We start from the raw sequence: 144,179 nt of genomic DNA, 5'->3' as shown, positions 1-144,179 counted from the left end.
TGGTACTGACAATTTCAAGGAAAAGGCTGTTTATATATGAGGGAAAGCACTGTTTTGAAATTGGATCCATCATTTTGATAGACCCTACATATCAAAGCAAATCAATCAACCTGGGAATAGTTAGGGAAAGGAGAAATCTGCCACTGATGTCGTGTGACTGCCAGCATGCCAGCACAGAAGCAGAAAGAACCCATTGCACTACAGTAGGTTTTGTGAACACAGTGTCAATAGTTAGGGGTGGGAGTATCATGGGGGGGGGGGGGGGCTGGAGGAAGGGAAGCAAACTGGTAGTGAGATGCACATGATGTCATGTGCATGTCACACTTGAGCTGCAATGCTAGTTTTCATGCCTCGCATGATAAAGTTCTTAGTCTCAAAGGTGCTTCAAGATCCCTTTGCATACTGACCCAGACTAACACAGCTATGTCTTTGAATCCTACAGCAAAGTAGAAATACTTAAACTACTTATGATAGCACACTTCCATTTAGTAAGTTTTGACACTTGATTACCATAAATAATTGGGAATGATTTACATGTATTAATATGAGGTGGAGTATTTATAATATGCTACATGTTTATAAGACGTAGGTTGTAGAAAGTAACCTGAGCCCTTCCAGATGCTGGACCACAATTTCTATCACACCCCCCCCCCCCATCCATTGGTAGCATATCTGGGTCCAATAAGATCTGGAGGGTCACAAATTCCTTATCCCTATGATATATATTAAACTGTTTTTGTCCTGACAGTGACTTAGCTCAAGGCCATGACGCTGTACAGTTCTGCATCTTTGAGGAGAGAAACTACATCATATATTTTATCCAGGTTCATTTGGTCTTTGAAAAGGAAAACAGCATCTTCCCTGCTTGCATCCTTTCAAAAATTTCAGAAAATATTGTTTCTTTAAACAAAGCAATTATTATTAAGGAATTTTTTTCTGTACTTTTGTATTTTGTTTTGCATAATGTCCATGCATCCTTGATTTAAAAACAAAAATTTAGATTACAAATCACATCCATGATATATTTGTTCATTCATCACATAGTACAAATTAAAAGTGATATCAAGCCATAGAAGCCAACTGATAAAAACTTTTAGTGATATCCTGATTTTGAAACCCTTCCTGATCTTATAGGCAAACCTAAAACCAGACTGGTAAACCAACAGCCCAAAAAACCTAGAGAGTTTATAATGCCCAATTAACATTTGAAGTTATTTATAAAGAAATGAAATGTGCAGTTTGAAGCTTATATAGCTTCTCTTATATGTATCCTATAGAAGATTCTACATGTGTTATAATTAAGAACTGATAATCAAATAGTGGCAACAGTTTTACAGCAATATAGTCTAGATAAAATAATACCATTTCATTAAGGAAGTGGCTGTGCAACAGTTGGGAGGCCCAGGAAATATTCAGTACAAAGAATCACAGAAATCTCTCAGGAAATATTTTATACAAAGGATTATTGGTTCTTTTTGAAACAGTGATCACAGCATTTAAATTAATTCATCCATGCTTTATCGAAACCAAAACTGCTATCTCTTAGGTGGCATTGTTTGGAAGGAAAAGGTATTTTCTATGCATTTTATCTCCTGGTTGTTGTTGCTCTACTGATCATTTTTGCCTCATGGAGCCTACTAAACTGTCAGCCTCCAGGTGAAAATATTCCATAAACATGGTATTTTAGGGCTTTATTTGCATGTGTTTCAACAAATGTTTCAACAGCATGAGGCAGATTCAACTACTTATTTCCTTATTCATTACTTATTGATTGAATTTATATGGGCTTTCTTTCTGGGATGGGGTATTTTCAGGTGAAGGAACAAAAGGAGAGCTTACAATATTTGATATATCGATATGTCCTGTGTTTGTTTAATCCTGGCCAGTAGAAGACATCCCAAATTGACAAGTTATATGGTTTGCCTAAAGCAAGGCTGGACAAGATATAACCTTCTAGATCAACGTTTCTCAACCTGGGGGTCGAGACCCCTGGGGGGTTGCGAGGGGGTGTCAGAGGGGTCGTCAAAGATCATCAGAAAACACACATTTCTGATGGTCTTACGTAAGAACCCCTTTGGCAGAGAAGGCTGAAGATCTCTCCGCCTGTCCTCCTCTTCCTTTTTGGAAACAGATGGCAAATCCTCCCACCAAAAGCCCAATTTGCTCAATTCTATCATTGGTGAGGTTCAAAGGGCTCTTTGATTGTAGGTGAACTATAAATTCTAGCAACTACAACTTCCAAATGTCAAGGTCTATTTTCCGCAAACTCCACCAATGTTCACATTTGGGCATATTGAGTGTTCGTGCCAAGTTTGGTCTAGATTCATCATTGTTTGAGACCACAGTGCTCTCTGGATGTAGATGAACTACAACTCCCAAACTCAAACTCAATGCCCACCAAACCCTTCCAGTACTTTCTGTTCATCATGGGAGTTCTGTGCGCTAAGTTTGGTTCCATTCCATTATTGATGGGAGTTCAGAATGCTCTTTGCTTGTAGGTGAACTATAAATCCCAGCAACTACAATTCCCAAATGACAAAATTGATCCCCCTGCCAACCCCACCTGTATTCAAATTTGGGTGTATAAGGTATTTGTACCAAATCTGGTCCAGTGAATGAAAATACATCCTGCATATCAGATAGCTACATTACGATTCATAACAGTAGCAACATTAGTTATGAAGAAGCAACAAAAATAATTTTATGGTTGTGGGGTCACCACAACATGGGGAACTGTATTAAGAGGTTGCGGCATTAGAAAGGTTGAGAACCGCTGTCCTAGATATTGTTAACTGTTTAGTGTCATTTCCACAACTCTTGATCACTGGCTATGTTGGCAAGAGCTAATGGGCATAGTAGTCCAACGACACCTGGAGGTCTGCAGTTTACCTACCCATCTGAAAAATACTCAGTGCTTTGTGTGTACGAATAGAAAGAGTTATTGATCTCCAAGGAAGAGATCTACATATTTATTGACTACCTTTCCCTATAGCTCTCTAACTGTATAGCATATGCCATAATGTCTCTCTGCATGTGTACACATTTGCAGCTTTTGACCAATCTGAAAAAAATTAACAGGACAGAGAGAGAAAAGAAGCAACCTTTGGGACGGGAAAGCCCCAAAATGCCTCTTTAGAAGCTGAACAGAATCTAGTCTTATATATAAGGGGGGAAATGATAGATGCAGATAAAGATTTGTATTGAAACCCAAATCATTTCATGTTGTTTCACATAAATTGGCACCAAAAAATTAAGCTTTTAATAGATAGTTTCATCCGAATAAAGATCCATAGGATCACTTATATGTGAGAACGCACTGCAGTCTCATCCCATAGAGATCTCCCTCTAGGAATCCACCTTGGGAAAGATGCTGACTTTATTGTTCCTACTGATTTTTCTGTCTGCTTTACACTTGGGTTGCTTGGTCTGGATGAGCTCCTCTGGAGTATTTCCCAAAGGGGGCAGAAGTCGTTTCTTACTATTCTGGTTTTCTGACAGCCACTGTGGAGGCAGCTCAAAGGGCCCAAAGCCAAGTTGCATGGCGTACTTTTCATTGGCCATTTCGGTTTCTGTTGGCATCGCTGGTGCCACTTGTGCAGCAGAATCTGCGACTGCATGTGGTGCAGTCCTCTGAACTACAGTGTGTTCTACCTCTAAGCTAGTGGTTGGGATTTCCTTCTGCTGGTAATTGCTGGAGCCAATGGATTTAGTCTCATTTTCTTCTTCATCCTCTGTGGGCTTGAAAATTTGCTGCTGCCCAATATAAAACATCTCCAACAGCTGGCTACCAGAACGGACATGTGGCTCCAGGTTGGCATCTACTGCAGCTCCAGAGCTGACAATGTTTCTCCGGCTGTACCTGTGTTGTAACTGCACAATCGTCCCCACCAAACACTTACGTACAGATTTGTTAACAGTCAGGAAGAGCAGAGGATTGGTTAACAGTGATATCTTGGGCAGCCAGATGGCAGTGAGAAGCAAATAGACAGAAGTGTCAGAGGCATCAAATACAGTGCGGTAAATCACCAACGTCATATAGGGGACACTGCAGAAAATAAAAACCATAACCATAGACAGCAGCATGGCATGGAGTTCAGATTCTCTCTGAGAGGCGTAAGGAATAGAAATTGTATTTTGTGGGGTTCTTAAGGCAGCTATGATGACTTTTTTCTTTTGGCTAGCACTCAGTGCTCTGCGAATGAGGATCATAAAGAGAAACACCATGGCTACTGGCAAAATCACAGTGCTAATGTTGTAAATGATGACATATATTAAATGGCCAATAGAATAGCTCCAGGGTTCAGTACAGGTGGACATAGCATAAATATCCGACACACTGGTCACAGCAAATACAGGAATGCTGGCCACCACTGCATGAGCCCAGATGTAAATCACCAGGTCACGAGATTTGGCATCTGATATTTTTCTTTCCAGTGGATATAACACTGAATAGTACCTGTAAAGAAAAAAGAAAACAATATATCTGTAAGAGATATATGAATGCAGTATGCAGATTCCAATGGGGACTTTGTCTACTTCCTGCTCCTTTCACAGATTGATTAATTAAATCTGGGTGACAAATAATTGGATCTAGCGGTGATACCATAATATAAGAATATTATTTATCACAAGATTCTGAAACACACAGAAGACACAACATTTTAAGCACATAGACGTTATCTAAGTCCTGAATGGAAAAGGATAAACATTTTCAAATTTTACTTATATTAACTCCTTTTAGCCATTTTTTCCATTCATGAAATAATACCCAAATATGTAAAATCATAACCCCTATTTATTAAATGAGATGGAATTGTTGTGCACACCATCAATATCAGTACCACAACCTCTTTTTTCTTTTGCTCTTTGTAATAATAACATCTCACATCCTCCAATAAACTGGAGTTGGATCTCACCCTTTGTCTCTATCTCAGGTACTGTGTTCTGTTTATACCACAAAATGACATTTTAAAGGAGTGGTTGATTGACTTATTCAGTACTTATGTCTTTATTTTATCTTAATTTTATATGATTAACAGGAATATCTCTCATTTCTCTTGGTACGTGGTGCTCAACGATAAGTTGCAAGTTGTGAGCAAAGTGAAATCAATCAACTAATGCCAAGGCAGGTGGCAAAGAACCTATCTGATAGAGGCATGCTATTAGTTAGAAAGCTTCAAAAATGTCTGTAAATGGAAAGTTGATGCACTTGCTTTGCTAATGATTGTCAAGCATCCCTTTCTGCATAGACTTTGAATGAAGGCTGTTTATCATTATCCAACCTTATGTGTTAGTTGGCTGTAGTGCACCAAGCACAACCCACTGTCCTCTTGGGGGACTAAAACGTTTGGTACCCCAGATGGGATAGTGGATTCGTACTTTATGGACCATAGCTATATCTATATCTGTGAATTAGTTGGATTCAGACATCGTGTATGTGGTGCCAACAGAGGGTTGGTGTCCAGTGGGGAGAGAAGTAGCATGCCATTCTGTACAGGAACCTAGTTGTGGATGCAATAGTGGAGGCCTGAGGGATAGGAGGAGGTTCTTACATTGATAGTAGAGATATGGAATAAGGGAAAGGCCTCACTCTTGGTGGTAGTGAAGTGAAATGAAGTGGTAGCCATGAGACTATAGAAGTCTTTACCTAAGATGGCAACAGTAATTTAGACAGAACCTTATATCATTAAATGTTGCTCTGAGCAACATGAACATATGTAATATAGTGATGTCCAGGAAAGAAGATACAATGAATTTCTCAACCTGCCATTTAAGAAACAATCAGTACAAATCTGCATACAAACCTTGTAGCAGTCGTAATGTTTGATAAGTGAAAGGTCTTCTATTATAATGATTGTTAACCTATGTCTGTTGATGGGCTTCAACTGGATCTGTGAATTTGGTACAAAAAAAATCCCTTCCATTTCCTTGTTCTTACTTTGAAATGTGTTTGTGAAAAATGCCAGTACATCAGATTATTTGAACCAGATGTTGAATCACTGTAAGTAAGTGTAGAGTGGCATGAGATACTAGTGTACACTTTTAGGTAACGTACAGTTCTCGTTGTCAGATTCTGAAAGAGTCTGAAATCCACCAAGAGTTAACAACTATTGTCACATGAGAAACTTCAATAACTTACCTATCCAGAGCAATGGCAGGAAAGCTAAGGATGGTCACTGAGCAGAAAACTTTGTGTAGGAACTTGATGATCTTACAGAAGACCATAGTGTAAATCCACCAACAGCAGTGTGGACTAGCACTAAGGACAATATCAAAAGGCACACAGACCAGACTGGCACAGATGCCGGAGCAAGCCAAGTTCTTAATAAAGCGGTTTGTTACCGACTTAAAAATTGACATCTTGCACGTGGACCACAAGACCACAACGTTTCCTAAGACAAAGAGAGACAAAAATAAAACAATAAAGGATGTTGGAATGTATATGTATAAAATGTTACAATGTATATAGATTATATAGATTTTTTAAAATGGGACAGTCATTTCTGCACAAGACAGGAACAGCTGGATTTCAAAAGAAGTTATTTGTCTGGTTTTAGTGAAATTTTATTGCTTGTTTTTTATTGCCCTTTGCCCCTAGTCCTCACACAGCCATGGAGGAGAATGTCTTCTTCCTACATCTGTATGATTTTAATACATTTTTGCCTGGTGTCAAACTTAGCAAATATGTTTTATGCTATGCATTGGCCCAAAGAAAGTATTGTTGCTTTGTTTATTCTGTGTTTTGTTGTATTTTTCTGCATGGCCAACATAGCAACTCCCAAATATGTTTCCTAGATGGTTATAAAGTGATGGTCAGTTCTTCAAACAGAATTTGAGAATACCTTCCATTCAGTAACACACATTTACCCTCTGAAAATTTCATTTTTAAGTTGTAGACACTTTCCATAAACAAAAAATGATTAATAATCACTTCCATGTTTATTCCCAGTAAAAGTGCACAGCACTGCGAGCATAAGCCACATTTTCAGTAAAGAAATATCTTTCACTATATATATAAATTCTGGAACTTCCATTAAAAATACTTATTAGAAAATACCACTGACTAATATTAGATAGTATTGCATATCTTTCAGTTTGATACTAATTGTACAATGTGTCCCACTCCACAAATTTCTATTAGATGTGTGACAAAATATTTACTGAAGTGCCTTGGTATCTCTAATGTAATTGGAAAAAATTAAAGCAGTTTTGACAGCTGCCTTAAAAACAATAACATTTTTTTCTATTTAAGAATTCCTTAGCTCTGTCCAATGCAAAGAAATCATTTCTTTAAAAAGTTCATCACTGGCATATATTTTCTAAGGTTAGAGATACAACAAAAGCACAAGCCAATGGCTTGATTTTACATTAATATAATCTGTAACATAAATCAGAATAATAATTCAACCTTGACAGAAAAAATACAAAGGAAAGGTTAGAGAATGTTTAAAATTCAAATCGAAGCAATAATAACTGTCAGAAACCCTAATGATATAATAGATTATTCTCACGAGAAACAACAAACTGCTGTAAACTTTTAAAAGTGATTAGAGTGTTCCACAAAAAGAGAATGCCAAATTTGAGGAGCAAACTTCTTCTGAACCAATATTACCAAGAATCTCTGTGATAGGTTTACTGTAGGTTGGAAGCAACTTGAAGGAACACAACAACAAATACACACAACAGTGTTTTACCAGTTTAATGCCACTTAAACCACTCTATGGAAATTTGTAGTTTATAGTATGGTAAAGTACTTAGAATTTTCTGCTAGAACACTCTGGTATTGTAGTCCAGGAGTAAATCTTTCTGCATTTATTGCCATACCCCAGAAAGATAAGTACAGAACTGTGCTGAGGTGTTTCTAAAGTGGCAAGACTGAGGCCACTTTGAATCACTAAATCAACTTCCTTTGAATATTGTTTTCCATTTCCCCAAAAATATACAATTTTCTCACAAATTTGTATTCTTTTTAGGAGCACAAACAACACAAGCTGCAACTCACAGTTACCATAGCAACAAGAATTTTTGTGAAGAGGGGATAATTTTCTTAGCTAGATCACAGTGAATCATTTCTGTTTTATACCAACTCGGCCAATAAAAAGTTGGTGGCAACTTGGAATGAATTTTGCTTTTCTAAAGAAGAAGAAAAAATCAAACTAACCAAACAATCAAACAAAATCTATGAATGTGTGTCATGTTGTTTTTAAATATCTTGAGTAGTGTCCTTCAAAATTACTTGTGTTCATTTCTCATAAGGGGATTATTTTTTTTAAATCTTAGCATGCTTTGTTTTCTTAGAAGAAAGATAATCAGAGCCATGTAAATTCTGTGGCTATATGCTGTTTTTGTAAAAGGATTGTATTTCATTTTTTAATGTTTCCCCCAATTTCCCAAGAGCAAAAGAGCTTTTCAAAGGATGTTATTGAATCAAAGAAAACATACTGTAAGGTGAAAGGCATGCTGAAGTACATCAGCTTAGAATTTGCCAGACATCAGACACTTGAAAAACTGATGACTAAAGACTGTATGCTTATCATTACAATAGCACAAGATGGAAGCTAACCCAGTAACAAGACAAACTGTATAAAATAAGTGCAGTACATATAAATCTTCCAAAGAAAAAGAACTCTAAATGTATTCTAATGGCTTATTTAACATCATGTTTATGGAAAAATAGTCCAAAAAAGAGATTTTCCAAAGGAACCACTCTCACGTTTTAAAAGGTGTATTATGTATGCCTTATGGGGTGGCACAACGGGTAAAACCACTAAACTGTAGAACTTTCTGACTGGAAGGCTGCAGTTCAAGTCCGCGGGACGGGGTGAGCTCCCGCTGTTAGCCCCAGCTTCTGCCAACCTAGCAGTTCGAGAACATGCAAATGTGAGTAGATCAATAGGTACCGCTCTGGCGGAAGGGTAACAGCGTTCCATGCAGTCATGCCAGCCACATTACCTAAGAAGCATCTATGGACAACACTGGATCTTTGCCATAGAAATGGAGATGAGCACCATCCCCCAGAGTCAGACTCAACTAGACTTAATATCAAGGGGAAATCTTTACCCATTATGTATAGTCACACACCATTTATCCAAAAACTACAAATGATGGGGGTGAATGACTGATTTTTAAAATATTTGAAACAGCCTTTGTGTAATCTGATAGTACAATAGTAGAGGGAGAACCTTGTTTTGTCCCATGGGCAGCTTCTGACAGTGGAAAAGGCATCTCAGTTGAATACAATTTCTCCTGCATTGTCCTAGGCTGGATCCATGCCTGCAAATATTTTCACCATTACCTTGATCCAGGTGCTTTTGGAACACACAACATTCCTCTGTTTTCAAAGTGAAAGTGCCTCATTTGAACTTTAGTGCAATTTTTTAAAGCTCCCTTTTTACTCTACAGCTTTAGGGAAAAATGACTTTTTTTTTTGCACACGTGTCCTATCAGGATTAGGATGGAATTGGGAGGGTGGGATGATTGGAGGGCAGTTACTTTAGTCCAACAAGCACTTTTTACACATTCATTTTCAAGTTTGAGAGATTCTGTGCTCACTGTGTAATGTGTGTTACATTTTGGAGGGGAATTACTATTTTATTACATAAGTCTCTCATTGAGACTGGAGTGTTGTGAAAGGGTCAGATGAGGAAGAGGCAAGGAAAGTGCATGCACATCCTCCCCAATCATTCCTATTGGGGCAGGAGGGGGATCCGCTGTAGAGAGAGTTGAAGATTCTGTGGCTTTTAATGCAGCCCTCCGGGGCTCAGTGCAAGATTTTAAGACAAGGTATGACTGTCTCAAACAAGATCTGACTCCCCAGTATTTTATAACATGCCCAAATAGTTACTACTTGTTTTCGTGTATCTGTACTGCACCAAGAGGCATGCGCTGGGGCAGAAGGAATATAAGGAGATAGAATGAGGGATGATCCTTAATGGAGGTGTTGGAATGAAGGGAGCAGGGTGTATGTAGTTTCTGAAAAAAGCATGGCTTTGGTTTCCAAATTTCAGATTTTAACAAGCAGGTTGCTCGTGAAAGAGGAGAAAGGAGGAAAGACATTGATTCCCTATCTAAGTAAAAAAAAATTAAAAATTCTTTTTTTAAAGTTCAAAAACCCTACAGCAGAATGCATGCAAGGGAGAGAAAGACAGTCAGTGAATTTAGACGACAACATTGGGGGGGGGGGAAGCATCCGCATTTTAATGCACCAGAGGCACTGCAAGTGGCCAGCTACTGGTCAACGGAAATCTAGTATAATGCCAAGTTTTTAACTTTGTGTTTTTAATTACATTATAACTGTATCCTCAATTCACTTCTGGCACGACAAATAAATAAATAAATAAATAAATAAAGCTGTTTTACACCAGGGCCGGCACACCTCTGACCTTAAACACGACACCAGCTTGGTAAAATCAACAAGAAGTATATTGAAGAATATATGTAGGCAAAGCAATCAAAAATAGTAAAACAGCAAAGTTCCAATACATAAAATAGTCCATAAGCTTCAATAGAAAGCAAAATCTATAGATGCATAAAAATCCATGAAACTAGGCACATAAATCCATGAAACAAGGCAGCAGGAAAAATTCCATAGATCAAACTGGAGCTTGACAACACTTGGTACATGAAACTAAGAGCACTTGAAAGCAAGACCGTCAAGAAATTCCAACACTGACCCAACTGAGGCAACTTTTTCCCATGACTCAATAGAAGGCTTTTCCAGATTCCAAAACTGAAAGGAAAGCATTTCTCTTGGCCTAACCACCAGATAGAGGTTGTTTATCTCTCTTTTCCTGTAAACAAACAAGCATTTCTTTCTATATCACTTTAATGGTGATTTTATTGTTATCCCTTAGCTTGTTGATCTACCTCCCCCACCCCATTGATTCTATTGGAACAATCTATGAACTAGATTCCCCCGCAACTTTAGCACTTTGCACTTTTGGGAAATTAAAGAATTTTATATTGCACTTTATGCTAGTAACTCCCAAGTGGGGGTAATGGGAAGATGAAAGAGCTGCATCCAAAGGAGAGTGGAGTGAGATACAATTTAAGCAGGGATCTGGCTTATATTTGAAAGCTAGTGCCAGCCCAATGACGGAAGAAGGGGAGAGGGGTCATGGAGGGGGGGGGGAGGATGTCCACTAGCCGAGGGGCCCCCATAGAGGTAATCCAGGAGAGGGGGAGATATGGGAAAGGGAGGCCAAAACTGATTCGGCCTAGGGAGAGGAAGAGATTTCTTGTAGAGTTAAAACAGCCTCCTGATATGGTAAACTTGGATACCCAGGTTGGCGGTTCCTCCGGATTAAAGGTGGTGCTGTTGAACGCCAGGTCTGTAAATGGAAAAACAGCAATCATCCAATACCTCATCTTGGATGAACGGGCAAACCTGGTGTGCATAACGGAGACCTGGTTGGATGAGGCGGGTGGGGTCAATCTCACCCAACTTTGTCCTCCCGGGTATGTCGTGCAGCACCAACCAAGATCCGGAGGACGGGGAGGCGGTGTTGCACTGGTCTTTAAGGAGTCTATCCCCCTGATCAGGTGCCCCATCCCACAGTCAACCTTGTTTGAATGTGTCCACCTGAGGGTGAGTGACCGGGACAGATTGGGGATTCTGTTAGTGTACCGCCCACCCCGCTGCACTACAGTCTCCCTACCTGAGCTAGCGGGGGTGGTCTCAGGCCTGGCATTGGAGTCCCAGCGGCTTTTAGTGCTAGGGGACTTCAATGTCCATGCTGAGACCAACCTGACTGGTGCGGCTCAGGACTTCATGGCCTCCATGGCAACCATGGGGCTGTCCCAATTGGTATCTGGTCCCACCCACAGAGCGGGGCACACACTTGACTTGGTTTTCTGCCAGGGATGGGAGGAAGGTGGCGGTGTGGAGGAGCTTACCATCGCTCCTTTGCCATGGACCGACCATCACCTGATCAGGTTTAGGCTGACTGCACCACCTAACCTCCGCAGGGGTGGGGGACCTATTAAAATAGTCCGCCCCAGAGGCTTATGGATCCAGATGGATTCCTGACGGCTCTTGGGGAGTTACCCACCACCTCGGTTGGTGATCCTGTTGATGCCCTGGTCTCTCTCTGGAATAGGGAGATGACTAGGGCAGTAGACATGATTGCTCTGGAATGTCCCCTCTCGAGTACCCGAGCTAAACCAACTCCTTGGTTCACCGAGGAGTTGGCAGCGATGAAGCGAAAAAAGAGGGAACTAGAGCGCGTGTGGCGTACAGAGTGGAACGAATCAGACCGAACACTGCTGTGTCTCTACCTCAGGGCATATGCCGCGGCAATAGATGCTGCAAAGAATGCTTTCTTGGCAGCTAATATTGCGTTTGCAAAGAACCGTCCGGCGGAGCTGCTCCGGGTTGTCAGAGGCTTGTTAAATCCCGTCGCTCAAGACGGGATCCCTGACAACTCGGCAGCACGCTGCGAAGCATTTGCTCGGTTCTTTGCGGACAAAGTCGCTCTGATCCGCTCCGGCTTTGACACCATATTAACGGCAGTCTCCAAGGATGTAACACGAGCACCTGCTTGTCCTATTTTGATGGATTCTTTTCAATTTGTTCAGCCTGAGGATGTGGACAAGGTGCTTGGAGAGGTGAGGGCTACCACAAGCATCCTAGACCCCTGCCCATCCTGGCTGATAAAGGAAGCCAGAGAGGGATTGGCCAAGTGGGTGAAGGTGGTGGTGAATGCCTCCCTTCAGGAAAGCATTTTTCCAGCGAGCCTCAAATTGGCTGTGATCAAACCGCTGTTGAAGAAGCCATCACTGGACCCCACTCAATTGGAGAACTTTCGGCCTATTTCCGATCTCCCCTTTTTGGGCAAGGTCATGGAGCGTGTGGTGGCCGCACAACTCTAGGCATTCTTGGTTGACACTGATTTTCTGGATCCGGCACAGTCTGGCTTCAGGCCGGGGCATGGTACCGAGACAGCCTTGGTACCGAGACAGCCTTGATCTACGCCGGGAACTGGACAGGGGGAGTGTGTCCCTGCTGGTTCTGCTGGACCTCTCAGCGGCCTACGATACCGTCGATCACGGTATCCTTCTGGGGCGCCTTGCCGGGATGGGGCTCGGAGGTACTGTTCTGCAGTGGCTCCGGTCCTTCCTGGAGGGTCGGTCCCAGATGCACATTGACTTGTGGGGTCCCGCAGGGGTCAGTACTGTCCCCCATGTTGTTTAACATATACATGAAGCCGCTGGGAGAAATCATCCGGAGTTTCGGGGTGCGGTGTCATCTGTACGCAGATGATGTCCAGCTCTGTCACTACTTCCCACCTGTCACTAAGGAGGCTGTTCAGGTCCTGAACCGGTGTCTGGCCGCTGTGTTGGACTGGATGAGGGCTAACAAATTGAAATTGAATCCAGACATGACAGAGGTCCTCCTGGTCAGTCGTAAGGCTGAACAGGGAATAGGGTTACAGCCTGTGTTGGACGGGATCGCACTCCCCCTGAAGACACATGTTCGCAGTCTGGGGGTCCTCCTGGACTCATCGCTGAGCCTGGAGCCCCAAGTCTCGGCGGTGGCCAGGGGAGCCTTTGCACAACTCAGACTTGTGCGCCAGCTGCACCCGTTCCTTGGGAGGTCTGACTTGGCCACGGTGGTCCACGCTCTGGTTACAGCTCGTTTGGACTACTGCAATGCACTCTACGTGGGGCTGCCTTTGAAGACGGCCCGGAAGCTTCAATTAGTACAACGAGAGGCAGCCAGGCTTATAACTGGAGCGGCGTACAGGGAGCACACCACTCCTCTGTTGCGTCAGCTCCACTGGCTGCCAATATGCTACCGAGCCCAATTCAAAGTGCTGGTTTTGGCCTACAAAGCCCTAAACGGTTCCGGTCCAACTTACCTATCCGAACGTATCTCCTCCTATGAGCCCATGAGAACTTTAAGATTGTCTGGGGAGGCCCTGCTCTCGGTCCCACCTGCCTCACAGGTGCGGCTGGTGGGAACGAGGGACAGGGCCTTCTCGGTGGTGGCTCCTCGGCTGTGGAACTCCCTCCCCGGTGACATCCGGCAGGCTCCATCCCTTCTGAGTTTCAGAAAAAAAGTGAAGACCTGGCTTTGCGAACAAGCGTTTAATGAATGAATTGTGATGGCTTTAACTCGGTCCAGACTAAGGTTTACATGCAAGGTTTATGTGGACGAATGGATTAAGTATTTTATTATACTGTTTTAAATGTATTTATTGGATTGTTTTAAATTGATTGTTTTAATGGCTATGTTTTATTTTTGTACTGTATACCGGCATTGAATTTGCCAGATTGTGAGCTGCCCTGAGTCCCTTCGGGTGAGAAGGGCGGCATATAAATGATGGAAATAAATAAATAAATAAATAGCTTAGTCACTCTGTAGCTTTGTCATCCAACTCTGCTTCCAGTTTTCTGTTTGTCTCTGCCACAAGCCTTTACTACAAATGTTTTCCATGGTGCTGTGAAGACGATGTGTACTGTGGAGGGCAGTTTTTCTAGTGACTTCAAATGGCTTGCTGTGTGGAACAGATGTCCTACAGAGACTATATTTCAAGCAGTTTCCCTGTGGCAGTCATAACAAAAAGGGCAGCATGAAGGTGAGGAGAAGCAACAGTAGGCAAGATGTCTGGCTTGTTATTGATACAGAGATTATCTAAACTTTGTAAAAAAAAAACAAGGAAAAAAACAAATAATATAGTGCTGTTTTGTGTGGAAACAAGATGCAAGGACTCTCTCCTCAAAAATTTTCTGTCAATGTTGCTGCTTGTTGATTTTTCCAACACAAGGAGAAAATCATTGCAGTAGATTGCTCCATAAGTACGTAATCACTAGTTTGCTGATGACACAAGACCAATCAACAAGTAAATTGTTTCTATTTTTTCCATTTGCACTTATGTTTATAAGCAATGGGTGTTTATAGGTCAAAACATGAATAAATATAATCCCTTCCGCAGCTCGTTCCTTTGGGTTAACTAGTTTTCATAAGAAATGCAACAATATACTAGTTGTATTTTATGTAGTCGTTATCAAACATCTCAGAGATAGATTATTACAAATGAAGCTGTTTCTTTTTCCAAATACAAAAATTCACCCAACTGCTTATTATTATTATTATTATTATTATTATTATTATTATTATTATTACTACTACTACTACTACTACTACTACTACTATTATTTTATGACTCAGCAAACAAGATAGATATGCTGGATTTCATTTCACAAAATCACAAGTCGAACACTTCCCAAGTGTCTAGGACTGTGTGATGTATTTTCGGATGATGTGCACAGATCCCAGTAGGGTATTATTATTATTATTATGGTATTATTATTATTTGGTGTTTAAATTACACTGAATGACTAGGTGTAGCATAGCAGCTAAGAGTATAAAGTCACTGGGTCAAGCCATGCACAAACAAAAACAACTAGTATTAGGCAAGGCATTATTTTCAGTTTTGATCTGCAACATGAATGAATAAAAGTAACCTGTTTCATAGGTTTATCATAAGGATAATTTGAAATGGCGACTTCATGAAGTCTGCACAATGAAATGCTACAATTGTTCCTGATCCAAACCTCTTCATGGTGTGGGACTGCAATTCCTAACAGCCTGTTAGGTTCCTAGAGATTCCTAGAGATAACATTTTAATCATATTAATGAATAATCAAATGCATAGAACTCAAACCCACAAATGTGGAGGGCCAACTTTATGAGAAAAATGTTCCATAAAGAGGGGGAGAGGTCTTGTCAGATTATTTCTTTCCATTCTGTGAGACTAAATCCACATGCAGGTCCTCTAACTTTTTTTTCCTGTTTTTCCCCTTGAAAAGTATATATGACTTGATGTTCCAAATTTTCCCTCTAATGGGAAAGGTTTTAACTGAGCACTGCCAATTAAAATCATTTTGGTTTCTTCTGGCACAAAATTTAAATGTCTGAATTCCACTTCACTTATTTGAACTGACATCCAAAGCAAGGTGCACATGTTATCCCACTTTCAGACTGGCAGTATGGTTGATTACTTCACACACTGCTATTATGAAACAACACACAGGTAATGCAATTACTGGAATATGTTGGCTCAGACTCTAAACGAAGAAGAAATCTTTTTCAAGGTAAAATTTATTTATTCTTCTCCCTCTCTGTCATTATTCCGTTATCTTATTAAAGATTAAGATATACTGTCTATCTAGTTCATGTTGCTAGGAAACAGATCATCATGTTAGCAAACAAATGCCAACAATCAAATCAAATCATTTCCCACCCCACTCTTCCACACCTGTCCAGAGTTTACACTTCTTTCCCATCATTTAACCAATTACAAACAAGAGTATAAATATAAAGGGAAGCTAAATGAATAGCCCCAATCCAGTGAGGAATGACAGCTGTACTGTTTCTATACAAGGATCACTTGGACTGTTCTACAGCACTGAGTATAAAAGGTTGTCTTCTTTGTAGCAGTCAGATCCTGAACCAGAGTATCATGAAGAGCTATACAACAATCATGTGAAGATGACAGAAGTTAGGTTTTTGGACTTCAAGGCCCAGAATACCCAGTCAGCATGACCAGTGGCAATGCTGGCTGGGGTACTATGAAGGTGGTTGCCTAAGATCACAACTATTAAGCCACTTGGGGCGCCATTAATGCAAAAGCAACTACAGCACATGTGTGAGTTTGACTTTTGTAAATTTGAGTATTTGCAAATTTGATTTTAAAAATTCTCTACAAATCCCTAGGTCCTCCAGCATGACTCTGTAGTCAACTTCCACCAGAAGTCAACCATAATGTCATGGTGAAGTATCTAAAGATACCTAGAGAGATGTCCCCTCAGGGTTAATAATGCTTTAAAAAGTTTTCACTTCCACAGGGATCCTTCTCCCTTAAACGCAGAGAATGTGGAGGGCCGACTGTATTATTATAGGTCTCAAAACTGGCCACCAGTGTTTCGTGTAATTTAGGCCAGTGCTAATCAAAGAAGTGCTTCACATTGGCCCCTGAGCCATCTGTACTAACAAATTCCCAAGAAAAGAATAAACTACTGTAGCTAATGAGCACAAAAAGGGTACCTGTTCCTGGCACAGGAGAATGCAGGAAGGAATGTGGGAACAGCCAGACACATTATAACTTGACTTCAATTGAATAAAGATGGAAGTATAAGTAATAAGTGAATGAAGGATGGACAACCGGGTAGATGAACATAGCTTTCCGAACACAGTGAAACCAAAGAACATTCTGTTCAATTACTGCATTTCTTATTAGGGAATTACTCATTTTGTATGGATCAAAATAGACTGGTACACTGGCTGCTTCAAACACATACCCTGTCTAACACCCCATCTAGTTTGAATCTGCATTATATGGTCGGCATATACTCAAATAATGCAGTTTACCTTTATTGAACTATATTTTATGGGTCTACACCAGGCATGGGCAAACTTTCTAACTTGGTGGGCGGGGGCAGTGTGGGTGGACCAGGAGGGATGGGGTTCTCCCCAAGCCTCCTCCCTGTGCTTTCCTCCCCTTTCTCTTTTCTTTTGGAGGCAAAAAGTGAAGGAAAGATGGGAAACGTTTGGATCTCAAAAGGGTTGGCCTTGGTCAGGATGAGATGGTGAAAGGGAGAGAAAAAGTATATCAATGAGACCCCGTATCACCTACTCCTGATATAGAATCCTAGAGCTGGAAGAGACCCCCAAGGGCCATCCAGTCCAACCCCCTGCCATGTAAGAAGGCACAATCAAAGCACTCCCAATGGATGGCATCTGCAGAAAAGCCTCCCGAGAAGGAGACTACACCACACTCTGAGGCAGCTTATGCTACTCTCCAGGAAGTTCTTCCTATTCTTTTCAGTCAAATCCATTTTCCTGCCAGTTGAACCCATTGCTCCCTTGTGCCCTGGCCTCTAGAGCAGCAGAAAGTCAATTTTCCCCCTAACGCCTCCTCAGTGGGGTGCCATTTTAAATCTGGAAACATGGTTCTCATGTTCCCTCTCTAGCTTCTCTCCTCCCAGCTAAACATCACCTGGGAGGAAAGGAGGAAGGAAAAAGAAAAAGAAGGAAAGAAGGTGGGGAAGATGAGAAGGATGGAAGGAACGGTAGAAGGGAATGGAGGAAGGGAGGAAAGAGAGAAAGAAGGAAAGACAAAAGGGAGGGAGAGAAGGAAGGAAGGAAGGAAGGAAGGAAGGAAGGAAGGAAGGAAGGAAGGAAGGAAGGAAGGAAGGAAGGAAGGAAGGAAGGACGGAAGGAGAAAGAGAAGGGGAGAGGAGAGGGAGAAGGAAGGAAGGACGAAAGGGTGGAAGGGAAGGAAGGAGAAAGAGGGAGGTAAGGAAGGGAAAAGGGAGGGAGGGAAGGAAGGAAGGAGGAAAGAAGGAAGGAAGGAAAGAGAGAGAGAAGGAAGGAGAGGATGTTGATTGAGAGGAGGGCCTGAGAAAAGAGCCCAAGGGGCTGCTACCCTTCCCCAGGCCTCAGTTTGCCCATACCTGTTCTACACTGACCATATAATGCAGCTTCAAATTGCATTATGTGACAGTGTAGGTAGGGCTTGAGTAAGGTTATGGGCTGCCCTGGCCATAGTGCCTAGCCTTGATATATTCTTATTGAATGTGCTTTTTCCATGAAATTGAGGTGGGTGTATCTACTGCACACATAGGACAACCTTGCAATGGTATCCTTTGGATTGCTCCACTAGATTTCATATTGTATTGACTGTAAACCTTCCACTGACTAGGGAGGTCTGATACTGCAGACATCCTTAGGCTAGAGCTGTCATGAGCATCCTAGTTGGCTTCAGACAAAGAATAAACAACTTACAAAGTTGATACAGCAAGAGAAGGGGAACAAATGAGGAATTGTTAAAAATAAAAAACGTCTGCTCTTGAAAGAACAGAGAGAACATTGCTCTTCCTGCAGTTCAGACAGTGTACACAATGATGCTGAGAAGCAGGTGCACACCTAGGTATGTTCTTCAGGGATCAGGCTTAAGGGAATGGACTCCAGCCCAAACTCCACTCAGCTCTAGAATCACAGAAATCTTGAAAAAGACTCGCAAGACACAACATTAGTTGTTCCATGTGGCAAAAATAAGGCATGGAGGATATGCATGGACATTTTCCATGTTTTAGAAACGATAGAGAAAAGACAAAATAGTACAGAAATAAATGGAAATCCAGATCTGCATGAGGAGACCATTGCTCAGTAGTCCAGATGATGAGAAAAGGGAACAGAGGCATAAATAAGAGAACCATAGGAACAGACTGTTCAAGGTGAAGAGCACATATTACGATCATCAGGAAATTTTACAAATGACACCTAAGGAAATCAAGCATGTCTAAATTCTTCCCCATCCCAGAAAGTCCTTGGGAATACATAGTATGTACAACGAGTATATGGCTTCCAAACGCTATTGGAATCCAATTCCCATCATCTCTCACTCTTGGATGCTGGTTTCTAAATGGCTAACATTTTCTCATCCCTGACAAACAGAAAAACAGACTCAATTTGATGGATTAAATAGGATGACTTCCTACAGATAGGCCACTTGGCAGCATAACCAGATGCAGAACAGATTCACATCTTATGAACTGCAAATTTCCTATACAACCTTTGGATTTAAGCACCAAGATGAGAAGGAGTTTTGTATAGTTAGAGTTTGGGATAGAAAGAATATTTTTCAATGACTCAATTCTGGGAAGAAATGCAGGCTGGAATTGGGGAGAGGGGGTAGAAAAAACCCACCTAGAATAATATTGCAGTAGTGAGATTTTTGTCATTTCTCCCTGAAATATCTATGCCTATTTAAATGCATCAGGCATAAAAAAAAACATGAGTTTCAAATTCAGGTTCTTGATTTGCTGGTTTCTAAGTATTCTAGCTTTCATATCAACAATTTATGTTTATAGTTCTCAAAACTCCAGAGCCTGTGTCTCTTATATATATTTGCCAGTTAAAATAGCACCCATGACTAATTGCAGAATTTCGGTCAATGTTTTGTCTCTGCCCCCCACCCCACCCCCCAGGTTACAGAAATTGCCAAGAAAAACCAAATAAACACTTCTGATCTTCTTGAAAATTAAATGAAGAAAGAACTGTGGTCTGAGAAATGAACTGCCACTCCCAAACATTTCCAGGAGAAGCAATTCCCCATGAAAAGGCAAGAAGGGGTCAGTTAGGGATGTCCAGAGGATTACTGCAACAATTCTGTGCTGTCTTTTGCCCATTGTAAGGGTGTTTTGCTCCAACTAAGTTGCTATGTGTTTAGTCTTCTCTTGAAAGAATATGCCAAGATGCACTGGGGCTGAAGATACCATACATCTTTATTGTTTGGAATACAAGAGTCTACCACTACTACCCGTCTATATAGGGTCTTAGCTGCAATGTCATCAATCACTCAAAATCTCCGGTGTCTGCCCTTTCCCACACCTCAGGACAATTGACTTTTATGGTTGGTTCATATGTCCTTGCAGCGTACTGTCCTTCGTTTCAGCCATCGGCCATGTGCTCTGTGTCAGTACCAGGGGGCTGATAGTTGCATGACATGAATGATCATTAGACCCATCGCGGAATTAAAGCAACCTTTAGTCAATAAACAGACATACTACATTTCCATTCAGTTCAGCAAATGACCACCATTACAGTTTGTAAATACCTTACAGAAACATAGCACCAATCAACTACATTTGGATTAAGTTTTAAAATACAGATTATTCATCCCTACAAGTCATGGCAACAGTCAATAACCATCTAATTGGAGCCGTTCTTTATGCTACACATGGGCGGTTAATACAAATCCATTTGCCTTCATTTATAAATGTCACCTCCTAAAAAATATAAATGCATTCTGAATGGCAGATTTATTATTAGAATAAATGAGAACTGAAATACTGTTATCTACTATCAACTTCTAGCAAATTGTTATGGAGACAAAAAGTAAGTGCATTTCAAAGGTCATAAAGGACCATGTTTTCAGACACAACAAGACCGATCCATAATTTTTACAGCTCTAGATGTTGCTCTTCTAAGTACTCCCTTCTCTGTAATGGCACTTACAATGGAGCATTTATAATTTAAGATTCCCAAATGACCACTAAAATGCAGCGTTCGTGACTGCTGCCTGCCACACACCGCCTCTGCAAAAATCATGTTACATATGTATGGCTCACTAAACATAATATGGAGAACAGAGTTGGCAGGAAAATAGAACAAAATGTCAGAAAGATTAAAGAAGAACACAAGGTCATCATGCCATGCTGAGCAGATTGATCTCTTGCTTTCTCTTGCACACCTCGCTGGACTGGACAGGGGCCCACAGTAGCCTTCATAAGTCTGAAGGACCAACTCTGGCCTTGGCACAATTCACAATCCCTGCTGTTTAGCAGATTAAAGATGCACGAAGGAAGGATTATAACAGTGAGCAGCAAATTCTCACTAAGTCTGCTATCTGACTGTAGAGCTATATTACATCTGAGCAAAATATCGGAACCTTTTGGAACGTCACTGCTCAAACCACTTCGATTTGCTGAAATTTCTACAAGCCAAAGCAGACATGGCATTGGAGATCCATAATAAGAAACAAAATAAAAATAGGAAAAGGGGTGGAGTGGGGGGCGGGAGAGAGACAGGACACAGATTCAGGCAATAGGACCCGAAGAAATACCAGTACTTCCCTTCTCGATCCAAATTCTTCCTAATTCTTCATTCTAATGGAAAATGTACAACTACATGTATCTTTTTATCACCCTCACAAGGCAAATGATGTGTGTGTGCGGGGGGATAGATCGGGGAAATGGTACAGAAGGGAAAAAGAAATAACATTCAACTTCAGCAGTAACTTTGATGTATGTGTCTATGGTTACCTTTTTGTTGGTTGTGTTTCATTTTTTACCCACTCTTAATGTGTATGTACACTCAGAAAGCTGCCAAAAGCTAATAAAATAGGTTCTGAATAAAGGAATAAACGGTTGCATCTAGAAAGCTTTTGCAAATAGAAAAGGTATTTATCTTGTTAGAGTGCCTGCAGAGTTTAGGGGTTTTGATTTCAGGAGCAAACATGCCAATGGCTTGAATAATGAAACTAAGCTTTATTGTAAAAACTCCATTCTAAAATAGGATATTAACTCAGGTGGCTGATTTAACCTAGCAATATCTTGGAGGCCTGAGATTAGGCTCATGGAAAGAAAAAGTGATGTAAAAAATCCCTAAGAGTATCAGTTTATATCACAGTGGCGGTCAGGATTGGTAAATATGGAGGAAGAACATATCTAATCTTATTACTACTGTTCACTGTGAGACATTCTTCACTTTTCAAGTCTTCAGTACTAAGCATTGTTGCATTTTCAACATGCCTGTCATTGAACGATAGTAATATATGCCTCTCTGGATGTAGTTTTCCATAACTAGGGTGCCACCACCAAGAAGGTCCTATCAGTGGCATCCACATGGGATTTTCCATGAAAGTTTTTAATGTGTAGATACAACTCCTAAGGTGGTCCTCCTCCTAAGACATGAAGTTTAAAATCTGTTCTTGGCCCAGAAACAGTTGGGAACATGTGCAGTTGGCATAGATAACGTACTCTATAGCTATTTTTAAATACATTGAAGACATTAAAGGCAATGAAGACATACCTTCGCTCAATCATTAATCAATATGGACACTGTAGTCAAGAAATCAGAAGATGACTAGAATTCGGAAGGGCAGCTATGAAAGAGCTAGTCAAGATCCTGAAAAGGTAAAGACTACTAAAGGGAAGACTTTCTATTCCATTCTATTTACCATTTCTTTGCATAGTTGTGAAAGCTGGACTATGAAGAAAGCTAACAAAAACAAAATCAACGTATTTGAAATGTGGTGCTGCAGAAGAATTCTGCAGATACCATGGACTGTTAAAAAGAGAAATAAATGGCTCCTAGAGCAAATCAACTCTCCCTAGAAGCCAAGACGACTATACTGATATTGCGATACTTTGAACATAACTCACTAGAAAAAAATAGTGCTTGATAAGGCAGCAGGAAAAGAGGAAAGCCATAATCAAGGAAATCACAATCCTGAGTCTGCAAGATATGAGAAGATGCTGATGACAAAGTGACTTGGAAGTCTCTCATTCATAAGGCTGCCATAGTTCAAAGTCGACTGGATGACAGTAAACAGCAACAACAATTTTTAAATGTACGGTACATAACAGAAAATAGTGATCCTGGATCTCCTGTGTCCTTTCTAACTTGACCCTAATATAGACAATGCTGAGATGGAAAATTAAGGAAAAAAGAAGAGAGTGAATAGTTTCCTTCCTGATGCTCAAGAATAATGAGAGAGAAAAAACAGTCTTGTCCTTCAATTTAATTATCATTGGCTTTAGCCCATACTTTGCCAGGAAATAAATTATTTGATAATAGTTTCATTTTCTTTGCACTGTTCAGGATGTTTTAGCTTGTAATCAGTATTTCAGAACCTATTCAAATAGCATAAAATTGCACAAAATACACTTTGAAGAGCAAGGAAATTAGTCAATGGAAAAGCAAGAATTGCCCGATCAAGATGGTGCAAAAAGGGCACATATTTGCACTCATGAAGCTTTGAATTCAGCCTCTTTCACCGATTTAATATGAAATTGTACTTTCCACAGTGCTTGGTGGAAAGTACAGAAAGGGGATATTACATCAAAACTGAGCCAAATTATTTTCTTCTGCTGCTGCTAAGTTACAACCTACTTCAAACTATTTTTCCCTGTTAACATCTGAATAACTGGTTGCTTCAGTAGAGAAGCTGGCTTGGGATAATTCATCATTTAGAAAGATAAAATTTGTTTGACAGGTCCATAGGTCACAATAAAAACAACAGTTACAGCATACAGAATGACAAGATATATTAACTCATGGATCCGCACTCTGATAATTCCAGAAGGAAAATCTCGAATGTGCTCTGTATGGTATTACCCTTAGGCTGGGTTTTGAGGCTGTACTCATTTGATCTGGAGGGTCTCCTATCATACACTTATAATTCATGTACTTTAATTTTTTTGTGGCTGTTAAGTAAATATTGAGTCTGTTTTCAGATGACTTACAATGGACTCTATGGTTTTCAGATTAAAGACGTCACTGCACTGGCCAAATCAAGCGTCCTCGGACACTTCTAGCCTTCTTTGAGGATGGAGGCCCACGTCTGCCACCACATGATGTCCGTGTGACGTTTTGGTGGAGGCCTCGCCCTGAACCAGCATGGAAACGTCCTTGGACACTCCCCTCCAAACACAGGAACCTTCCCATTGGAGTCAGCACACTTCTATCTGGTTTGGACAATGCTTCCCCGTGTGATGGGCGAAGCATCGCTGTGCTGGATCAGCGTGCAGAGTGACAGAGTTGCCCCTCGTGCCTGCCATTTCACCAAGCTTGCTGGTGAAACAGCACCAGGGGAGGGTTTCTCCATATGATAAAGTCATATGGAAGAAACTGCCTTTTCTTGTAAAGATCACTCTGGTCCCTGTACTTTGCGGGATGAAGTGCTACATGGTTCTATAGTGAGGCTTATTTGACTTTGATGGAGGAGAAGGCCTGATTTCTCAGAAGAATAACACAAAACTATTCCATATGTCTCCTGCCATACTTTTTTGGCCAGCCCATAATTCAGGCACATTTTCTGTTATTCCTATCATGTCCTCACTGGATGATAAGCAGTATTAAAAGATGTAATAAATATATAAACCAAAAAGAAGGTGGGTGACTTTTGATTTAACCCAAAGCCCTCCATGGCCATGCGGGTGGGAGGTGATGAAAGTTATAGAAGAAGACTTCAAACTGGGGAGAGCTACCATAAACAATATCCTATACTCCCGATATGTTCAAATGGTCAACTGCATCATCACCCAACTGGCTCATAAGAAATTTCCACGTACATACTTTGAAAGGCATCTTAAAAGCCTCCTAAACTAAAGCCATGCCTTCGAAGAAGCTCATAAATCAGAGAAACTACTTTCCACATAAAAACTTTCATTAACAAGCAAGAATGATAGGTCTTTCTGGCATACCATTATTTAATGTGAAAAGTAAAACATGACAACCCTAGCTTAACTGAGATGTGTTACCAGTTATGTAGTTATGTTAGCTGAAACAAAGGGGTTTTTTTTAATTGTGTCAGAAGCGACTTGAGAACATACTTCAAGTTGCTTCTGGTGTGAGGGAATTGGCCATCTACAGAGACATTTCCCAGGGGATGTCTGGATGTGTTACTGGGAGGCTTCTCTCGTTGTCCTGCAAGCTACAGCTGACAGATGGAAGCTCACCCAGTCTCGCGGATTCGAACCGGCAACCTTCAGGTCAGCAACCCAACCTACAGGTCAGCAGTTCATACGAGTTTAACTCATTGCGCCACCCCAGTTCCAATGAAACAAAGTTCTGCCCCTTGACCAATCTGCATTATTTTATTCTGCCACCCTCAATAGCCTTGAGTTATACTGAAGGAGCCCCCGGTGGTGCAGCGGCTTAAACCACTGAGCTGCTGAACTTGTTGACTGAAAGATCAGCGGTTCGAATCCATGGAGCAGAGTGAGCTCCCACTGTTGGCCCCAGCTTCTGCTAACCTAGCAGTTCAAAAACATGCAAATGTGAGTAGATCAATGGGTACCACTCTGACGGAAGGTAACGGCATTCCATACAGTCATGCCGGTCACATGACCTTGGATCCGTCTACGGACATCGTCGGCTCTTCGGCTTAGAAATGGAGATGAGCACCACTTTACAGAGTCAGACATGACTAGATTTAATGTCAAGGGGAACCTTTACCTTTTCTATACTGGAGGAAAAGTGAGAAATAAGCTTGTAGCAATTATTCAAGGCATGTGATCCTACAAGTTTTACAAAGAAGATAGGTTAATTAGCCAGATTTTAATTATTATTGAATTCTTATATCTGTCCTTACAGAAATGTTAACATCTTTATTACTTCCACTTATTGCTTCATAGTCTACCTGGTTCCTCAGTCATAATGCTGATGCCACAACTGTAAAGGTCCTACCAAATTCTAGGGCTAGAGATAGATAAAGTGTTGCCCCAAGGCAGCATGTGATCCCAATGTTGTTTTTTTGTCGCTCACAACCAATTTTCTGGATCACATTTTTGCTGATACACAAAGTCAAACCCATTTGGAGAGCAGCAAGTTGTGAGAAATTGCTCAATGTGTAACAATCCTACCAGACATGCCTCCCTAGCAGTCCTGTATTAAATACAGATGGTAAAGAAGGCGGGGAGAGATGAGGCAACATAGAAATGTAGCTTCCCCCCTTCTGTCAGCCCCAATAGTCTAGTAAAATGTTCTATAACCTAATAATGTTAGCTTGATAAATAATAGTAAAAATGCTACCAAGCTGCCTTATATGTCCCTTTTTTCCTGCCAATAGTATGCAAGGGAGACCGTCTTATAAGCCCTATGTTTTATTTAGTCCCTGCCCTACCTTGTTTTCCCTCCTTCCTTCAGCTAGAAGACTAATGGGGAAAGCATCAAAATGCCATAATTATATTTTGATTTTCCATAATGAACAAGTGATATTAATTCATTGGGAAATGCAAGTGTGAAAGCAACCTATTTCCTCTACTTATCTTCTTTAGAGTCATTACTTTAAAGCGGGCTTTCTCAGCTCATACATAGATCAGGCTTTTATTCAATATAGAGGTAGCCTTCTATAAATCATATCACTGCTTTATGTTTCACCAGTCAAAATAATTACATCTTCTTACCCAACTTGTCTCCCTTTCATAAGTTACATTGATAGGTAGGTATTTCTACACGTTCTGTTCATGTACTTCCAGAATTGTACATGCTGCAGCACACTAAGTAACCAATTATTTTTCTTTTCCTACAAATATCATATTCCTCCATTGGTATATCAAGTGAGCTTTCTAACTATTACTGAGTATAGTCCAAAGGCACATAGTTATTAGAACATCAGGCAGTGGGACATCGTTCCTGGATACACTCCACATTTTCTTTCAGTACAAAGAGGATTCTTTGTGTTCTCTTTTTATTAATGGGTTTCAAAAATGGCTTTAAATGAAGGAGTGGAGAAGATATTTCTTGTGAAACATATGAGAACAAAGTTTCCATGGCAACAACAACTTGAGAAAACTCACTGAATTCCTTCCTTAGCCCCCAACCCATTTTGAATAATATCCAGTACATCTAATAGATCTCCACAAAAGTTTTCAATTATCAAGACAATACAGTGTTCCCTCACTTATCGCTGGGGTTCGGTTCCAGGACCAGCCACAATAAGTGAAAATCCACAAAGTAGGAACACTATATTTATTTTAATATTTATACATTATTTTAGTAGTTATACACTATTTTAACTCTTTATCAACTAATCGTGTGTTGATAAATCGCCTCCTTTTCTCTCCCTTTGGCTTCTCCTTCCTCCCTTCCTTAGGCTGTAAATTATAATTTTTTTATGATTTATAATAGTCTTTTAGAGTTTACTGAAAAACCATAAAACAGCGAATCCACAAAAAGTGAACCGCAAAGTAGTGAGGGAACAGTGTATTCAGAGATGAAAATTGGCTGCTATAATGCACTGTAGAAGTATTTTTACACAAACATCACTTTAAAAAAAATTCTGTATCTTGATGTATTACAGCCAGGAATTGAAAAAGATGCAACTGGCATTGTTGCTGCTTGGAATTGTGGTCACTTGTAGGTTCAAAATATGTTTACTGTGGCAGAAAAGTTGAGTCAACAAAAATAAATTGGCCCTTATGGTTTTCTAGTATCACCTCAAGTTTATTTTAATATGAGATGTCACAAAATTGGTCCCATGTTCTAGAATAGCAGTGGACAGCCCCATGAGAACCAAATTTTACCCAGATCCTTCCATGGGCCACCCATCCCACAGGAAACCCAAATATTTCATTTCCTCCTCAAAATAGCCATAGGATGTGATATTGCAGAAGAAAATGAAGGTATTATGGGATTTTGGGGTGCTTGTGGTGCTGGATGGGGGTATTTTTGTGATTCCACACACCACCTTAGAAGCCATAGTGAACATTCTGTAGAGTAGGGGTAAGTCGTCAGCCAGCATAGTAAATGAAAAGCGACAATAAAAGTTGCCATCTAAAACACGTCGAAGGCTAATGTTTTCTCATTGCTACTTATAGCGGCTGCAGTGGCGCAGCGGATTAAACCGCTAAACTGCAGAACTTGCTGACTGGAAAGTTGGCAATTCAAATCCACAGGACAGGATGAGCTCCCGCTGTTAGCCCCAGCTTCTGCCAATCTAGCAGATTGAAAACATGCAAATGTGAGTAGATCAATAGGTACCATTCCTGTAGGAAGGTAATGGTGCTCCACGCAGTCATGCTGGCCACATGACCTAGGAGATGTCTATGGACAACGCTGGCTCTTCGGCTTAGAAATGGAGATGTGCACCTCCCTCCAGAGTCAGACTCAACAAGACTTAATATCAAGAGGAAACATTTACCTTTATTTGTTGAAAATGGCAATAAATCTGTCAAGACTGGGGAGGGTACAGTTATACCTGACCACACTTTGGGGTTCTAGAACAACGTACACTGGCATTTTACTCTACATAGTGTGTATGTTTAACACAAATTACATCAAGAGTTATAGAACTACAGGTCATATATCTGACAGTGCCAGAGAGTAAGTATATGCACATACTTGGCCTCTGATAGATTTAAGCTCAGTTGTGTGTCCAGTGAGCAAAACTGTGTGCAAACAATGTATTTCTATATACAGCTAAAACCTGCAATTTTTTCCTGGTTCTCTTCAACCCATATGGCAGCCCTTGGTTGTAAATCATAAATTAATAAGGGAGATTAGTAGGATTCACAGCGATGTAGAGTTCTCTCTTCTCCAGGGCCTTAGGGCAGCAGCAGGGATCTCAGGATGACAATACTGGACTGCAGGGCTAACATACATCCCTCTACCCCAGAGCTTTCCAAACATTTTATGTTGGTAACACAGTGTTTAAACATGCACCGTTTCAGGACACAGTAATTCAGTTTTACTAGAAAACTGAAGGTTAAGTTACTTAGGTGATCCCTCGTAGCCTAAGGATGATGGCCCTCTAACTATAGTGTCTTGCCGGTGGATGCGTAGGTGGCTGTGGAGACCTATTCTTGACCCGCATGTTCTTCCGCAGTGAAGACATCTGTTTCCAAATGGAAGGCGGTCCCAGTCAGGGTTGGCTTGACACACCTTATTCTTGGCACATTTCTCCCTTAAGCCCTCCATTTGTGCCTCTTCGAATACCACAGCACTGCTGGTCACAGCTGACCTCCAGTTAGATCACTCAAGGGCCAGGGCTTCCCAGTTCTCAGTGTCTATGCCACAGTTTTTAAGGTTGGCTTTGAGCCCATCTTTAAATCTCTTTTCCTGTCCACCAACATTACGTTTCCCATTCTTGAGTTGTGAGTAACTTCTTCGGGAGACGGTGATCAGGCATTCAGACAACGTGGCCAGTCCAGCGGAGCTGGTGGTGTAGGAGCATCGCTTCAGTTCTGGTAGTCTTTGCTTCTTCCAGCACGCTGACATTTGTCCACCTGTCTTCCCAAGAGATTTGCCGGATTTTTTCGCAGGCAACACTGCAGGAATCTTTCCAGGAGTTGAGTGGGACATCTGTAGACAGTCCATGTTTCACAGGCGTATAGCAAGGTTGGGAGGACAATAGCTTTATAAAAAGCACCTTGATGGCCCAACGGATGTCTGAAGATTAAACCAACCCCTTATAAGAGATATGGACACATGCACAAATTGCTAATAGTGAAATGAATGGAGATACAATATATCTCATAAAATATTTCATTTAAATTTTAAAATATATATTATTTGTAAAATAATTACATACATTTCCGAGATTTTTGTCATTTTCTCATGACATTTGTGCGACACACCTACACTGTTATGGTTGAGCCTTTGGGCTCCGGTAATAGAAGAAGGGGTCATAAGACTCCTCGAGAGTCAGACTCTTTCGAGGAGCGTGAAAGAAAACGGCTCCGGGATTTGTTTACAGACCCGACAGATGAGGACTCATTTGAGGGTTTTTCTGAGGGTTTGGAGGAAGAGATGGCCAGCTCGGAGGAGGACGACATGGAATGGACTCGTGTGAGGGAGGATTTGGGTGTTGGGGAAACAGGCATGAAAGCATGGGAGGTGATTGGCGGGTTGCAGGATCAGACCCATGGACTGGCTGGAGGGATGGAGCGGGATCCACAGCTGGGGATGCTGTGGGGCGTAGTCAAAGGTGCTTAAGCTCTGATGAGGATGATGATGTTGGGGCACCTGGAATTGGGATGGCAGCTGACAGCGATGATGAGCTTGAACTGGGATAAATTGGGGTTTGGGACCAATGTCTAATTGCGTTGGGCAAGGTAATCTGGACGAACGCTTGGGCTTTTGTTGGGGAACTTCCTGAAGACGGGTGTGATTCGTTACTGGATATGTAAGTTTACCAAGGACACTGGGCATTGACGCCGGGAGGAACTGTGCGGGGTTTTTCTCTGTGCAACTTGTGTTTAATCTCGATAGCTTGGACCTCCGTCGTCTTTTTGACGGGCAATATCTACTCGCACTGGATTGACGCTGGACTGACTGACTTCGATTCCGGATTATCCCTTCTGTTGGTTATCGGTGAGAACTTTGGATTTCTAGACGACTACGCTTGGCTATTGACCTCTGGACCGGATTGGGACCCTGCTGACTGCCGTTACCCTGACTGCTGTGCCTGGACCTGGATATCGTTGGCCGCTGAACCTTAAACTGAATCCTGACTACGACCACGCTTTTCGTTCGCTGCAGGAAGGAATAAACAAGCCTGGTTTATTCTCCTGCTGTTTTTGAGTAGCAGAGAGGAATCTGCTACCAGTCTGTTGTTTACATTCTGACTCCTGTTGATCCTCTTTTGTTTGCATTGTTTGCCAGGCTGAAGTAAGCACTTTTGATTTAATCCGGATTATACTTCTGTTTAATCCGGTTTATCCCTTTGAATCGTTTAAGCTCAAACTGAGTTGTTTTTTGTTACTTATCACACTGAAGTCAAGTGTTTGCCCTGTTCTTTGTCTCCTACGGGCGTTTTTAGTTCTGTAACCTCAATAAACTGAGTTTTGTTTTACTCGCTGGCGTTCTGTCTATGACATACACACTGTGCCATAGCACAGTTGGAAAGGTCTACTCTATGCCTTCACAACAGAATAAATATAACAATATTGGGTGACTTTACAAGACTGGCATAACTCAGCATTTCAAAGTCAGACACCAATTTCTATTATTCAAAAAGCACAATAATGATAAATTATAGTCTATGAATTAGCAGGATAATATTTTTGAAGGTTTATGGACCCCACCACCACTATCTTAAATAAATTAGGAGAATATCTGTATTAGAAAGATCATTGACTCTTTTCATTTTGAGGCAGGGACCATTCAGCAAATTACTGCTATGCAACAGCCATGATTTTGTGTATGGAAAAATGATGTTTTTAAAATGAACCAGCAAGGCCAAACAGAGGATGTATCTATCACTGTTATGACTTAATTTGTTGACCCAAAACAATGATACACTATGGCACCAGATTTGATGCTGACAAAACAAATGTGAAAATAGCAACTGTATGTTTTATCTTTTATATGAAGCTAAAACATTTGTCTTTTTAAAACCAAAAGTGGGAAAACTTGACATATTTAGGATCTTCTCAGGCACAGGGAGAGGAGCGTCTTCTCTCTACTTCTCTCCACTGCCGGAACAGGGTCCCTTGGAGCCCATCACAAGACGCAGGGCTACTTCTGGCAGGACTTCATGGGGTTCCCTTCTTGCAGCAAAAAGAAATGTAGCCCAGAGGAGTCAGATATTTACTCATTGAAGAAGGGATGAGGAAGCAAAGAGGAAGCGGGGACAGAAAGGAAAACGATGTGGGATAAAAATTTAAAAAAACAAGGCCCCGACGGGAGGGAACAGAACCTGACAGTTTCCTCCACTGTCCCCCGCTTTCCCTCTGCTCTTTTGATTAGGTCCCAGATCTGGCAGCTTATCCAGATTGGCAAAGGCCCTGGAAGTTAGTGGGAGTTGCTCCTAATGGTATCAAGTCTTTTCATATCCAAATGATGTATTTTCTGCCCCAGTCTATTTCTGGGTAAGTCCTAAAACCCAACCAGAACTTTTGAAACTCTGGGCAGGTATTACTGATATAGACAGGGTTTATTGATCTCAATGATTCCTTACAGTTCCCATTGACGTGTTTCATGGGGAGGTCAGGAAGGAAACGAAACCCTGTCCACACCACAGTTAACCGCATCTTACACAGGACAACATAATACATTACAGTTATGGGTGGACTAGATGTAGGGCAGGAGCAATTGCTATGATGCATGTAACAGTCTAATAAGATGCATTTTATCAAAAATACTTGATAAATATTTTTGATAAATATATGGCGCAGTGGGTTAAACCCTTGTGCCAGCAGGACTGATGACTTGAAGGTTGGATTGCTGACCTGAAGGTTACCAGTTCAAATCCAACCCGGGGAGAATGCGGATGAGCTCCCTCTATCAGCTCCAGCTCCATGCAGGGACATGAGAGAAGCCCCCCACAAGGATAGTAAAAGCATCAAAACGTCTGGATGTCCCCTGGGTAACGTCCTTGCAGACAGCCAATTCTCTCACACCAGAAGTGACTTGCCATTTCTCAAGTCACTCCTGACATGACAAATAAATAACTAAACTAATTGAGGAACCCTGAGCAAGCAATCACCTCCACCTCCATCCTTATTAGCTGATCCCCACCCTAGTCATGAATAATTCATGAACTAATGTCCTATTTACCTCTCATATTTTAATGAGGCAATAAATCAGCTTCTCTCTCTCTCTCTCTCTCTCTCTCTCTCTCTCTCTCTCTCTCTCCCTCCCTCCTGACTATGTATTTCCTTCTATGGTTTTTTTTTACTCTGTTTGTGTGTCATACAAGGCCACAAAACAAAGCTTTTTCTTGGTATTTGAATCAGTCCCCATGGGCAACTGTTTTGATTTCAGGAAAGCATAAAGAATTATTTCCACTGACTGTGTATTGAAATGCTTTTGCTTTTTTCTCTCCATATAAAAATATTTTCTTTGTGTGGGCAAGCAGAGTAGGGGTTCAGCTACATGCCAGGAGCCCCAGGTCCTTTTCTGGCCTTGATCCATAAAAAATTGATCACACAACACAGGCATCCAAACAAATAACAGAAAAACAACTAACAAAATCTGACATGCCTATTAACAGGCCACGACAGCAATCCTATGCATAGACATCTAAGGATGACCTCCTATGAACTCCACTTTACTTACTTCTGACTAATAGGTTCAGCTTTGCTGAATTTTAACCAAAGACATTACCACTGCATACAAACTAAAAAAAAAAGTTCAATAAAAAGGATATTTTAAAAAATATTCAAAAGATGCAGAAAGCAGAGAACATCCAAAAGAATCCACAGTGGGAAGAGGAGATATGTCTCAAGGTGCTGAAAAAGATAGCTATTTTATGAGTTTAAAAGGGCCAATGTTTCTGCCTGTGAATACTCCAACACCTTCCTCAGGGGCTTTTTGGCGTCAAGGCTCATAAGCTCCTGGTCCAAAATGCCCTGAACTCCGATTCTAAATAACTGCCGAGGAAGACTTTGGGGGATATACACAGGCCAAAATGTGGAGCTTGTTTTCAAAACATATCAAATCCATCTGACCAAATGTTTCAATTACCACAGAGACCCCGGCGTCTTTCAATTCTCCAACAATTTCAGAAAATGTCAAGGCTTTGGGGATTTTCCACCTTGTAACAGTGGCTTCTGCTCCCAAATCCATGCTCCTCTAGATATACCAGGTGTAGGGTGCTGGTTTGCTGCTGGACAGATTTTAGCACTATCCCAATCTACATGTTTAGTTTCAGCTACATGTTTATCTTCCTTGAGGTGCAGTTGAGGTATGGTATGGGATTGATTTGTTTTATCCTCTCCATCTCCACCATGAAATCAACGTATCTCCCAAGTTCTCTCCTCCAGTGTCTACATTTCCTACTTATACATTATTTCTATTTCTAATTTTCTACTTAATTTTTCTTTTTTTTTCTTTTTTTTTTTATTGAGTGTTTCTATACATAAAAAGAGTGAGAACAATGGTGGGTGTAGGAAAGGTAGAAAGAGAGAATAAAAGAAGAAGGAAAAAAAAGAAAAAGGGGGGGCGAGGAAAAAGGGGGGAAAGGTTGGGAGGGGGATGGGGGAGGGAGGGGGAGGGGAGTGAGGGGGGGGGTCAGTCTTCCATCCTCGTCGCTTAGGTATAATTTGCTATTGTTCCAATGTTCCCTAGAGTCCTGGGTGGTTTTTGTTTTCTTTTTCTGAGTTAACCGATCAAAGTTTATTGTTCTTTAGAATTATTCAGCTAGTTAATTCCCTTTCCTTTGATGCTTGTATTCCTTGTAGGTTGACCAATCTGTACATTTCATTGGTTGCCCTTTGTGTTGTTTGATCAGGAAAGTTAGTGAGTCCATATCATATATTTCATCCATTTTCGCGATCCACTCTTCTGTGCTTGGTATGGTTTGTGTTTTCCAATATTTTGCGTATAAAATTCTCGCTGCTGTTGACAGATATGTAAAAAGTATGTCTTCATTTCTGTTGATCTTCATATCTTTGTCGGTTATTCCTAAGAGGTAATATTCTGGTTTTAGAGGGAAAGATTTTTTTATTATTTTCTGTGTCTCGGCGTGTATTATTTTCCAATATTTCTGAGTTTCCTCACATGTCCACCATGCGTGGTAGAATGAGCCTACCTGATTTTTGCACTTCCAGCATTTGTTTTGGGTATTGGGGTACATTCGGCCTAATTTTTCCGGTGTTATATACCACCTGTGAAAGATTTTGAGCCAATTTTCTTTCAGGTCTGTCGCGTATGTATACTTTAATTTAACATACCAAACTTGTTCCCATTCATCAAATTTAATCTGTCTTCCAATATTTCTGGCCCATTTTGTCATACATGCCTTGACCGCTTCCGTCTCCGTCGACCATTCTAACAATGTATTATATAGAATTGTAATACTTTTTTTCCCGTTCTTTAGTAACTTGTCCCAAATTGTTACTTTTTCATTAAAGCCAATTTTACTGTCTATCCCAAATTGTTCTTTTAGTTGTATATATTGGAACCAGGTTAGATTTGGGTACATCCTTTTTAAGTCCTCTTGTTCTTTCAGTTGAAGTTGGTTCCCTCTTTTAATGAGTATTTCATTATATGTTGGCCATCGTTGCCATCCCAGAATTTTTCTTTGGTTGGCCTCCAAAGGGGAGATCCACATCGGTATTTTCCTGTATAGGTATGGTTTATATTTCTCCCATACCTTTATGATTGAAGAGCGTATGAAGTGGTCTCCAAAACCTTTTTCGATTGTTCTTTTGTCATATCCGATATAGGCGTGCCAGCCTCGGCGTAGGTCGGATCCTTCCAGATCTAACAGTTTGTCATCCTTCAGGAGAGCCCAGTCCAGCGCCCACGTTAGGGCCGAAGCCTCGAAGTAAAGTCTCAAGTCAGGGAGGCCAAATCCTCCTCTGGTCTTAGCGTCAATCATTATTAAGTTTTTAATTCTAGGTCTTTTTCCTTTCCACAAGAATTTTAAAATTTCTTTATTCCAGCTGTTAAAAATTTTTGTGCTCCGGATAATAGGAAGATTTTGGAAAAGGTACAATAATTTGGGGAGGGTATTCATTTTTATTAGTGCAATTCTCCCCATTAGTGAAATTTTGAGGTTCATCCAGTTTTCCAGATCTTTACTTATTTCTTTCCATTTTACATAATAATTGTTTTCTAATAATTGTGCATTTTTATGTGTTAGCCATATTCCCAGGTATTTTATTTTCGGAGACACGGTGATGCCTACGCTTTTCTGTAATTTTTCCTGATTCGATTTGGTTATATTTTTTGTAAGTATTTTAGTCTTATTTTTGTTTAAGTGGAAACCCGCCAATTCGCCGAATTCTTCCAGTTTGTATATCCATTTCTGCATGTTGTTCCTTGGTTCTTCAATGATACATATAACATCATCCGCGAAAGCTCGTAATTTGTAGTCTTTTTGTTTTATTCTTGCCCCTTTTAGTTCTTTGTCTTCCTTAATATTTTTTAAGAGTATCTCAATGGCAAATATAAAAATGAGGGGCGAGAGTGGACAACCTTGACGGGTTCCTTTCTCAATTTTGATTTCTTCTGACGTTAGACCGTTGATTAATAGCCTAGCCCTCTGGGATTCATATATCTTTTCGATTGCATTTGAGAACTGATAACCGATGTCTATTTCTTTAAAGAGTAATTTGAAAAATCCCCAATTCAAATTATCGAATGCTTTTTCAGCATCGATTGATAACAGAGCCAGTTCTTTTTGGTGGTTTTTATCGTAGTATTCGATAATATCTACGATGCATCTTATGTTGTTCCCCATTTTCCTCCCCGGTAGGAAGCCGGTTTGTTCTTCCGAAATCCAAGAGTTTAAAAAATTTTTGAATCTATTTGCTAGTATTCCCGTGAAGATTTTGTAATCTAGATTTAGTAGAGATATTGGGCGATAATTTTTTACCTCTGATGTGTCCGAATTTTCTTTGGGGATCGTGATTATGTCCGCCATTCTCCATGATTCTGGAGTTTCTTGTCCTTGTAGAATTTGGTTCATTATGGTTTTAAGCTGGACAGATATCTCGTTTTGGAATGCTTTGTAGTAACCGGCCGAGAAGCCGTCCGGCCCCGGCGCTTTGTTCCCCTTCAGCGATTTTATCATCTTCTTTATTTCTTCTTCTGTAATTTCTTTATTAAGTAGCTCACGTTGTGTTTCGGAAATTTTCTCTAATTTTTGCTTACTTAGATATTGGGCTATTTTTGTATAATTCACTTGGTTCTCTTTGTATAGTTTGGTGTAGAATTTGTGAAATTCTTCAATAATTTCTTCGTCTTTTGTGTGATTTTTGTTCGCCCCTTTTATTTTAATTATTAGTTGCTGTTGGCGCTTTTTCCTTATTTTTCTGGCTAACCAGGCTCCTGGTCTGTTAGCGTTTTCAAAATAGTCTTGTTTTATGAATTTTAACTTCTTGGCAATGTTCTCCAATTCTATGTGAGCTTTTTCTTTTTTCAAGTCCTTTATTTGTTCCTGAATTAATTTGTTTTTTGGATTCATTTTTAGTTGATTTTCTTTTTTATCGATTTCTTTTCCCAGTTCCTTTATTTTTTGGAATTTTTGTCTATTCTTTCTGGCCTTTTGTTGAATCAGGTAGCCTCTCATTACGGCTTTGTATGTGTCCCAAATTATTTGAGTTTTTGTCTCTCCTGAGCTGTTTATTTTAAAGAATTCCTTAGTCAGTTCTTTGTATCTGTTTATATCCTCTTCTGATTTAATTAAATTTTCGTCCAGTCTCCATTTGTAACAGGATGGTTTGTAATTTAGAGTTAATTCGATTGGGCTATGGTCCGATTTGTCTCTGGCCAATATTTTCATGTCTGAGACTTTGGTCACTATAGAGTTGGATGACCATACCATGTCGATACGTGACCAAGTTTGGTGACGGCTCGAGTAGAATGTATAATCTCTTTTTGTGGGGTTGAGGTAGCGCCAGATGTCTTGCAGATTGAATTCCTTTTTCATCGTAAACATATTTTTGGGCAGCACCCCTCTATTTCCTTTATTAGATCTTTTGACCTTTTTTGTTTTGTCCATGTTATCATCCAGGATTCCGTTGAAGTCGCCAAAGACCATTATATGTTCAATTTCTGTTTTGGCTATCTGCTCCCTTAAGTTTTTGGTGAATTGTGTTTTTGGGCCGTTTGGAGCATAAATGTTGCATATTAACGTTTTTTGAGTCCCTATTGTGATTTCAACTCCCACAAATCTGCCTTCCATATCTCTAAATTTTAAAACAGCTGGGATGTCCTCCTTGATATATAGGACCACACCTCTTTTCTTTTTGATATCTGCCGAATAGAATTTTTTACCGATTTTTGGATTTTCCAACAGGGCTATATGTTTTTGAGCGATATGTGTCTCTTGAAGAGCCACTATGTCATATTTTCCTTTTATAAGCCAATTTGTTACCACTTTTCTTTTACTGGGTGAGTTTAGACCATTAATATTGTTTGAGATACATTTAATTTGTCGGTTTAAGTCATACGTCATCATGGGTTGTCACGTTGGAAAGAGTCTCTACTTCCACTTCTTCTTGTTCGTTATTGTCTGATTCCATATGTTCCGTCGTTATTTTCCCTGTTGTGTCTTCAGGGGAATAGTATCTTGCCCTTTTTGTATTCTGTTTTGTCGGTGGGGTTTCAGATTGTTTCTCTGGCTTTTGTTCCTTTATTTTTTTGAAGAAGTCCTTCGCCTTTTCTTCTGACGTCAGCCAGTGTTTCTCATTCTTATGCGTGACCATAATCCCTTCTGTTCTTTCCCAACGGAATTTTATTTTCTGTCTTTTAAGTTCTTCGGTCAGGAAAAAGTATTTCCTGCGTCTGTTTAGTGTGGTTATGGGGAATTCTTTCAGAATTACAATTCTTGAGTCTTTGTATGTTAGAGATTGCCGACTGTTTTGTATCAGGATTTCATCTCTAATTCTTTTTTTGACGAAGTGCACTATCACGTCCCTCGGGACCTTATTCTTTTTTGCATAGTTCGTCTGGATTCTATAGGATCTGTCAATTTCTTTTCCCATATCTTGTTCCGAGCACTGTGTCAGCTCTGCCAATAACTTTGTTATGATTTGATTGATGTTTTCATTAGCTTCTTCTTTTATGTTTCTAAACCTTAACTGGAACTCCATTTCTTTTTGTTCCATCCTTTCTTGTGTTTTTTCTAATTGAGTGTGTTTCCCCTCTAGATTCTCAACTCTATGTTGTATTTTTGTATGTGATTTTTCTATATTTGTTTTTGCCCTCTTCAGGTCCTGAATTTCTTCGCGTGTGGTTTTAAGTTCATATTTTAATTGGCTAATTTCTTCTTTCAAATCTTTTTTCAATTCTAGCATCTCCTGGTGCAGTTCTTTTTGCTGTTCAGTATGTCTCTCTGACATTGCATAAAGATCTTTTTGATAACTTTCATTAGTTGCTGCCAGTTTCTGAATCTCTTTCATAATGTCCCGCATACTTATCTCCTCCGGTTGTGAAGGTCTTCTTGTCATTACTGGACCCTTCACATCCTTTAGATCTTTATCAAACTTTGGTTTAGCACCTGCCATCATTTATTGCTTCAGCTGCTTTCGGTGTTTCCTATTCTTTCCTAGTCTTCCCTCTTGTTGGCAGGCCTTACTTAACTTAACCCCGAGTCTTTTGGTTTGCTTCTTCTGTGATTACTCTTCCACCGTATTATTGGTTAGTCCGTTGTTAGTAGAATCCTGTTAGGTTCCACTTCAGGCTCTTACAGTCCTAATCGTTGAGTCCTCACTGGTTTCTCCTCATTCTGACTGCTATGGGTTCCAGCATGTGTCTATGTCCTAATTTGGGATGTTTCTCTCTCCTTTCATCCACACTCTGGTCGGCCGTTGGCTCTTAGTCTTATTCTTACTTGACTTTGGTTATCTGCTGAGACCACAATTCGTCTTGCGTTTCCCGCTCGTCCTCCTTTTTTTTCTTCCCTGGTTTGTTTCTATCCGGACCCAATTTCCCAATTTCCCGTCCCCCTCTTCCGTCTCTTGCGCCACTTCTTATGAGCGTTTTACTTTTTGCGCTTAGTCACGCTTAGTCACGCTCTGGACGGTGGGGGAGAGGTTCTCTGCCGCTCCTCTTCTCCTACGCACTTCCTGGATTTTCGGCGTTTGTTTATAAAGAAGCGAGGCGTAGGCGGATCAACATGGCGGTCAAGGTCAGCCTTATATATTCTTTTTCGGGAGTTCAATTTGGGGAAAGGATGGAATTTTGCTTCTTATTTAATTAGTTCAGTTATCAGGTTTCCGAACCCCCATTCCCTTTAAAGCCAGGATGAGGCTTAATGCAAAGTCACGCCGCTTTCTGTTGGACGATCCGCGCCCTCCGCGGTATGGTACGGTCTTTTTAGATCCTTACCACCGCTTTGGAGGCTTGCGTTCCCCCCTGGTTCGATCTCCTACCAGGGAGAGGGGAGCTTATGGCTCTACCCAATCGTCTTTTTGTTAATTTATTGTTTAACTTAACAAGTATTCGTTCGTTAGTCTATAACACCTCCACGTTCCCAGCTTTCCTGTCCCCTTGTGGGGTTTGTTAAGTTGCTTTAAATTACTTTAAGTCCAACCAGTATTGTTCCCTTAGTGGCGAGAAAGTTTTTTTTTTTTGGAAACTTACAGTCTCCTTTCCGGGCGGATTCGTCTTCTTCCACTTTCTTTCTTTTTTAAAATGAGCTGGGCAGGCGGTTATTGCGGAGTCATGCCGCTTCCCAGTTGACGGTCCGCGCCCTCCCCGGCTCGGGTCCTCCAAACCACCCGGTCGGAGCAGTCTGTTGGAACCCGTGCCGCTTTGGAGGCTTTGCGTCCCCCCCTGGTTCAATCCCCAGGGAGAGGGGAGCTTAGAGCTCTACCCGACCGTTCAATCGGTGGCCTTCCTTGAGGAGCTCTCAGAAGGTCCGTCCCGCCGCCATTCTAGCTCACCGGAAGTCCTCTACTTAATTTTTCAAAATTAAAATGTTTTTACAATCACATTGATAAAATGATTGAGTGTTATAGAGAAAATGAGGGAATTGTGTTTTGCTTATTAGGCCATTTTAGCGCCATGACTCAAAAATAAAAAAAATAAAAAGTAAATACTGTACCTTGTTTTTACATTAGTGCAGAGAAAATGTGCCTTCTTCCAATCAAAAATGTAATGAAGGAATGAAGGTCAACAAAAAGGAAAACCAGCACTGTGACAGAAGCCATACTAAATTCACAGACATAATCAGAGGACCCAAAAACACAAGACAAATAATTAAATGGATGCATGCTTTTGATGTTTACACCTGCCTGTATCAGAGACTCCTACAACTTGGGGGAGAAACACACCCTGCAGTGGGAGTAAAAAGTTGCTTTTAGTACTGGAAATTTGCTGGGACATGAAAAACATGGTATGATTAACAGGAAAAAATATAAATAAGTACAGGTATAACTTTCCCAATTCCTGTGGCTTTATGTAAATCCAGAGAAGCCCTATGCCACCCACCATTCTAATGCCTGCTGGTCCAGACTAGTGTAAATGCAAAATAAAAAAACCCTGACTATAAAATCAACGAAGAAGGCTCTAAACTTCCATACTTGCAATTACACCCTTCCTCGTTTCCTGTCTTATTTTGTAATACATTGCTGTTACTAATCTTGCATAAACTTTATCCAGAAATGCACTGTGAATATTCATTAATGAATATTAACATGATTTAAATTTTATAGATTTTATAAAGATAATCTTTATATGTTTTAAATCATGTCATTTTGGGGTATTTTAATCTTTGTTTCAATTTTTGAGCTGCAGTATTGGGAGAAAAACAGAATATAAATAAATAGTAGTAGTAGTAATACGTCAAAAATAGATCAAGGAGGGTTTGCTTGTGCATGTTCTCTGTAGACAGCAAGTGGGTTTGTGCATAATCTGTTTATTTTCTGAGGAGGTGTGTCTGTGAGAAAGAGCAACAGAGTGAATAAGGTGGCAGAATCCTAGTGAGTGATATGTGTATAGATTTTTTCCTGGAGTAAATAGATTTCTGCTTTAGGAATGAGTGCGTGAGTGTAAGCTAGGGAACTTCTGGCTAGAATGAGTCAGTCTCACAGCCACCTGATTCTTGTTCATGGCTGTCAGGACACTTCCTTCTATTTCTTTCACTGTGCAAACGGGTGAGTAGAGGTAAGTGAATTTCTACCTAGGATGAGTCAGTTCCACCCCCACCCCCAGTCCTCTGTTTTCTACTCAAGACCATCAGGAGAGGAAATGTCCTTCAGTTTCCTTCACTGCACAATGTTGGTTGTTTGTGAAACAGATTAATGTGGCCTCAAAGGAGTGCTCGTGGATTATCATCACCATCATTACAATCATCATCATCATCACATGCAAAAAGATGAGTTCTGAATGGTCTCTCCTCAGCCAGCTAGTCCATCTCTCAACAGACATGTATAAATCAGAACTTTGAGCAGTCAAGAGAGCATGATAATTCCAAATAATTTAAATTTCTAATATATTTTCCAAGATATATGAAGATTTTTGTGCTGCTGTCTTGTTGCAGTCTTCATTTTATTGGTTGTTTATTCATTTACCAAACACCTATGCAGAGGCGGTCCAACCATAAGGCGAACTAGGCACTTGCCTGTGGCGCCATCGTCCCAGGGGCGCCATCGTCCTGAGAGGAGGGCACCACTCTCCACCTCCTTCTCTTTTGGGCCTTCCGGCGGCCATGCTGGGCCTCCTGGTGCCCGTGCTGGGCTTTCCGGCTGGCGCAGACCCACCTTCGCACCACGGGAGCCCACCTTTGGGGCCTTCAGAGATTGTGAGGTCTGTGGGAACTTGGAAGCTAGGTATGTGGGGTTTATATATCTGTAGAAGGTCCAGGGTGGGAGAAAGAACTTTTCTTTGAAGCAGGTGTGAATGTTGTAATTAATTACCTTGATTAGCATTTAATGGCCCTGTGGCTTCAAGGCCTGGCTTCTTCTTGCCTGGGAGAATCTTTTTTTGGGAGGAGTTAGCTGTCCCTGATTGCTTACTGTCTGGATTTCTTCCGTTTTCAGAATGTGGTTCTTTATTTATTGTCCTGATTTTAGAGGGTTTTTTTAATACTGAGGGCTATCTGGGTTATCTAAGTCCACACTGCCCTATATCCCTGTTCAATGTTTAGTGCTAAATTTGCAAATATAGTAATTCCTACATAACATTGAAAGTATTGAACTGCTTTTTTCTATTGATTTGTTGTAAAACATGATGTTTTGGTTCTTAATTTGTAAACTCATAATGTAATTTGATGTTTAATAGGCTTTTCCTTTATCATAGAATCATAGAATCATAGAATCATAGAATAGTAGAGTTGGAAGAGACCTCATGGGCCATCCAGTCCAACCCGCTGCCAAGAAGCAGGAAATCGCATTCAAAGCACCCCCGACAGATGGCCATTCAGCCTCTGCTTAAAAGCCTCCAAGGAAGGAGCCTCCACCACAGTCCGGGGGAGAGAGTTCCACTGCCGAACAGCCCTCACAGTGAGGAAGTTCTTCCTGATGTTCAGGTGGAATCTCCTTTCCTGTAGTTTGAAGCCATTGTTCCGTGTCCTAGTCTGCAGGGCAGCAGAAAACAAGCTCGCTCCCTCCTCCCTATGACTTCCCTTCACGTATTTGTACATGGCTATCATGTCTCCTCTCAGCCTTCTCTTCTGCAGGCTAAACATGCCAAGCTCTTTAAGCCGCTCCTCATAGGGCTTGTTCTCCAGACCCTTAATCATTTTAGTTGCCCTCCTCTGGACGCTTTCCAGCTTGTCAACATCTCCCTTCAACTGTGGTGCCCAGAATTGGACACAGTATTCCAGGTGTGGTCTGACCAAGGCAGAATAGAGGGGGAGCATGACTTCCCTGGATCTAGACGCTATACCCCTATTGATGCAGGCCAGAATCCTGTTGGCTTTTTTAGCTTCTGCATCACATTGTTGGCTCATGTTTAACTTGTTGTCCACGAGGACTCCAAGGTCTTTTTCGCACACACTGCTGTCAAGCCAGGCGTCCCCCATTCTGTATCTTTGATTTCCATTTTTTCTGCCGAAATGAAGTATCTTGCATTTGTCCCTGTTGAACTTCATTTTGTTAGTTTCGGCCCATCTCTCTAGTCTGTCAAGATCGTTTTGAATTCTGCTCCTGTCTTCTGGAGTGTTAGCTATCCCTCCCAGTTTTGTGTCGTCTGCAAACTTGATGATCGTGCCTTCTAACCCTTCGTCTAAGTCGTTAATAAAGATGTTGAACAGAACTGGGCCCAGGACGGAGACCTGCGGCACTCCACTTGTCACTTCTTTCCATGATGAAGATGACGCATTGGTTAGCACCCTTTGGGTTCATTCGCTTAGCCAATTGCAGATCCACCTAACCGTAGTTTTGTCTAGCCCACATTTTACTAGTTTATTTGCCAGTAAAATGTGGGCTAGACAAAACTACGGTTAGGCTTTCCTTATTATCCAACATTTTCGCTTATCCAACGCTTTTATTTTTCAGTGATTGGTTTTGGGGGGCGGGGGCGCCAAAATTCTGTTCGCCTACACTTGAAAAATACCTAGGGCCGGCTCTGCACCTATGCCACCACTCCTCGAACAGTTAACATATGCAGGGTGGAGAGAAGCTGATTTGAAATCTGATCTATGATCCCAACACTTTAATCTAGCCATCTAAGTTGGTAAATATTTACTAATAAGACCTTGAGTCTCAGAAATGTAATTTGTTGGGTCAAACAGACAGTGCCCACACTTTGGATCTAGTGTGCACAGAACAAAAGCAGTGGAGAGACTCGCAGCAATTGCTTGAGCTTCACTTTTGGTTGCTTCCCACTGTTTCTGAAACTCAGTGCAATATCAAAGGAAACACTCGGGAGCGGCAGGATATTATCTCTGATACTGTGCTTCAGCATTGGTACGTTCTGGCGGGCCGCCACGGCTAATTAACGTAAACAATATTAAAAGTAATTTATCAACTAAGATTAAGATTAAAGTAACTTTCATTGTGCTTGATTATATGAACAATCTAATAATTAAAAATGTTACAGTCTACATAAAGGACTCCGCAAAACACATCAATGGGGAGCAACTTCAAAACTCAACACAAAAGTTATCTGGGATTCAACTAACCACATATGAGAAACTGATTATTAAGAAATCTAATTTAACTACTACTTTGGAGTATAATTTGGAGGATAAAATCACCATAATTTGCACTATTCCTTTCAATTAAAAACTTTGGGGAAACTTCAACTAACCATGCTTTCATTTTTCTTCAGTCAATATGACATCAGAAACTGTTTCAACCCTTTTGTGTCAAATTTTCTTTTGCAATAAGAACAAACAATGATAAACACAAAATAGTACCTTATAATATATAGGCTATGGAATTCTTCTACAGTCAGTTCAATGCACAACATTCACAGAATTTTAACCTTTTACAGTTCCTTGAGGAGGGAATTATCCAGAAAGGGAAGTGTGTCTACACAAATAATTTTTAACAAACGCCATGTACTTACCTATTAATTTAAAAATTAAAAATGGTGCTGTGTTGACAAAAATTGCACCTAGAATTTGATAAAGTTATTTTTAGGACAACAGCTCTCTGTTTCCTGGTTAGTGTGGTCACTGGCCACATAGTTAGGGGAAGCTTGGAGCTGTAGTCTACAAATGTCGTTTTCCAAATTCTGTCAACATGTGGACCTAAATTTTCGAGAGTCAATGTTCTAGGTCTGCTCTAGTTAGGATTAGCAAGTCAGTTTAGGCTTTACAAGTGAGAATGTGAGAATATGGAAGTTCCTGCATGGCATGCACCTATACTAGTACAGTAGATTCTCACTTATCCAACATTCTGGATTATCCAACGCTTTTTGTAGTCAATGTTTTCAATGCATTGTGATATTTTGGTGCTAAATTCGTAAATACAGTAATTACTACATAGCATTAATGTGTAATGAACTACTTTTTCTGTCAAATTTGTTGTATAACATGATGTTTTGGTGCTTAATTTGTAAAATCATAACCTATTTTGATGTTCAATAGGCTTTTACTTAATCTCTCCTTATTATCCAACATATTCGCTTATCCAACGTTCTGCCAGCCCATTTATGTTGGATAAGTGAGACTCTACTGTATTTGAGTACATGTTTGGAAGAAGCTTACTCCTTAAGCATTGGTTAATGCTATATTAAATGGGGGAGATGTCTATGCAGACAGGCCGTAGCCAGAAAAAAATTTCGGGGGGGGGGGGGGTTGAAAATTGGGGGGGGGGGTTGAAAATTTCGAGGGGGGGGGTTTAACCCCTAGCACACACCCCTCCCCGCTACAAACCTGTCAATATCTGCTTGAGATAGTGCCTGGAGGGACTCTTAATGTTTTGTGTCTCATAGACTTAGCATGGGGATTTGGTTAACCAGTTAAAATTCATGAGTAAACCAGGTTTTTTTTATAACCTGAAAAATTTTGGGGGGGGGGGAGGGGGGTTTGAACCCCTAACCCCCCCCCCCCCCCTCGCTACAGGCCTGTATGCAGATAACATGAATGGGTATAAAGTTCTTTAGAGAAGGGCTTCTTAAATTATGGGCCCAGACTTCAGTGGGGTCCCCTTAGCTCAATGCTAGAATCACAAAAAAAATTGGCAATAGTCAAAGATCTCTGAATGCTACCCATTTACACAAATCTGTTAGCAACAGTGTGCAGTGTTTACATTGGACTCTGCAGAAAACGCTTCAACTGTATTACACAAAAAGGAAAATCAGCCTATTCAGCAATCCTTGCAAATGCTGATTTGTTATCAGAAATGTTTTATTTCATAACTACAGTAGAGTCTCACTTATCCAAGACTCGCTTATCCAAGGTTCTGGATTATCCAATGCATTTTTGTAGTCAATGTTTTAATATATTGTGATATTTTGGTGCTAAATTCGTAAATACAGTAATTACAACATAACATTACTGCGTATTAAACTACTTTTTCTGTCAAATTTGTTGTATAACATGATGTTTTGGTGCTTAATTTGTAAAATCATAACCTAATTTGATGTTTAATAGGCTTTTCCTTAATCCCTCCTTATTATCCAAGATATTCGCTTCTCCAAGCTTCTGCCGGCCCGTTTAGCTTGGATAAGTGAGACTCTACTGTATATATTAAAACAATCATTAAAAGCATATCAAACATTAAAAACCACTTATTTAAAATCACACAGTCCAATATTGTAGTTTGTGGCCCTTCCAGTTTGTCATTGCACAGTTCTATGTTTTCTTATTGCACTGATAGATTACTAACCAAACGCTTGGTCCCACATCCAAGTTTTTAACTTTTTCCTGAAGGTCAGGAGGGAGAAGGCAGATATAATTTCACTTGGGAGGGAGTTCCATAGATGAGGGGTCACCACTGAGAAAGTCCTGTCTCTCATCTTCACCAGCCGTACTTGCGATTGAGGTGAGCCTGAGAGCTGGGCCTCCCCAGAAGATCTTAACCTCCCAGCTGGCTCATAGAGGGAGATAGGTTCGGACACGTAAACTGGGCTGGAACCGTTTACGGCTTCATACGCTAAAGCCAGCACATTGAATTGTGCTTGGTAGCAAACTGACAGCCAGTGGAGCTGACGTAACATGGGGGTTGTTAAATTAAACTTTAGGTTTCAGGAGCCATGGAAAGCTGATACACAATTACTACTATTTAATTTATCAGTTCATTTTGCACTCAGGAGAGACAACATGTTTCCACCTAGGAGAGACATCATAAAGCTGAACTGGCTGTTTGTAGATTTGCACTGTTTTTGCCTAAAGAAATCCCCCATGTAAGGATGCTTTGGCACCAATTCCAAGTTGTTCCTACAGTGATACTTAAACCTCCCCTATCCAAAATTCTAAAATCCAAAATACTCTAAAATCTGAAATGGTCCACATGGGTGGCTCAAATAGTGACATATTTGATTTCTGAGGGCTCAATGGCCACAAACTTTGTTGCACACACAAAATTAATACAGATAATGGATATAAAATTACCTTCAGGCTATGTGAATAAAGTGGATGAAATATACTCATGTATAAGTCTAGAAATTTCAGTCAAAATTCAACCCAATAAAACTGAGTTGATTTTTTGGTCAATGTGAGTATTGTACCTTAAATAAAACATTTCTGATAATTTCTACGCACCCCCTTGCCTGCGTAAAGTGGCAAAAGGCAGAACTTAGTCCATCCTGGGAGAATTTGAAAGAAGCAATGGTCCCCTCTATTGTTTTTGCCTTGGTGCTGCTTCTAGCCTTTTTGAACACCTAGGTGTGGAAATAGTGGCAGCCAAGGGTGAAAGCTGCTTAGGTGATTTCACCTCTCTGTGGTATGGCCCCCAAATTATCCATGGGTCATATGAAAATCCATTATTTTGGCCCCCAAACCTCCCCTCGACTTAAACATGAGGTCAACCTATACATGAGTTTATACAGTATATGAAACATAAATAAACGTTGTGTTTCTACACGAGTACATACAGTGTATGAAACGGTAAAAATAGTTTACACTAGTCAAAGGCTTTCATGACTGGAATCACTGGGTTGATGTGAGTTTTCTACACTGTATGGCCATGTTCCAGAAGCATTATCTCCTGACGTTTCACCCACATCTATGGAAGGCATCCTCAGAGGTTGTGAGGTCTGTTGGAAATTAGGCAAGTAGGATCTATGTATCTGTGGAATGTCCAGGGTGGAAGAAAGAACTCTTGTCTGTTTGAGGCAAGTGTGAACATTGCAATTGCCCAGCTTGATTAGCATTGAATAGCCTTGAAGCTTCAAAGCCTAACTGCTTCCTGTTTGGGGGAATTCTTTGTTGGAAGGTGTTAGCTGGCCCTGATACTCTGTTTCCCTGAAAATAAGACAGGGTCCTTTATTAATTTTTGCTCCAAAAGATACATTAGGGCTTATTTTCACAGGATGTCTTTTTGTCCAAATTGATATTTTTTATGAATTGTAACTACTAGGCTTATTTTGAAATAAGGCTTATATTTTGAGCATCCTCAAAATCCTGAAAAATCATTATTTTTGGAGTAGCTCTTATTTTCGGGGAAACAGGGTAGTTTCCTGTCTGGAATTCCCTTATCTTCTGAGTGTTGTTCTTTTATTTACTGTCCTGATTTAGGAGTCTTTTAATACTGGTAGCCAGATTTTGTTCATTTTCATAGTTTCCTCCTTTCTGTTGAAATTGTCCACGTGCTTGTGGATTTCCATGGCTTCTCTATGTAGTCTGATATGATAGTGGTCAGAGTGGTCCAGCATTTCTGTGTTCTCAAATAATATGCTGTGTCCAGGTTGGTCCACTGAATGCTGAGGAACAGGGCCATAGAGTGCGGGAAAACTCACAGCAACACAATAAATGTGTTTATATATGAGTAGACCGAAAGGTCCCAGGTTCAAATCCCAGGAGCGGAGTGAGCGCCTGCTGTCAGCTCCAGCTTCTGCCAACCTAGCAGTTCGAAAACATGCCAATGTGAGTAGATCAATAGGTAAGATAATGGCGCTCCTTGCAGTCATGCCGGCCACATGACCTTGGAGGTGTCTACGGACAACGATGGCTCTTCGGCTTAGAAATGGAGATGAGCACCAACCCCCAGAGTCAGACATGACTGGACTTAACGTCAGGGGAAACCTTTACCTTACTATGAGTATACCAAAGTATGGGCAAAGCGGCTGAGGGGGAAAAGGAAAGGGCCTGAGGCTGTGAGGAATGGTGGGAGTTGAAGTCCAAAACACCAGGAGGGATGGCCAAACTTTGCCCATGCCTGGTATACATAATATGAAACATAAATAAATGATGTGTTTGGACTTGGATCCTATCTCCATGGCATGTCACGATGCTTGTATTTGAAAATGACTCCTGCTCCCAAGCATTTCGGATGAGGGATGCTCAGAATCTAGAAGCCACAGCCATGTAAACAAACCAAGTGGGAGAGGGGTCTCTGCTCTGCTTGGACTTACCTATCAGGGAGCCGACAAAGATGAGCACTTGCACCACGACGGCGAAATGCCGGTAGGTCTGCTCTTCCCGGCCCCCCTGGTCTCCCCACGGGCCCCGCCGCGCTGCCTCGGACGCGTTCCAAGCCGGGGCGACGGCCTGGAAGCTCCCCCGCTGGCTCTCGTTGGCGGGAGGCGCCCAGCTCCCATTGTGGCCCATCTCCCTGCCCTTCCGTCCCTTCAGCAGCAGCCCCTCCGCCGGCTCTTGCCAGGCGCCCGGCTGGATCCGGCGCGCAAAGCCACCTCCATGGCACGGCGAGGGAGAGCCCACCTTTCCATGTCTTCAGGTCAGAAGCGGGGCGAGAGGGGCACAGAAGCGGGGGCGCCGGCTGCACCTCTCTCTCGCTTGCTGCCCCATCTTTCCGGCTCAAGCAGAAGAAATGAAGCCGGGGTGTAAGCTTCCAGAAAGAGAAGACTAGACAGAAGACAACCCCTTGGAGTGGGAGCTTTCCTTTCCTTTGCCAAGTCTTTCCTGGTTATATCCTCTCTTGTTAGAAATCTATAGAGATTCCTGCTCTGTCAGTTTTCCTCCCAATCTCACTTGGTTTTGGCTTGGACTTGGGAGCCTTGAACCATCTCGTGCGCTCTCTATTTGCGCTCCCAAACCGGACGCGCTGTCTGCACTGACAGCTGCCGCCTTCCTTTCGGCTCCAGCCACCCAATTGCAGGCTCGGTGTCGTTTTCAGAGAGAAACAGAGAGCAAGATCACATGACCATCAACGGTGGGCTTTGATTTTTTTTTTGTTTGGTAGCAGCCATCTTGCCTTTTTGGAGCTGTCACTTCCACCTCTGGATCAAAACACCTCAGACAGAAAGCTCTTCATAGCCAGAAAGTTTAGATCCCTTCCTGAGACTGTGCTTGCTAAAAAAGAGAGGAGATATATAAACAGTCTCTGATTATGTTTTTTCTGCCCCTTTTCTTTTATAACTTACAATCCTTTATAACTTACAATATAACTACCAATATTATGAGCAGAAATCATGCCTGTGATTATTATTATTATTATTATTATTATTATTATTATTATTATTATTATTATTATTATTATTATTACAGTAGAGTTTCACTTATCCAAGCCTCGCTTATCCAAGCCTCTGGATAATCCAAGCCATTTTTGTAGTCAATGTTTTCAATATATCGTGATATTTTGGTGCTAAATTCATAAATACAGCTATTACAACATAACATTGCTGTGTATTGAACTACTTTTTCTGTCAAATTTGTTTTATAACATGATGTTTTGGTGCTTAATTTGTAAAATCATAACCTAATTTGATGTTTAATAGGCTTTTCCTTATTTTTCTTATTATTTCCTCCTTATTATCCAAAATATTTGCTTATCCAAGCTTCTGCCGGCCCGTTTAGCTTGGATAAGTGAAACTCTACTGTATTGACACAAAGACACATTATGACACAGCAAAAGAGATCTATATGCTAGATTTCGTATAGCAACCAGTGTGCCAATTACCACTGGGACCACCTGTACTGGTTTCTGCCAGACTCTTTGAAGTTGAGGTCCTGATAACAGCTGAGTTTTTCCTGTTGTTTTTTGTCAATCCGACTGTCGATGGGTGCCCCCTTGTTGTGGTAGGGGGGCTTAACTGCTCCAAGGATGCTGAGAACTGTGCTGGTGGTAGTGTAACTACCGGCAGGTCCAACCAAGCCAGAGAGGTCTCAGTTGAGGAGTGGAACTAAGAGCACCTAACCCATTCACATTATGGAGAAACAAATCAAAACGAAGTCTATACTGGCCCAGTCATCGCTCAGGATAAAAAGGACAGCTGTGGATCCTGCTGATTCTGGACATCCATCGACAAGTGGGCTACAGAATCAAATGCCAGCTGAGATCTTTTGGCATGGCACCTAGTGCGCCAATTACCATTGGGACCACCTGTACTTGTTTATGCCAGAGCCTTTGCAGTTCAATTTTGAGATCCTCATAACGGCTGAGTTTTTCCTGTTTCCACAACTTAGGTGTGGACTACCATGGCCAGATCGGGCGTCTGTTTGAAGCCGTTGTTTTGCATCCTAGTCTCCAGAAAACAAGCTTGCTCCCTCCTCCCTATGACTTCCCCTCACATATTTATACATGGCCCTCATCATGTCTCCTCTCAGCCTTCTCTTCCACAGGCTAAACATGCCCAGCTCTTTAAGGTGCTCCTCATAGGACTTGCTCTCCAGACCCTTGATCATTTTAGTTACCCTCCTCTGTATACATTCCAGCTTGTCAACATCTCCCTTCAATTGCGGTACCAAGAACTGGACATAGTATTCCAGGTGTGGTCTGACTAAGGCAGAATAGAGGGGGAGCATGACTTCCCTGGATCTAGACACAAGACTCCTATTTATGCAGGCCAAAATTCCATTGGCTTTTTTAGCCACCACATGACATTGTTGGCTCATATTCATCTTCCTGTCCACAAGGACTCCAAAATCTTTTCCACAAATACTGCTGTCGAGCCAGGCATCTCCCATTCTTTATCTGTGCATTTCATTTTTTCTGCGTAAGTGGAGTATCTTGCATTTGTCCCTGTTGAACTTCATTTTGTTAGGTTCAGCCTATCTCTCTAATCTGTTAAAATCGTTTGGAATTCTGCTCCTGTATTCTGGAGTATTGACCATCCCTCCCAGTTTGGTGTCATCTGTAAACTTGATGATCATGCCTTCTAACCCTTTGTCTAAGTCATTAATAAAGATGTTGAACAGAATTGGCCCCAGGACGGAAACCTGCAGCACTCCACTCGTCACTTCTTTCCAGTATGAAGTTTTTTGCAATCTAAGAGATGACGAGTGGAGCCAGAAAATGGGCTCTTATAGCTTCTTCATGTAGTTGTTACATTCTGTAGTTGTGACATTCTTCTTACTTCGCTATGTGAAGAGAGGCTAGAGAAAAATCCTGTGGTTTCCTTGTGGAATTGCTCTGGAGGCTTAAGATATTTTGGTATATTTGTTTTCTATTTTCAAATACACACAGAGAACATAGGCAAACAAGAATTGCCACAGTAGTAATTGATAGGAATGTATTGAACATACCTTCCAACATTTCACAGATGAAAACCAGGACATGTGCAGATGAGAAACACCGAAGTGTGGTCAAGATGTCATCTATATTCAGATGACGTTCAACTCTATCACTCCTTTCCACCTGCTACTAAGGAGTCTGTTCAGGTCCTGAACCAGTGCTTGACAGCTGTGATAACATGGATGAAAATTAACAAATTGAAACTGAATCTAGACAAGACAGAGGTATTCCTGGTCAGCTGCAAGGCTAAACAGGGTATAGGGTTACAGCCTGTGCTGGACAGGGTTACACTCCCCCCTGAAGACACAGGTTCACAGCTTGGGTGTTCTCCTGAATTCATCGTTGGGCCGGGAACTCCAGGTTTCTGCAGTCTCCAGGGAAGCATTTGCACAATTAAAACTTGTGCACCAGTACCTCAGGAAGTCAGACTTGGCCACAGTAGTCCATGCTCTTGTTACATCCCGAATAGATTACTGCAAAGCGCTCTATGTGGGGTTGCTTTTGAAGACTGTTCAGAAGCTTCGTGGTCAAACGGGTGGCAGCCAGGTTCCTCAATGGAGCGGCGTACATGGAGGATAGAACTCCCCTGTTACGCCAGCTCCACTGGCTGCTAGCCTGCTACCAAGCACAATTCAAAGTACTGGCTTTAGTCTATAAAGCCCTAAACAGTTTTAGCCCAGCTTACCTGTCCAAACGTATCTCCTTCTATGAACCATCATGGAGATTACGATCTTCTGGGGAGGCTCTGCTCTTGATCCCACCTCCTTTGCAGGTGAGGTTGGTGGGGACAAGAGACAGTGCCTTCTCAGTAGTGGCTCCTCGGTTGTGGAACTCCCTCCCCAGTGAGATTAGATCAGCTCCTTCCCTTTAGCCTTCAGAAAGAAAGTTACAACATGGCTATGGGACCAAGTTTTTGGAGAATAACTGCAGTGCAGTAAATGAACATAGAATCTGTGCAGTGTCAATTGGAATGGCCCTGGATTACGATTTTGGATTATGTGATTTTAGTAATTGATGTACTTGTTTTTAGATTTTTGTAATTATTTGGTTTTAATGTGGATGCTTACCAATTTTAGGGCACTGGATTGTTGCTGACATGTGAGGCCGCTCTGAGTCCCCCTTGGGGTTGAGAAGGGCGGGCTACAAATATGGTAAATAAATAAGATGGCAAAAGTTATTTTACACAATCCAGGAAAGGCTTCAGCTATTTGCTTTTGTCATCATGGCCAAGTATGATTGCCTTCCAGGGGTAGGGTTTTGATGGTGGATCCGGAAATAACTATGAAGTCCTATTCCGTATCCACATGGTCTCTCACATTAAGGGCATAGATTTCCAGGTGAAAGACGGCCATGACAAGAGGTTTTTTTTTTTTTGATGTGCCTCCCTCTTTGTTTTTGTGTGAGCCTACTGGGAAAAGCACCATTCTGCCCCTTTCCTTTCCTCTCCCATTGTTGAGTTAATACTTAGTTTGCAGCAGGTGACGTTAGCTAAGGACAAAGGTGAGAAGTGGCAGGAGGAAAGAAAAACTGGAACATTTTCGATCCTTCCACTGAAAAACTGCTAGGAGAGAGGACTATCCAAGAGTGTTCCTTCAAACTGGGACAGTTGCAGGTTGCAAGTGAAAAGCTCCTCCCCTGGTTTCCAGCCAATATCAAATCCTGCCATTTCTTTCCCAGTTCAAAATATTAATGACATTTTGTTCTTTTCCCCTTCCTCTTCTGAGCTGCAGGATCAGATGGGCATCTCATTTTATCAATTCAAACAATCTCCAGATCTCAAGAGAGCATATCTTGTCATTAGCTGCCTGTAATTACTGTAAATATCCTGCCTGTGCTCATCTGTCAGGATCTCCAAAGGAAAACAATCCCAGGCACCATACTAGAGAAGCAATCAAGAAAAATACAATTAATTGGTAGTGACTGATACTGATGAATCTAGAACAAAACTGGAGAATCTTTAGTTCTCCAGACATTTTTGCCAACAACTCCCACATTCCTTAATCCTGTCTAAAACTGTTTGAAGTGGTAGACCAAAACATCTTGGGATACCGAAAGCTTCTTGCATTCAGCTATGTGATCTCTCTAGTATTTCTGTTATAGACCTCCTCTCCCCAACCCACTGCACATGGTAAACAAGTAATTTCTGTTTCTCAGGATGGAAACCAGACTGGAATAAGCTAAGGAACATCCACAACATGCAGAAGCAGCCAGATTTGGACCACTCATATCCGTTCAAATGGGCCATGTTGCACATTAGCCTCCACAAAGTGCCATGACATCAAAGATATATACTTATGCTATAGAGAAAAGAGGAAAAGGTTAAATCTCTCATCTAGTGGAATGTGATGTTTTATATTCACATTTTTGCAGGAATCAGATTTGCTTGTTTTGTTATTGCAAAAATTGTATATTAAGGCTGTAATTACATCAATAGTAGCTTGGTGTAAATACAAATATAAACTATAGGACTTTAGCCTTTGATAATAAAATATTTTCCACATCTAGTCAGACCCTTCTAATGCTGTCAGACATTTTAACTTCTTCCATTTCTGTTATGAGTTTAGCAATGGAAATTGCTATAATTATAGCTACATTGAAATATTAATATAATAAAAGAAAATACGTTGTCTTAAATATTTAAAATAACTGACAGTGATTTCTTTAATTCAGCTCACATTAAATTTAAAAAATTACATATCATATATACATTCTTATACACAAGGAAAAGCCCTAAAAATCTTTGAATGTATTCATATTAAAATAAAAGACAGCTACAGATGTTTCCCAATAATATTATAATTAAGATGTTTTGAAATTGTGAATGCAACAGTGACAGCCACTAGGGCATATGACAGAGTCCTGTGAATCCATGGTACATAATTATTTTCATTTGAGATTTAATGCTTGAGTTGTATCCATGCCAGTATGCTTACAAATCAATTTATGCTAAGAAAGGTATTTGATTTTCACAAATACACCCTGAACATTTCTATTTTCCCCTCTCTAAAATATTGCTCCTGAAGGTGGAAAAAGAGCTGGAAATGATCTGAAGGCCATCTGTCCATTTTTCCACCTCCCACTCTTTGACAAGCTATGCTAAAAAGGTGTGCAGTGACCAGAACTGACCCTTCCAGTGCCCAAAGGTGCATCCAGTCACTTTTAGATACAATTCTGGGGTAGTCTTCGGTAGGTGCAAATACTTTTGATGGAATATAGCATTCTATCTTAAAATCATCATTAAAATAATGTTGAAGGTGTTGTACACATTTTTCACCCAGGACTGGACACAAATGTGCTTCTGAGTCTACGTAACATGCAGCTAAACATCATCTTAATACAGGGGTCCTCAAACTTTTTAAGCCGAGGGCCGGTCCACAATCCTTCAGACTGTTGAGGGGCCGGATTATCATTTGAAAAAAAATACAAACAAATTCTGATGCACACTGCATATGTCTTATTTGTAGTGCAAAAACAACAACAACAACAACAACAACAACAATGAAAGAATAATACAATATTTAAAAATAAAAACAATTTTAACCAACATACAATTATCAGGATTTCAATGGGAAGTGTGGTCCTGCTTCTGGCCAATGAGATAGTCAAGTTAATTAGGGTTGTTGTTGTTGTTGTTGTTGTTGTGTGCCTTCAAGTCATTTCAGACTTTGGGTGAACCTAAATCTAAAATTTATTTATTATTTATTTACTGCATTTATTTACTACATTTGTATCACACCCTTCTCACCCCAAAGGGGACTCAGAGTGGCTTACAAATTATATGAACATACAATATATTATATTATTAGCATAGCACAATATTAGCATTATATATTACTATATTGAACTATACCACTATACTGTAATATTATTAGTAATATTATATGTAATATAGAATATATAATTAATATTATTATATGGTATTATTATTAGTGTTATATTGTATTACATTATAATATTATTATCAATATTATATGTATATACAATATATTATATTATAAAACTGAGGGCGGGGGCCAGGTAAATGACCTCGGAGGGCCGCATCCGGCCCCCGGGCCTTAGTTTGGGGACCCCTGTGTTAATATATGAAGAGCAGAAAGATTTATTCAGTAATTCATTTAAAACATACCGGTAAATAAAAAATAGGATTCCATAACCTCATTCATCATAACCTCATACAGGCCCGGGCTGTGGCGCAGGCGGGAGAGCAAGCCAGCTGCAACCAGCTGCAATGAATCACTCTGACCAGGAGGTCATGAGTTCGAGGCCCGCTTGGAGCCTATGTTTGTCTTGTCTTTGTTCTATGTTAAAAGGCATTGAATGTTTGCCAGTATGTGTAATGTGAGTCCCCTTCAGGGTGAGAAGGGCGGAATATAAATGCTGTAAATAAATAAATAAATAAATAAATACACTTATTCTAGAACCAAGGAATTGATCTATAAATCATATGAGATGTCATATGCTTTGTTCTGACACATATATCATGTTTTTCCCAGTTACATGAAAAAGTTCCAAATCTTGCAATGTTCCCAGTCTATGAAATTTTTATTGGTATAGTTACCACAAGTAGCAGCCACACACTAGATCAAATTTCTGAATACAGTAGAGTCTCACTTATCCAACGTTCTGGATTATCCAACGCATTTTTGTAGTCAATATTTCCAAAATATCGTGATATTTTGGTGCTAAATTCGTAAATACAGTAATTACTACATAGCATTGATGTGTAATGAACTACTTTTTCTGTCAAATTTGTTTTATAACATGTTTTGGTGCATAACCTATTTTGATGTTTAATAGGCTTTTTCTTAATCTCTCCTTATTATCCAACATACCCGCTTATCCAACGTTCTGCCGGCCCGTTTATGTTGGGTAAGTGAGGCTCTACTGTATTTTTTTCAAGAACACACAATGTTTGAGACAATTAAATGTGTGACTCAGTGTGAAGGCACACAATGACAACCCTTAGAAGTCGATCTGTTTCTGCCCTCTCAGACCCCATTAAAGTATAGGTGAACATTTTAGTGTGCATCGTTTTGCATTTGTCTGCACCCTCTGTTCAAAGAAATCCTTTAGGAACACATTATGGTGTTGTCAAGAAAATTGGAATCCTGGTAGAAAAGGTAGATAATGATAGTGTGACTAATCCAAATTTGGTTGTAGTTCTGGTGGGACTCTATTTTTTGCTTCTCACATACTTGGCATGGGGATTTGGTTAACCAGTTAAAATTCATAGGTAAACCAAACCAGACCAAACTGGGCTCCAAGCAGAGCGGTGCTGCCCCTGGCGACGGGGCGAAGGGAAGGCATCTCCTTAGTCCACGCCCCGCGTAACGCGGGGCGTGGACTAAGGAGATGCCTTCCCTTCGCCCCGTCGCCAGGGGCAGCACCGCTCTGCTTGGAGCCTTTGCAGCCGGGCGGAAGGCTTTCCCTCCTCTCCCCGGTGCAGGCATGGCCTAAGGAGCCCGGCGGGATGTGGCAGCGGACGGAGGAGCAGCCGGAGAGCTTCCAGCTCCGGCAGGAGAACGAGCTGCAGGTGCTGGAGTCCATCTACGGGCAGGACTTCCAGGACCTGCGCCTCGGGCAGCCCTGGAAGGTAACTTTCATTTCTTTGCGGATCTCAAGCCCTGAGGCTTCTCTGTGCTGGAAGGTGTGGCAGTGGCGTATGAAGGCCGCTTGACACCAGTGTCCACACAGCCCTATATCCCAGAATATCAAGGCAGAAAGTCCCACATTATCTGATAACCCCGTTCAAAGCAGATATTGTGGGATTTTCTGCCTTTATATTCTGGGATATAGGGCTGTGTGCCATGGCTCAAATGCAGTGGAATCCTGGGAGACGTAGTTTTTCCAGGCCCCCAAATTGCACATCCCTGGGAATCCATAACATGGAACCAGAGCAGGTTAAACGGCCTCGAAGTTCACGAAGGCCCCTTCCACACAGCTGAATAAAATCCTACATTGTCTGCTTTGAATTGGAATATATGATAGTATGGACATAGGGCCCTTCCATACAGCCCTCTATCCCAGAATATCAAGGCAGAAAATCCTACAATATCGGCTTTGAATTGGAATATATGATAGTATGGACATAGGGCTCTTCCACACAGCCCTCTATCCCAGAATATCAAGGCAGAAAATCCCAGAATATCTGTTTTGAACTGGAATATATGATAGTATGGACATAGCGCCCTTCCACACAGCCCTCTATCCCAGAATACCAAGGCAGAAAATCCCACAATATCTGCTTTGAACTGGAATATATGATAGTATGGACATAGGGCCCTTCCACACAGCCCTCTATCCCAGAATACCAAGGCAGAAAATCCCACAATATCTGCTTTGAACTGGAATATATGATAGTATGGACATAGCGCCCTTCCACACAGCCCTATATTCCAGAATATCAAGGCAGAAAATCCCACATTATCTGCTTTGAACTGGAATATATGGTAGCGTGGACTCAGGGCCCTGTATTCTACATTATCTGCTTTGAACTGGGTTATCAGATCCCATACTACCATGTATTCCAGTTCAAAGCAGATAATGTGGGGTTTTATTCAGCTGTGTGGGAGGCGTCTCAGATAACCCAAATTCAAAGCAAATATTGTGGGATTTTCTGCCTTGATATTCTGGGCGATATGACTGTGTGGAAGGGCCCTCCTTCTCCAACATTAGATGACCCTTAGCTAGTTCTCCAGCATTAGATAGTTTGTTCCATACTATCTACGTTTGCCCTTGGCCCCATTTGCACTGCCGTACAATAGCTGTATGTGTACTCACATTACTTCCCATCTGAATATCAGAATCATGTAATTATAATATCCATTCGGGAGATATCTAATCTTGACTGAAAACAAAGCTCTAAACTCAAAGAATTGGAAGGGACACAGAGTTATCTAGTTTAACTCCTTTCCAATACAAGAAATCTGCAGCTGAGGTATACTTGATGGCCATTCAGACTGTTTAAAAATTCCCATTGTTGGGGAGATAAATTTCACCTGTTGAATTTGTCCAACAGTTCAACTGGCTTCTAAATTAAGTGAAATATATGCACCAATAGTGCGTTAAAGATGGTCTACCTACTTACTGCACAAATGTAGAGTGATGTCTTGAAAACAGTCCATGTGAGGGGAAGTTACAGGGAGGGAGCAAGCTTGTTTTCTGCTGCTCTGCAGATTAGGATGCAGAACAATGGCTTCAAACTACAGGAAAGGAGATTCCACCTGAACATCAGGAAGAACCTCCTCACTATGAGAGCTGTTCAGCAGTGGAACTCTCTGCCCCAGACTGTGGATGAGGCTCCTTCTTTGGAGGCTTTTAAGCAGAGGCTGGATGGCCATCTGTCAGGGGTGCTTTGAATGCAATTTCCCTGCTTCTTGGCAGGGGGTTGGACTGGATGGCCCATGAGGTCTCTTCCAACTCTATTATTCTATGATTCTATGAAGGGATCTAGGAATCTTAGCAGACCATAAGATGAACATGAGTCAACAAGCGTGATGCTGCACCTAAAAAAAAGACCAATGTGATTCTATTCTGCATTAATAGGAGTATGGTATCTAGTCCTGGACCCACTCTACTCTGTCTTGGCCAGACCTCACCTGGAATAATACTGTGTCCCATTCTGGGTACCACAATTAAAGAAGAAAATTGACAAGCTAAAATGTGTACAGAGAAGAGCAACTAAAATGATCACAGGTTTGGAAGCCAGGCCACATGAGAACGGTTTAGGGAATGTTTAGCTTGGAGAAAAGAAGGCTGAGGGGGACATGAGAGCCATGTTTAAACATTTAAAACAGTGGTTCTCAACCTGTGAGTCCCCAGGTATTTTGGCCTACAACTCCCAGAAATCCCAGCCAGTTTAACAGCTGTTAGGATTTCTGGGAGTTGAAGGCGAAAACATCTGGTGACCCACAAGTTGAGAACCACATTGAAGAAGGGGAAAACTTGTTTTCTGCGACTCTGGAGGCTAGGACACGATGGAGCAATGGATTCAAATTGCAGGAAAAAGAGATTCCACCTAATCATTAGGAAGAACTTCCTGACAGTAAAAACTGTTTGGTGGTAGAATATGCTGCCTCTTCAGAGTTGGTGGAATCTTCTTATTTGGAGGTTTTTAAGTAGAGGCGGGATGGCCATATATTGGGAGTGCTTTGATTGTGCGTTTCTGCATAGCAGGGGGCTAGACTGGATGGCCCTTGGAGTCTCTTCCAGCTCTATGATTCTGAGATTCTGTTATCTGAAGCTTGTGTGGATTGTTTAAGTGCTGTCAGTATATATTCTCAGCCTTTCTCTCTTACATCAGATAATTGCAGACTTGCACACATAGTAACCCATTTAGTTTATTAATGTGATCCCTCAGATATGAAGCACTTGCAAAGTATTTTTGCTGTTCAGGCTGGCAACACAAATGGAAACATTTGTGCTTAATGGACTGCGTTCAGTTTGGGTGACTGCAAAGTATTTTTGCTGTTCGGGCTGGCAACACAAATGGAAAGGTTTAAAAGACGAAGACCCATACCATCTTTTTGCTCTTCTGTGGTATTAAACCACAGACCATAGGGACTAATTAAACGTTGTGATATTAATTTTTAGTGTTTCATTGTACACGGCTGAGCTTGCAGAAACTGAAGAGTACTCAAAAATGTTTATGGTTAGAGCCACTCATATCACAGCCTTGATTTTACAGTGTTATCTTAACCTTGTTCAGTGTATTTGCAGTGCTCTTCTGAATTTAGCCTGAAAATAGACAAGTGTGCAGTTATTACAAGGTATAATTTGCTTCCTTCCAAAGTGAGCAAGTGAAATAATGAGTATCAAAGGGAATTGACATTTTGGGGGGTTTCTCCCAAACGGAGCTTCTAAATTGGGAAGTATCTTGTGTGTGCTAAAAATTAACACCAACAACTTCTTTCCCTTACTGTAACCTTAAGTATAATTAACAGAGTTATTATTCGTGACAGCTTTCCCCAAAGACTCTGCTGCAGCCCCAAGACATTTGTGAGTGAGGCCTGATACACTTTTCTTTGTGCTGTTGTAATTTGTTAATGACTTTCCTTGGATATACAACTCCCTTAAGTGTACCAGAAGATCACATTGCATCAAATAGAGAAAAATCCACCAGTCTCTTAAGTCAAATTCCTTTAAAATATTTTAGAATTGGGCTGTTGTAAAAAAGTAATCAGACCCCGTTTTCCCCTTCCAGGAAAAGATATAGTGTATGTAAGAAAAGAAAAAGCAATTTGAATCTTGATTTTAGGTAAAATCTTCTGAGGATGTCAGTTATCTGACTTTTAATACTTATCGATTTATTTATGTCAAAGCTGCAGTAACATTGTGCTTCTGTCTGGAACACCACAAGAATGTGGCTATCTTCATTCCAGTACAAAATAATTTACACTTTGGGACAACTTGCTTTGGAGATCAATTAGGAAGAAAATCTAATGGTAGTCACAAGATACTGATGAGGTGCTACAAATATACCATAACACCTTTCATGAGTTTTGCCTGTTAATAGTATGGCCCATTAAGTGATATAATAGCTGTAATTGCTGTAGGGGATTTTAACCTTTCTTTTAAATCTATGCATCATGAAGTCATATTTATTAAATGAATACATGTTTGCGGTCCTCCATGACTTTTTTGGTATGCAAAGTCTGTGGCTAAAACAGTTGAATTGTTGATTATAATAAGCATGTGCCACTCCTGTGTTTGTTCCAGCAACATATGAGCAATCTTGTTTAAAATTATGTGGTTAGCCATATAAAAAGCTGTGTGAAATGTTTAGCATACTGAATAAATTGAATTTAGAGCTCTGTACGTGCAGAGAATCTATACAGAATTGAATACTGTATAGGATTCTCAGTGGCTGAATCTACACTGCCATATAATGCTGTTTGGACTGCATTATATGGCCAGTATAGACCCATGTTAATCACAGCTCAAATTGTATTAAATAGAAGTGAAGATCCCGCCTTGGTGGCTGCAATACTTGAAAGGAGCCATTGACTTCTTCCCTCTCATCCATGAATAACCCATATTCACTTTAAAGACAAAAAGAAAAGAGGCACTTTCAGATGGTGCTGCATTAAGAAGGGTTGGGAATCATTTGGCTTCCATAAATTGTTATATAGCAGCTCCAAACTTTCCTTACCATTGTCTATGTTGTTGGAGGTTGTTGAGAGATGCAAACTGACAACATATCAGAGGGCAATTATCTGGCATTGTATTAAAAGAACTGTCCTTTATACTGTGATGACTTCAGTCTCACAGTGAGATTCCAAAGAGACTGAATTATTTCATTAGTCATGATTTTGCTGTTTTCTTTTGCAAGGACTTCAAGTAATCTTAGACATGTAACACATAAGTCAGTGTGCACCCCAGTTCAGCTAAGCCTGTTTGGAAATTACTTATTTATATTTATGCATTTATTTTATATGCGGCCTTTCTGGCAGAGTGGAACTCAAGGCAGCTTCCAAAAGCAATATAGAATATAGAAAATTTCAGCATTCTGCTCGCTAGAAATGCCTCTTGCATCAAATGCAGTATCATTTGTTGGTCCAAGCATCTGGAAAGTTGTACTAGCATGGTAGCGTGAATAAATAAATAATAGTACAGTGGGGTTGAAGTACTGTAGCTCAGAAAAAAACAGAGAGTGACAATGAATAAAAGTTTTAAGTATAAAAATGTGAAATTTAAAAAGTATCCAAAATTCAGAAGCATTGTTTTGGACAATCTGCATGTTGATTAGAAATAAAATGCTTCTCTACCCTGAAGAAGTGATAACAAACACAAACCCTTGATAAACCTTTAAACCAGATCAGCCTATTTATTATTTTGGTTATTAGACTGTTGGTTATTTTCCTACAAGGAATAATCGAAGGTGACTTGGGAAGTAATATCATGGATGATGATGTAGTGCAAGAAAGAAACTCTGGACAATGGTGCCTCTGACATGTAACCTCCATTTTTGACCCCCTGTTCCTGTCTCCCTTCAAACTTCAGGTGCGACAGTCTCCGGAAATCAATCTGGTTTTGCGACCTCAGGGCTTGACGGGTGACCATGAAGTTTATGCCAGAGTTGACTTGTGGGTCAAGTGTCCACAAATGTACCCTGATGTGTGAGTAAATAAGAAATTTATTCTAAACATGCCTTAAGGAAAACTATGACACACTGTCCAGTTTTAGTTGTCACGGTTCCATTTGTAGTTACCTCTGAGGAATACCAAGTAATGGAACAGAGGTAGGTTTTATTTGCATAAATCCATTCAGAGCAAATTCTTGAGTAAGTAATAAATGAAATACTGTTGTAGATTACAAGGACCACACCAAAGTTGAGGTTACTACATCTTGTGCTAAAGATACTGGAAATGAAGCAATGTACAATGGATAGGTTCTAAAAGCAGTATCTCTTTGGTTGAGATTCCCACTCCACTGCTCTGAAATCCCATCCTGTATTCTCTACCCAAACTTTAGTCCTTTGGGTGTTTGGACTTCAATTTCCGGAAGCACAAGCCAGCTTGGCCAACAGCCAGGAATTCTGAGAACCGAAGTTCAAAATATTTGGAGGATCAGTGTTTGGGAACCATTGGGCAAAGGTTTTGTATTTACATTCAGTGCAATTGATATTCAGAAATGTGTACATGTAGCAAAGGAGGCGAAAATACCCTCCTTAAAAATCTTGAGGAAAGCACTTAAAATACCCCAGATTGGGGGAGGGGGTGACAGATGTGGTGTTCACATAGTGAAATTGCTCTTTCATGATCTAAAGAGACGTGTTTGGCTAAAAAAGGGTAAATGTGCTGGGAACCCCTGGAGGCTGCACTTTACCCAACTCTCTCTTAACGTAATGTGTATTGTCAGAATATGCACTATTATTTGGCATATAGTGGTTGTCAGGTAAGGTGCTACTAGGTACCATACCCAAGGATTTTCAAATCTTGTGTTTTGTGTTTTTCCCCTCCTCCACTAGTGTTCCAGAAATTGAACTTAAAAATGCCAAGGGTTTGTCAAATGAAAACATCAACTTGTTAAAATCCCAACTGGAGAAATTGGCAAAAGAACGTTGTGGAGAGGTAAGCATATTAATTCTGCCCTAGATAGCAAACAATATCATCAGTAGAAACAATGTTTTGATTTTTTAGTTGAAATATAATAATATAATATATAATAAAATTTTATTTATATACTGCCCTATCTCCACAGGGGACTCAGGGTGGTTTCCAATATGATAAAAACAATACAATACACATAATAAACAGAACAATACAAAATGTAAAATAATACAAATGGTAAATACACAACATACGATCCAAAGAATGAAAAATAAAACTAGTAACAAAACTCCCTTTACGGGCCAGTTATGGTGACCCAGAGTTCAATGTTGGAATGACCAGCTGTAAAGTGCTATTCCAGACTTGTGCAACAGGAGGGCTTGGGGCCAAGAAGCAGATAAAGTACTGACCTGGGGTCAAAAGGGAAGGCCAATATGCAGAAGTATTTTCATCTATCTGGTTATTAAAGATGTGTTTGCTATTAAGGTTGAAGCAGCTTCTAGTGACTGGTTCTGTGATACTGTGAACTTCCAACCACAGACCTGTTTCCGTTATTTATGACTCCTCACAAGATAAGCATTTTGCCTGTGCTGACATACAACTTTATAATACAGAACTTTAGTGTTAGACAGTGGCATTGACGAGCCAGTGCATTTGCTTGCTCATGGAAAATCGGCTGAGAAAATAGTAACTAGCAAATGGAGAGATTCAGGTGGAAGAAGCAGTGAAGATTTTTCTCTGAGGAAAAGAGACCAGAAGATGCTTTGGTATATATTAGAAAGGTATACAGATTTAGTATTTTATTTTAAAAGTACTTTTTTAATAAATGACATATTGTGGTGCTAATATCACCACTTATTGTGTTCTTATTTGTTTTTGCTTTTATAAGTTATAAACATGGAAAGAGGAAGAAATAAAAGAAATGAAAGAAATAATCTTGTACTTGCAAGCACACATACTCGATTTCTCCAGCACTTTATTACAACTTTCTATGGTAGAAGTGCTGTTTGTTTGTAACCTGAGAAGTGCAAAAATGTTGCATCCTTTGGCAAAAGGAAGTTTCTGCAGCAAAACCTTTAGCATTTTTCAAGTAGGGATTAAATATTGATATAAATAACATTTGTAATTGGTATCCAATAATTCCAAAGCTCTTATGTGATTGCTGCTATTTTGTGATTGGTACTGCCTCTATGCTGCAATTTTGTGACTGGTGGCCCTCAGTCCAATATGACCCTCTTATCTGTGGACTCAATATCTATTGTTTCCCTTACTCATGCTTCAAAAAATACCCAGCCCCTCCCCCCAAAATGGTGGTCCCTTCAGTACTCTTTAGGTCCTCTGGTACTATTCTGTGGTGTGCTTCAGACTGAAGTATCATCAGAATGCACTGTTCACTGTTATTTAAAATGTCCATGAAGGTGAGTGAAACATATTCCCCACAGATACGGGGATCATGCTATCCTTCTGTTTTGCTAAACTATTTTATTGCTGGAGAGGAAATGACAGCTCAGTGTTATTTCCAACTTCAGTGAGCTCAATGCTGTTTTGCCTAACTATCCAAATTTTTGCAGCTAGCCGAACATCGAAGTGGTTTACTATATATACGGCTGCAATTCAGACTTGAGAAGGATAATGGGATATTAATATCAGCAATAATAGCAGTCCTGATTATACTGATTCAGAAAGCAGCAGTGGCATTGGCCTTCTACTTTCTAAATTTGGTTAACTATTCTTAGCATTAATATTTAGATGAACAAAATTCAGTGTTCATGTGTAATTCACAAGGCAGACTATAAGAAATTCAAATTAATTTGTGATAAATCTTTTTATTTTAGAGTGCCATCTCTGTTTGTTAGCAGTCTCATAGGATGGTATTGATAGTGTTCTATGCGTATTTCCAAATGTTGACAAGTGGGGAATGTTGATTTTTAAAAACATATTTTAACAGAAACAAATGCTAATATTGCTGAGTTAAATTCTACTGAAATTACTGATACTTACACTAACGTAATTAAGGATAGTTCTTGCTAATGTTTTGGTAAATGTTGCTTTTGCACCTTCTTTCCAGGTGATGATATTTGAGCTGGCAGCTTATACACAGTCATTTCTCAGTGACTACAATAAACCACCATTAAAATCTTTCCATGAAGAAATGTTAAAGAATCAACAAAAGGAACAAGAAAGGCTAGCTCAGGAAGAACAGCAGCGAATCCAAGACCTTAAGAGGAAAGAAGAGCAGATGGTGAGAAGAATTTAATATATTCCCCTCGCTTCCTTTTTCTATACAATTAAGGTATCCCATATCTGAAATCATGAGTCACATTTGCAGTTGAAATGAAAAGGAAAAGGATTTCACATGTAGCCTGTCATCTAGCAGGTTTCTTTTATTTATGTACTAGCATGGGTACCCGGTGTTGCCCAGGTTATTAGAAAAAGTCATTATTTAATTGTACGTAATGCATAAGTTTGTGGGTGAACTACATCATGCCAGGTTAACCCCCTTGTCATGTTGGGCAATGCTCTCTAGATGCATCATCAGTGGGGGCAGTGTGGTCTGGCTGCAGGGTGAACTACAGTTCCCACCATAGTGGGTCAGTTCCCCCTCAAACCTCTCCGGTATGTTCACTTGGTGTGCCAAGTTTGGTCCCATTCTATTGTCGGTGGTGGTCATGGTGTCTCCGGATGTAGGTGAATTACAACTCCCAGAAATGAAGGTCAGTTCCCCGGAATCCGCTCCAGTAGGTTCAGTTGGTCATGGGGGTTCTGTTTGACAAGTTTGGTCCTGGTCTATTGTTAGTGGGGGTCACAGTGCTGTGTCTTGATGCAGGGCGAGCTGAAACTTCCATCCTGTTGAGTCGGTCCCCCAACCCCCTCCAGTGTGTTCAGTTGCTGATCAATTCCTCTGTTTGCTGTGTGCCATAGGAAAAAGTAGGAAAGGGTTAAGGGAGAGGCAGTGGGCAGCGTCATGCAAATTCCACACCAATAGAGTGAGAAAGGAACACTGGGATGTGGCACTCACTGTAACCTGCAACGTCATTGGGGGGAGTGCTTTTGGTGGCTCCTCAGCACTGTGGGTTATAGCTTTTTGTGGAGGCAGGAGGTTGTCTGTGTAAGTGGACACCTCCATCACATACACATAGATAATGGGCTTGTTCTCTTTCTTAACCAGCTGTTAGGCTTTAGGCTCAATCTCTTCAATCTCCATTAAGATTAAAAAATATAGTACTATGGGAGAAATAGTACTGTTCCTTTTTAAAAATAAATCATACCTGCATTTTCATGTAGATTGTGCTTGTTTTATTCACCTCTGTTCATGTAAAGTAAATGTTCACTAAACTTATAAACTTTGCCAGAGTTCTAGGCTCAGTATTAGTCCTGATATTTTCCATTAGACATGAAGCTATGCTATTTTCCTTTCACTTTTGGTCAGCAGAGCAATATTTTAAATTGTCTGTTAGTTGTTGCTATTGGTATGTGCCTTTCATTTCTGGTTTATGACAACCCAGAGGAGATTCTGTTACAGATTTTTCTTGGCAAGATTTGCCTTTGCCTTTCTCTTAGACTGTGAGAATGACTGATTCAAGTGTATCTCCCTTTAAATCTTTGCTGAAATTAGATTAAAGACCATTTATTGCAATAATATCTGTTTCAGCAACGTGAAATACTTGATGAGATTCAGAGAAGGGAAGAAGAAAAGAAAGAAGAAAGGAAAAGGAAAGAAATAGCAAAACAGGTATTTTATAAACATTCTGTTTTGTGATGCCAGATTGTGACAAACCTGGTCTTCTTTTCCCCGTGCCTTCATACCTCTACATGTAATGTTATGCTTTCATGTTCTAGTTTTCAGTTTGCATGGACAAAGAACAATAAGAATAACCAGCTGTTTCAAATAACAATTTTGTAGTGACTAGGGTTCCCCCACAGTGTTTCCCCTGATGTATCTAATAATATTGCTGGGAAATATCAAATGCTGACCCGCCCTTATGTAACCTCTCCCTCAAACTTGGAAATAGTGCTCCAGTTAGGCATCCTGTATGTATAACACCTTAAAGGATGGGGGTGCATTCCAAAAATTTTTTGGATTTTTCTTCCACTTCCCCAATTTTGTCTTTCCAGGAGCGTTTGGAAAGTGCTGCTTTGACAAACCAGGATATTTCTGTGGGTCGAGATGGTGCAGGGAACAAAATTACTTTAAATGGTGGTGCTACAGAGCATGGAGGGAACAATAAATATCGCGCACATTCCACAGGGCGTTCAAAGTATGTATTGTTCTTCCTCTAAATCAGTGCTTCCCAATCTTTGATCCTGCAGTTGTTTTAGACTTCAACTACCAGAAATCCCAGCCAGTTTACTAGCTGTTGAGAATTGTGGGAGCTGAAGTCCAAAACACCTGGAGAACTAAAGGTTGGGAACTATTCCTCTAAATAGACTGGATCTGTTTTAGTAAAATTGTTTCAGCCTATGTCACAGCATATACATGATGGGTGTGTCTCTACAGACACAGATACCAGCTCTTAGATGGATTAACTGATTTGACCATAGACATTTTTCTTGTACTTTTGTATAGCATTATTGTTTCTGACACCAGTTAAGTGGTAAAATTCTTGAAAGTGTGGGTAGGATATGTGAACCTTGTAGATATGCATTGTAGATACAGTGTTAATTTGTTCAACTTGCATTGAATGAGACTACTGAATGTGAAAACACTTTGAACAACAACTACTAATACTTGGTTTTATGTTGTTACCTGTAGAATTCAGAGCCTTAGTTGTTCTATTCTTGAGCAATATGCAACAGGATATAGTAGCATTGTTGAGATTAACTAAGCGAAAGTGTTGATAGCAGAAGCTTTGATGAATTTTAGTCTACTTAATTAGCTTTCATAGATTTAAGTCTACTTAATAACTGCAAAAGTAGACATGTCTAAGAAAACTTAAGCTACCAAACATGCAACCATAAACTGCATCTGATAAAGTGGACTTAAGCCTATTCAAACTTATGCTACCAACTTCTTTCGCTTAGTCTCAAAGTTGCTACAAGATCCCTTAACTTTTATTGATTGACAAAAGAAACATCTAAAAATACTTACTGGTCTTTGCTTTCTAGGAGAGAGCGCCAGCATTCTGCTTGCAGCAGTGAAGATTCCCTGGGAACATGTGAAATTCTACATTTCAGTACTAGTGCCACTGGTCAGCTTAAAGTACACAAAGGAAAGTGTATAGGTCAGTGGAAAGATTGCTGGACATCAAAAACTGTTGACATCTCTGTATTTTTTTTCAATGTAGAGATGAAAGAACAATGAACAATAACTTTATTTTACCAAAGTACCGTACTTAGAAAGTAAAAGCTATCCTGATCTATGAAAGGCCACACAAAAAATAGAAAAGAGGAAAGAAAATTCTTTGATCAGTATCTGATCAGTTTAATGGGTTCTATGGATTTGGCCTTCATTGCCTCTGTTAACTATACTGTAGATGTGTATACTTTACAGCTAACTCTAGTAGGTTTTGATGTTAAAGAGACAAACCGCATTTGAATAGTATCTATCTTTTCTTCATGAAAACATTTTCAGTTACAGTCAACAAAGTTTCAGCTTTGTGGGCAGTTTTCTTTCATATTCCTGTGGCCTTTTATTGTTTCTTTATGTTTACAGATTGTTCATGTTAATATCTTGCTTTAAATGCAAGACATTTTCAAATATTTCCTTATATCTTCAGTGAAAATATTGTTGAACACCATACAGATATTGAATACTCTCCACCCTGTGTATGTTGAAACAATTTGAACCAGTGTTCAAAAGGATACATTGGCCAGGATCTAAAAGAAACAAATGAACTTTATGTAATGATCACAGTATCTGCAACACAATATTTATTAATTTTTGATATCTTTCTCTATATTTTGTTACTCAGACAAGGATGAGCAACTTGGGAAATCAGTCTACAATGCTTTGGAGACATGTACTGGCAACTTTGTCCTCGTGTATGAATGGGTACTTAAATGGCAAAAGAAAATGGGGAAATTTCTTACAAGTCAAGAAAAGGAAAAAATTGAAAAATGCAAAAAACAGGTAACATCACACACACACACACACACACACACACACACACACACACACATGATATTTTAAAACTTTAAACATGGCCAAATATGGCACTCTTAAAGGCTAAATACTAATGGACATTGGGGTACTTGGCAGTTTTTGTATGAAAATGATGCTGATCCAAACAATAACCTAAGCCCAATTGTCTAAATCTCATTGTTAGTCCCATATGACTGTACCCACTAACACCATAAAGCTTGGATATGTCTTGACATATCAAGTTCCCATTGTTGTAGTAGGACTAACAACTGGATTTAGACAAAGTAATCTAGAAATTTGCATGGATAACTTCAGAATAAGCTAATAACTTGATAGAATGTAACAACGAAGGATATGTAGATATATTTTCAATAGTGAATGGGAAGAACTTCAACACTGTTATTATTTATTAATTGGAAGAATTTATAGCCTCTCAACCCACTGGGCTTCCAAAACAATTTAAAATAATGTAGGCTTAAGAGTCTTACATGAAGATTCCTTTATCAAGAGGTGACACTCATATATTATTTGATGGTGAGGATATGTATTTATCATATCCATATATTATTGGGATTAATATGTAGCATATCTTGATTTCAGTAAGTCCTTTGACAAGGTCCCCCTTGATCTTATTTCAAACAAACTAGTAAAATGTGTGCTAGATATAGTCCTGTTCGGTGGATTTGTAATTGGTTAAGTGACCAAATTCAAAGGGTGCTCACCAGTGGGTTAGTGGAGTGCCGCAGGGTTCCGTCCTGGGCCCAGTACTGTTCAACATCTTTATTAATGACTTGGATGAAGGTTTAGAATGCGTGCTTATCAAGTTTGCAGATGACACCAAATTAGGAGGAATGGCTAATACTCCAGAAGACAAGATCAGAATTCAAAAGGACCCTAACAGATTAGAGTGTGGCCAAAACTAACAAAATGAATTTCAACAAGGAGAAGTATAGGATACTTCACTTAGGCAGAAGAAAATGAAATGCACATGATACAGGATGGGTGATGCCTTGCTTGTCAACAGTATACATTAAAAGATCTTAGAGTCTTTGTGGACAACAAGTTGAACATGAGCCAATTGTGGGATTTGGGATGCATCAAAAGGAGTATAGTTTCTAAAGACTGAGGGAAGGAAATATGCCCCTCTATTCAGCTTTAGTCAGACCTGACCTGGAATCCTGTGTACAGTTTTGGAGACTGTGCCATATGAGGAGCGGCTTAAAGAGCTGGGTCTGTTTAGCCTGCAGAAGAGAAGGTTGAGAGGAGACCTGATAGCCATGTATAAATATTTGAAAGGATGTCATAATGAGGGAACAGGCTTGTTTTCTGCTGCCCTGGAAACTAGGACTCGGAGCAATAGGTTCAAATTACAGGAAAGGAGATTACACTTGAATATTAGAAAGAACCTTCTGACTGTAACAGCTGTTCAACAGTGGAATTCTCTGCCTTGGAGTGTAGTAGAAGCTCCTTCCTTGGAGGCTTTTAAATAGTGGCTGGATGGCTATCTGTCAGGGGTTCTTTGATTGTGCTTTTTCTGAATGGCAGGGGTTGGACTAGATGGTTCATGTGGTCTCTTCCAACTCTGATTCTATATTTATGCTTTTTCTTGCCAAAGGAAATTCAAAGCTAACATTAAAAAACACAACAATGTATGAATTAAAACCCAACACATGAAAGCATTAATATAGAATTAAATATAGAAATATTAAAAATACACAGTCAAAATCAATAATATTATTATTTGGATCTATATTAACTGATAACTTTTATGTGTTTTTTGAGCAGATTCAGGGGGCAGAGGCAGAATTTAACTCTTTGATGAAGTTAAGCCACCCCAACATAGTCCGTTACCTATCGATGAACTTTAAAGAGCACAGGGATTCGATTGTGGTAGACATTTTGGTGGAACATATTAGTGGATCCAGTCTTTCAGTTTATTTGGAGAAAGAGATCCCCCTTCCAATGGATCAACTGCGCAATTACACAACACAGCTTCTGTCAGCCCTTGACTATCTACACAACAATTCCGTGGTGCACAAGGTTTTGAGTGTGTCCAGCATAACGGTGGATGCAGAAGGCAATCTCAAACTGACGGACTACAGCATTTCCAAACGCTTGGCAGATATCTGTAAGGAGGATGTCTTTGAACAAACAAAGGTTCGATTCAGTGAGGATGCCTTGCCAAACAAACCAGGGAAAAAGGGAGATATATGGCGATTGGGTTTGATGTTGCTTGCTCTCAGTCAGGGACAAGAAGTTAAGGAATATCCAGTCATAATTCCCAATGATTTGCCTGCTGATTTTCAAGACTTTTTGAAAAAGTAAGTAAGATTACAATCCAAGGAAAATGCTTAGATGCCCAGAATTATGTCACATGTCCAGGAATAATTTCATTGAAGATATAGATGTATAATGAAGAAACAGTGTGTTAACACTGAAATTGGTTATTGTTGCTTTTGCAGTGGGAGCTCTAGTAAATACTTCACAATGAGGTGGCTAGTTCTGTGTGTCGGGGTGCCATTTCTCTTGTCTAAGATCCCATAGAGGCTACACCAGATTCTAAATGAAACAAGTTCATAAAAGGATGCTTCCTAGGTTTCTTTTAAAAAAAAAAAAGATTGCTAAAACAATATGTGTGTAAGACAACCAGAGGTACAATTTTCTCGTGGAAGGAATTGAAAATATTTGAAGTACAGTATGTAAAAAATACTTTTCCCTGTAGGGGCTTCAAGTGCTTTAAAAATAGCCATACGCCTTCTTTTCTCCTAAAGATTTATATCCTTAATTTAAAGTATCTTCTGTCAGTATCTGGACTGTCTGACTTATTTTTGTTGCTGCTATAAAAAACAATCTCTTTATTGTCCAAGTAATTGATAGAAATGATGGAATCTTCAAAATGGTATGGATGGGCACACATTTTTATTCTTCTTACGAATTATTTGTACTGTTATACTAGAACAGTGGTTCTCAACCTGTGGGTCGCCAGGTATTTTGGCCTACAACTCCCAGAAATCCCAGCCAGTTTACCAGCTGTTAGGATTTCTGGGAGTTGAAGGCCAAAACATCTGGGAACCCACAGGTTGAGAACCACTGCACTAGAACTGGTATAATGTTCACTGTAACATTTTTAAGGAAATTGTTTCTATGTACTGTAATCACAAAATGCTGTTGGTTGGAATTTTGAATAATTACAGAGCTATAAACTCATTTGGGTCATTATGAATTGTGGGTCAAATCCAGTGTAATGGAAGTGGATGGCTTCTCATGAAAAAAAAATTTGTGTTGTGTTCAGGTGTGTTTCCTTGGATGATAAAGAAAGATGGAGCACCCAACAGTTATTACAACACAGATTTGTCAACCCACCACAAATGAAAATGGCTACAATGGAAGAAAGTCCGGATGGTAAATATCCTATCCTAACCTATTGGATTAGTCATTGATCCACTCCTTTGGGCCTCACTCAAATCTACCATCACGCAAATCAGCTGATGGTAAACAATTCAAAGATTTATACTTGTACTGGCGTGTAGGGATGTATAGAAGTTGAACACAAATATGAGTGAAAATAAAATGCATTCATTACTACAAATGTTTGTCGTATGTGTTCATATAAAATAGGATTATAAGGCAATTGGAGTTAATTTGAGTTATATGTTTCAGTTTTTGATTAAACGTTTTGTTTGTAAGAATTTCAATTGATACTGAAGGGTTATTCAGAATGGAATTTGTCTCATGACATTTGGGAAGAACATTCTTGTTTTTGCTTCACTAACTTTAAGAATAAGATGAATAGAGGACAAAAACCCACAGAGCCAGGGAATGGTTTTAATACAGCTTGAGATTCTCTTATCCAGAATTCTGTAGTGTTCCAGTAAATCTTAAATTGTCCATATGGTAGGCTGAATAGTAACACCTTTGCTTTCTAATGGTTAGATGTATACAAACTTTGTTTTATGCACAAAATTATTAAAATATGTGTAAAATTATCATCAGGCTGCGTATAACTTCAGTATAAAACAAATTAATTTCATTTTTCGATCTGGAGCCCATTTCCAAGATATCTCATTTTAGAAATATATGCAGATACAGATATTTCAAAATTCTAACTCCAAAACACTTCTGGTCCCAAGCATTTTGGCCAAGGACTTCTCAATCAGTACAACAATACAAATTATTTACAGAGGCCATGAAATGGCAATCTCTGCACAATGCTTAAGCAGTTACTTTCATGAGCCAGCTCTGGGTTGTCTCTTATGTATTGCTCAAGTGGATGGAGACATGTGCCTACTTTATTTGGTAATGAATGAAATTCCAGCCATAGGATGTTGAAATGAATAGGCCTGCGTTTCAACAGAAAGTTTTATTTACCATATCCTCACACCGGTTCTTGATAACTGGCAGTAGATTGTTTATGTGCACTTTCCTTTTACTTTATCATTTCTCTGTTTTCAGATTCAACTGGAATAGATGATATTGAAACTGTTATTCCCAGCAGTCAGATTGGTAGCAACATCTTTGTCACAGAATTACAGAGGCAATTTTCACGCTATTACAATGAGTTTGAAGAATTGCAACTGCTGGGTAAAGGTGCCTTTGGAGCTGTCATCAAGGTACATGTAATGATACTAATTTTATTCTTCCTACAGTTTTTGTGTTCATAAAATATATTATTGCTAGTAGTCATACTGATCAGCAGTTAACTGGGTACAGAAGAGGATTCAAAACATTGTGGCACATGCTTTAGCAATCTTTTCTTAATTGTTGTTTCTTATTAAATCAATTTAGCTGCTCGCATTATTTCTCAGAAAAGTTCTCTTTATACTATGGAATCCTTTCACATATTCTTCCAGTTTGAATGGGTTATTAATGTGCCAAATGATCATGATGTTCCTCTATTTAATCCCTCATGGATTGGACTCCTTACCCTCAGGAACCTATGGCTGTCATGTTGTGTGGGTTCTGTGTTGTTATGCGTGATCCAACTCCAATGCAAGCTTGATAGAGACATCCAGAGACAGTTTTAAAATAGTAACAAGAATAGGTTTATCAAACACAGTAGAACAATATATTAATCTCTAACGTTCTACTCTTAGGCTCTCCAAAACTATAGCTAGTTCTCCCTTCTGACTGGGTATCCTGTCTCTCCTCAATCCAATTCTGTATCTGCCAAATCCACTTTTCTCTCTCAAATTTAAGCCCTGGCTTTTATCAACTTGAAAAGACTGTCTCCCATGCACAGAAGTGTACTTCTTCTGTTTACCTGGAGGTCCCCTTCACCTCCCACTTGAACCATAATTATCTGCCTTCAAGCTGTCGCCCAGTGCTTCCTTCATACCTCCTTCTCCCTTCCTAACCCACTAATAAACAAGAGTATCAATGGCCTCTCCTGGCAGAAGGCTGAAGAAGCAGTGAGATGTAGTGGTTTGACCATAGGGCTATGATTCTGGAGATCTGAATTCAAATCCCCATTTGCCCATGGAAATGTACTGGATTACCTTTGGCAAGTCACACTCACTCAGCTTCAGAGGAAGGTAAAGGCAAAACTCTTCCAAACAAATCTTGCCAAGAAACCCCCATGATAGTGTTACCTTCAAAGTACTGTAAGTTGAAAATGACTTGAAGGTACACATCATGCCATCCCTTATGTTATTGTTATCATGTTTGCAGAGTTATGTGCACATGTAGGCTCTCACCCTATATATAGCAACACTCAAAGCTTTCTTGTGCAAGTGAAATGGAGAGATGTCTAGAAAGAAAGGTTCTGCATGTTTTCCTTCCCTGAAACCTCTATCTGGTGATATTTTCAATGGGTAGGTCCAAAACAAACTGGATGGCTGCTGTTATGCGGTAAAGCGAATTCACATAAATCCCACAAGCAAGCAGTTTCGAAGAATTAAAGGGGAAGTGACGCTCTTGTCACGTCTGAACCATGAGAATATTGTGCGGTATTATAATGCATGGATAGAGAAACATGAGAGGCCTTTGCTTGACACTTCAGCATCAGAAAGCTCAGAAGGGAAGAAAGCAGCTGAGAAGGTGGCTCAGAATGGGAAGGTTGAAGAGGGGTCGATGGATGACATTGTGGCAAATGCCCCTCCTCCAGTTCTGACCAGTTCAGTTGAGTGGAGCACCTCTTGCGAGAGATCGTCAAGTGCCAGGTTCAGTGGAGCGGATCAGGAATCCAGCGACGATGACGACGATGAAGAAGAAGGCGGAGGGGTGTTTTCACAATCATTCTTGTGAGTGGTAATCTAAGATATTTATTTCTCACCCCTCCCTTGGACAATTGCAAGTGGGTTAGAAGTTGGTTTGTTCTTCCATAAATGGAAGCTCCATTTACAGATGGGACTACAATTCTCTGGAGGTGTCCATGGCTGCAAGGGGAAGGAGATAGTATTTTTGGTGTCACTCTCCATCCCCTTCGATTCTCTCCCAGACTGTCTTTCAGCTCTGTCAGAGTCGGACACGACTGGACTTAACGTCAATGACAAGCAATTCTTGCATCATCAATAGATATAAAATATGGGATGTTTTAGTCAGAAAATGCCACTTTTATCCTCAAGTACAGAAAAGAATGCTGAGATGCTGTGCTTAAAATGATGGAAAGGAAAACAATTAGCATTTCTTTTATATTTGTATAGAAAATATTTAAACTCATGGAATATACAATATATCTTGAAAGCCAGTGTCGTGTAGTAGTTTGAGTGTTGGACTAGGACTTCAAGGGAACAGGGTTGAAATCCCTTCCCAATTGTGGAAACCCACTGGTTAATACACCCTCAGCCTGAGTGGAAGACAATGGCAAGCTTCCCCTGAATGAACTTTGCCATGAAAGGCAAGGAGTTGCTATAAGTTGGAGTCGACTTAATGACACATAACAACAGCAAACTTAGATACTATAAACCACCCTTTATAATATCTATCACAGGGTGGTTTATAATGCATTTAGAACTACAGCTGTAACAATCATATAAGTTATAATTATATAAATTATAACAATTTTATATATAAAATATTTAGAATCAGTATACCAGAAGCACAATTAAATTTTAATTTAACTGAGTGAAAACCTCAATTCCAATGGCCCATTATCAAGTATTCAGTCATAAGTTTCTGCTGGAATTCAGATTTTGATGGGACATGGTTTGAAACTACCTTGATTTTTCTGTTTGTGTTTGTTGATTTAGGCCAGCAGCAGACTCTGAAAGTGATATCATTTTTGATCATGAAGAAGACAATAGCAAAAACCATATAACGGTAAATAAATACCAAAGTAATTGCTATAAATTTGTAAGATAACTGTTTGGTGTTTATATGCTGCATCTCTTGAAGTATCGTGAGCCAGTGTGTCATCCTGAGTTTCATAGTCATGTCAGTTTCCACTTCATATCCAAAAAAAAGGCATGCACAGAGACAAGATCAGGCTGTTAGGTTGCTCAGAGATCTTAGAATTGGCTTTTTAGTCAGTTTACTGGTCACAATTAGCACATGCATCAAAACGTTAGGGAATTAAAGTGGCAACTGTTGTGCTAGTACAGTTGTCCCTCCACATTTGTGGTTTTGATTTTTTCAGATTTGATTATTCACAGATTTGAGTAAAATGTTCTCTCTAGTATTCTCCAGTGTGATTCTGTGGTCACCTTCCTCTAGACATGCTCCAGAGCCCAGAGACTACTAGCGAACAAACTCAACTAGGAAAATCCAGGTCCTCCTCTGTGATTCCGTGTTCAGCTTCCATAGAATCATGCTGGAGGACCTAAAAATCCATAGACAGGTAAAAACAGCAAATTTTTTCATTTGCAGTTTTTCAATTTTACAGAGGTCCTGCTTGGATGTGAATGTGAAGGACCGACTGTACTTTAATTAAAATATCCTTTATTTAGATATATCATTTACTCAATCATTTTGTTCAAATGCATATTGCTAAGTGGGCCAAGCATTCTTTTGTTTTTTTACCCCTCCCTGCAATTTTCTTGTGCAATACAGATGTACAAAATAGGCACTGTTAGTAATTTCTTGGGATCAAATCCTTGTTCTCTTGCCAGGGCAGCAGCTGTGTTTTCCTTTGAATTTTGAAATATAGATGGCATTGAAGCACAATCCGCTTATGCATGGGCTTTTCCCTCATGCCAGCTTCTGAGGCAGGAGTCCAAAGTTATTTCAATTGCATTTATTGGCTTTTCTTTTTCCCCAGACAGTTCAATTTTCCTGCATTGCCAGCGACAAGTCTCTTATTCTCGCTCTCTGTTTTTTGTACCTCTTATTTTCTCAATTTTCTTTAAAAGCCTTGTCTTTCCTTACTGCTACTTAACAGTTACTTTAATATTAAACTAGTAGCAGCAATAAACAAGGAGGTGATAAAAACTAAGGAAAATGCATGGAAGCAGACAGTTTTCTAAAAGACCCATGGTTACTTATGGAGAAAAACAGAGGCAGTCAGTGATGTACTAGTGGTCAAAATAATTTGTTTAACTGCTACTCAGCATATATTATTTATTTATTTATTTACAGCATTTATATTCCGCCCTTCTCACCCCGAAGGGGACTCAGGGCGGATCACATTACACATATAGGCAAACATTCAATGCCTTTTAACATAGAACAAAGACAAACAAACATAGGCTCCAAGCGGTCTCGAACTCATGACCTCCTGGTCAGAGTGATTCATTGCAGTTAGTTGCAGCTGGCTTGCTCTCCCTCCTGCGCCACAGCCCGGGCCTATATTGGGAATGGATCAGAAAACTAAAACATTACCAACAAAATCATCTGCCTGTTGAAAAAATATGAAATAAATACAGATGGCCCTCCATACCCACAGATTCTGTATCCATGTATTATTATTAACAACAAAAACAATAGCATTTCATAGCTCAAAAATATTTTCAAAGAGTTCTAAAAAGTAAACCTTGATTTTCTCATTTTATGTAACAAACACTAATTTACCATAGATTTTAGTATTCCTAGGGGGTCCTTGAATCAAACCCAGCGGGTGCCAGGGGCCCTTTGTAATTAAATTGTAAAATGCCCGAAAGGTAATCAGAATGTCAATATTCTTCATAAGTGCTTCATTGGCAGCGTATGCCATTTGCATCTTACTTTGGCAGATCTGGGAAGATGGTCCAAACTATTTCTTACAGTGTCCTGCCAGCAACTCTCAACAATAATAATGAATTTAAAATTGTTTTGGTGACTTCAATGTTTTAATTTTCTTGTTGCCGCTTATACTTTTCAGGTTAAATAAGTACATCAATATATAAAGCATCAAAAATGAGACATTATGGGGAAAAGTAATCCAAACCAAAGGGGAGCTTCAAATACTTGTCTTAAGGGGGGCACAGTTTTCTTGGGGATCATACTTTTGCTATCTTGCTCTATATGGTTTCTTGGTTCAATTTCTCATTGGAAGAATTAACCAAGGACTTTTATGACTGAATTCTAGGTATGAGTTCTCCCTAATTATACAACTCAGATTCCTTTCTGAACAAGAAAAAAAATCAATATTCCTGTGAATGATATTATTATGCTCCTTTTCCTTTCTCTGTTTCCTTAAAATAAAAGATACATTTATTCAGAACACTATATGCATTAAAAACATAATGGTATGGTTGCTTCTACCTTTGTTCTTTTGTTTTTCTCTTAACACAGGATGAAGACTGCAAGGGAAAGGATAGCCATAGTGAAGAAAATGGAACAGCAGAGGTTCAAACTTTGCATTATCTCTACATTCAGGTTAGAAATTATTTGACACCTGGTTGCATAGAGCTGCACAGTTAGAAAGCTTGCTCATTCAGATTTCTAGAGTAAGGAGGAATGAGATGAAAAGGTAAAAGAAAAAAAATCTGCATCTAATATTTATTTGGAAACTGGCAATTTCTGAATGAATCTCAAAGCAAAATCGTATATTTTACACTTGTCTCATCCAGTTTCAAATCTGATTGTCTAACAAACATTCAAATATAAAATACCATTTAATAACAAATAGTAAAATATCACATGCTAGTAAAAAAGGATAGGTTTGAAAGAGTATAACATTTCAGTACTAAACATAGCTACAAAGAGGGTGCAGTTACCTCCATTTCAACTGATTCTTCTTTCGTCTGAAGATGGAATATTGTGAAAAGAGTACTTTGAGAGACACCATTGATCAAGGCTTGTATGAAGACACCAATCGCCTTTGGAGGCTTTTCCGGGAAATTTTGGATGGATTAGCCTATATTCATGAAAAGGTTAGTGATATATTATTTATGGCAGGCATATTCAATTAACATTGTTTTCCTTTGGTTCTTATTTATTTAGTAATTACGTTTCTATCTTGCTCTTGCCTTCATTATATTAGCTATGCAATACACTTTAAGGTTCTATACTAACTATCGGATGAAAGGAAGTAACTAATCCAAGCTTACACACTGAACTTCATGGCTGAATGATGGATCTGGGCCTAGATTTCTCCAGTGCTTATTTTATCAATTTTCTGGTTCATGTTACCAATAATTATTGTTCACCTCAGAGTGTGATGCAGAGAGTGTGAGTTATCTGATCCATCCCCACATATTTGTGCTTTAGAATATGCGTGTACAGTACATTCCCAGACTTTGTGTGGATATGCAAACAGTGTTGAAATTAAGAACTTCTGGTCTAAAATACCATGGAATCATTTTGTTGTACCTAGAAATTGCCCAGAGAAGACATATTTTGTTGGACATGAATAAATAACATCATGGATACATGGGTCATACTGTATCGCTCAGCATCCAACTGGGAAGTTTTATGTACACAATGCTGCTTTGGCCACCTTATTTTGAATGGTGACCTTTCTTGTGGCCCATAAAGTTTTTTCCAAACAGTTGAAAAAAGCCTTCAACACACCACGGGTTGTTTGCATCATCACTGTATTTTTACTAAATTTGATGTGGATAAAGAAGAAAAAGACACAGATATCATGTTGTATTTTCTCATAACCTAAAGCCTCCAAGATTATTTTTACACCTCTGGATTGACCACCGCATTCGCATTGGGCAATAATGTCAGTTTGGGATTTTGGGATTGTATTAAGGCCAGTACTATTCTCTGTGTCATATATTATTAAGGTGAAGTAAAAAAGTGGCTTAAAACAGTAAAATTGAATATAATAGATAAAGACATGTCAAAGAAGAGAGTAGATGACATAAAACTCTGTGACTGGAACAACAAAAGGTGATAGAGGGCTCTGGTGCCAAGGAATACTGTACAAAAGCATCCCCTGCAGCTCTTAATGAGTGGGCTGACTTGTGTTTTGTTACCCCAAACCATATTTAGAAATGTGATTTGTGTACATGCCAACTCTCATGTGTCACACTTTGTCTTATTTTATCAAAAGGGTATGATTCACCGAGATCTGAAACCTGTCAACATTTTTTTAGATTCTGAAGATCATGTGAAAATTGGTGACTTTGGTTTGGCTACAGATCACCCAGCATATGCAGTAAGTCTCTTTGTTTAGCCTCCCATCTTTCACTCATTTCATCATAGAAGTGTCACAGGTGACTCACAGCACAGTTTTTTAGAAAAATATGCAGTATAAAATAATTTAATTGTGAGCATAAAACTAAAGTACTAAATGACCCATCTGGAAGAGTTAATGAATTGTCCCAAAGATTGTTTGTTAAAAAGATTTTTGCCTGTCAGCAAAAGGAAACCAAAAAGTGTGCCAGTCTAGCCTTCTAAGGAAAATTAAATTGTAAAATTATAATTCAAACTATTTTGGAAATATCATTGCCAGATAACACTCTCACGTGATATCTTCATAAGCATAATAAGGTAGACTAGCTGACAGTCACTTGACCCATACCTGATGTACCACTTACTAGATTCTGGAGCATTTTTCGTTTTGAACCATCAAATATCTGAAACTTGGGTGCTTGTAACCAAGTTTACTGGGGTTTCTTTTTCAGGCAAACACTAAACAAGAAGGAGTTTCAGATGATCTTTTGGGTAAAAGTGATCCTTCTGGTATGTATAAAGATGATTATTTTTACCTTCTGGTGTCTAAACAGAACAGCTATCAAAGAATCTTGTCTGCACTAACACGATTACTTTCAGAAGCCAAAATCAGGATTCAGACATCACTTGGCCACTAAAAGTTGGCCGGAATTTTTTAAAAAAATTCTAAGCTCATCCTGATTTCTAACATTACTGATATTTAACTGCTCCTGTAGTTTCTCAGTGGTTTTCAGTATCATTTTTTGCCCTGGAGATTCAAACATTTCACCTATTTTGGACAGTAACGATTCCATTAACTACTACTATGGACCCTTCTACACTGCTATATAATCCAGGTTATCAAAGCAAATAATTCACATCATATTTTGAACTGGATTTTTACACCTCTGGATTGAGGTGCAATATAGTCTCATTCAAAGCGGATAATCTGGATTTTATATGATAGTTTAGAAGGTTTTCAAAAATTTCATGTTAATGACACACTTTTTAAACATGCATTCAGTTTTGTTAGCAAGCCGGAGGTTAAACTAACTCCTTATAAGAAATATGGACACATACATAAATAGCAATAACACAACATATCTCAGAAAACCTTTCATTTATATTTCTAAAAAAATATGATTTATTGCTTATTTCACATAGACTCCGAGGTTTCTTGTTAATGTATGTGTGACACGCCTACTTACACACTGCATCCAAAATTGTGACTAATGTGTCACAACACACAGTTTGGAAAGTGCTGCTGTATACAGTTAGAAGTCACATAGTATTCCTTATTAGATATTTGTCTGTTCCTGCTCCATTGTTCTTCTCCAGGTTTTTTTTCCTAGCCACTTTATTGGCACAGTGAAACTTCTGTGACCTCCAGCATTCCTTAACTATTGATAATAGAACCTAACCTTGATGAGCTCCTTTATCAGGATTCACCAAGCTGCCATATCTTCTAATTATGACTGTCCCAGCCCAAATCTAACTTTAAATTGTCTCTATGTATCAAATGTATATATTTTTAACTATATTCTGTTTGTAAGTTTTATCCAGACATGTCCAGTGTGCCTTAAACACTATTTCAATCCGAATCTTTTCAGGGACTTCGTAATCCTTAACATGGTTGTCCAGCCCACAGACATTTCATAGGGACACTCTCCATCCCTTGTACATCTGTCTCAGCAATTCTAGTTTAAGTTACTCAGTTTACCAGGCAAAACTTCCTACTTTTATAATATATTATATATATTAGATTATAATAAAAACACAGGAGCATAACCAAAACTGTCTTGTAGTAAAATACAAAGCAACAACTTCATCTAGCACTAATATGAGTGTGCAGAAAAACTTGAGTATGAAGAGTTGTGGCACTCGAGTAATGACTGCTTGAATTCTAAAGCAGTGGTTCTCTTTTTTTTAAATTTTTTTAATTGTTGTTTTGCCATTTTATCCCACTCCCACCCTCCCACCCTCCCCTCCTTGTACATAGACTTTATACAACAAACTACAGAAGTTACATTTGAAATATCAATCTCAATCTTAATTTTTCCACTCCACATCTTAGTACATTCTCTAAATAGTTCTTAACTGGTTCCCACATCCCCTTGATTATTGCAATATTTTCAATTTTATCTATATTATTCCATTTGCAATTTGTGATTTCTACATTTAACATATCAATTATATACTTATACCAATTCGTCAGAGTCCATTTTGTTTTATCTTTCCAACCGCTCACTAAAACAATTTGTGCACATGCTATTAATTTGTCAATCATTTTTTCTTTTTGTATATTCTTCACTTCTGTTATCCTTGCATGTAGTACATTTCTATTAACTATTACTATTTGTAGATTTAGCATTCTATTGATTTCTCCTTCAATCATTCTCCAGTATTCTTGCACCCGATCGCACTCCCATATCATATGATTGAACACCCCTCTTTGTTCACAACCGTGCCAACACCTATCTTTCATCCCTGGTAAAAACCGTAAAAGTTGTGCAGGAGTTCTGTACCATTTTTGTAACATTTTCCTTCTTGCTTCCCTTAATACATTGTACTTTTCTTTTGCTATATTACTTATTTCCCTTTGTATATCTTCCCTCTCAATTTCCATGTCCATTCTCCATGTTTGGAAAATTTCCTCTACTATTTCTTCTTTTACCGTTATAATTTGTTCATACAGATCTCCTGCCACCTTCTTTTCCTCTCTCAAACATTTCCTAATCACCTTCTCAAATGGACTGTCCTGTTCTCTAATTTTTTCTCTCAATCTAAAAATTTCCTGTCTTATAGCCCAGCTTTGAATCCAATTCCCTGATCCTATCCAATTCTGAATTTCTTTTTGTTCTACAGGGTCTCCATCTATTGTGTACAAATCCTCCACTAACCTTTTCCCTCTACTTTCAATTGATCTCAATGTTCTGCCTATAATTTCGTTGTTATTGTAATTAATTTGCCATATAGTTGCCATCTTGTTCTCATTGCCTGGACTTAGCTTCTTCTTTCTTTTTTTCCACACTTTTATTGTTCCTTTAAAAGGTTCCTTAAATTCTGCTTCTTCTCTCCTACTCCATTCCCTAAATATTATTTCTTTTTCTTTAGTATTATTTATTATCTTCTCCATATTTGCCCATTTTTTTTAGTATACTGTATTTCCAATAATCTTTGGATTTGAAACGCATCGTGATAGACTTCAAAACTTGGAATCCCCCAGCCTCCCTCTTCCTCTTTTGCATTTAACCATTTGTCCCTTATTCTGGGCCTTTTTCCTCCGACTGCCCATTTTCTTATTCTCCTGTCCCATGTCTTTAGTGTCTTCCTATCTACTGTGTTCAGTAATGTTTGAAATAAATATGTCAATTTTGGTATTATAAACATTTTTAGTGCCCTTATTCTGTCCACTCTTGTTAATGTTTTTCCTTCCCAATTCTTAAACTGTTTCTCTATTACCTTCCATTTTTGTTTATAATTCCCCTTGACTATACTCTTTGGGTTTTTATATATCCATACTCCTAAGTATTTCAGCTTCTTTAATCCTAAACTTAACCCTGATATTTTCCTAATCTCCAGTTGTTCTCTCGGTGGGGTATTAAGACATAGTATCTCTGACTTTTTAATATTAACGAATAGTCCTGATATATTTTTAAATTCTTCCAGTTTTTTAATAATATCTTTTACCATAATTAATGGTTGACTTGTAATAATCATTGCATCATCGGCAAAGAAATTAAGCCTTATTTCTTCCTTTTGTCCTCCTTCCTTTTCTATTTTGTACCCTGTCCAATTGGTGCTATTCCTGATACTTTCAGCTAGCATATCTATCGCTATTACAAATAAAGTGGGGGATAATGGACAACCTTGTTTTGTACCATTTAAAATTGGTATCTCTCCTGTCCTTCCATTATTCACTCTTATTTTTGCTTTACAGTTGCTGTACAATTGTTGCAGTGTTTTGCAAAAGTTTTCCCCCATATTCAACTGTTGACATAATCTTAACAGATAATTGTGATTGACTTTATCAAATGCTTTGTAAACATCCAATTTGAGAATTCCCATTTTTTTCTTATTCGAATTTGCATGATTCATTGCAATTACTACATTTTTTATTGGATCCCCAATTTTTCTTCCCTTCACAAATCCATATTGATCCTCTTTGATTATTTTTGGCATTATTGTTTCCAATCTTTTTGCTAAAATTTTTGTAAATATTTTATAATCTTGATTGCATAGACTAATGGGTCTGTATGACCCTGGTTGTGTTAAATCTCTCCCCTTTTTGGGTATAGTTATAATTTCTGATACTTTCCATGTTAGCGGGACTTTTTGCTTAGTGTATATTTCATTGAACAACTCTGTTAGGTGTGGTGCCAACTCTTCCATAAATGCTTTATAATATTCTGCTGGAAATCCATCTGGCCCTGGTGACTTGCCTCCCTTTAACCCTTTAATTGCCCTTATTGTTTCCTCTTGCGTTATTGGTTGGTTTAATAACTCTCTGTCTTCCTCTGCAATTTTTTCTCTGATATTTAAGTTCCCTTGCATTACCCTCTCTTCCTTATAAAGATCTTTATAATATTTTGCCATTATCTCCCTGATCTTACTTTGCTCCTCTTGTTCTTTCCCATTTTCGTCTTTCAATCTCTTTATCCATGTTTTTTCTTTTTTCTTTTTCAAATAGTAAGCCATCCTCTTCATTGATTTTATATTCCAACTTTGGGAATAGCTTTTAACGTATAGATATTTATTTATTATATTCCTTTCCTCAAATGCTTCTAATTGGGTTTTTTTCTCCTTTAGCTCTCTCCAAATCTGTCTATCCTTAGTCCTTTTATGTTTGTCTTGCAGGGTTTCTATTTCTTTTATTCTCTTATCCTGTTCATTCCTCCATCTTTTTCTAAGATTTACCTCTAAACTTATACAGTGACCCCTTATCACTGCCTTACTTGCATCCCAAATTATATCTTTAGTTACTTGTCCATTGGCATTGGTCTCGAAATACTTATTTATTTATTTCCTAATTGTTTCATATTCTTCCTCTCTACTGTTTAAAACTGTGTTATATCTCCAGGTTCTTTCTTTTCTTTCTATTTCTAATTTTACTTTTACTCTTAATGGTGCATGATCCGATAAATGTATTGGAAGTGTTTTTGCCTCTAGAATCACTGATTGGTTTGTATTTTTCCCCAGAATATAATCTATTTTGCTATATATGTCATGTCTTCCCGAATAATATGTCCATCTATTATTCTCTGGTTCCCCTTCTAATAAATCATTCATGTTGTATTCCCTTATATTTAACTTTCTATTACTATTTTGCCTTGTTGTTACCAATTCCAGGTTATAATCTCCTGCACAATACACTTCTCCTTGTGCAAACTTATCAATTTCCCCAAATAGCTTTCTTAAATACTTTTTTTGATTTTTGTTTGGGGCATATATACACACTAAAGTGATTCTAATTTTTTCAATTTTCCCTTTAATTATTACCCATCTCCCATCTGAATCCCTTTTTACCATTTCCACTTGGAAGTCTACTGTATTTTTAATTAAAATTGCCACACCCCGTGCTCTATTTGAACCTCTCGATTCATACACCTGTCCCCAAATCCTATCATTAAATAATGGAGTATGGTCCTTTCTCTTATGACATTCTTGTAAAAGCAGAATGCCAACTTTATAATCCTTTACCATTTTCATAACTTTTGCCCTTCTTTGTGGAGTTGATAAACCATTAACATTATGAGACATTATTACTACTTCACCCATAACCAGGTATTATTTGCATTTACCCTCCTGTAGTTTCTTTCCCCTGTCTGCTTGTCTTCCCATCCTTCCCCATGCCCCCCAGAGTCCAGACCTCTCCCTCCTCCCATCAGAGGGAGACCTGAAAGAGTTTTCCCTTTGTTCTCTTCCATTCCCAGACTCCCTCCCACCGGTGACTGCGTTGCCATCCACTGCTTTCCCCTCCTGCATCTTCTTTTACCCCTTTAACCCCATTTGTCCAAATTTCATTATTCCACAAATGTTAGGCTGTTCATTCTTAAGTCTCTGTACAAGATCTCGTTTCAATTCTTCTATTCTCCTCTCTAATTTTCTGTTTTTTAAGATCTCTTAATTGTTTTTCTATAGATTTAATTTGTTCTAAATCCAGGTCCTTCAAATTCCTTAAAGTTCTCTTTTCTTCCCTGTCCTTTGGATCTCCCATTGCAAATAGACTCTGAAGTAAATCTGTCTCTGTTGGTCCGCCTCTCTCTGCAGTCTCCAGCTCCCTCGATGGTTCTTGTCCAGTCGGCTTGTCCTTGGTCTTATCTGATTCCTCCTCCAGACCGTCTGTTTCTTTTCCGTCTGTATCCAGTTTTAACTGTTTAAGCATTTTCCTCCCACTTTCCAAGTCGGAAGCTTTATATAATTTATTGTCTTTATATACAATTAGGGTGGCTGGAAAAGCCCAGGTATAACGTTGTCCTTTCCTTTCCAAAGTTCCTGTAATTTCCCTCATTTCTGCTCTCTTTCCCAATGTCTCTGAAGATAAATCCAGGAGTGGCCATACTTTACTGCCAGCCAAGGTCAGGTTCTTCATTTTCCTCAATTTTCGATAAACAATGTCCCTTTCAGCCTCCCTTGTGAACCGTATCAAAATATCCTTGGGTTTCCTGCCTCCTCTGAAAGCCCAATGTATCCTCTCGATTTCCTGCGATGGGACTTGAGCATTTGTTGTAAGCCATTCAGTTATAACTCCCTTCAGATTCTCCTTTATCTGAAGACTCTCTCCTGCTGCTCTCAAACGCAGATTGGCTCTTTGGGATCTGTCCTCGAGGTCAGCAACTTTATCTAGAAGTTTTCTATTAATGTCTCTCAGAATGATTAATTCACCTTTTTGTCTTCTGATCTCCGCTGCTGCCTCCTTAAACTTTTCTTGGCATTCTTCCACTTTATTCTCTATCAGCCCGAGTTTGCTATTAATTTGTGTGATTTGCTCTCTTGTCTGCTCATTTCCCTGTCTTAAAATCTCCATGTTTAATTTAAGATGTTCCAATGTAGTTATAATTTTGTTCAATTTTTCTTCCTCCCCTTCCTTCTCCTTTCTGTCCGCCATACTCACAGTTGTCCGAACTTCTGTTTGGATTCTGAGATTTATGGCTTCAGTCACCTTTGATTGTGACCTCCCAGCCTTCTCTCTTTTCTCCTTTGATCCGGACTCCAGTTAAGGAGAGATTTATGACCCTTTATGGGCTTTTTGAGGCTTTAATTGCCTTTATAGTTAGGAGAGCAATTAGGCACGTCTACTCTCGTTGACGCATGCGCAGCTCCCCCTAAAGCAGTGGTTCTCAACCTGGGGTCCCCAGATGTTTTTGGCCTTCAACTCCCAGAAATCCTAACAGCTGGTAAACTGGCTGGGATTTCTGGGAGTTTGTAGGCCGAAAACATCTAGGGACCCCAGGTTGAGAACCACTGTTCTAAAGGAGGATGTCACGGTATTTTAGATTGTTCACATCTTAAAAAGTAATGTGAGGGAGATGAGAAAGAGTCAGTTTGATACATATTTGGAGAAGTATCTGTCAGGCAAATGCATAAAACCAAACTAACCAAATAACTCATTTTTCAAGTTTTAAAATAAATAGTTTTGCTCTGTTTCCTCAATATTTCTTTAAAGTAATTGATAACTAACATTGTTATTAACAGGTAACTTAACAGGAATGGTTGGCACAGCTCTTTACGTGAGCCCAGAAGTCCAAGGAAATACTAAATCGACTTATAATCAGGTAAAAGTCCCTTTGTACATTATGTTCCTCTCAGACTACTGTTACATCTCTGTATTGTATCAAAAGATTATTATAAAGTAGCGAAAAATACTCTTTATTTGTGTGGGGAATCTGTGTGCTACTCATTTTTGCTGCTTACATTTCTGTCCAGTTAAAAAGCCATTCCTAGAAGAAAAAAACACTTGTAGTAGTAGTTGATGCAATGAAGAGGCCTTAAAAGGGGTATTGGTGGCATATGCATTTAATGAATGTGTACACATACATTAGTCTTGTATATGGGAACCCTTGGATCTCACCTAATTGCTACTTGAGACATCAGCAATATCCAAAAACAGAATGGAAGCAGCTGCAAAATGCTTCTTCAGTGCTTCTGCTTTTTCAATGCATCCACACTTGCATTCCTGAGAATTCAGAAAAGTATTTCAGTAATGATCCACAAAAGGGGCCTAAGCTCATTTTGCAAGTGATAAAAGTCTGGTTGATGCCAATTTGGCAGAAATAAATAACTTTTATCTTTAAAAAAGTAACTTCTTCCTTCAATCTTCTTTTAGAAAGTGGACCTCTTCAGTCTGGGGATAATATTCTTTGAGATGTCCTACCATCCATTGGCTACTGCATCTGAAAGGATCTTTGTCCTCAGTCAGTTAAGGAATGTATGTATAAAAGCATGATTTCTTGTCAGGTGTTGTTTGGTAATAGAAACCCTTCCAAACAAGAAGTTCTAAAATACTTATTTTGTCCATAGAATTGTTTGTGTATCCTATAAAACATTTTAGCTCATACACAAATATCTTTATATATAAAACCACCTAGATCAGCTCTTACAAATGTTTTGTGCAGCCCAAGACACAAATCTTTAGAGCATGTATACTACTTTCTGTTATTTAACATTTTCTATTCCTGGACATTTTCTTGAAAAGGGATAAATATATTACACATTTTTGTAGGCCTTTTGTCATGTACCTAGGCCCAAAATATCATCAGCAGGTAGCACGTGTATAATTTGGAAAGTTACTATCTCAGAATACAACTTTTAGAAATTGTACTGCCAAAATTAATTTTTCATACATTAGTTTTGTTGTGTGATAGTTCAGAAAGTCACAAGATGTATATCAGCTGACAGTGTTTTTGAAATAAGAACTTTGACAGTGATAAAATCTCTGTATTAAAAAAGTCTGTGGTATTTGTTTAAAACTCTAAAAATTACTGTTATGAAAGCCAAAAACATTCTAGCTTTAGGGATGCACATCTTTCTTAGCTTTGACTGATTCTATTTTATTTTATTTTCAGCCTTTTATTGAATTTCCAAAAGACTTCGATGAAGTGAAAAATGCAAAGCAGGTACTTGTATTTTTAGGAGTTATTCTATTTTAAAAATACAGTTATTATTGTTCAATTTTTTCTTCAAATTAATTATGCCTAAGATATTACTGTATTAACTCCTGAAACAAAAGAAGTAACAGAATATAGTACATTCCTAACATGGAAGTATTTTTAAGATATACTTGAGTCCTCAGCAGGCTGTAGGTTTCATTAATATGTTTTAGAAATACTAATTTATGCTGCTCTTTGAAGCAAATTCCAAATGAGATATACTGGTGTTAAAATTAAACATAATTTTATATTGAAATGCAAAACAATTAAAAATAAAACTCTTTGATGGTTAAACTAGACCTGTGTATTTTGACTTGGTTTTTAGAAATTGGTTATTACCTGGCTGTTGAACCATGATCCTTCAAAACGACCAACTGCTATGGAGCTTTTAAAAAGTGAACATCTTCCACCTCCTCAGATGGAGGAGTCTGAGCTTCATGAAGTACTTCATCACACTTTAGCAAATGTGGATGGAAAAGCTTACCGGACCATGATGGGCCACATATTCTCACAGCGAATCTCTCCTGCAATAGATTATACATATGACAGTGATGTCCTCAAGGTTTGTTTGGTCCCTATCTATCTATCTATCTATCATTACATTCGTAGCATCTCTATGAGCATTTATAATAACTGGCTTGGTAATGCTGCAACAGCTTATTGGAATAGTTTTGGATATTACAGTGATCTGAATGCTTTAATTTGTGTGTGTAAACTCTCAAGAACAATGTGTGTGAATAAATTTGTTCTGGAATCCCTCATATTGCAGACAATTGCAGAAGGACATATTTGGAAGATAGGTGCTATGTTACAGGAAGAATAATAGCATCTTGTGGTGCATGAAAGACTAGCAAGGGAGGGGAACTGAGGACATAAATGTCTGTATATTTCAGTTCCCAGGTGAGGCAGATGAGTCCAGGAAAGCATATATCAGATAAAAATTTACCAAGGCTTCAGGATGCCACAAAAGACACATTTTCCCCCTAATAACAACACAATGGATAATTGGACTAGACAAAATATGGCCCTTGCACTGCATTCAACCTTCCACCTGACCAAGGGTGCATCTACATTGTGGAACGAGTGCAATTTGACACTACTTGAATCACCATGGTTCAATGCCATGGAATCCTGAGAGTTGTAGTTCTACAAAACCTTGAGCCTTTTTTTTTCAAAGCATGCTGGTGCCTCCCCAAACTACAAATCCCAAGATTCCATGACATTGGGCCAAAGCAGTTGAATCAGGTCCATGCTGCATTAATGCAGGTGCACCCCAAGACAGTCTTTGTAGTCCCCAAACACTCCAGTGTCTCTCTTGCCCTGGCATTGTGAAAACTCCCAAGGGCAACATGCCTTTTATATAAGTTACAAGGCCCTCCTGCATTGTTAACTCCAAAAGTACTTCTTTGTAAAACCAGGAAGTTTAGCTACTTTCTGTTTCTAACCAATCCTGGTGCTACTGGAGCTTCTCTCTCTCTCTCTCTCTCTCTCTCTCTCTCTCTCTCTCTCTCTCTCTCTCTCTCTCTCTGAGTGTGGGATTCTGAAACCATAATGGATGTGTTTTGGAAAATTGCAGCCTCAGGGGTGAACTAATGGAAATTACTCCCTTACAGGAGACCAAAGCCTTCCAATCAGGCTGAATTATTGGATTCAGTTTTAGATAAACGAAGCACTGAATATACTATTTGTTGATTTCCTTCCTCACATTGTATCAGTGGGAACATTTTCTTTTTTTCTTTGTTGAGTAGAACTATTACTTATTTGCCTTTAGGGTAGCTTTCAAGTTCGGACAACCAAGATTCAACAGCATGTGTGTGAGACCATCAGCCGGATTTTTAAAAGACATGGTAGGTACCTTAATATGATTTGATTGATTTGTTTAATTTCATATTTCTACCATCACTTGTATTTTCTTCGTGAAAGGTGGACTGGTGGATTGTGAGTACATTGATAATCTTAAAGATTTTTTTACATTCTTCTATAAGTCAGTAAATAAATAATTTATTTTACTGTTCACGTATCATTTCCAAATGTTCATTGTGATCCTGTTTCCTCTCAACAGATTGATTTTGTTAAACTTACTGGCTTACTCTTAACTTGTTATTGTGAGTGGTGAAGATGATGTTATCTCCAGGCCACACTGGTATTATTTTTGCATGGTTGTGTTGGATAAACCTGTTCTAAACTATTTAGATCAGTGGTTCTCAACCTTTGGGGTCCCCAGATGTTTTGGCCTTCAACTCCTAATAGCTGGTAAACTGGCTGGGATTTCTGGGAGTTGTAGGCCAAAACACCTGGGGACCCACAGGTTGAGAACTACTGATCTAGGTGCTTCGAGTAATTTCAAGAAAGTCAACACAAAGAGATTTAAAATGTTTAGCAAAATGTTTAAAAAACTGACAATTCCAGGTAATAATCCAAAACTGATATCAAATTAATAATGACTTCAAGGAGAAGTGGTATATCTCATATGGAAACTGACTACCAAATCATCAACATAAAATTTTGTTGTTTGAAAAATAAGAATATCATGTAAAAATAAATTGGTTTTCTGAAATTTCTTCCTTAAATATTACTTTCCTGCTAGCTCTGTGGAATTAACTGGATTTCAACTTGCTTTGAACAGGGGCCATCAAGCTGCATACACCTTTATTAATGCCTAGGAACAGAAAACTGTATGAACACAGTGAAGTTTCATATTTGATGGATCACAGTGGTATGCTAGTGATGCTTCCTTATGATCTTAGAGTAAGTACAATGATAAGACTTCAGGGATCTTAACGATTCTGTCTAAACTTTCTTATTTCCCTTTTTGAGCTTATCCAGAAATTCAGATAGCTAGTAAACATGTATAATCTGACACTTTGTTTCCTTTAATTTATACAAGGTATTATATTCACTAGAAAATAATTTATAAAAATCTATTTTATTTGCATATTTTCCATTTATACTCAGCTTTTTAAATCTTTTATATTTTCAGATTCCTTTTGCAAGATTTGTAGCTAGAAATAACATCACAAACTTGAAAAGGTGAGTCAACCATCCAGGAAATATATTTCTCATTGTTGAAATTTGATTGAGATGGAGTTCCCACATGTTTCCATTTTGTATCTTTATAAAAATTAAAACTGAAATATAGCTCCTTTTATCAGCCAGCTCCCTTTACAATGAATAACTCAAATTGTAGGACTGGAAAGGATATTATTTAAAGCAGAGATGGGAAAAGTCTGTTCCTCTAGATGTCATTGGACTTCATATCACCATACTGTTTGTCATTTCAAAGTATATATGTTAAACTATTTTAATATAGTTAATAGTTCGATTATATTTTAATATTGAGCTTTCTGTGTTTTGAACTGTGTTATACTCATTTTAATTTCCAAGTTGCCTTGTGTTCCTGTTTGGAGGAACTGTGGGGTATAAATGAAGTTCATCATGATGGTTTTCCACCATGTTTGACCATTGGTTGAACTGGCTGTTGCTATTGGGTTTTGTTGTGTGTGTGTGTGTGTGTGTGTGTGTGTGTGAACATACTGAACATACTTGAGAACATACTGCAATTACCAATGCAATTACCAATTTTGCTTTTGTTAATTAAGAATCCAATAAATTCACCACCTCTCATTTGGGACACGAGTCTTTCAAAAGCTACTTTTTTGGATTGTATCTCCCAGAAGTATAGCTCAGTGGTTCTCAGCCTGTGGGTTTGCAGATGTTTTGGCCTTCAACTCCCAGAAATCCTAACAGCTGGTAAACTGGCTGGGATTTGTAGGCCAAAACTCCTGGGAACCCACAAATTGAGAACCATTGGTATAGCTGGTATCATGCTATTGTTAAGACCTTTGAAGTTTGTAAGCCAATTGTGGTAGACAGAACTGGGGTAGATGTACCAATCTCTAGCAGAGACATTTAGTAGAGTGATTAATAAAATAAAAATGTATATATATGTATAAATATTCACATCCCCATCCCCAGATATTGCATCGAGAGGGTTTTCAGGCCTCGGAAATTAGACCGATGTCATCCCCGAGAGCTGTTAGAATGTGCATTTGATATTATCACTCCTGCTGGCAACAGTTTTTTACCCATTGCAGAAACAATCTACACAATTTCTGAAATAATCCAAGAATTTCCTGTGTTGCAGGTAAGTGTTTTTCTTTTCTTCCAAAGTTATATAGGTGTATAATATGAATGGAGCTGTTCCTGCTCATCCCTTTCACGTAACGTAATGTTATCTTTCTCAGATAATCTCAATTCATCTATATGGCATTCTTTAGGGGCTGTTAAAACAGGAGAGGACAATACAACTAACTAGACAAGACATAGACTGAAAAAATTCAGAATCATATATATGTATGTATGCTGTATATCAAATTTTAAATGAATACATAAATTAAAGAATGTTATATGAACCAGGATAAAACTGTGGGTGTGAGAGGGGGGATCTGAGAAGAATGTATTCCAAGCTTTTTTCCCCCCACAGTCTTCCAATTTTTTGGAAGATGAAGCTAGTGCAAAATGCAGCAACCAGTTATGCATTTTACAGACCATAGCCAGAACTGTATTAGGGAGAGACACACATTATATGCCCCTTATGCATGTCCTTTCTTATGTGTTCTGGGGGTTGGTATTCTTTTCCATTCAAAGACCCTACCCCAAACTTATTGTACATTACTGATGCTATCTGTCCTGACCATTCTGAAGAAGTAAGAATTAGAAAACAGCTGAATTTTGAAACTTGAATCTTGTTATTTAAAAAGCAGTGAAAATAAGTTTCAAACTCTTTTCCTATTAGGAAAGAAACTACAGTATTTTCTTGAATCACACTGCCTTACTGAAAGCTATCCTTGTGCATTGTGGAATCCCTGAAGACAAACTCAATCAGGTTTACACCATCCTCTATGACGCTGTGGTAAGACATTCATCTGTTTAACAGTTACAAAAGAGAGATACAAGATACACAAATCATTCCAGCACAGTTATTTCAGATATTTAAAAGGCCTAAAGACTAGTTGTTTACCAAGGCCACAAAGAGAAGTGGGAAAAGGACATATATAACTAGAGATATCATTATGATATTCACAAATTGAGTTGGTTTAACCATATTTGAATCGCAACATTAAAACATGGAGCTAAATATCCAACATGAAGGAACAGCATACAAGTTGGATATCCCTTATCTGAAATACTTGAGACCAGACATGTTCCATATTTTGGAACTTGGAGTACCTGTATTTGCATTTCTATAATGAGAAATTATTAACTTTTATGGGCATGCTTTCATCATTCTCCAACATTGTCTCTCTCTCTTCAGCCTCATATCTTATTCATTCACTACTTGTGTTGTGTACAATGCGTGAGGCTGGAGAGAGACTGAAGATATGTGAAATGGCAACAAACCTAATTAGGACTGGAGTAACAGGTTCAAGCAGTCATGGATAATTTTGTTGAATATTGGGTAAAGCATCCAACTACATCGAGGCAGTGGTGCAATAATATTTCCTAGATGCTATGATGAGGGTAGGGAGGCCCACTCAAGTTGCTTGTTAGATCAACTGCCACAGATATACATTCAGTTTGTATCCAGATTGGGTCTTGCTTATTTGCCCTGCATCACTATTGTTGTGATGAACATTTCTAAAGATTGTACTGAAAACATTTTGCCTACACTCTGTATTCTGATACAGATTTCAATGTTTTTTTCTTCTTAAGCATATATCATGGGATCATTCCTTTGACTCAACTGTATATTTCAATAGAACTAGAATAGGAGTGATCTCTCCCACTTACTACAAATCTATTTACTTGAATTGAAAAACTCACTGTAACTATTCTTGGAGTGATGGAGAAGGTAGAGAATTGGGTTCAGTTTAGTTCAAATCTTATGCAAAACCATTATAATGCTTTCAAGCATTTTTCCACGGATATAAAAAGAGTGTCAGGTCCCAGAATGCAAGAAATATGTAATTATGTATAATTGGTATACTGATTACACAGCAATTTTTTCTTGCTGTCTTGGTTTTTAGGCCAGTTCTTGGGATTATTTGGGACACTGATTCAGAAAATTTAATTGAATAGACCGCATCAACTCTAGTCTAGTTTCTTAGATATGGTTATCGTAATTTTTTATGGGCAAGCAGATGAAGACTAATATGTAGGATGTGTTCTGTATCTCAAAAACTAAAATTGATACGGGGAAACTGGTGTCATTTTTTGAATCAAGTCAACTATACCCAGAAATGGGTCCAAAATTTGAGGCACCAAAACGTGTGTTATTCTAGATGCAGTACTTACCTCAAGTTGGCCTGATGATATGAAATTTAAGTAGTTATGTGTAATTAGATGGAAATTTAACTCTTGCAGAATGTATTTTTAAAATTAAGCTTGGAACATGGGAATGTCTAACGATGTAAAATGATCATTTATTTTGCTGCAGACCGAGAAGCTAACAAAAAGAGAAGTGGAAGCTAAATTCTGCAATATTTCTTTGTCATCAAATAGTGTAAGTAATTTCAAAGTGTCTTATTTGGCTCATTTATAGATGCATGTTTGCCCCTACTCTTTAATTCTGAACAGTTTTAGTAAAAGGTTAACAACTAGAACCAATGTGTGTGAGGTTTTCTTCAATACACAATATTACAAATTTGCAAGAGAAGTTAACTACTTTGTGAAAACTTACTAGACTTTTGTATGTATTCTCCCTGTTGAAAGCACATTTTTATTGATAGCAATTATTGAAAATATGTATTTTTGCATTTAGACATCTCCAAGATATCTCATTATATATATGTAATGAGATCCATATTCTGGATCTGAAATATTTTTGATCCTAAGCATTTGGGACAAGAGATACTCAACCTGTACATATTTCCAGTGCTTTGCAAAGTATTCCTTTCCCCCCATAACCACCATCTTCCTTAATGTATTTCAGCTGTAATGTAAAAGAATAGCAGAAATACTTCAATATACATTGGCAGAATAATATTTAAGACATTAAAGATGTTTTCTATGTATAAAAATGTGACTGAACAACCATTTATACTTTTTGAGGTTCTGTTGAAAATCTGATCCTGTTATCACAACTGACTGCAGATTGATATTGAACACAACAGGAAATGTCAAGAGAATGGGACTAAAATGTCCCTGATCTCTAACCTCTTGCAACTGTGATCAGCTCACAAGCAATTCTGTAGTTTGATGAAAAGCAAAAGGAAGACAGTCCTTCCTGCTGATTTGGTTGAGTAAGCTGGAGGCCAGCCCTTCTCCAACAGCCAGACAGAAATACATATAAACATACATTGAATTTATATCACAGAAAGTAAGGACAGAGACATCTAAAATCTGACAATGACAATTAATACATAATATTTTAAAATCACTACATTTAAACTGCACCTTATAAACAATATAAAAACATTCAAAAGCACACAGAAATTAGAAAGAGGACACCATTCTGAAGGAGAAGGATAGAGAGATAGCATAGTCATTTTCTATTGTTTGTCATATATACCTGAAATTTTGTACAATGGCTCACTCATCTTATGAAATGGACTGCAATTCACAAAAGCTCATGCTATAATAAGTTATCTTGTTGGACTTTTCTGCAATATTCTAATAATCGGAAATTTAACAGTTTTACTTTATTTACATTATTTTAATATGGAAGTTATCATTTTGGTTTTTGCCTTTTGTTCACATCTTCAATTTGGTTCAGTTCATACATATGTAGTACATGTTTATACCCTCTTGTCTTGCTTTTCAGCTTGTTCGACTCTACAGATTTATTGAGCAAAAAGGAGAACTGCAGGATCTAACCCCGCTATTTAATACAATGTTAAAGCAGAAAACAGGGGCTACCGCATTGGTAAAACTAGGCCTGAAAGAGCTAGAAGAAACAGTGGCTTTATTAAAGAAACTTGGCATAAAGTTACAGGTTAGTAAAATGGAATGGATTTTGCCACTAGATTGGAGTAAATCACCAAATAAAAGCACAAGATGATCTTCAGGTTCAAACATCATTTAGAAACCAGGCGCTGATGTTATGTCTTATTAATCTTACAGGTTTGCAAAGTATAGGAAAATTTGGGAAGCTTGGGGTATGAAACTTTTATTATGCAAAAGATGTAGAGGACTTGAATTTGACAAATGAATTTCGATAGATTGTTTGTCAGTTAAAATAATAGTCTTAAGAAGAAGTGCTTGCCAGGAGATGATTATATGATGATGTCTTTTTGTGCGTATGCTTTAGTCAGAGAGTTTTAATTATGCTTTTATGTTAGTATGTGCTTTCTTTGGGTGCCTCTAAACTATTTTGTCCAGATGTATCCTATGGCTAAGACTATAAATAAGCTAAGCATTTTGTTTTACAGGTATCAATAAACCTGGGTCTGGTTTATAAAATACAGCAGCACAATGGTATTATATTTCAATTTATTGCCTATATTAAACGACGACAAAGGATGGTAACTGACATTCTTGCTGCTGGTGGCAGGTACGATCATCTGGTGAGTATATATAGTTCCATAGCTTTTATGTTATGAAAAGACATAAGTGTTTGACATGGACAAATTAACTTTAGCTCTACAACAAACCATTACACAGAAACTCCGAAAAAAATTGCAACCCTTTATTGAATTTATTAAAAAAAAACAAAGGAAGATGACAACAGCAGGATTTGTTGACTAAAAATATTATTAATAGTATATAGATACATGTTGTATTATTTATATACTCTGTATTCAAGAGACTTTAGAGACTTGAGATAATTGACATATCAGCACTCCTTAATTAGAATAGAAATGGTTGCAGGTCTTGTTGTTTAGCTGTTTTATAACTGCATATATCAATACATAATGTTTGTGTAATGTTTAAAAAAGAAGAAAAGATATAACAGAAAAGATATATCTCCTACACAATTCTAATTTACTAACAAATGGGATTAGATTTTTAGATCTATATGGCAGTAGTTAGAATTAGATAAAATACATGTAAAGAACTGGAAAAGAAGACAGGAAGAACATTGGATAGTATAGGAAGACATGACTACCAGTTTTGATGTTGTACAATAAGAGTGTGTTGTTTTCTGTTCTAGAGAACATTTGGAACTTCCAGTACATTAGATGACGTGTATAATAGTACTTGAGTTGAAGATATAAATGTAATAATTATAATAAATATACGGTTTCTCATCCCCCTCAATCCCCTTCCTCTTCCTCAGTAGATATTTATATAATTCTAATCTAATCAGAGCTCCATAACCCTCATTGTCTTCTTTGGTCTCCTTTTTTCTCTGTGTGATTTTTTTTCTTTTGAAATGCATAATAAAAACTTTTGGGGGAAATATTTTAAAGTAATTTAGTAATCTATTCCCTGGCATCTGAACTAGTGAAAACAAAAATAAAGAACTCCAAAAAAACAAAAAACAAAAAAAGGCATGTGTTGATGTGTTTCTGATGTGCCTCTGCCTTTTCTCTCCTCAGATTCCACAGTTCAAAGGCCCTCAAGCCGTTGGTCCAGTGCCTTCAGCTGTTGGTGTCAGCATAGCTATAGACAGAATAAGTTCAGCCGTTTTGAATATGGAAGAACCTGTATGTTTGTCGTTCTGCTTTTACACATTTGATATTATTCTTATTCTTTTGATTCCATTTTACCTCTCTGAAAAGAGACCCAAATTATTTTATGTGACTTCAGTTAAAAAAACTGCATAAAATAAGGAATACAGACTTCTCTTGGTCTTTCTAAATTAAAAGCAAGCAGAAAACATTGAGAGTGTTAATTCTGGTTTTACTCATTATTTTTGTCACTAAAGTAAAAATCATACAAATGTGAATGGGAGGAGAATAACTGTCTCATTTCAAGTACCTAAAATAGAAATTCGCATATGTCTAATTGCTAGTTTAAATTAGAATACACCATTGGTCAGTGGGATTTATATTATTTTTGGGATTGGATTTAATTCACAGTAGAGTCAGAGGAGGCAGAAGTTCATGTTACTGTATTCAACAAAATTTGGTAGATCTAACTCTAGTTGATACCAGTAGAAATTGGATTTGGGGCAAAATGTTTTTTGGGAGAGGGCTGAAAATAGTTTTCTTCAGATAAGTCTAAACCAAACTCCCTTTCAGATTGTTTTGTGGGGTCCACTTCCTGTCATAGTAACATTTGTTTAGTGACATCTTTCATGCAGCTCAAAGGATACTTTATCATCACTGACAAATAATATGAAGAGCATTGAGCAATCCAGAGGGCAAGATTCTCTGCTATTCCAGTTTAATCAATTTCAGAAACTCTTGGTCAGGCAACTCCTGAACCATTCTACTGCTGTGCCTCCATATTTGCGGTTTTGACTTTTCCAGATTTGATTTAGAATCTTCTTTCTAGGAATCTCTAGGTCCTCTAGTGTCATTCTTGTGGCGAGCTTCCTCAGTCATGCTGAGATTATTTCTAGAGAGAACACATCTTTAGGAATCTCAGGTCCACCACATCAATTCTGTGGCTACCTTCCTGTTAAAGTATATCATGATGTCGTGTTGGAAGACCTAGAAATTCCTAGGAAAGTGTTCTCTCAAGTAAATTTCTTTATTTGAAGTTTTTCACTATCATAGTTGTCCCATGTCCTTAACTTCAGGGAATGTAGAGGGTTGACTGTGATCTGTGATACGTTTTCCTCTTCTTTTCCAGGTTACAGTGAGCTCTTGTGATCTGTTGGTTGTTAGTGTTGGTCAGACATCAATGGCAAGAGCTATCAATATTGTCCAGAAACTCTGGGTGGCAGGAGTTGCTGCTGAAATTATGTATGACTGGTCCCAAGTAAGTTTTCATCTGATTCTTAACTTGTTCATAAACCTAATGTATGGTTTGTTTGTTTTTTTGCTAACTGGGAAATTCTGGGAGTTGTAATCTTAAAAATTACTTTTTAAAACTTTGGGCTAGCCTTAAGGAATCGGGATACTCACCACATCTCACGTTAATTTTGGACTATCATTACAAGATAGCAGAATTTCAGTGAACAGCAAACTCTTTAATAACTTGAGGGGGAAACCTGGAATCTGTGCCTCAGTTGGAAAAACATTAGAGATGGCCAAAGTGCATATGCTGCCTCACCATCATACATCTACATACTTACTTGTCCTGGCATGTAAAGACTGAAATAAATAACTTCATGCAATTCAACAGTCACCTGCCTGCTATCTAAACCTGGTGTTTGGAGAATTAGTGGCAGAATAAATTGCCTAAGGGTGCATCTGCACTGTAGAATTAATGCTGTTTAACACCACCTTAACTTTAATTGAGACATACTAAATGAGTTTTTATGGTTAATGTATTGTTTTTGCACAATATCGATTTTACTGTTCTTAGTCATTGTAATATGTTTTTATTTGTTGTACCTTGTTCATTGCTTTCAGGCCTTTGCCCCGTGTTAGTCGCCCCGAGTCCCTGCGGGGAGATGGTGGCAGGATAGAAAAATAAAGTTACTTACTTACTTACTATGGAGTCCAGGGATTCGTAGCTTGGTGTGGAGGCACCAGTGCTCTTTGTCTGAAAAGTCTAAAGATTTTGTGAATGCATTTACAAAAACATTATATACCTTTTCTAAAGTGGATTTCATAACTCTTCCTGCAGAGAAGTCAGGGTGGCATACATTGGTCTCCCCTTCCCTCTACAAAAACCCTAAAAGATAGGTCAGGCATGGACAGCAACTGACCGAAATAGATTTTGTGATTAGCAGAGACTTGAACTCACCCCTTCCCCCAAGTTCAAGTCTGTACTGGTTTTATATGGGTCTTTCTAGTCCTTTTTAGAAAATTGACAGTGATGTATATTAATTTCATTTTCACATTTTGCCCTATCTAATTTATAATTGTTTTAGTCCCAGGAAGAATTACAGGAATATTGCAGGTGTTCGGGGATCACCTATGCAGCCCTCATCTCTGATAAAGAAGGAAATCATGTGAAGGTAATATGTTTGGGCTGCATATTTCCACATTTTTTTATAGTTCCCATTTCCAAGTACTGCAGTTCTTTGTCAAAGCATGGTCTACATTACAAGCACTTAATCCACCTGAATTTTGTGATGGGAGACAGATGAACTGTAGTATACTCAATGAATAAAGGTCACTAAATGAATATTTTTAAAGCAATGTAAGTTTTCTTTTTTAAAAAGTACATAAATAGTTTAAACTATATTTTTGTAAAATGAGTAAAGAGTGGGTGTACAGTGAAGCTGTTTCACCTTCAGTATTCTTCCCCTCAAAAACTGGCTATTGAAGGTGAGGGAATCACCTTGAAGTGTATGGTAGGTAGCAGCAGTGTTGTGAGAACTAAGTGTTAAGGGATGTTCTGGTTCTAAACAACTGTTTTTGTTTTTTAATTGTTTATTTGCTAAGTTAGTAAAGAATCTACATTTTGTCATTCCTGAGTGTTTGGGTATGTGAGGGAGACAGGGAGAAAAGGAGAAGTTGAATGTAAATAGTATTGCAAGAAGCAATTCTTTCTCTCCCATATACAGTAGAGTCTCACTTATCCAACATTCACTTATCCAACGTTCTGGATTATCCAACGCATTTTTGCAGTCAATGTTTTCAATACATTGTGATATTTTGGTGCTAAATTTGTAAATACAGTAATTACTACGTAGCATTACTGCATATTGAACTACTTTTTCTGTCAAATTTGTTGTTAAACATGATGTTTTGGTGCTTAATTTATAAAATCATAACCTAATTTGATGTTTAATAGGCTACTCCTTAATCTCTCCTTATTATCCAACATATTTGCTTATCCAACGTTCTGCCGGCCCGTTTATGTTGGATAAGTGAGACTCTACTGTATCTAATATACACAGAAAGGGAAAGTATGCTAAGGTGTACCATGCAAATGCTTTGATCACATAAAAAGGTCTTGCAAGATAAGAGATTGCCTCTTACATTCACAAGTCTCAGATTGATTTTCTCATATGTCAAATTAAGCAGAGGCTTGGATAGCTATCTATCAGGGGTGCTTTAAAAGCGATTTTCCTGCTTCTTGGCAGGGGGTTGGACTGGATGGCCCATGAAGTCTCTTCCAACTCTATGATTCTATGAATGATAATTATTATTATTATGAATGATTATTATTATTATTATTATTATTATTATTATTATTATTATTATTATTATTATATGCTGTGTAAAAGAAAAGATTCATCTCATTTGAACTCATCACCCATTTTTTAAATTCTTTATTTGTTTCTTTTTTTAAAAAAAAAAGTGGTAGCGATACAAGAATCACTCAAAAACTTTGTGTACTGGGTTGCTGCGAGTTTTCCTGGGCAGTATAGCCATGTTCCAGAAGCATTCTCTCCTGACATTCTGCCCACATCTATGGCAGGCATCCTCAGAGGTTCTGAGGTCTGTGTGAGGATGCCTGCCATAGATGTGGGCAAAATGTCAGGAGAGAATGCTTCTGGAGCATGGCCATACAGCCTGGAAAACTCACAGCAACCCAGTGATTCCGGCCGTGAAAGCCTTCGACAACACATTTTGTGTTCTGTTTTGCAGGTAAAATCATTTGAAAAGGAAAGACAGGCCGAAAAAAGAATTTTGGAGTCTGATCTAGTGGACCATTTAGCCCAAAAACTGAGGACCAAATTGTGCGATGAAAGAAGTAACAGGTGAGCTGTACATGAAATAACTTCAACAATAGAATACTAAACATATTTTGTTGTAAAATGTATATTTTGTTGTTAACTTCCAAACACTGGCATTCCTTTGAGCTGGTGAAGTTTATCCAGTCAATTATTGGCCAGAATTGTGGAGATGGGTTTTTTGATGGAAATAGAACCCAGACTGGGTGCTTTTCCTGGTTGTTTGGAGCTGTTTTTGGTGGGCTGTAGGGAACAGCAGAAGAAAATTCTACAACATTATTTTGGCTTATGAAATGTGTTCCACACAATCATTTTATTCTTTTTTCTAACCTAGCTTCACATTGGGGCCAGAAACCCATCCCTAAAATACTCACACCCTTTATATGTAAAGTTAAATTATGTTACCTAGAAGAATTAAGGTGCAGAAGCACTACAAGAGTTAGAGGGAAGTGAGAAATTAAATGTCATTGTTTTCTGAAAAAAATGAAGCTGATATCCTGCCTCAGGCTGATATGGAGCACCATCATCATCACTGCTGTATCTCTCAAATGTGTCTCTCTAAAACAGTGGTTCTCAACCTGTGGGTCCCCAGATGTTTTGGTCCTCACCTCCCAAAAATTCTCACAGCTGGTAAACTGGCTGGGATTTCTGAGAGTTGTAGGCCAACACACCTAGGGACCCACAGGTTGAGAACCACTGCTCTAAAACATAATTTAGAGACAAAGCCACTCCACCAATATCTGAGGCACTGGGAATGGGGGGTAAGCAAATAAATATCCAGCCTACTCCTGACAATGCACTGCTTTGCAAGGCTACGTGTTGCAAAGTGCTTTGAAATGAGAGGGTTGAAACACTCTTCAGTCACCATCTGATCCTCAGTGCCTTGGAAACTCCTGTGTTGGTGAGAATGTCTGACTTCTGAGATAGATTGGGGACAAGACATTTTAGTTGGTGCAATGGTGCAATGGCAGTAATTGTTAATTCCAAAGTTCACAATGCCATATATCTTTATAGGACATTGTTAATGCTGAAAAGGATGCCAGATCAACTGAATGTCCCTGCCTTTATGCTAGTAAACTCAGGTTTTCCAGAACGTAGCTTGTTGGTTACTTGAAGCAAGTGCTTCATGGTGAATCAAACTGTGTGGAAATCAGATCTTTAAGTGGGTTTATGATGTGACTTGGGCAACTAGGATCCACTTTCAGGATATTATTCCTGAAATTTGTAGGTAGTCATCGGGCATTTATAACCAAGAAATTTCTACAGATGTATTTTACTGATCACCTATGGTTGAGGTTTTTTCATACCATTTCTCATGTAAGGATTTCCACCCTTAACATTCAACTTTTTGAATGATGTTCACCTGTCTTATTGTTTGGTTTTTCTAGAGAAACATCTGATAATCTGCCAGTGCAAAATCTGAAAGGATCATTTTCTAGTACTTCAGGTATGTGAGTTCTTGATTTTGGGATCACCTTATAGCAGAGATATGAGGCAGCCATTTTTTCCACAAAAATGTTTCCAATGCTAGTAGAAAATTTATCACACCACGTATATATTTATTAATAGTTGTTTCAGCAATTGTTTGTGTTAGATGGACTAAACATAGGATATGAATTTGTAGTTCTACATCCCAGGAGACCAGCATTCATAAGCCCTAGTGTTCAAAGAAATAGACAAATAACTGAGTGCTGAGCTTGCTCCTCAATCAGTGCCAAGTAGTAGTAGTCAACACAAAATGTGATACTTGGCCTGTGGCCACAGGCTTGCAGCCATCCTAGTGAAGTAGAATCTTCAATAGTACTAAATCAGATTCCCAATTTGAGATAGAACTGACAGTGTGTGAAGTGAGTAAAGCCAAACGTGCTCTTGTTATGTTCTAATAAAGAAAATAAATGGTTGATATAAACTATATCAGGTACTGCTCAGTTTAGGTGTGTGTCCTTGAAAAAATACTATTATTTTTTTGTGTGAGAGGGTTAATTGAGACACATTCACCTCTCCAGTCTCAAACTCTTCTCCATCGGCAAATCTGAGAGGTTAATTGCCTCTCCTCCTTTTCCTCATTATGTAATTAAAGAGGAAAAAGACACAACCCCTCAAAAGGGAAAAAATATGGGCTGTGTCTTTTTCCTCTTTAATTACCTGTTGCTCACTGTCTGTAACATTTTTCTTCAGTAGAAGAGAAATATATCATATTCTGTTTACATTATTATAAACATTCAAATACAGCTTTAAATGCGTGTGTAAATAACATTGAGAGTATACATACTAAATCAGATATTTATTATTTAGAGCAGGGCTCCTTGCACTTTTTCCACTTGCAACTCCTTTTCTACCTGATAATTTTTGTGACCCAAAGTATAAAAATAAAGTAGGTATAAAAATAAAATATCTACTGGTAATAAATTAGCATTTGCAGGGCTTGCTCAACAGGATGGTTTTCCTTTTTGTTGGGCCCAGCTGAAGTGTTTTTTGCAGAGTCAGTCCACTGTGAACACGGCAGATTTGTGTAAATGGGTGCCATTCAGAAACCTTTTACTGCTGCCATTTTTTTTTTTTTTTTGCAACTCAACATTGAGCTAATGGTCCCCCCATTTGGAGTCGGAACACATGTTTTAAGAAGCAGTGTTTTAGAGCACTGATTTTCTTTCAATTATTTCTAAAAAAAATCGTTTCTGGGAACCCTACCTTTTTATGTAGTAATGCACATCAAACATTAATGTGCACTTTAGCAGAGTTTTCTCACTAAAGTGTGTAGTTTTAAAATGTTAGTCTTAGGGGTGGGAGAGAGAATTTTCTAACTAAGTCTTTATACTGTTTTAGGCTTATTTGAGTCACATGGAACTGTTACAATGCCAAATATCTGTATTGTTCCACCGGAGAAGTTATCTGCAAGTGCGAGACGACGTTATGAAATTCAGGTATTGTAGTCTCATATTTGTTCTCAGTAACTACATTCTAGTGTGCTTATAATAGTTTGCCTCAACAGAAATACTGTACGAATTGGGGGAAACAGAAGAGATAATAGGAAACTCCCTTACACTGAATCAAGCCATGTGGCTGTCAGTTATTGCCTACATTCAAGGAATTGTGCAGTTCTCCAAATGTTGAAATGCAGCTCCATCCTACATCATTAGCTATGCTAGCTAAGGCTAGCTAGAGATGCAGTTCAATAATGACACCAGACATGAGCAAATGTTGGCTCTTCATGTGTTTTAGACTTCAACTCAAAAACTTATATTTTGCAATTGAATGTTTGGCATTGAATGTTTACCTTTGTTTGTTTGTTGGAAACCACCGAGTCCACACGGGGGATAGGGCAGGATATAAATAAAGTTCTATTATTTTATTATCCCACAATTCCTAACAGCCTACCAGCTGTTAAGAATTGTGAGAGTTGACGTCTGATAAACCTGGAGGGCCAAAGTTTGCCCATGCATGGTCTACATGTACCTTTCATGGTTCTCCCAGTTTCAGTCAGGAGCTTTTCCAAGTCTTATCTGGAATTAGAGGAGGATTGAATCTTTTTCACGCATCGTCCAAGATCTGACACTGAACTCGGGCTCTTCCTCGAGAAGAAAGGGTATGTGGTAGTGTCATGGTGTTACTTTAACTACCACATCTCATTAGAGCCTTCTCAGTTAATGTATTTTTCTCCTTTGGCTACTTGAAATTGGGTTGTGGCTTCTGTACAGGGAGATTTTATGGTGAGAGAAATCACCTTCAAGCTGCTCATACTACCTGTCTTGTTTCTCTGACCAGTTAAGGTGATCAAGAGTTGTTAGTAAGCTCTTAAATCAAAGGGAATCAAGTGAAAGAAACACTATGACCCCCACCAGATGTTTTTGCATGGCAACTCTCTTTACCCTTTTCATTGGCTGTGCTACCTGACAGGAGTGATAGGGCAAAAACATCTTAAGAAGCCTTAGCTCATTCTGATTTTATGCATTTAAACCTTTGATAGTTAATATGTCAGTGCATATGACATACACATTAAATGCATTCATACATATTAAATTTCCCACGAGTTTAATATACAAATGAGGTGTCATTTTGCCTGACACTCTCCCAGTTTAAATCAATTACTTTGCAAAACACTCAGTGTTTTAGTGGTTTCAGAACAGAAATTAACCGAGGGAATTATGTTTAGATAAAAAAAATTATACTCTGCCATTCCATAAAATTCTCAGACTTCTCTGCAGTTTCTTCTTCTCGGAACTGTCAGGATTATTTCTTAATCTAGAATGGTTATACTACTAGGCTCATGTTCAAAGACATACAATTCTACATGAAAAATACATCTTATGGGTGTTAACATGAAGTCAATGTGTTCAATTGGCCTTCCATGTTTGCGGATTTGAGTATTCAGATTTGATTAAAATGTGCGCTCTAGAAATCTCTGGATCCTCCAGTGTGATGCTGCAAATTGATCACTGAGTCATGATGGAGAACCTAGAGATTTCTAGAGAATTCAGAAGCTGACTTTTCAGTCATGCCGAAGAGCATAGATACTCCAAAAACTGTTTCTGTCAGGTAAAAAACGTATTATTTGAAGTTTTTTATTATGGCTGTGGTCCTGTGCTCTTAACCCCAGCAAATGTGGAGGGTTGACTGTAGATCATAATATATGGACAAGTAGTAATAACTCAACACACCTAATCATGATGACAGTTTTAGAGCAACTACCCTCCCCCCCAATGCACAGAGTTATTTCAGTTCAGGGTGCACCCAGCCAAGAAAGAGTGGGAACCTGGTGTTCCCATCCCACATGGACTTTTGCAGCCAAGAGAAGAGAAATGTGTTACCCACTTGGGGATAGTGCTTGGACATTGCGGAAGGAGTCTTTCTTATCACCCATAACCTAAATTAGGCATACATCTATCCCTTAAAGGATTGTATTTTGACTACATGTAGATTTTAATATTTTTTCTATAAAATCGTCTTTTAATGCGTGAATGACTCAGAAAGGGAGAAACTATTTGAGTTTAAGGTTTGGCAGAATTGCTTGCTCTTGTTTTAATTTGGTAACAAAACTTCATCTTGTGTACATTATTTTGAATTGAAATGTAATTTTTCAGGTGCAAACTAAACTCCAAACCTTCTTTGCTACTCTGCAACTGAAGACCAGTGAAGTTGAAATTTTAGCAGTAAGTTTCCTTGTTTAATGGAAGGGGCCTCTTGGGTAACAGGGGTCGATATGGTTATTTCTGAATGAAGTAGCTTTAGTAATATAAAAATGGAACTTCCCTCCAGAGCAGAAAGGCATGTATTCTTTGACAAGAGCAAATTGCCCTGAAGAAAAAATTGTTTTCCAAATTTTAATACTTGTTAAAGCATGGAACCCACTCTATTGAGAGAAAGTATGAGTGTGTATGTGTTGGGTTCTGAGGATTATTTTAAAGTCAATTTCAAGACTTCATTATTTTAAACAGTGGTTGGAAATATTCATCAGCTAATTCCAGGAATTGTATTAGTACTTATTTTGTCAGCACTGATAATTTTTTCAGAACTGTCACACAGCACATTCACCTTATGAACGATCACTTTCTATTACAATTTGTTTCCCAAATGTGTCAAGCTTTGATTCTCACTTGCTTTTTCTTTGAAAATGAGAATTGCTGAAGGCTACTCCCATGTTAGAGGAGCTGCATGATATTACTTTGGCATTTAAGGTCCCCAAAGTTTTCTCGGGGATCCTGAAAATACCATCCACTTCCTCCAAATACTTGACAACAACAGAGCTGAAATAGGAAAGACCAGAACTTTTTCATTTTGGTTATGAATATATAGACACTTGGAGTGGGAATGTTTGAGTGATTTCCAGTTTTCCCTTTCTCTTTTACATTTGCTCTTGTTATGGTCTTTGTATTATAATCTTCACTTTATATAATAGAGAAATGTAGTTATTTGGCAGTTTAAGTACATAATAAATCTAAAGGAAATAAGAAGTGTACAATCTGAATATCCTAATGTTTTAAGAGTTAATGTTTCAGCAGTTTATTATATGGACTAAATGAAAGTCACAAATGAAACTGCTTCTCAAACAGTTTGAAAATACAATGACTTAATGCTTTGCATGTCTTTTATTTCAGGTAGATCTTCCCAAAGAAACCATAATACACTTTTTATCTTTAGAGGTAAAATTATCAATTTCTAATCTACTTGTTAGCATGGAATCACAGAACCATAGAGTTGGGACCATCAGTTCAACCTCCTGCCATGCAGAAAAATACGATCAAAACATTCCCAACAGCTATTGAGCCTTTGTTTTAAAACCTTGTGAGAAGGATACTCCACCTGAACAGCTGTAACCATTAGGAAGTTCTTTCTAATGTTTAGGTGGAATCTTTTTTCCTGCTATTTGAATTACTGCTCTGTGTCTTAATCTCTAGAGCAGTAGGAAGAACTTTTCCCCTCCTCAATGTGACATCCTTTCAAATATGTAAACATGGCTATCTTGTTCCCACTCAGTAACTCTTTAATGGATACAGTCATTACAGAATTGCTCAATTCTAATTCCTGCAGACATAAGTCCACTTGTGAAGATGTAAGAAAGCCCTGAACAGGATTGCAGCCATTATTCCCGCTTACTTGTCCTACCTTCTCCAAATAGAACAGATGCAGACTGTGTGTGTTTAGGGCCAGACCTGGTTGAAGAAAATGTAAATCAAACACTCCAAGTCCATAGCAGAATCTTTACTTCAATGCTTCTTTCCCTTTTTCAGTGTGATGAAGATGAACAGACCTTCTATACAACTGTGAAACAACTGATGTCACGATTACCAAAGCAACGCTACCTTAAATTAGTGTGTGATGAAATCTACAATATCAAAATTGAAAAAAGGTAGAATCATAAATGCATGATATATACCTAGATACACTCAAAGTTTAATGCTATTTTTTCAAATTTTAAGATGGGGATAGACAGCATAGGACTGCCATTTCAAGAAACAAAACAAAGATGCACACACACACACCCCGAGGTATAGGGAATTTTCACCATGTTTTGACTTTAAAAAAAATCTATCCTGGGTGTATTGATGAGATTTGTGTGGGTGATGGGCAGCTTTAGGAAAAACAGTGGACCCTGAATTGACCCAGGGGACCTGCAAAATGTGGAAATGCAGCCCATGTAGATAGTAGATATTTGGGAGAAATTTTGTATTTGATCACTGGGGAGGGGGGTCCAGACATGGTAGAAATGCCCTTCACACCACTTGGAGACATCCAGAAACAAAAGATACATTGATCCTGATGCAGCCCACACTTTGCCCACCTCTGATCTTAAGCTTACTCAGTTCTTAGTGGCATCCTTTCAATTGTGTGGGATTTTGGCAAGGGCTGCAATCTCAGATCCACTAAGACTGTATTCCATCGGTAGAATGTATCTATACAGTGGAACCTTGACTTAAGAGCGTTTTAAGATAAGAGCCATCGGTCAGCTTTCGTTTTGCTTTGACATAAGAGCAACTTTTTTGCTAAGAGCTAAGGCCAGAGGGAGCCCTAGTGCAAGAGAATAGGGCTTTAAGGTTTCAAGGGAGCAGCCTCCATGCCCTGTGCTCTTGTCTACTTTGAGGAACTTTGGGTTAATTGATTTTGTGTGGTTTTTATTCCTGATATGTTTGGCTTCATGAAGACAGGGGGGAGAGAGCAAGGGAGGGAGGGAGGGAGGCTGGAATGAGTACAGTATGAAGAAATGATTTTGCCTCTTCACTTTGTGCTTCCTTAGCACAACTTTGTGCTTCGGCCATTTTAAAGTTGATCTTTCTTTTTTATTGTTCCATGTGAATGTGCATTTATACATTATTTGATATTTATAAAGTACATTTTTCTATTTAAAAACATGTAACAAAAGAAATGGGGGGTCAGGGGGCTGGAACAGATTAATAGCACTTCAGTGAATTTCAGTTGGAAATTTTGCTTTGTGATAGGAGCAATTTGAGTTAAGAGCTTGGTCATGGAACAAATTATACAAGCGAATGGCTGTTGCATGTAGATATAATTCTTTGGACACCGATTGGCCAGGATCAAAACCTGAAGTAGTGCAACATTTCTGGCAACCAATTAAATGTAAAAATCTGCCTTCTCTACAAGTCGCTGATGGCCGTAGTTATAGAATATTCTAAATGGCTGCAGTCTCTCTAATGTTGTTTCTTTTTGTCCCCTAGAGTGCCTGTGCTTGTCCTCTACAGTTACCGAGATGACTACTACAAAGTTATATTTTAGTTCTGAATGTTTAATAGAAATAAAAGTTGGGGTGATAGAGTACTGTTTGGAAAGAAATATCCATGTTTCCAACTAAGTTAATGTGAAGGAACATTTGCACACTTTTTTACTGTGAAAAATTCTTAAGTGCTGGTGCCAAGAGCAAGATATCTCTGGCTTGTGTGCCTCTCTTTGTAGTCTCTAAAGCTGTAAATGTAAAGCTGCAATCTATTGTACAGTAGCCTTTTTTTTAAAAAAAAATAAAAGTTTTACTATGATGCTTGTTTGCAGTTGTCATCGTCTCGAGATCAGAGGTTAGAAGTGTTTGGCACTAAAGTCAGCAAGCACAGTACAAAACAAAATTTTCTCGCAAAAACACAAAGCCCCCACCCCCAAATAATTGAGAGAAATACCAATTTTTTTAGGGGTAAATCTTGGCAAGTTACAAAAGTCACTCCTCTTCTTCATTAGAATCTCACTGTCTCTGGTTATACAAAAGAAACCTGTATGACTCCACTGAGTGGATAAATCTGACCAAAGCAGATTCTTATTTTTCAGCAGTTGAAACTGTCTCTATTGTGACAGCCATGTAAGAGAAGAGATGGGTAAAAATGTGTTTGATTTTGAGAAGGAAGAGAAGACCAATTAAAAATATGCTTTCTGGAGTAGCAGAAAGTGAGAAATTATACACTAAACGAGTGAGATAAAACTGAGCCAAATGGTTAATGATTTGGGCAGGATACTTGCAGGGCTAAACCCACTTGAACAAAAGGCCTCGAGCACCCTCTCGCACAGTTGTTCTCAACCTGGGGTCCCCAGATATTTTTGGCCTTCAACTCCCAGAAATCCTAACAGTTGGTAAACTGGCAGGGATTTCTGGGAGTTGTAGGCCAAAAACATCTGGGGACCCCAGGTTGAGAACCACTACTCTAGAAGATATTGGGGAGAGGATCATTATGTTAAACATTTTTGATATTAAAATTCTACCCTGTTTCCCTAAAATAAGACATCCCTGGAAAATAAGACCTAGTAGAGGTTTTGCTGAATTGCTACATATAAGGCCTCCCCTGAAAGTAAGACCTAGCAAAGTTTTTGTTTGGAAGCATGCCTGCCAAACAGAACACCAGAGTATGCAGGGTTGGTAAATGTATATACCATAGTGTTGTACATAGAAATAATGGTAATAACAAGAAATTCTTGATAGGATTCACAGTTTGTCTGGTTATGCTGGTTTGTGATGACTACTACTGTACAGTATATGATGTTCATTTTTTGTTTAACAATAAATGTGAATTCTTCTTCATGGAAAAATAAGACATCCCCTGAAAATAAGACCTAGCACATCTTTGGGAGCAAAAATTAATATAAGACACTGTCTTATTTTCGGGGAAACACGGTAATATTGCCTGGATAGAAAGAATACGGCAGATATATCTATATCTTTAAGATTTATCTTTCTGCAACTAAACAACAAAGCAAACATTCATTCTGGTTAAGGCCTTTTGGTATTTTATGCTACAAGTTGCACATCTTTTATCTCAAGTACATGGGATCAAAAGTGTTTTGCATTTAATTTTTTTAATATCTGTATTTACATAAACATACATAATAAGATATTCTGGAGATTGAGCCCAGGTCAAAATATGAAATTTGTGTGTTTCATATACACTTGATACATAGTCTGATGGTAATTTTGTACACAATATGTGGTAATTTTGTGCATGGAACATGATTTGTGTTAATTGAACCATCACAAAGCAAAGGTGCCACTATTAACAACCCAAGTGGATAATTCTGGATGATTTTGCAATTCTGGCTAAGCGATGCTCAACCCATACCATACTATACTCCACAGAACTATATGTCAATTCAACAAATACTAAATAACTATACTGAACAAAAGCATTGAACAAGCTGCAGAGAAGGAAAGAGTCCCAAAACAATCATAATCTGTTCTCAAGTAGCAACATAATTCCTTAGAATCTTATGCATCAAACTTTCAAACATTAAACAAAATAGCCAATATAACTCGAATGCCCTTTTAATTGGCTTCATAGCAATTTCTTTCGTAAAGCAGGACACATGAGAGCCTGCCCCAAACAAAATATATGCCTAAATCAGTGTTAATGCAGTAGTTTTGGCACTGACTGACAAGCCTCCCCAAATGCTTCAGAGAGGGTTTTTCTAATCCTACCTTGAGATACCAAGGATCAAACCAGGGGCTTCTGTGTACAATACAGATAAAGTACTGCTGTACTAGAAAGGCATGTATTAAGCATTAAGATCAACAAAGACATTTCAAAAATGAATTCTTTATTTTTGTATTAGTTTCCAAAAAATAAAACCGAATCAGATACAAAAATTATTCAACATGGCAATATAGATTTTTTGCATACAGTCAGCCCTCCACATGTGTGGGTTTCACTCTTGAGTATTTTATCATTTGTGGATTTGATTAATATATTCTCTGTAGGTCCTCAACACAACTCCACGGTCAACTTCCAGTGTAAGTTGATCATATAGCTGCGTTGGAGGACCTAGAGATTTCTACAAGATTTTTTTCAAATTAAAAAAAAGCATTTGAGTAAAAAAAATATCATGGTTTCCCCGCTTTTGCAGACCTGCTGTGCCTGTAACCAAAACAAAATGTGGAAAGTTGACTTTATATATTTCTGAAACCACAATCCATAAAGCTTTTTCAGTACTAATAAGCTGCTTATATTCCAGTTTTCAACTGGCAATGTCAGTGAAGTCAAAAGAAAAGTGGTGACATGAAGAAAAATACTGTGCTCTGAGCCAGTATTTGGGTCCCCAACAGGAGGAAACACGGTGTTCTGTCATTGCGTTGCTTTGGTCTTCTTATTCTTGCTCTTTTTATCTTTCTTCTTTAAACCATCCATATTCGCTCTCAGTAAATTTGAATAAGCCTGCAACCAAAAAATAAGCCCTTTAAAGAAAAACCATGAAATTGATGGTAATTTGCAGCTAATCCATTTAAATGTTCTGAAAGTGAAATAACCTAGATGTAAACTTACCATCTGAAATTTGTTAACTTCCTTTGAACTCACCTACAAGAAAAAGGATTTGTTATTAAAAAATTACTAAGTATCAAAGCTAATCACAAAGTGGGTTACAAATTATTATATCCTAACAATTATCTTAACATATTACTTTTATATGCTGGTCTTGACATGCTGTAAGGCCATACTAAATATCAGAAGGATGCAGAAAATTGCTCTTAAAAGTACTTTGGGAGGGATTTAAGACTTGGAAACTGTACACTCTCGGAATAACTTACAATTTCATTTGTGATCATTACCATCTACTTTGCTACGTATAACCTTTTGGGGGTCAATTATGTCAGAACACAACTTTTCCACGATAAACTACCTACCACTGTGCTTATCTTTTTCTTCCCATCTGTTGCTCTGAGAAGACATTTGTTGTCGACAGGCTCAAAACCCTCAATATGGCCCTTTCGTGGGATGGGTCTTGTCCGACCATCATCTACATTAAGCCAACCAAGAGAATTTAGGACACGCCAGTTCAGAAAGAAGACATTTATTAATATTGTTTCATTTCTTTATTAAACTGGACTCAGATTAAACAGTATTCAAATAAACAGCTACTAAATATGGATTCAATGAAACAAATGAGCATAACCTCTTCCACCATTCTAATCTTGCCTCTGATTTCTAGCACAGAAGCAAAAAATATCCACATGTTGCTTTGTGTGCCTTCAAACTATTTTGGCAATCCTAATGCAAACCTATCACAGTTTTCTTGGCATGATTTATTCAGAAGACATTTATTTGCCAATGCCATCCTCTAAAGTCAATGACTGTGACAGGTGTGACTTGCCCAAGATCACGCAGTGGATGTCATGACTGAGTGAGGATTCAAATGCTAATCTCTAGAGTTATAGTCCAATGCTCAACCCACTAAACCCAATACTCCAAAAAAGATGAACATCTCCATAAACTAAACTATTGCTTTATCCTAATTCTTGTCACTCGGCTATAGAATCACCTCAATCTCCTCAGTCAACTTGACTGAGAAAAGGAGTCAAGAAAACCTCTTTACTGTCACATTACCTCTACTACAGCAACCTCATTCTTTCTTGGATATCCTCCTAATAAAAGTTAGAGTCATGCCATCTGTTCAGGAACCATTAAATCAAGAAAATACGATGAAGTGCAGCTGTCCAAATACAACTACAACTACAATTTGCATGTTTTCAAACTGCTAGGTTGGCAGGAGCTGGGGATAACAGCGGGCGCTCATTCCGCTCCCGGGATTTGAACCTGGGACCTTTTGGTCCGCAAGTTCAGCAGCTCAGCGCTTTAACACACTGTGCCACCATTATGGCACCAAATATGGAGATTAGCTTCCAGTGCAAGGCTATCTATACAATCCCATCACTGGACAAACCATCCTTGAACAACCGCTACCTCCACAGACACCCAAACTCATTCCCCATCACTTTCATCTCTGCCCTGACATTTTGGATGGGGCAAGATGTATGCAGGGCTGGAAATTATGTGGCCCTCCAGATATGGATGGACTGCAAATCTCAGCTGCCTTGATCAATGCAATCTACACTGAAGACTACTAGAGGGTGCAGTTCAAACACATCTGGCCAGTGATCATGGGAATTGTAATCAAATATATTCTAGGAGGCTAATTCCCCACCTATGCAATACACGCAAAATAGCTAAAGTGTGGACACTTCTTTTCTAGCAACAGAGATATTTATAAACAGGGTTACAAAAGAATGCCAGTGTGGATCAGAAGAAACTGGTACCTGTGACCCCAGATATAGAGACATCAGATGGGTACAAAGTCTTCTCTAGGTGGTTTTACAAGCTAGTTTTAAAATTTGCTATTCATTTAATTTGCTGATTCAGTGAAAGGATTTATTGGATAATCAATTCTAGTCACTCTAGCAAACACAAAGCAAATTTCAAATACCCCTGTGTTTATGAAAAAGGGGAAGCTGTCAACTAAATTAGCCAGACACAAAAAAGCCTTTATTTCATTATAAATTGATGCATTATTAAACAACTAAGATTACAGAAGTAGTTTATCGTCATCATAACATACATTGAAACAAACTGCAATTCAGCTGTCTTAGAAAGTCATAATCCATACATTTGGCTTTTTAAAAAGGTTTTTTGTTGAAACAAGCGCAGTAAACATATATTTAGTACTTCTGATTGCTCTTTTTTTAAATAATACTTACATTTCTTTAGTGTTATATAGACACTGCCTGTGGTTCTGCACTTCTGGAAGAGCCGTGTTAGCTCTGTCAAAAACTGTAATGAAGGAAATGATTTCCAATTAAAACATCCATAGAACGAACAAGTTTACATGTTTAGCTAGCAAACAACAATCCATTCTCAAAACTGATTTTAACAATACAGTATTGTCCTCTTACAATGGTAATGTTCAAAATCTGACCTGTTAACAGGCAACTGAACTATAAGTAAGATCTGTAGCACCACACTTTCATGACATGTTTTAAGACAAAGGTCCTATTTCTTTCCAATCTTTGAAAACACAAGCTTAACAGGGTTGCTGTGAGTTTTCCAGGCTGTATGGCTATGTTCCAGAAGTATTCCCTCCTGACGTTTAACCCACATCTATGGCAGGCATCCTCAGAGGTTATGAGGTCTATTGGAAACTAGGCAAGTGGGGTTTATATATCTGTGGAAAGTCCAGGGTGAGAGAAAGAACTCTTGTTAGATTGAGGCAAGTGTGAATGTTGCAGTTGGCTAACTTGATTAGCACCAAATAGCCTTGAGGCTTCAAAGCTTGGCTGCTTCCTGCCTGGGAGAATCCTTTTTGGGAGGTGTTAGCTGGCCCTGATTGCTTCATGTCTGGAATTCTCCTATTTTCTGGGTGTTGTTCCTCATTTACTGTTCTGATTTTAGAGTTTTTTTTAATACAGGTAGCCAGATTTTATTCATTTTCATTGTTTCCTCCTTTCTGTTGAAATTGTCCACATGCTTGTGACATGGTAGTTGTTACAGTGGTTCAGCATTTCTGTGTTCTCAAATAGTATGCTGTGTCCAAGTTGGTTCATTAAGTGCTCTGCTATTAATGGTTCAATTAGACATTCCACAAATATATAAATCCTACTTGCCTAGTTTCCAACAGACCTCACAACCTCTGAGGATGCCTGCAGTAGATGTGGGTGAAACGTCTGGAAAGAATACTTCTGGAACGAAACCATGTAGCCCAGAAAACTCACAGCAACACAGTGATTCTGTCCATGATAGCATTAATCAACACAAGATTAACACCTATTAACAAGGCGGAATAATAAACTAGGCTCAGGTTTGGTTTAGTCTGCTTTGTTAATCAATATTGTTGTTGTTCTTTATTCCTTCAGTCACTACTGACTCTTTGTGACCTCATGAACCAACTCACGCCAGAGCTCCCTGTTGGACATGGCCACCCCCAGCTCCTTCAGGATTAAGACAGTCACTTCAAGGATACCATCCATCCATCTTGCCCTTGGTCGGCCCCTCTTCCTTTTTCCTTCCATTTTTCCCAGCATCAATGTCTTCTCCAATCTTTCCTGTCTTCTCATTATGTGATCAAAATACTTCATCTCTAATATCCTTCCCTCCAGTGAGCAGCCGGGCATTATTTCCTGGAGTATGGACTGGTTTGATCTTCTTGCGCCCCGAGGCACTCTCAGAATTTTCCTCCAACACCACAGTTCAAATGCGTCTATCTTCCTTTAATCAATATTAAACCTGCTTTTTGACACTGCAGGGTATATCAAACTAAGCACAAGCTAAAATATGTACAGGCAGTCCCCAAGTTACAAAATGACTGATAATTAAAAACAGGGGGGGTGAGACAACAGAAAGAGAGAAATCTACCCCTAGGAAGGAGTTGAAAGAATTGCCACGGGGGAAAAGATTTCTCCACTGAAGCTTTATCTCCAATCCTTGTTTCCACAACAAGCCACATTTTTCAAAATCCAATTCTCACAGGGACAGAAAGTGAGGTGAAATCATCTGAAGAGGGGCACAGACAGCAACAGAAACACCACAGGAGTGTTAACCCTACCGTATGCTATCCGAAGATATATAGATAACATAGATATCTGGAGTTACATTTAAATGCAATTTAAGAACAAACTCGTAGTTTGGGGCCTGCCTGTATACCAAAGCCAGTACAAAAGGGAAAGAGTGTGAAGGACGAGCAGCATACAACTATGGTTCATGAAGATGTAAATGGGTGGATGTACAAATATGAGGTCATAAAATGCTGATTTAAAGCTCCAGATATTTTAAGGCAGGAACCGGCAGAATACGGATTGGCTTAAGCATTAGGTGGGCAAACGTGTCTGGCTTCGCCCATCAATGGAAGTCTCCTGGCTCAGGGGGGAAAGCTGTTTCTTAAAACTGCGTGCAAGTCAACTATAAATAAGGCCCACACATAGGGATATAAAACCTTCGACCTGACCTGCTCGCTCTCCAGAAGAACCATGGCTCCTATCGCCTCCCGTCCGCTTCTGGCAAACGCCCCGTCACAACTACCAGAACAACCAGCCGGCCGGAAGCGGAAGAGCCTGGGCGGCGGCCATAAGACTCATTGCTTGGTAGAGAGGCTGGAAAGTTCCTCCCGACTGTCTCTTGCCCCCTGGCGGGCGCCAAGGCTATACTACATCCAATGACGTTCTGCCGCTGAAACCACTGCATGATTGAGAGGGAGCATCCATAGGCGCAGCTGTACTGTAGACTGAATACAGTTTGACACCACTTTAACTGCCATGGCTCAGTGCTATGGAATACTGGGAGTTGTAGTTTGATGAGGCACCAGACTCTATGGCAGAGAAGGCAAAGACCTTGCAAAACTTCTACTCCCATGCTTCCGTTGAATTGAGCCCAAACGTGAATCAAGGAACATGAAAGGCACTGCAGACTAACTCAACTGCAAAGCACTTGATGATCCAACCTGGACATAGCATAGTATTTGAGAACACAGAAATGCTGGACCATGCTAACAACCAGTATGTCAGACTACACAGAGAAGTCATTGAAATCCACAAGCATGTTGGCAATTTCAACAGAAAGGAGGAAAGCATGAAAATGAACAAACATTGGCCACCAGTATTTTTTTTTAAAAAAAAAAACACCTCTAAAATCAGGACAGTAAATAAAGAAAACAGAGAAATTCCAGACAGGAAACAATCAGGGCCAGCTAAAACCTCCCAACAAAGGAGTCCCCCAGGCAGGAAGCAGCCAGGCTTTGAAGCTGCAAGGCTTTTCAATTCTAATCAAGGTGATTAATTGCAACATTCACACTTGACTCCAACAGACAAGAGTTCCTTCTCCCACCCTGGACCTTACACAGATATATAAATCCCACTTGCAGTTTCCAACAAACCTCACAACCTATGAGGATGCCTGCCATAGATGTGGGCGAAACATCAGGAGAGAATGCTTCTGGAATATGGCCATACAGCCTAGAAAACTCACAGCAACCCACTGAGGCATGATAGTTAAAACAGGGTCAAATGGTATTAATTCTACAGTATAGATGCATTGAAAGAAGGTTCTTTGATACAACATCCAAAATGTAGAAAACATCCATAAATGTTGTTGTTAAAGAAGTAGTTAAATTATGTATATTATAGAGATACTCTGTTTTGAAAAAGCAAGTAAAAAAGTTAAAAGAGCATCAACTACTATAGAAGTAGCAACTCAGGCCAGGTTTTAACTACTGAATGCAACTGTCATTGGAGGTGTTGACAATACAAACCATGCAAAACGTTGCCATTAAAAAGCAAGAAATGTTGTTATGATGTTTATTTATATTCAGCTTTTTCTCTCCATAAGGAGACTCAAGGCGACTAACACAAAAAGCATTACAATACAATTTCAAATATGCGATATATAAATAGATATAGCACATTTAAGAAAAGCCTTTCCCTTATCAAATATTAACTTGATAAATTGCTGTTGTCTTCTTCTATCTGTCTGGAGCTATTTTTAGTCTTTTGTTGCCACTTGGAAAGCTTATTCTCTTATTGTTTTAAATATGAGCGGTTTTGAGGTCTGACATTTACACCTGAAATGAAGGGTCACAAAGTGTAAAAAAAGAAAAGAAAAGAAATAACAATACACTGACAGATAGAAGAAGCAATGCATTTCTTGCAAATATATTTCCACCAGGTGAGAGAAGTCAGACTGTATCTCCTTCTAACAGAATCTCGTGGACAGAAACCCACTTGCATTTTGACATTTCGACAATAGGAGGCACTGTGGCAGCACTCAGAAACAAGGTATTGTTCTCTTGCTCTGGAAAAGCAAGTTTTTAAAAAGTTAGAGCATCATCTGGCCTTCTGCAGTAACTCAGAACAGCTTTTAAATACTTAATGCAACAGTGTCATTGGAGGTATCATGATAACCAGCCATAGATTTCATAGATTGCCTTTCCAATCACCCTCTGCATCTATACTGTAGAATGGCTTTGTAATCCAATGGTTCGCCAAACCAGCCTCATTGTAAAAGAGACATTACTAAAGTCACTATTGTGCCGTTTTTTCGGAGATGAATAGGTTGGAGAGCCCACCTTCCTAATTAGCATCAACAACTTAATTGTGCAGTTGAACGGTTGCTCATGTTGAATGTGAATATAAGTGAGGCAAATCCTATGGCCCTTCCACACAGCCATACAGCCCAGAATGTCAAAGCAGATAATCCCACAATATCTGCGTTGAACTGGATTATCTGAGCCCACACTGCAATACATTCCAGTTCGAAGAAGATAATGTGGGATTTTATTGAACATGCTATTGTGCTGGCTATTGGTTACTAGTTACGTTGTTGTCGAGTTACGTTATTATTTTATATATTTTTATGTATCAATTTTATTGTAATTTGAAATGTATTTTATGTTGTTGTATTTTATTGTACACTAGCTTGGGGACCCGGCGGTGCCTGGGTTGTTAGTAGAGGGCATTGAGTTGTTTTGGAATGTGAGGAAATATCACTTAAGTTTAGTCTAGATCCATCGTCGTCTGGGTCCAGTGCTGTCTGGATAAGTGTGAACTACAACTTACAGATTCCCAGGACAATCACCCCCAAAGCAGGCCTGTATGCACAATTGGCCATGTTGGGTCTGTGTGCCAAATGTGATTTACTTCTGATGCAGGTGGATGCAGGTGAACTCCCAAAATCAAGGTGCATTCCCCTAAACCCCTGCAGTTTGTTTAGTTGGTCATGGGGCTTCTCTCTGGTAAGTATGATCTAGATCCGTCATCGTCTGGGTTCAGTACTATCTGGATAAGGGTGAACTACAACTCCCTGTGCAAAGGTCAATCACCCCGAAACCCTGCCTGTATGCACAGCATGATGGGGCTGTGTGCCAAGTTTTCTTGACAAGATTTATTTAGAAAAGGGTTGCCTTTTGTGTGACTTGCCCAAGGGCACTCATTGAGTTTCCTTGGCTGAGTACATATTCAAATACTCAAAGCATTACATCATGTTCACTCTTAAAAAAATTATTTAGGAGAATCAAAAGCGATGGTTTTGGAGTGCCAGGTCTTTGTTGAAGCAACTGCTGCTGACATTGGGCCAGACATTAGTTAGCACTCTTTCCTTGCACTATGCTTGCAGTTCCACCCCCCCCCACCCCCACCCCCACCCCCCCCAGCGTAACACAGAGTGCATCTACACCAGGCATGGGCAAACTTTGGCCCTCCAGGTGTTTTTGGACTTCAACTCCCATAATTCCTAACAGCCGATAGGAGTTGAGGTCCAAGACACCTAGAGAGCCAAAGTTTGCCCATACCTGATCTATGCTGTAGATTTAATATACCGTACTTTGACACCACTTTGACTGGCATGACTCAGTGCTATGGGATCATGGGAGTTGTGTTGTTACAAGGTCTTTCATATTCTCTGTCAAATAGTACTAAAACCTCACCAAACTACAGCTCCCAGGAATCCATATCATTGAACCAAGACAGTTAAAGAGGTGTCACACTGCACTAATTCTACAGTACAGATGCAAGAGAAGGCAGGCAAGAAGGCGAGAACTTCCTTTTTTTCCAATGTCTCACTTCCTTCACAACCATTGCATTTTTCCTGCCAATGCCATCATAGTCATACTGCATGGTGAACGAGGAGGATTCCAGCATCTGATTCGCAAGCAAGGCTCTTCTTGCTGTTCCTTAAAATAAAGGATGCCCATTGTTGTTTTTCTCCCAGACTCTTGCGGTTTTAACAGCTGTGTAGATGATGGAAATTTATCAGCGGGAGCTTTCTCTGACATGCACAATGAGTAGGAAAAGGCTTACTTCTTGGATCTCTCCTTGCCATGCAGGTATTAAAAGCCCTGCCAAAAAAAGAAAAGTTGGCATGTCTGTATCAAAAGCTTTGTGGGTCACTGGGCAGGATACCAGACGCTGAAGCCAGGAAATAGCACTATGCAAATTAGCCATGAGTTTTTCTAGGTCATTCTAACCAGAAAATCCTTGATAAAGCTACAGTTCTTTTGTTTGGATTCCCTCATTGAAAATCATTGTAAAACAGGATTCTGAGTTCTGGACAAAAAGAAAAGAATTGTAGGACCTGCAGTACAATGATTTGCAGGCTGATGTACTTTAAGTCACTGTTTCTTCAACTGCAGGTCCCAACCCCAAAAGGGGTCCCCTTAGTTTAATATGGGAGGTCACAAAAATTGGGAACAATAAAAGGTTTCTGAACGCCACCCATTTACACAAATCTGTTAGCAACAAGGTGCAGTGTTTTTAGTGGATTTTGCAGAAAATGCTTCAGCCTTCCTTCATAAAAAGAAAAATCAGCCTATTTAGCAAGCTCACAAATGCTGAGCCTTGCTAAACAGATTCATTATCAGTAAATGTTTGATTTTTATACTTGTTTTATTATGTACATGGAGTCACATAAACATTTCTTAGGTGGAACCATTGTAGTCAGAATAGGTTGAGATTGATCTTTGGCTCCTTCAACACTTCCATATAAAATCCAGATTATCTGCAGTGTAGACTCATATAATCCATTTCAAAGCAGATAATGTGGATTATCTGCTTTGATAACCTGGATTATATGGCAGTATGGAAGGGGCCTCAGTGTGTGTATGGGACTTCAAGTTACCTGACAAATTATACTGACCCAATGAATTTCATAGTCTTTTCTTAAGCAAGGAATACTCAGAAGTAGTTTTATCAATTCCTTCCTTTGAAATATAGCCTACAGCACTTGGTGTTTGTTGGTCTCCCATCCAAGTATTAACCAGAATTTATTCAACTTAGATTCCAATATCAGATGGTCCTTAATGCCTTTGGAGCAGGGGTCCCCAAACTAAGGTCCTCCAAGGTCATTGATCCGTCCCTGCCCTAAAATTTAGACTTAGAATCGCCCTAACTCTGAAACGACTTGAAGGCATTAAACAACAATCCTAATGAACTTGACTATCTCATCAGCCAAAAGCAAGCCCACTTTCCACTGAAATAATGATAAATTTATGTTGGTTAAAATTGTTCTTCATTTTAAATATTGAATTGTTCATTCATGTTTTTATGCACTACAAATATGTATTGTGTGCATAGGAATTCGTTCATGTTTTTGTTTTCAAACGATAGTTCGGCCCCCAGACTTTCTGAGAGACCGTGAATTGCTGCAAAATAAATTCAAAGTGCAAAATAGAATCATAGAATAGTAAAGTTGGAAGAGACCTCATGGGCCATCCAGTCCAACCCCCTGCCAAGAAGCAGGAAATCGCATTCAAAGTAATTCATATTATGGAATTATGGAAATTGTAGTTTTACAGGATCTTTAGCCTTCCGTCAAAGAGTGCTGTGCCTCAGCAAATTAGAAGTCTCAAGGTTTCATAACACTGAGCCATAATTCTACAATGTAGATTAGGCATGGGCAAACTTTGGCTCTCGAGGTGTTTTGGACTTCAACTCCCACAACCAGCCAGTAGGCTGTTAGGACTTGTGGGAGTTGAAGTCCAAAAGATCTGGGGGCCAACAGGTTGAGAACCACTGGGATGGAGTATTATTCCTTCTGGCAGGCTTACTGGCTTTTTCCCCCCTTTTTTTCTTTTTACAGTCCTTTCTAAACGCAGTACATCAATTTCAGAGTTTCTGTGTTCAAAACAGTCATTTTGTGTTTTCGTCCTCCTTATAACCTTTGTAACCTTTTACCCGGCCACGGTCTGATTTTTCATCTGTGAAATGTTGGGGGGGGGGGGGGGGGGTTACAGGAAAATGGTCACAAAACTGGAAATGGTTTAAGGTTTTAACAGTTGATTCTTATACCACCTTAAGATTTAAAATGATGTATGAGGACTATCATATATTGTCATACTGGACTGCCGACACCCATGTGTTGAATCTGGTACATGCTCATGTTACATTAATATATACTTCAGTCACTAGTGTAAATCTGCGTGTAGCAAAAATGTTACACAGAGTCAGGCTTCAGGTCTGCAAGTTTCTAAAAATAACCAATAATTGAAGAAAAATAACGCAATACTCTGGAGCAGAAACTGAAATTTTGCTGAACTGCACATCAAATGGAAAGAGATCTACTTCAACTGAGTCCATAGATCTTTTCTGAAAGGCAACTTATAAAATAGTGCAGATTGTGATAACATTAGACATCATGGTTCTCTTGCCAGAAAATTGTAGGTGAGTTAATAACAGATAATGGTTCACAGTTGATGACTCATTTGAGCAATGTTGTTTGATCTCTACCCTCTGGAACAAAACTTTATTATAAACAAACTAAATGGGATAAGAGCAAAGTCAAGGCATAATTGTTTCTGAGGACAAAACTTTATGAGTTGTCAGTCACAAAATCAGTAATTCTTCCAATTACCTTTAGAAACTAAATGGCAGACTTGAGGAGGGGGTCTGGATCAGGCCCACTGTGCCTCTCCGTTTCAGGGGAAGACTCTCATTAGACTGAATGGGAACTTTTCCAATAGAAATACCAGCAATAGTGTATCCAGGGGTTGATGTGTTGTAGAAGGCTTTCACGGCCAGAATCATTGGGTTGCTGTGAGTTTTCCAGACTTTATGATCATGCTCCAGAAGTATTATCTCCTGACATTTCACCCACATCTATGGCAGAAATTATGAGGACTGTTAGAAACTAGGCAAGTGAGGTTTATATATCTGTGGACTGTCCAGGGTGGGAGAAAGAACTTGAAGCAAGTGTGAATGTTGCAACTGTCCACCTCGATTAGCACCAAATAGCCTTGCAGATTCAAAGCTTGGCTGCTTCCTGCCTGGGGGAATCCTTTGTTGGGAGGTGTTAGCTGGCCCTGACTGTTTCCTGTCTGGAATTCCCCTGCTGTTCTTTATTTGCTGTCCTGATTTTAGAGTTTTTAAATACTGATAGCCAGAATTTGTTCATTTTCATGGTTTCCTCCTTTCTGTGGAAATTGTCCGCATGCTTGTGGATATCCAGGGTTTGTCTATACCAGAAAAAAAAATCTATATCTACAGTACTTCTATTCAGGTGCTGTAGGAGCGAACAGTGTTCCTATAGTGTAAGCATTTGTTTTATGCTTTAATGTGTTTCTTTAAATAAAAACAACAACAAAAACCTAATTCCTTGATCTGCTGTTTCCAAGAGGGAAACATTGCTTTTCTACTATTGTCTATTTGGTGCCATCAGGGATAGGGGCAGGTCAGATTGTGGGGTGACAAGTGTCACTATTTTTAAAAGGTTGGTAGATCAGGATCTTTGTGGTCAAAAGGCAAAATAAATGGTGCCTTTCTCCTTTGGGTTGGCAAAGCACTGCCACAACATCTGCCACAGAGCAGATTGAAATCACTTGCTTTGAGATCAGATACAAAAAAGCATTTTAAAAAGTAACACAACAATTATTATCATTATCATTATTATTTATTCTGATACATTATCTATTATTGATTTATCCTCTGTCTTTCTTCCACAATACAGGTCAAGGCAGCATGAGTAATAGACCTACAGAAACAGCATAAAATATAACACAGATGCAAAATCTAAAATCCCTACCAAGTAAAAAACTATTGAAGTCACACCTTGGGGATTAAAATTGTAAATATAATATTATTTTGAGGAGCTTCACACTTAAGGAACTCCATCAATATTATAAATAACCCTCATGATTCTTGGCTACTTTCCAGGAGTTATTATTGTGTTTGAAGAAACACCCATCAGAAATGGAGGCAGAGTTGTATTGTTCTAGGATGAGAACATTCATCTTTGAGGGCCCATTGAAGTCTAGCCTCCCTGATACTTTTTGAACTGATTGGGATTAGATTGAAATGACATGACAAAGAGAAAGAACAGGCGGTGCCAAAGGGCAGTATGTCTCACACCCAAAGTCTGCTGGCTTCAAATCAGTAGCCTTGCCCAAGAGGAGACGATACAAAAGAGCTTTCTCTCTAAGATCTGGTTTATAAACATACATTTCGCTGTCTCCTCACATCCCATTTTCATTTGTTTAACTTCCTGCAAAATCAAACAGATACATGGACAGTGTTTTCCTCAGTCCGTGAGTCTGTCAAGAACCAGTTTTATTTTGCATCTTCATGCCCTGCTACCATTTCTTAGCTCTCCTTCTCCTTCAGAGGCCTCCTCAGATCCTCTGTTTATGGTCTTCTTTTTGCCTTCATTGCTGTTAGTGATGCAACCATTGACAAGAGGCTACAGTTACGACAGAATATGGAGAAACAAAATGCTACCTTTTATCAACCTATGACCACAGATGAAACAGACACTGAAATAGCTCACATAGGATTTGGAACTAGAAAAGATCCTGAAGTGTCAAGATTCATCGCTGAATACTAAAGTTGGGATTGTCCGTGTCATCATATTTCCCATATCTATGTATGGTTGTAAAAGTTGGGCAGTGAGGAATGCTGATAGGAAGAAAATCAGCTGCTTTGAAATAGGATCCTGGAGTTTCACAGATATCATGGACTGATAAAAAGACCAATAAATAGAGCAAATCTCCCTAGAAGCCAAGGTGCCTAACCTGAAATGGTCATACTGTATTTTTGCAGTCGGTACAGATGAATATTCAATCAAGAAACCCATGACTTAAGCAGGACCTAAGCTATTTTTAAATCATGTCAGAAGCGAATTGAGAATATACTGCAAGCTGCTTCTGGTGTGAGAGAATTGGCAGTTTACAGAGACATTGCCCAGGGGACAGCCAGATGTGTTACCATCCTGTGGGAGACTTCTCTCATGTCCCCACATGGAAGCTGGAGCTGACAGACTGGAGCTTACCCTGTCTCGTTGATTCGAACCACTGACCTTCAAGTCTTCAGGTCAGCAGTTCAGCTGGCACAAGGGTTTGACCCATTGCACGACTGCATCTTCAACATGGCTATTGATGATAGGTCTCTCATTCATGGCATCACTATAAGTCGAAGTCAGCTGCCACCACTTCTGCCCAGTCACCGCTCCCACTAATCAAGTAAGACTCTCGAGTATAAATTCAGTTTCTAATACAAATTCAATCAGAGCGCAGCCTCCGAATCAATTGTGGAAGGGTGAATCAACAAATCACATTTTCTCATCTTTAAAGGAAGGCAATGACAACCTTGAATAAACCCCTGCTTTAAAAATCCCTATGATAGTGTTACAGGTTACCATAAGTTGGAGTTGTCTTGAAGGCAAAAACCGTAGCAACAAAGTTAACAGGTATATGAATCCAATTAGTTCAACAGATCTACTCTAATGGACTAAAATTGGATTAAGGCCTTATCCTTTACTCCCAAACCAGCTTGCTTCTAGGATTCACACTTACAGCAATGCTAAATGTAATGTATCAAACTCTACAGAATGATGTCATAGAATAGAAATATTTAAATAAAAACCCAGTTCACCACTTATTATAACTGATCTAAAAATGGCCCTGCTGTCCTAGATTTTATTTTTTGCTGGAATTCTCCAGAGCTCCTTCAACCTCCAAAGTCCTTTCCAATTCTAAAATGCTGTGTCCCTATGCCCATGTTTATCCAACTGTTTTACTAAAATATGTTTATTTTACCTTTCTATACCTGTATTTTTTTTAAAAAGTACTGTATGCAGAAAAATGACTGTCCCCAAAGAGGTCTGTCTGTACCATATAAGTTTTCAGTAGGAGGTAAAAAATGTATTTTAAAAACTTCTTGGGGATTTTATTCTGCTATTGCTTTTAACTTAGTTGAAGGGATTAAAACTGTTGGAGGGTATGTATTGTTCTTAAAGCGGGTTTTTTAAAATCATTTTACTTTATGTTTTAATTGGTTTAAATGTCTTTAATAGCTCAATTCTATTTTAATATCATTTGTGTATGTTTTAACAGTATTGCATTTATTTTAATCTGTAAGATGCTTTGAACCCTGGGTTTTTTTTTTTGAAAGGACAGGATATAAATAAAATTATTAATTACTACATTTAATTTCTAAATATTACATTGCCTTGAAACTGAAATAGGCTGTATTCATGTTTATCATGTTTAATTATATATGCAAAGAACTGCAGAAACATACACCTGTCACATTAAAATACTTAGACACAAGAATATGGTGCAAAATAAGAAGTTTGGTCATTTGAAATGTGGAACAAAATTTATTATAAACAACTAAATGGGGTAAGAACAAAGTCAAGGCATAATAGCTTCTGAGGACAAAACTTTATGAGTTGTCAGTCACAAAATCAGTAATTCTTCCAATTACTTTTAGAAACTAAATGGCAGACTTGAGGAAGGGGTCTGGATCAGGCCCACTGCTCCTCTCAGTTTCAGGGGAAGACTCTGAATGGGAGTTTTTCCAATAGAAATACTAGCAATAGGGTATCCAAGGGTTGATGTGTTGCCAAAGGCTTTCATGGCCTGCAGCACCAAAAAAGGCGAAAGGATAGAAGTGAATTAAGCAGTTAAAGAAGCCACGACCCTGGTTTTGCAAGACCTGAACAGGTCTGTGGATAGTTACAACTCCTGGAGGTCATAGGATTCGTAGCATTCCATAAATCTAAGTCGTCTTGACAGCAAATAACAACAAATAAACTTTGAGCATGCTTGGGTCACTCTGAAAAAGCCAGACATTTCTAGTATTGCAAAAACATGAAATCAGAAAGCATGAAACTTCCGTCCAATTTCGTCTCTATAAATCCATGTCTTATATTAGGCACCTGACATCTTAAAGTTTTTGAAACAAAGAAGTTCTTCCTAATGTTTAGGAAGCTCTTTTCCTGCAAGTTGAATCTCTTGCTCTATGTCCTAGGGTGTGTCTACACTGTAGAATGAATGCAGTTTGACACCACTTTGAGTGTCATGGCTCAAAGCAATGGAATCCTGGGAGTTGTAGTTTGGTGAGTAACCAGCACTCTTTGGAAGAAAAGTCTAAAAACCTTAAAAATACAGCTGCTAAAGTGCCATTACATTGAGCCATGGCAATTCAGGGGATGACAAACTGTGTTAATTCAATAGTGGAAATGCACTCCTAGTCTCCTCAATCTGGGAAGAATTCAATTTTCATAAAATTCAGATCAATGTTGCGATCTATGCAAGACTTACTTTCAGTGGACTGCAGTTTCTTCGGTACCTGGCATTTTTCTTAATACTGTAACAGTTATTCTGTTCAACTCTCAAGAACTTCACCTCAGTTCCATGAGATTTCAAAATATTAAAAATGAGATGTCTCTGGAAACATCTCAATTCTTTTACTAACATGAGATGAATTTCATCACACCCTACAAACTGGATCACATATGCCTTTTTATCATACCTTGGGTCTTACATGCCATATTGTGTGACTAGGAACCTGCACTAATGTGTTCCAGTTTTGTTATTCATGTCAAAGAACTCAACATCTGGTTGCCATTTCAAAGCAACTTGAGGGAAAGAAGGTACTGAATTCTTCCATGCTCCTATTTTCATTAGTCGTCAACCTACCTTTCATGTTGACTAATGGGCCTTCACAGTCCACCAACTTTATGGCCTTTACAATATACTTATACATACAATAATGAATGTTTGGTAGTAAGCCAGTTCAGCTCATGAAGTCAAACAACCTGCCTTCAGGCTGGATGGACTCCACAGCCTTCCTCTGGTAGTTCCTCGCTACAAAGGAGAAGCAAATCTTTGGGCCCTTCTACACTGCCCTATATTCTAGGTTCTGATCCCAGATTATCTGCTTTAAACTGGATTATATGAGTCTCCACTGCCAGATAATCTGGGATAAGAAGATAATCTGGGATCGGATCCTGGGATATAGGAGCAGTGTGGAAGAGGCCTTAGTCTATGTGTCCAGAGGTTTTGTGAGCTTGCCAACTCACATTGGCTTGTCCACTCACATTGGCACAGGAGAAAATATACATACACAAACTGGACACATATCATATCACCTCTGGTTGTAATCTTGGAAAGAAAGCAAATGACAACAGAGGTATTGTTTCGTGGTGCTTTGTGTATGTATGTTCTTCTGGGGAGTTAGTACATGTTTGGGGGGGGGTCTTCTATGACATTCAGGTGAACTTTGTCTGAAAATTGCTTTTAAAAAAATTTGGAGAAAATAAAGGGCTTTGTGTGGTGAGGAGCTTCAGGGGCTGCACCTTTCCCATCCATACAATAACTCTTTTTGTGTGTGTCAGGAGTGACTTGAGAAACTGCAAGTCGCTTCTGGTGTGAAAGAATTGGCCTTCTACAAGGAGGTTGCCCAAGGGATGCCTAGATGTTTGATGTTTTACCATGCTGTGGGAAGCTTCTCTCATGTCCCTGCATGGGGAGCTAGAGCTGACAGATGGTAGCTCACCCCACTCCCCTTTCAGTCAGCAGCCCTGCCAGCACAAGGGTTTAACCCAGGCATGAGCAAACATTTTTACCTTGGGGCCAGATTGTGGGCCCAGCCAGGAAGCTGGGCCAGGATGGAAGAGGGCCTGGAACACCCTGGGTAGGAAGGGTCCAGGAAAGGAGGAGGCCAGGAGGAGGCAGGGCAGAGCCTGGGTCATCCTCTGGTTGTCCTCTCAGCATAAGGACAGGGCTGCTTGTCCCATCATTATGCTGGGAGGAAGACCAGACACACAGCGACTGCCTTGATCCTACTTCCCATCCCCTCCCTGGGTCCTTGGGCTAGCCTCTTGGCATTATGCTGGGAGGAGGGCGAGACAGGCAGTAGCTGGGTGTGCTCCGGAGGGCTCTCAGCCACTGCATGCCTTCCTCAAGACGTCCTCCTAGCATAAGGATGGGGCCGCTCGCACCGTCCTTATGCTGGGAGGAGGATGAGACACACAGTGGCTGAGAGCTCTCCGGAGGGCTCTCAGCTGCTACATGCCTCCCTCCCTCAACATTTTGGCATAAGGACATGGTGGACCACCAAGTCCTTATGCCAAGAGGACATGGAAAATGAGGAGAGCCTGCGGTGAGTGACCAGGGGGTCGCATCTGGCTCCCAGGCCTTAGTTTGCCCATGCCTGGTTTAACCCATTTCACCATCGGGGGTCCATATAATAACTGAAGGATTCGAATATAAAACCAAAATGAATCTGGCAGCAAAAAAATAAATCATTACTTCATATAAAGCAAAATTTAAAGCAGCAACAGAACAAGACCAATAAGATGTGGAGGCACTCGAATTGTTCTAAAAATACCCGGGAAAGTGAAAAGGTCTTCAGTTGGCACCAAAAGGTATACTATAGACACCAGTCAGTTTAACTGAGGATGCATTTCAAACAACACTGTTAAAAAGTTCCTCTCTCTAGTAGCAAATAGCACTCATCCACCATGACCACCCCGGGTTAGGATGCCATAAACCATTCTCTCAATCCTTGCCAATATAAAAAGGATGAAACTGCTAACAATTTGTTGACTTTTGGAGACATGCAAAATCTTCTGCCCAAGGCAAATGACTCCTTCTCCTTCATTATAGGACATGCTCTCAAATGAATAAAACACCATTAATTTTACAATATCATATGCAGCCACATATTATTGTAGGCACAAACCTTCTCCCTTGGGAGATCTCATGTATATTTTCTCTAATTCTAATGTCAGATTGGAAGCTGCATTCGGGCATCTTTGGGCAAAAATATTTGGGCTCCATTCTCCTTCCTCCGAAAGGTCAGCAATTGCTTTTCCATGTTTAACAAAAGCTTGTCAGACGAGAGCTGTTCGTGCAAGCTCCGGCAGCAGCAGACATTTAAGTATCACTGAGTGCCTTATTATCAGGATTGTAAAGTTATCTTTTGGCAGAGAAATCCTAGCAGTCCAGAGCCTCTTAAATCTGAGGGAGATTAGCCGATCTAATGCCTGGCCTCTGCCTAAGTGACAAATGGGGCCTGTAGTATAACTATGGCTGAAAGCTGTGTGGAACAAGCCCTGAAAACCCCTGCAGAGGTCAAGTGGTTTTCCATTTAGCACAGAGTGAAGTACACACTTTCACTCCTGGCATTGGCGAACTAAAAGGACGGGAATAGAAACAAAAACTGAAATCAACTCACACTGATGACAGATGTCAGGGTGACCGAGGCCTTGAAATAACCAGTTATGGAAACATTCTAACATTTCTGTGGTTCTGGAAGGTGGAAAGCTCAAGAAACACCACAAGGGAATACCTGCTGCAGGAGGACTGCAGTCGTCTATCAAATCATTGTTGAAAAAACAAGAAACGCAACCTCTTCACTCAAGATTTTACTGTTAAGATAGGACTTGGGCCCAGGAATATCATTTTTAAATACCTTCTCCCACTAGACGCATCACAATTCTGCTCTGGGTATTAAGTCTCTCCAACTTTCCTAGTGTGAGTTGACTCACATATTAGACAGAAGTGTAAAAAGCAAAAAAAAAAATGCAAGAAGGTCATATTCAGATTTCTTGCTGGGAACAGATGGGGCCATAAGACCTGTTCAAGGGCATGGAATCAATATGGAAGCAGCATTTGCAGTTCTAGAGACAGACAGAATATATGACAGAAAAATGATTAATGGATAGACCATATACCCAGTAACGCGAATCTTACACTTTCTGGTACAAAAAACACATACATTTTCTCTGAGTTATGTTGATACAGATGCACTTTCAAGTAAGCACACTGATTTATGTTCAATTTATTATTTAAATTGCTTCCACGTGTATTTTTTAGTGAGCAATGGTCATAGTTCAGAACTGTAATCTCACAAGACATTCAGATGACTATGTCATCCTTTAGCAACTAGCCTGTACAGCAGGTCTGCACAACCTGCAGCCTTCCAGGTGTTTAGGCCTCCAACCTCCAGAAACTCTAGCCAGATGTTCTAATGGCCAGAAATTCTGGGAGCTGAAGTCCAAAACATCTGGAGGTCCACAGGTTGTGCAGGCTTGCACTACAGTCAGCTCTTCAAATTTTCCTGGGGTTAGGGACACAGGATGCTGTTGAAAGTGAAAAACCACAAATAAAATGCATTTATTTTTTTTACTGAGAGAACACTTTTTAAAGAATCCCTAGGTGTGACTCTCACCTGAAGTTGACCACAGAATTGACCTGGAGACATACAAATGTCTGAATAAGTATCCTCTTAAGAAATCATTAGATTTTTTTAGGATGCCATCACATGAGGCTTGGACTTCGTTCTAGGACGCTACCGGGGGGCTCTGTCCTGGAAGCATCCTAGGACGGAGCCCTGAAAACACAGGTGACTACCTCTGTTCTCATTAGGGACCCTATCACATTAACCAGGCGAAGCATTCTGCTTTGCCTAGCTTTACTAGCAAACTGAGGGACAGCTGAGCGACTCTGTCACCCCGCTACATTGTTGCGATGCTTCCCCCATCACACAGGGGATGCATCGCTTAAGCCATGTGGATCTGTGCTGGCTCCATGGTTGTGAGAGGGTCCTTTACTGGAAGTCCAGCAATGTTGTGTGATAGGCAGCAGGCCCATCCTTCGCTGGACTAGCAGGGTAGCATCCTAGGATGATAAAAAATCCCTGTGTGATGAAGTCATTGGTAAGCCGGGGACAATGTGGTGTAAAACCAGGCAGCAACACTTTCTTCCATGGGATGGGGAAGGTGGTGATGTGGGGCATGGGACGATGATTTCCCCCGCTGTGCGCAGGATTTACCGTGCTGCCCATGGATGCCCTCACTGGTCCCAGCTTAAGGCCATCAATGTGATGAAGTCCTTAGTGAGATTCTATGGTTTATATCCAGTAAATGATTACTAGAAGCACAATAGAGAACCTAGAGATTCCTAGAGAGAACGTTTTAATAAAATGTTATCAAGTTTGCAGATGGCACCAAATTAGGAGGGTTAGCTAATACTCAGGATTAGAATTCAAAACGAACAGATTGGAGAGCTGGGCAAAAACTAACAAAATGTATTCCAACAAGGAGAAATGTTGGTGTAATTCACTTAGGCAGAAAAAATGAAATGCACAGATATAGGATGGATGACACCTGGCTCAACAACTATCCACGTAAAAGAGATCTTGGAGTCTTAGTGGCAGCAGCTAAAAAAGCCAATGGGATTTGGGCTGCATAAAAAGGAGTATAGTGTCATGGCTCCTCTCTATTCTGCTCTGTCAGACCTCACCTGGGATAATGTGATAGATACTATCACTTCCTCATTGCTTTCCAGCTGTCTCTGCTGATCACCAAGTATGAAATTTTGTGACTGTGCAATCTACTTCTGATATTACTATAGGGAATGAGACTCTGACTGATTCACCTTTTTTGGGTAAAGACTAAATACAGTTGTGGTAAATTGAGACCTTTAAGATGTTGAAAGAAGAGTTGGGGAGCCTGTGTGTGTGTGTGTGTGTGTGTGTGTGTGTGTGTGTGTGTGTGTGTGTTTGTCTGGCTATTTTCAGGGAATTGTACATCTGAGAGAGATTTATCAAGATCTGTAGAATAATAAAAATATTTCTCCCTGCTCTTCAATAACTTCCAAGATGAAGCTGTCCTCTTGTATGTTGGTACAGAGCAAGCTTGAGAAGAACAAAATGACAACTTTTTCATGATGGAGGGAGGATTGTAGGATTTGTAGTTGAAAAAGGTAATATTTCCCAGTACACCTACAGAGCCAACAATCCTTAGGGACTGACATCAAAAGCAATCAATCTTCTGAAATACTGAAATGTATGCAAGGCTGTTAGATTGCTGGCTGTTGAAAAATTAATTGGTGATACATTGGAAATATGACATGAAAATTGTTCTTGCTATACATTTAATATTTTCAACTGGAATGTATCTTTTACTGTGTGCCACATCTTTTTAAAATGCACAGTTCATTTGGATCAAACATCCAGTAAAACAAGCCTGGTTCTTCAATTCATCACTTTTTTGTCTGTTAGCCTACATCTGTCAGGAGCTCCCTAGAGCCCACCAGCTTAGTAATTTAAGCTTCCAAATTCTTGGACAAAGTATTGTCCAAACAGACAGTTATACCATCAACTTCTAAATAACTTTAAGCACTGAAGTTTCAAAATATGAGGCATGAAGGAATAAACTTCATAATTTTAATACTTTTTGTACAGAGTACATTTGCTTGCCTCCTCCTCTTCCTCCTTCCTATTTATTTATATACTTGCTTGGGTACCCGGTGATGCCTGGGTTATTTGAAAAGGGCCTTGTTTGTTGTTGGATGTTAGGTAATATCAGTTTAGTCATATGTTATGCTATTTCTTAGAAAAAAGCTCAGTCTTTGCTTTTGCTTTTTATGAATGTTCCCATTAGAAAATGCAGTTTCTTCCTATCAGCGTTCTTCACTGCCCAACTTTCACAACCATACATAGATTCAGTTGCCTTCGATTCCATCCTGCGAGAAAGACAGGGTATAAATTCAATAAACAAACCAATACAATCTGCTAAAATGCACACAATTAAAAAGAAAGCAACTAGAAAATCCAGCACATTGTGCAATGCTCCTTCTCTTTTAACAACATTGTCCCAAAACCTGCAAAGACGGGATGAAAGAAGTCTCCTTCTGCCTGTGAAAGGTGCCAGTCCAAGTTTTCTGGGGAAGGAGTTCCAGAGCCTGAAGCAACTATTGAGGGCCCTTCCACACATTATCTGCTTTGAACTGGAATATATGGCAGTATGGACTCAGATAACCAAGTTCAAAGCAGATATTGTGGGATTTATTTGTTTATTTATTTTGCCTTGATATTCTGGGTTATTGTTGCACACCAAGGATGCAGAGACACATTGAAACCACACTGGAGTCCCAGGCTATAAGCAAGGCAAGCTGTTTATTGAAGATAATATATACAATAGCAAATCAAAGTTCTAAGTCAAATAAACAAGTTATTAGTCCACAAGGTACAAGACACTTGAGAATCCTGAAGTAAGGGTCCATAGAAAACCAAACACAAGAATAAACTTCAATCAAGATACTCAAAATTAGTCCAAGGAACAGGATCATGAACTGGAACAAGGAACAGGATCCAGGACTGGAGCAAAGTAAAAGATCTTGGACTGGAACAAGAGATTCAATGCAAGGCTTTCAGGAACATGACATGATAATCCAAAATACCCAGGAACAGGAACAAGAACTGGAACAAAACTCAAAATACAAGGCTTACAGGACCTTGGCATGAATGCCCAAAGGTAACATGAAACAAGAATCCATGAAGCAGGATCAAACCTCTCGATGAGCAAAGTTGCCACCTCTGAATTCTCTCACAGAAGCAGTTCTTCTTAAAGCTAGAATCAAGGCCTCTTTCCGTGGCAAGTTTGCTCAAAACCATTTCTCATTAGTAACTGTTTGCTCCTTCTCAAACCCTCCCTTTCTTGTCTGTTTCTGTCAACCTCATTCCTCTTATCAAGACTGGAATGCCCATCTGCCAAAGAATAACTCAACCTTGACTCTCCCAAGGAATGCAGTTCAAGCTGCCTGCTTGAAACCATTGTATGCCTGCTCCCAGAATCCTCCGGAACAGCAGCCTCATCTAACTCTGGCTGTACACAATCATTTACCTCTGGCTGCATAGGAATCCTAGGCCCCAACCCAGATTCACCTGACAGGTCAAGCACAGGTACAATCACAGGCTGAACAGGCCCAACCTCAGGCTCACCCGACAGCTCAGGTGCAGGCTGGGATACAACAGTTATATGGCTGTGCATATCCCCATGTTTGCATCCAAATTCTTCCTTGAAATCTCCTTGATTTCCCTCCCTCACCCCTTCCTTGTGGTCTTCCTCCTTCCCCTCCTGCTGATCATGTGTCACATCTCAGCTCAAGTAATTTTTCAGAAATCATTCTTCAGTTATTTCCACTCGGACATTATTATTATTCAGGAGATATGGTTAGCATGCTTCCACAATATTATGTGTGATCTGTGACCTGGAAACAACAGCTGTGCACATTGGCATTGGCCATCTTAACTAGTTCCGGGATAATACAAACTGACAGACAAGGAGAGATACATTTCATTTCAGAAAAGATTGGGTTAATTTAAACCAGTCTGGAAGATAGGAATGAAAAGTCTCTGATAATACTGGGACTTCCCAAGAAATACTTTGAAATGAAGAAAACATTGTGTCTTCCAAATAATATCAGTTTGTATAGGAACAAGATCTGGAACTTTCAGAGACTTTTTTCTTGTCCGAAGTTGCTTACAGAAAGCAAGCAAGGCTATGCGACTCAGGCCCCTTCTATACTGGCATATAAAATCCAGATTATCTGCTTTGAACTGGATTATATGGCAGTGTAGACTCATATAATCAAGTTCAAAGCACTACACTGACATATTATTTGCTTTGAACTGGATTATGTGGCAGTATAAAAAGTAAAGGTAAAGGTTTTCCCCTGATATTAAATCTAGTCGTGTCTGACTCTGTGAGTGGGTGCTCATCTGCATTTCTAAGCTAAAGAGCTGGTGTTGTCCATAGACGGCTCCAAGGTCATGTGGTTGGCTGCATGAAGTGCCGTTACCTTCCAGTCAGAACGGTACCTATCAATCTATTCACATTTGCATGTTTTCGAACTGTTAGGTTGGCAGAAGCTGGAGCTAACAGCGGGAACTCACCCCACTCACTGGATTTGAACTGCCAACCTTTTGGTCAGCAAATTCAGCAACTCATCAGTTTAACCCGCTGCGCCATTGGCTGCATATAATCCAGTTCAAAGCAGATAATCTGGATTTTATATGGCAGTGTAGATGGGACCAATGTGGATGATCTGATTTGATAATCTGGATGATAAAGCAGTGTGAAAGGGGTTTTAGATCCTTGATATATATCGTCTATATTTACTCTCTGCTTCTGATTGGGATGCTTCCGAGATCTTCCCAGTAAGAAATTAAACGTTGGATCTTTTAAAAGCAAGATACATGTTGAACTGCCTCTGAACTAAAGCCCTTTCCACAAGAGGAGTGCCTAAGACACAAACTACTTGTATTTTATATATACCTAGTTAACAAAAGTTGTGAACAGATGTCTCAAGGACAGGCAGCTTGTGAACTGATGGTAGATTGCCTGTCATCTTTCTGCACTAAGCTGAAAAATCTTTCACACTTCACACTCCACGTAGTACACCCACAAAATATCATTCAAATTTCACACTCAATGTGGTACATCCATTTGCCAGGGCTTGCAGTGCAAGTCCTGGTTTATGGAAGCAGTGTGGCTAAATTATGTAGTACTTGTCTGAAGTTCTTGCCAGAAGGATCCTTCTTGCTAGCATCTGCTCTGTGTATCCTTCAATCTCTACCTCTCTCTCATAGTGTGTGAAAAGCACTATTAAAGATGGTGTAAATCATGAACAAGAAGAAACTGGCTTTCACTTGGTAGTGATTACTCCTACCAAGACAAAATGCTGACATATCATTGCTTGCTACTAAGAGGAAGAGTGGCAGCACAGAGGGGGCAAGGAAAGCAAACCCCCTTCTCCCATTTTTTGAAATTCAGTCATTACTTGAAGGACTTCTTTCACACATACAAATGTATTTGTTCATTATTATCTGGGTAGGTCAAGAGGGATAAAGAAGATCTTCTACCCCCTTTTGCAGTCCTTCAGTTTGTTTATTAATTTATTTTAAAATGACATTACAGTTTCCATTTGGGAATGCATCTCATCATTTGCCACCAAAAAAGCTTATGCTGTAGCAGTAACATATGTCAGTGTCTTGCACTGAATGAACTGAGGAGAGAGGCCTGGAACTATCTATATCAACTATCTATGGTTCCAGAACAAGACATTTACCAGAAATACACTCTACCTCACTTGAATTTCCCCCCTCCCCAATGCCTCCTGAGCAGCACTAGCAAACAGGTTGTAGGGATCAACAGAACATAACTCCATTCTGTATATTTTGATATACAGAATTGATGGCCTATGAGCTTTATGAGGAGTTCATATCCCTAGGCTGGCTTTTCTTGTGCATGCTACAAGTAAACAATATTGTACTGAATATACAGATCTTCGAGGTAGTTTGCATTTCTGGAGGATATTGCAATGATGGATTTGTCCATGCATGTCAGGTTGTTAATTATGAATCCTAGATTTGCTTTCCAGGACTGATAAAGGACTGCCAAGTGGTCTGTGGACCTTTTTATCCAGCCCAACCTGTTAAAAATAGCTCAAGGACAGAATAACAAAGCAATATCCAAAATCCACAGCAATACCTGTGTATTTTGAACCAAAACAACAATCTGAACCAACTACAATTGCCCAAAACTGTGCATGCTTTTTTGTTCCCTATAATTTTTTCATCAAACTAGGGGATTTAAAAAAAACCCCAGGGATGGTTAGAATGAAATGATACTTTTATTTGGGATTAGTTACATTGTTGGGATCGGGAAGGAGGCAAAAGGAAACATGTTATAAGCTGCTGTTGGAACACACATTTCATTTATTGATTGGTTCAGCAGGGCTTCTTTCCGGATCTGCGGAACTCCCTGCTGCAGGTCAGATTAGGTTGAATGCAGGAAGCCTGTTCTGTTCGATCTCAAAAGGAAAGGGAAAGAAATGCAGTAGCGTCTTTAAGATCAACCTTTTTAAATTTTAGCATGAACTTCTGTGGAAATCCATCACTTCTTCCGATACTATACCAAGTGATTAGAGAACCCTGTGAAATTTCTGGAGCTGACATAAGTTGACAGGTGACCTGGAAAGCACATACACACAGTCAAGGCAATACAGTTGGTCCTTTGTATCTACAGATCCTGCAACTACAGACTCAATCATTCATGGCTTGAATTTTTTTAATCCGAAAAGAAAACCCTGATTTTGCAATTTTATATAAGGGATGTCTTTTTATTACACCATTCTATATAACAGAACTTGAGCATCCCCAGACTTTGGTATCCATGGAGGGTCCTGGAACCAAACCCCAGTGGGTACCAAGAGCCCGAGATATCGTATTTGCCTTGCATTTAAATGAAGCACTCCCCCCTTTGTTTTCTAACATTTAAAATAAATATTTAATAGCCATTTGCAAATTCAAAATCCTATTTCATGAGCATTTTGAGACAGATTATGGAGGCACAGCAAGCTCTGCAAAGAGGTAGCCCTTGTGTTATCTAGTAGGAGTTCAGGTCAATGCTTAATGGGGGCAGCAATCCCTTAATCAAAAAGCAACATGGGATTGCTGTGAGCCGCCAGAGCTTGGCTTGAGATTTCCCTGCAGGCCCCCCTGAGCACGTGCCTTTAGACAGGCTGGGCCTTCCCCTCCCCTCCCATCTTCAGTGTATGTCCCCAGCCTCCACGTTCTCCGCAACCCCTCCTGCATGAGCCTGAGCTGAGAGGCTGTGTGGGTACTCATTGCTGATTAAATTCTGCTGACTGAGGAAGATGTCAAAATCTACCCAAAGCAGAGAGCCGCCAAGGAAAAGCTGCTTTTCTTTGCTTTTGACAGCTGGAGCTATGAATTTAAGCAGGGGTCTCACCTTCAGGCAAGTCAACAGCTGGGCATAGAGTACAGCCCCTATTAAAGAAAGCAAGAGAGAGAGAAAGCTCTCAATTTGGGGGGAGTTTAGTGTTACAGGAAGGTGAAAGAGCAGAGAAGAGGAGACCATGCAGCTGAGAGATTGGGGACAACTGCTCTTGTAAAATGTTTGTGTGGGGATTAGTTTATGTCATACTTTAGTTCACCTTTTATTCTTGTGGTTTTCCAATGGCCTTCTCCAAATGCATGAGAACACAACTCCCAGTCTCTAAAGCCTGCACAACAAATTGGTGTAAATGTCTAAAACAGCCACTCCGTGGCATTCAGAAAACTTTTACTGGTGCCAATTTTTTCAGGACCCCATCATTAAGCTAAGGGCTTTTTGGATTGGGACCCACAGTTTAAGAGCCTCATCACAAAGGCCAGGCAAAGCATCCCACTTTGCCTGGCTTCAGAGAGAAAAGGGAGGGGCAGCAGGGCAAATCTGTCCACCTATATGCAGCTCCCTCTCGGAGACACTTGCCCCATCACACAGGGGAAGTGTCGTCCTTCCACAGAGGACCCATGCTGGCTCCATTGGAAGCAGCACAATACGGGAAGCCTCCTGTGACGCTTTCATCTCGGTTGGGGGCAGGGCCTCCGATTGAAGTCACACAACATCGTGTGATGGCCAGTGTGGGGCTCCATCCAGAAGACAGGGTGAAAGCATCCTAGGATGCCTTTTTAGGGGAGTGTGATGTGGTCCTTAGTGGGCTAAGGAAACCTACTGGGTGATCTTGGACAAGTCAAACACTCTTAGCCTCAGAAAACCCTATTATAGATTCACCTTAGGATCTCCATAAGTTGGAAAGAACTTAAAGACCTGCCACAACAATAGAGCTGCTAGGTCAGTGGTTCTCAACCTGGGGTCCCCAGATGTTTTTGGCCTACAGCTCCCAGAAATCCCAGCCAGTTTACCAGCTGTTAGGATTTCTGGAAGTTGAAGGCCAAAAACATCTGGGGACCCCAGGTTGAGAACCACTGTGCTAGGTTATTAATGGAGAACAGCAAAAACAAAACAAAAACACGTTGCTAACACTGAAATTACACACACTGCGAATCTACTTCAACAGAT

The 144,179-nt window shown here is 39.3% G+C and overlaps 3 protein-coding genes across 3 annotated transcripts in view; 1 reads left to right on the top strand and 2 right to left on the bottom strand.

Annotated features, from left to right (window-relative positions):
• gpr176 (G protein-coupled receptor 176) overlaps positions 1–50,314 on the bottom strand; it is a 51,508-nt gene extending 1,194 nt beyond the window's left edge. Inside the window, exons 1-3 of the mRNA XM_003224769.4 lie at positions 49,598–50,314; positions 6,140–6,392; positions 1–4,456 (exon numbers count right to left, since the gene is read on the bottom strand). The exon at positions 1–4,456 is cut by the window's left edge and continues 1,194 nt beyond it. Coding sequence (XP_003224817.3) covers positions 3,346–4,456; positions 6,140–6,392; positions 49,598–49,793 — 1,560 coding nt within the window. The 5' untranslated portion in view covers positions 49,794–50,314 and the 3' untranslated portion in view covers positions 1–3,345. The remainder of the gene's footprint in view (positions 4,457–6,139; positions 6,393–49,597) is intronic.
• A 7,729-nt stretch (positions 50,315–58,043) lies between these two features.
• eif2ak4 (eukaryotic translation initiation factor 2 alpha kinase 4) lies at positions 58,044–113,504 on the top strand. Its single transcript, XM_003224768.3, has 39 exons — positions 58,044–58,249; positions 63,658–63,773; positions 64,625–64,727; positions 66,775–66,948; positions 68,359–68,439; positions 68,823–68,965; positions 69,813–69,928; positions 70,619–70,776; positions 72,574–73,109; positions 74,081–74,190; positions 75,241–75,398; positions 76,603–77,027; positions 77,976–78,045; positions 80,434–80,517; positions 80,892–81,014; positions 82,145–82,249; positions 82,719–82,776; positions 89,941–90,020; positions 90,572–90,673; positions 91,311–91,361; positions 91,720–91,956; positions 93,166–93,241; positions 94,021–94,142; positions 94,375–94,424; positions 95,370–95,538; positions 96,190–96,306; positions 97,831–97,896; positions 99,157–99,327; positions 99,764–99,898; positions 100,874–100,981; positions 102,075–102,203; positions 103,264–103,350; positions 104,933–105,045; positions 106,407–106,465; positions 107,845–107,942; positions 110,100–110,168; positions 111,114–111,158; positions 111,747–111,865; positions 113,190–113,504. Exons 1-39 carry the CDS (start codon positions 58,127–58,129, stop codon positions 113,245–113,247), a joined length of 4,944 nt encoding a protein of 1,647 aa, XP_003224816.1. The 5' UTR covers positions 58,044–58,126; the 3' UTR covers positions 113,248–113,504.
• Positions 113,505–115,518: 2,014 nt separating this feature from the next.
• Positions 115,519–120,865, bottom strand: srp14 (signal recognition particle 14). The gene is made up of 5 exons (XM_008116847.3): positions 120,709–120,865; positions 118,469–118,541; positions 116,621–116,733; positions 116,262–116,294; positions 115,519–116,153 (listed from the first exon to the last, which is right to left on the bottom strand). The coding sequence occupies exons 1-5, from the start codon at positions 120,730–120,732 to the stop codon at positions 116,064–116,066; spliced, it is 333 nt and encodes a 110-aa protein (XP_008115054.1). The 5' UTR covers positions 120,733–120,865; the 3' UTR covers positions 115,519–116,063.
• Positions 120,866–144,179: the final 23,314 nt, after the last annotated feature.

This window comes from Anolis carolinensis, chromosome 1 (genome assembly GCF_035594765.1).
Source record: "Anolis carolinensis isolate JA03-04 chromosome 1, rAnoCar3.1.pri, whole genome shotgun sequence".
NCBI classification, from domain to species: domain Eukaryota; kingdom Metazoa; phylum Chordata; class Lepidosauria; order Squamata; family Dactyloidae; genus Anolis; species Anolis carolinensis.
Note: the sequence above shows the minus strand (reverse complement) of the source record. Positions and strands in the feature narration are given on the sequence as shown.

Excerpts from the sequence above, each read along its gene's own strand:
- srp14 (XM_008116847.3), bottom strand. The coding sequence starts at position 120,732 with ATGGTTCTTCTGGAGAGCGAGCAG. Across the intron at positions 118,542-120,708 it reads TTCTTCTGGAGAGCGAGCAG|TTTTTGACAGAGCTAACACG; the intron begins GTCAGGTCGAAG and ends CCTTCATTACAG. Across the intron at positions 116,734-118,468 it reads CTATATAACACTAAAGAAAT|ATGATGGTCGGACAAGACCC; the intron begins GTAAGTATTATT and ends GGCTTAATGTAG.
- eif2ak4 (XM_003224768.3), top strand. The coding sequence starts at position 58,127 with ATGTGGCAGCGGACGGAGGAGCAGCCGGAGAGCTTCCAGCTCCGGCAG. Across the intron at positions 68,440-68,822 it reads GGAAAGAAATAGCAAAACAG|GAGCGTTTGGAAAGTGCTGC; the intron begins GTATTTTATAAA and ends TTGTCTTTCCAG. Across the intron at positions 78,046-80,433 it reads ATAGCAAAAACCATATAACG|GATGAAGACTGCAAGGGAAA; the intron begins GTAAATAAATAC and ends CTCTTAACACAG.